Source organism: Arvicola amphibius, chromosome 6 (genome assembly GCF_903992535.2).
Source record: "Arvicola amphibius chromosome 6, mArvAmp1.2, whole genome shotgun sequence".
In the NCBI taxonomy this organism is placed as follows: domain Eukaryota; kingdom Metazoa; phylum Chordata; class Mammalia; order Rodentia; family Cricetidae; genus Arvicola; species Arvicola amphibius.
This window is the reverse complement of record NC_052052.2, coordinates 86,784,192-86,928,370: the sequence shown is the minus strand read 5'-3', so window position 1 is coordinate 86,928,370 and position 144,179 is coordinate 86,784,192. Positions and strand designations below refer to the sequence as shown.

General features: G+C 40.8%; 1 protein-coding gene, 1 long non-coding RNA gene and 1 pseudogene across 5 annotated transcripts; 1 reads left to right on the top strand and 2 right to left on the bottom strand.

Annotated features, from left to right (window-relative positions):
• Positions 1 to 43,997: 43,997 nt before the first annotated feature.
• Positions 43,998 to 58,835, bottom strand: LOC119816514. Of its 3 annotated transcripts, none has more exons than XR_005285778.1 (3): positions 55,116 to 58,835; positions 53,177 to 53,286; positions 43,998 to 48,300 (listed from the first exon to the last, which is right to left on the bottom strand). It is a non-coding gene; the product is annotated as an uncharacterized LOC119816514 (long non-coding RNA). The 3 variants fall into 3 exon arrangements; XR_005285779.1 differs by lacking the exon at positions 55,116 to 58,835 and adding an exon at positions 53,587 to 53,649; XR_005285777.1 differs by lacking the exon at positions 55,116 to 58,835 and having other exon boundaries at positions 53,177 to 53,517.
• Positions 58,836 to 61,775: 2,940 nt separating this feature from the next.
• Positions 61,776 to 110,012, bottom strand: Kif5b (kinesin family member 5B). Of its 2 annotated transcripts, none has more exons than XM_038332923.2 (26): positions 109,472 to 110,012; positions 102,713 to 102,800; positions 94,452 to 94,525; positions 93,345 to 93,449; positions 92,695 to 92,743; positions 92,080 to 92,135; positions 91,903 to 91,990; positions 91,691 to 91,815; positions 89,620 to 89,724; positions 89,088 to 89,233; positions 88,124 to 88,272; positions 86,462 to 86,655; positions 84,925 to 84,993; positions 80,946 to 81,152; positions 78,149 to 78,292; positions 76,256 to 76,444; positions 75,780 to 75,897; positions 75,018 to 75,079; positions 74,807 to 74,916; positions 73,780 to 73,881; positions 72,119 to 72,179; positions 71,947 to 72,018; positions 71,612 to 71,716; positions 70,172 to 70,388; positions 69,342 to 69,489; positions 61,776 to 64,332 (listed from the first exon to the last, which is right to left on the bottom strand). In XM_038332923.2, exons 1-25 carry the CDS (start codon positions 109,595 to 109,597, stop codon positions 69,359 to 69,361), a joined length of 2,892 nt encoding a protein of 963 aa, XP_038188851.1. In that variant the 5' UTR covers positions 109,598 to 110,012; the 3' UTR covers positions 61,776 to 64,332; positions 69,342 to 69,358. The 2 variants fall into 2 exon arrangements, with proteins under 2 accessions (XP_038188851.1, XP_038188853.1); XM_038332925.2 differs by having other exon boundaries at positions 76,256 to 76,441.
• Positions 110,013 to 130,018: 20,006 nt separating this feature from the next.
• Positions 130,019 to 130,461, top strand: LOC119817475 (annotated as a pseudogene).
• Positions 130,462 to 144,179: the final 13,718 nt, after the last annotated feature.

Below are 144,179 nucleotides of genomic sequence, written 5' to 3'. Positions count from 1 at the left end.
TTAAGTGAAAATACAGAAATAGTCTAGTCTATGAATTATCTTATTTGGGGTATGCTAACTCAGTAAACAGAAAACAAACTACAATTAGATTTGAGACTAGGTATGCTCCTTAACAAATAGATGTAAATTTGTCTTCCTTCTGATACAGTCTAGAAATTATACAGTCTAGGGGTCTTGATCAGGTCCATTTTCTCTGCTAGTTAAAGAATTAAAAGGCAGAAAAAAATCTGAAGCTTTAACAGGTAGCTGCAGAGAAATCTCAAGCACAGCAAACAGAATCAGCAGTTGAAGGAAGTCATTTATTGGGGTGAGGAAACATGTACACAAGAGACACACAGAAAAGACCCTCGGCAAGCCAGAGGGTGAACTCAGGAAACTGAAACTCTAGTCTCTTCTTGAGGCCTGGGTTTTTACAGTCTCTGAAGAATCTTCCTCCCCTAATTTAGGGTTGGTCAGCTTGAAGGCAGATAGGATAGTTGACTATCCAACTCTGTGTGATCTGTCCTGAGTTGAGTGAGTCCATCAGCAGGGAGCTGAGAGGAGGTTGTATAGGCTGGTTTTATGTCAACTTGACAAAACTAGAGTAATCAGAGAGGAGGCAGCCTCAATTGAGAAAATGCCTCCATGAGATCCAGCTATAGGGCATTTTCTTAATTAGTGATCCATTGGGAGGGCCTAGCACATTGCCAGTGGTGCCATCCCTGGGCTGCTGGTCCTGGGTTCTATAAGAAAGCAGGCTGAGCAAGCCATGAGGAACAAGCCAGTAGGCAGTACTCTTCCATGACCTCTGCATTAGCTTCTGCCTCCAGGTTCCAGCCCTGGCTTCCTTCAATAATGGACTAAGGTGTGGAAGTATAAGCCAAATAAACCTTTTCCTCCCCAGCTTGCTTTTGGTCTTTTGATAGTCTTTTTATTCTGACTATTAATAGTGATTAATAACCACAGCAATAGAAACCCTAACTAAGACAGAGGTTGAGAAGAAGTGGTCCGTCTTGGGAATTCACCCCTTTCTTACTTATCCATGGTCCCTCTCCCTAATTGTCTGAGTGCCAGGGAGATGGCCTAACTCCTGGGCTCTCACTCCCTTGGTTTCTTTCCCACTACTGGGGATCGAGCACAAGACTCCATGTAAGGAAGGGAGTACTCTGCCATTGTACTACCATCCTAGCCCCTGCAAATTTTCAGAAGTATTTTAAGTAGAACCATGTTTTAACAAGTTTTAATTGCTTGGCTCCTCTAGTGTAAACATTAAAATTAAAATTTCACAGACCATTTTTTGGTCTGCTAATTAAGGTCAAGAAAAAAATACTTTGGGAAAAACTCCAAGGCCATGTGTTTCTTTGTGTGTCTGTTCTCCCTCCCACTTTGTAACGTTGTCAACTGCCTTTTGTTTCCATGGGTTACCACAGATGCCCTGTAAGTTATGTTAGCTGAGATGTTTCACATTTTATTGTGCTTATTTCTAAAATCCTCAGAGATAATTATGGGTACAATAGTAATTAAATTAACAAAAAAAACATTTCTTTAAATATTAATATTTTCTTATGAAATATCATTGTTTTTATTCACATGATTGGCTTTGTAAATTTCTATATGGAGGTTTGTTTCCAAAATTACATAGCCTGGGCTTCTTAATAAGAGAAAAATCAATGTAGATGAATGTAACCTTTAATCTGGCATTTGGAGGTTGAAGCAGGAGGATCACAGGTTAGCCTTTCTCAGTACAAAAAAGCAAAACCAAAAACGAAAATTAGTATTTGACTTTCAGCTTTAAACAATGCTTAGCTAGTCAATAATTTTGAGATATATTCATTGGTAAATTGTCCTGCTGCGCCCTTTAGAGTAAAAGTGAACTCATTTTAGTTTTGCATATAACTCAGATAAAGAAACTAAAGAGTCATTGAAATTTTGCTTTTTTAAAGCCAGGCTTAATGGAGCACACCTTTAATCCCAGCACTGGGGATACAGAAGCAGGTGGATCTCTGTGAAAAAACAGCCTGGTGTACATAGTGAGTTCCAGGACAGTCAAACTGACAGTGAGAGCCTGTCTCCAAACAAACAAACGTTGTTTAAGCCTATCCACATGGAGGTAAAACTGTTACTGTTTATCACAGTTGGGTCACAGCTCAAAGAGAGATAGCATGGTTTGTTTCCTTGCTACAGGAAAAAAGCAAGGACGTGCGGATTCCAGTCAGCGAGCACCAGGAGCACTAAACACCCAGCAATATGTCAGTTTGAAGAGAAAACTTTAGGAAAGGTTTGTCGTTTGGTCCAATAGATGGAACATCCAAACAGCACATTGTTAAATGTCTAATCAGTGTGTCAGGATGCATGGAGGACCAAACAAAATAACAGAACAGCACATTCTTATCTGGACACAGTTTCCTTTTTCTTGGCTGTCCTTGGTTTGGTTCGAGAAAGAGATAAGAGGAATATAGGGCAAGAATCTCAGAAGCAGAGCCGGAAAATAGTTTCAGAAACAAACATGGGTAAATGGTTGAGGACAGGAAATGTGAAAGAAACTTTTTTTCAGTTCTTTTGTTGGTGAAAGGAAAGAGTTCCATGAATCAAATCTAGAGCTTCCTGTTCAGCTCAAATATGAACTTGACTTTGTAGGGGTTTCAATACATAGTGTAGGATACAGTCAGCTATCCTAGTTGGAAACTGGGCTGCTTTGGGTTGATGAGATTTCCATGTGTGAGTTTGTACTGCCAATTCACCCCTACCATTGTGCCCAAGATTGGGTTGAGAAATCAATCTCGGGCAATTTTCCTTTTTATAGACATAGAAAAACTGTTTGAGTTGCTAAAAATATTAGAATAGTGAAATGTGTGCTGTCACCTTTGTTGCTACAGAAAGCATAGCCTTGTCGTTTCCCAGTGTCAGGGATGATCTGGTCTGAGAGTGTTGGCTCTGATGGAGGCCTGTCCTAGGTGCACTTGGCCCTGGGTACAACGCACAAACAACGACTGGAAATAAAAAGATGTAATAATCAGTTGGGTGTAGTGGAGAATGCTTTTGGTCTCAGCACTCCAGAGGCAGAAGCAGGAGGATCTCTGAGTTCAAGACTAGCCTGGTCTACAAAATGACTTCTAAGACAACCAGGGCTACACAGAGCAACCCAAATTGAAAACAAACAAGCAAACAAAGAAAGAGTAATATGGTTACAAAACTGTAAGTCAGATGCATGACAATATCAACTGTCCAAACAGCCGAATAGCAAAATTTAAGGGAAAAGGTGGGTTGTTATGGTGTATACAATTTAAATTCTAATGTGTTCCATAGTCTGGTTATTCTCTGTTCCACCAATTTTCAGATTCTTTCTCTAACCCCATGTGTCCTGAAGGCTCATTCCTAGAACTATCAATAAAATAAGGCTTCCTTTGTTCTGCCATTCTTGGGAAGTCATTCACAGTTAACAGCAGTGGGAAGACAGAAAAGTCAGATTTGTTTTGTTTTGTTTTTCTTGACAAGATTTCTCTGTGTAACAGCCCTAGCTGTCCTGGAACTAGCTCTGTATGGCTGACCTCAAACTCACAGAGATCCGCCTGCCTCAGCCTCCTGAGTGTTGGGATTAAAGGCATATACCACCACTGCCAGTTTTTTCTACTGTTTTAAAATATTTTGTATTATAGTGTGTGTATGTGAACTCCATGTGTGCAGGTGCCTGCAGATGTCAAAAGAATATATCTGATCCTCTGAAATTGGGAGTTACAGGCCTGATGTGGGTGCTGGGGACTGATTTTGGATCCTCTGGAAGAGCTAGTGCTCTTAACCACTGAGCCCCTACACATCCCCCTTTTGATGGAAGCCTTTTGGCAGATAGCATTGGTGATCAAAGCAGTTATGTGTCAGCAACGACAGCATTAGAATGACTCAGCTAGTGCTATATCAGGACCTTGGAAGCCAAGGGCCAGCGAGATGGTTCAGCAGGTAAAGGCACTTGTCACCAAGCTTGAGTTCAATCCTCGAGATCAACATGATAAAAAGAGAAAGCCAGCTCCCACAAATTGTCCTTTGACCTCCTCTCAAGAGCTACACAATATGTGGGGCCCCTCGCCCCACAAAATGAATAAACAAATGTAACAATGTTTTTTAAGTCCAAAGGACTGGGGTGATGGCTCAGTGATTAAAACACTGGCTGCTCTTCCCGAGGACTCAGGTTCAATTCCACAAGGCAACTCAATTGTCTGTAATTCCAGTTCCAGGGAATTTGACGCCCTCTTCTGGCCTCCTGGAGCATTGGACTTGCAAGTGGTACACAAACTTACATGCGGACAAAATGCACATACAAATAAAAGTTTAAAAATAAAATTTGAAGAAAGAAATGCCCCTTGAGGATGGTACCATTTGAGAGACTAAAGCCACTTGCTAATCAGGAGCACCATGTACCTGTTCGGTCTGAATCAAAGTCTTGGGTTAAGTTGGTTCTGAGTCCTGGTGAGCTGAGCCCAGACTCTTGAGGATCAGCTAGTATTAACATTTTGGAGGATGTCTCATACAAACAAATGTTGAAATAGCATAGAACAGTTTTAAAGAGAAGCCAAATGCTTAGCCCCTGAAAGAGAAGGAAACAGCAGGGAAGAGTAATTAGGGAGGAGTGCAGCCTGATGAAAACAGCTGAGAAATTGGGGTTTACTCAGCTGAAAAAAACCACTCAAAGTTACCCCCTTTATGGAAATTAGCCAGTTTCAAAGTTTGAAAGCTGGAAATATTTATCCAAGCACAACATGTGGGACAGTTACAACACAGACCCTGCATGGCAGAGGTAAGCTAATGCAGTGGGGTTCCACTGGGCCTTGTGAGCAAGGGACTCTTTCCAGCAACCCGAGCATGGAAGGTTAATGATGTATGCATTACAGGCTATGACAGTCTCCTAGCTGGGACCCAACATTCTTTTAAATCTCCAACCACCAGAATTCCTTAATAAGAAAAGAAAGGAAGGAAGGAAAGAAGGAAGGAAGGAAGGAAGGAAGGAATGAAGAAAGAAAGAAAGAAAGAAAGAAAGAAAGAAAGAAAGAAAGAAAGAAAAGAAAAAAGGAAAAAAGCACCCTTTGGGAACGGCCTTGACAATCCTCATTGTCTGCAGAGTTGTCATCGGTGCACAGAATGGTTCCTCTGATTAGATTGCCAGGAGGTAGCTCCTGAGCCATGACTTGAAGAATGAAAACTAGGAGGCCAGGCTCCCCAAAAAAGCATTGTCCTCCATTTGCCAGAAATTTAAGAAGTCATGGGAAAAAGGTACATATTAACCTATACATACTCTAGAAATTTAGGGTCTCATTTTTAGGTAAAAATTTGGCAAGATTAAAACAAAAGATTAGTATTGTGCATCCCTCTAAGGCCCAGGGAACATTATAGAAGAAGAGGTAGAAAGACTAGAATAGCCAGAAGAAATGAAAAAGATGTAAAATGTCATCTTCCAGAATCCACAGCTGCTACACTGCCTGGACTGGATCTGCATAAGAATGGACCATCCGCAGTCAGGGATCACGACTGGAAAAGGGTTCAGGGCTAGTCGTTGACTTCTGTTGTATATACCCACTGATGACTAGTTGGAGTAGGGGTAAAGTGATTGGAATATATTATATACATGGAAGAAAAACAGAATCAAGTAATCCAAAGCAAAGATTAGAATTAACAATTGCTCAAAGGGGTAGAGTACAATTAATCTGACAGACAAATGAAGTTAAATTTAATGCCAGGGATGAAGCAAGTAGAAGAATTCGGTTGTATGTAAAGATTATGGCTAATAGGTATCTCCTGTCCTAGCAAGTCTTTTCTAAGCATTTAAGGGAACAAGGAGCCATAGCCACATATAGTCAAGAAAATAAATGCTAGTGCTCTGTTTTCTAATTTTCCCCCAGTTAGGTTAAAAAGTGTGTGTGTGTGTGGGGGGGTAACATTCTGTAAGTCAATGTTGTTTAGTTATTTATTGAAGAAATACCATTATTAAAGTAATGTTTCAGAATTCAACTTCCAGGGAAGACTTACAAAATCTGTGGATATTATCACAACAGCATTTACATAGCTGTCATGGCAACCTTAATTTAATCCTCTATTAGTGTCTTGGAACACCCAGGCATCCCAGGAAATGAGGAGGGTGAGTCAGCGGGTGGCACACTCCTGCCTCTGAGTCAGGATGGCACCAACGTCCTCCCTCAGGATTGCCACAGGCACCGTTCCGGGGGGGTGATCTGATTCATGACACTTTGCCCAAGAGCCAAGTGCTGGCATGGTTCATCTCCTGTCCCAGTACAGGATCTTTATATACGGTCTTAGTTTCAGTCAGATCACTGCATCACTTTCCTCTTTGGGCAAGGTTGGTAGGGATGTAGAGCAGCTCTCGTACTGCCTTTCCGCTTTTACTTGAAAGCAAGTGAGAAAAGAGATTTAATGGCTAAAGTGAGATATTGTTGGTGCTCATTTCCTGGCACTACATCCTACACCAGAATTCCAGGACTAGATTCACATTGGGAGCTGTGGGAAGCTCCTGTGGTTTGTGTGCTCCACATGAAGCGAGACATCAGCTTGACTCTGAAACCATTATTATCTGCAGTGTGCTGAATTCAAGAGCAGCACACACTCTGGTCCATGAGCCATCTCTCCAGCCTGCTTTGTATTTGTTCACTTTTAGTTGTTGATTTTGTTTGGGCTTTTGAGACAGGGTCATGCTGTGTTGCCTTTGCTGCCACTGGCCTGGTCCTCACTGTAGTCCGAGCTGCCCTTGAGCTCACAGCAAAGGTTCTGATTTAGTAAACCTCCCAAGCACTGGAATTACAGGTGTGCTCTCCCACACCACACTCAAACAAAAAAATAAAAATATGCAAATCATTTGGCCATGTTGAAAAAGTGCCAGCAAGGTTACTGAAGCATAGAAGTTACTCACTGACCTTCTCTGTCAACTTTTTGAGACAGGTGTCACAGTGGAGGCCACCCTCCTACCCCCACCTCCAGGTTCTCAGATTCCAGGCCTGTAGCCCCACACCGAGCTCTATTTTTCTGTCCAATACATTTTTACATTTCTTGAAAGAATTTTGTACAGTTGGATATTTCTTATATATTATTTAGACTGGGTGAACTATATGAAGGAACTCAGAAGTTTGGAACTAAGGAAAGAAGAAAACCTCACCCTTGGTTTTGCTAAGGTCTCTCTCTGTCAGCACTCCATCTGCCTATAAGTCCCATACAGATGCTTGTATCTGCTAGTGTTCAATTTCCCAGAATTTCAAGCAAATAAAACACGTTGTTTCCCCTGCCCATCTTTTGTCAATAATGTCTCCCTCTACTGACTGTGACGCTCCTTCCCAACCTGTCTCTCTGGAGTGCCATCCGGGTCCACTGAAATGGCTGGAGAGAAGACTGTGTCCCCAGCCATGGAACTCCTCTGAAGTCACTCCAGAGCCTGCCTTCTTGGTGGCAACCATTTTATTTTTTCTCATATTAATCAATCTGTTGAAACAAGATTGCACACTCTCTGTCAAACTGGTTCCACCTCATTTCAGTGACCTTCGTTCTGCGTGTTTGCAGTATACGCTGGCTGAGAGAAAATGAGACTAGCCTGAAATAGGACTCTAGCAAGGTTCGGTTTGATTAACATCTGCTCTTTGATACTTATTTCTCAAAGTTTTAGACACACAACATTTTGTTCACAGAAATTCACATTTTATTGTCAAAAATCTTCTATCTGTATTTTTTTTTTAGCCTATTTGAAGTAGATTTTTTTTCTTTTGAGACAAGTTCTTACCCAGGCTGTCCTGGAATTCTTTGTGTAGCCAAGGCTGGTCTTGAACTCACAGTTCTTCAGTTTCAGCCTCCCAAATGCCACTATGCACACAACTCTTTATCATCTTTAGTAGATATTGCTTTTATTGGTTCCCTAGCCTTTCTTACATGTTTCATAGGAGAAAGAGAGAAAGAAAACATGGTACTGCATGCCTATAATCCCAGACTCAAGGAAGCCGAGGCAGAGGTTCCAGGCTAGTCAGAGCTGTGCAGAGAGGAGGGAATGGGAGAGGAGAGAAAATAACATAGAATCCTGTGCCTCCTGGTGCTTCAGTTTCATGAGTGTTTGCTGAACCACTCAGTCTTACTTGACATAACCGTTTGGGCTGGAGATGTGGCTCAGTAGTAAAGCCCTTGGCCCAGCATGTTCAGCACTGTGTGATGGTTTATATCAACTGTCAACTTTATAGGATGTAAATCCACTTTGGAAATGATCCTCAGGGCACGTCTTTGAGGGTTTCTAGATTACATTTATTGAAGTAGGTAGACCCATCGTGAATGTGGGTGGCACCGTTACACGGGCTGAAACTCTAGATTCATCAAACAGCAAAGCTAGCTGAGCACCCACAATTATGACGGTGTCTCCTGACACAAATACAATGTGAACAGTGCCCTCTGCTCCTGCTGCCACGCCTCCACCACCTGATTAGGACTCTCCTTCAAGTGAAAACAGGGATAACCCCTTTCTTCCTTCAATTGCTTTGGTCAGGTAACTTTCATAGCAGTGAGGAAATTAAAACACTGCCACACAATCAACGAGTCAGAAGAACAATTATTATCCTTATTTTTTTCTCCTTTAGAAACTTAGGAAAGTTACTTGAGAAGTAGGGTGGTGGCCTGGAGGGATGGCTCAGCCGTTAAAGGCTAGGCTCACAACCAAAAATATAAGAGAAGTAGGGTGGTGGCTGTTACAGAGTCCCGGTTAGCATGTGAGGCCTACTTCCTGCTCTCAAACTTTGCCAAGCCCAAAAGCCTGTGTCAGGACATTCCCTAGCACACAGCGGGAAGCTCAGCCGACTCACATTCGCTTGCAGCCAGGGAGTCTCTGTATCTCTTTTTATACTTGTTCCACTGGCTCTGTAGCCTCAGGCTAGCCTGGAGCTTGAAGTGCTGCCTTCCCCTGTGTGCTGATATTGCAGGCCCGTGTCACTGTGCTAGACCACTTAAAACACCTGCTGAAAGAGAAGAACCAGGTGTCAGCGCAGGCAGAGAGAGCCTATGCTCCCCTCCGCAGCACCCCAGCTTTGCACCCCTCTTTTGTCCCCGAGAACTTTCTCTTGGAATTCGCTGCTTCTGTTAGGAACACACAATATCTTTTGGGTACTGAATGTAATTAGTTCAATTTGAATATCAACCACTCCTCCACCCTTTCACAGCTGTTCTGTAATATGTGGTTCTGGAAACAAAAGTTTAAAAGAGACAAAACGGTACAACACATTTTGCTCTCAACTTATAGATCAAAAATGAAAGGCCTGGTCCTCTTACATGAGACATGTTGCTAGCTCCAAGCATGCTGGGTGCAACTGTGCATTATATCCTGTCTTGCCCTGCTGCTCGTCGGTGTTCCGATGGTACCACCCGTGAGCTCATGCCCTTGCAATGCTAGTAGCCTAAACCGTTGTATCCATTCCATTCACCCTGCTCACCTTTATGGATTGTTGCCATCTGCTGGAAAAACAGGCTTGGCTACCAGATGGTGGTTCTGAAATTTGTGTAGTGAATTAGTCCTCTTTGAGGGAAAAATGTGTTTATTTCTCCCATGGATGTCCTAGGGTTCTAAAGTGAGGGGTTTTCTGCTGTTTTACTCAGGGAAGTATTTCTCAGGTTCAGGTGCTGAATAGATGACAGATGTATTTTCTTTAAAAAACCACAGGAAAGTAATACTTAAGAAAAAGTTGGACCATGTTTTTATGTAACTGTGATCCTAAAATGAAAATGACAGAATAAAGCAGAGCTGAAAGCCTTCTGCTTGCTACCTTGCCTTTTGCTGAGAAAAAAAAATCCTGCTGCTAAATTCAATAATAGCACACTTGGGTCCTTGAGCACTCTTCGGGCATATTGGTTTGTAAACTGGTGTTTATTTGTGTTCAACATTTAACATTTTTCAAAGTGACAAGGTAAGCATACGTCTAATGCAAGGAGGAATTTCTCTTTCCTAAGCTGTCACAGACTTTGCTAGCACTGTCACTGTCCTTTACACCAGTAGGAAGGGAGCAGGTGTGAGCTGCGACTGTCACCATTCGCCTGGAAACAGAGTGAGCATGGCATAGTGTGCCTGCCTGTCATCCTAGCACTGGAAGCCTAAGGCTGGAGGATCGGGAGTTGGAAACCAGTCTAGACTAAATATCCAGATGCTATTTCAAAGGATAATAAAATTGATTGTTACTAAATGCAGTGAATGCTTCTTGGTTGGACCATTATTTATCAAAAAAGCAAAACAACAAAAGACACCTGGAAAAATTTGACTAAGAATAACATAGTGACTACTATTTATGTGTACTGTGTGTCTGGAGGTAGGGTATGTATAGCTGTAGGTGTGTGTGTGTGTGTGTGTGTGTGTGTGTGTGCCTGGAGGGGGGTTAGTACAGCTGTAGGTGTGTGTGTGTGTGTGTGTATGTAGAAGGAAACGGCGGGGCTGCGTCCCGCCACCCGGCCGCCGGCTAGCTTTACACCCGAAATAATTACACGGAAACTGTATTCTTTTAAACACTGCCTGGCCCATTATCTGTAGCCTCTTATTGGTTAATTCTCACATCTTCCTTTAACCCATATTTAGTAATCCGTGTAGCACCACGAGGTGTGGCTTACCAGGAGAGATCTTAACCTGCATCCATTTCAGAGAGGAGAATCATGGAGACTCCCTATGGCGACTGAAGCGTCTCCCCCTTCCTGCTACCCAGCATTCTGTTCTGTCTACTCCGCCTACCTAATTTTCTGTTCTCTTAAAGGGCCAAGGCAGTTTTCTTTATTAATTAACCAATGAAAGTAACATAGACAGATAACTCTCCTCCATCATTTCCCCTTTTTCTGTTTAAACAAAAAAGAAAGGCTTCAACTTTAACATAGCAAAATTACATATAACAAAACAGTTATCAAGCAAGTATTACAGTTACAATATTTAAATCTATTTTATCTTTTATCATAACTAAGGAAAGCTATAACTATCTATTTATTCTTCAACTCCATCAAAGACTCCAGAAGGATATAAAATTACCTAAGTAAACAAGTCATATGCAACTTTCAAACTCTAGAAATGACAGAGACAACTCGCTGCCTGGACAGTCACCCAAAGTCCCTCTGTACCGTTGGGGCATCCATCTTCAGCCTTCAGGCCCATAAGTATCCAGCAGACATTTCCATGAAGCAGGAAATTCCAAGGACAGTTCAGTTACTTTCTGCTGTGTCCTGCAGAATGTCTCACAGACTCTTAAATGAATCAGGAACCCCAAAAGACCATCTCACCTTTAGGCAAGTTCAGCAGTCCTCTTTCTGTGGGTTCCTTGTGTCCAGTTTATGCAACAGTCCAGGCAAGAGCAGTTTCTTGCCCAAATGGCTAACAAACTCCATAAGTAGCCTCTTCGATGCCCATCTTCCTCTCGAAGTAGATTGGTGCTGCCAGGAGCAGACGTGTCTCATTGTCATGAAAAACCCTAAGTTATTAAAACATTAAATGCCATGTTCTGTAGTCTTTGAAAGATATGAAGAATGCCTATCTGAAATATATCTATGCACATCTAGAAAATCTAACATGACTACAAGTTTGACTATTGAAAGATATGAAGAATGCCTATTTAACTAAAGTATATCTCTACATATCTAGAAAATCTAACTAACATGACTATATGCTTGACTGTTATCAATGATTATCCATTAACAACCTATATTTCCTAATTATACATTACAGTTTTTAAAATGAACTACACAATCACAATAGCTTAAGATCAGAAATACATATACATATAACAAATTGACCTTAAAATCCATACCAATGCAAATTATTCATATCATATCATATCCCCCTTTAAATGTAAAAGAACATTTATAAACAATATTTGGGAAAATGGGCGCAGTTATTTCTCTCCAAACTGCTTCCTGCTGAATGGGGGCGCTGTTATTTAGGTCTTTCATGGTGTAACCTGTGTGCTAGGTTCCTCTCAGTTGGCAGTTGAGTGAAGTAATTTTTTGAAGATGCTCACAGCAACCTTTCAGGAGGGCGTGGTCTATCATACCATATTGGGATAGAAGCAATCCACAGAGTCTCGTCCTCTGTGAAAACAAAAGAAGAAACTCTTTTCCAAAGCATCATGTTCTTAGATCCAAATCCTGAAGTCATACTGTTAAGATGTCCATTCTGGTCTAGACTGGCAGCCCATATAATGAAATGTCTCTCTGTATTTGGCTCCTTTACAGTCAAAAATTTCAAAGAAAACACAATAAAATACATAATCCAGATTCTCTGTGAATTTTCCATTTTTACGTGGCTTATTTTCATTCTATCACTTTACTTTATTCTGTCTCTTTAAAGACTTTACCCTTTTTTTAGGCATTAACTTTATTTTTTATATTTTCTTCTTCTCTCTCTCTCAAGCCTACATACATTCATCCAACATTGTGACTCATTTAAAAGTCTTTTATGTCTAAATCTGTCCTATTGTGAATCTGTAATTTTTCTACTGTCGAGAAACATGTTTGATTTGCGCCTTTACATCGCTAAGCACTTAAGACTCTAATCTGTGACATTCCTAGGTCAAAAACAGGTACTGCGGCTTGCCATGCCCAGTCCAACATGGCTGAGCTGCTTGTGACTCTGAATTGGCTGAGCTGCAGAGCTGCTGGGCTATTCTGGATGTTGGCTCCACCTCTCTCCAATTTCAAAATGGAGGATGTACCATTTTCTGCTAGCTCTGGGGCCTCCAGGTAGGAGCCACACTCAGCACTTTAATTCTGAGACTGAGTGTGCGGCACAGAAACTCTTTTCATCCAAGTTACAGCCAAATCTGACGCGCAGAGCACCGTGCAGCCTGGAAACCTCTCTGTATAGTGGCAGAAATCCGCCATGTTCTCCCGCTCACCTAAGCCTGATTCCGCCATCTGCCCAGGTGCAGGCAGGGAGCAGGGAGCCATTGGCACGGTCTCAGAGCATTCTCCTTCTGATCCCAAGCGGGAACACAAATATCCAGGCCCATAAAAGCCACTGAAATGCTTTATAGCCAGAGTTTGCACTGGCAGCACAGCACCAGGAAGCCGCGTTTTAAAATGACTCAGCGTTTTCTCTGCCACTATTGCCGAAACAGGAAATTTCTCTACCCGGCATGTCCTAGCAAACAGCAAAAAGCTGTGTTAAACTCTCTCTCTCCTTTATTTAAAGCCCTCTCAGGTTTTTAAGTGGATTTAGTCACCACGTTGGAGCGCCAATCTGTAGAAGGAGTGGCGGGCTGTGTCCCACCACCCGGCTAGCTTTACCCAAAATAATTACACGGAAACTGTATTCTTTTAAAACACTGCCTGGCCCATAGTTTCAGCCTCTTATTGGCTAATTCTCACATCTTCCTTTAACCCATATTTAGTAATCTGCGTAGCACCACGAGGTGTGGCTTACCAGGAGAGATCTTAACCTGCATCCATTTCAGAGAGGAGAATCATGGAGACTTACTGAAGCGTCTCCCCTCTCTTTCCCAGAATTCTGTTCTGTCTACTCCGCCTACCTAATTTTCTGTTCTCTTAAAGGGCCAAGGTAGTTTTCTTTATTAATTAACCAATGAAAGTAACATAGACAGATAACTCTCCTCCATCATGTGTATTTGTACCTGGAGGTGGGTTAATACAGCAGTAGGTGTGTGTGTGTGTGTGTGTGTGTGTGTGTGTGTGTGTGCCTGGAGGTAGGGTATGTACAGCTGAAGGGGTGTGTGTGTGTATGTGTGTGTGTGTGTGTGTGTGTGTGTGCCTGCCTGGAGGGGGGTTAGTGTGTGTGTGTGGAGACAGCGGCCTCCCTCGCTGTTGTTCTCAGCTACTATCCTCCTGGTTTTTTGAGACAGGATCTCTCACTTGGCCTTGAACTCACTGATTAGTCTCTTCTGGCTAGCCAGAACCCCCCTGGGACTGCCTGTCTGCATCCCCAGCACTGGGATCACAAGCTGTGCCATCACAACTGGCATTTTTATATTGACACTAGGAATCGAACTTGGCCCCTCATGCTTGCAAGGCAAGCACTTCTTGACTGAGCTATCACCCCAGTTTTACATTAGCTAGTGTTGTTGTATCTGTATTACATAATGCTTCCTAGGTAGACTGCTGATGTGGCTTTAGAAGAGAATGTTCTCTCCTTGAAGATGCAGAATAATCCTTTTTTCAATTGATTGGAAATTTAAAAAGGAAATAAAGTATTTGTGGAAAAACATTAAAACTTAGTGAATCCAGATAAAGACTATATGCATAATCACTGGTCAGTGTTTTAATATTTGACATAAGGCCAGGTGTGGTGGCATACACATTTAATCCCAGCACTCAAGAATTTTGAGGCCAACCTAGACTATGTAGTTAGTCTCAGGCTAGCCAGAGTTTATATTGTCTCACACAAACAAAAAATAAATAAAATGCAATTTCATATAATCTTCACATTTTTGTTCTAAATAAAAGGTTGTGATGACCAGGCTTAGAAGCACATGCCTACAATCCCAATGTGTAGGAACTGAGTTGATGCTGGCCTAGACTGCTTAGGAAGACCCTGCCTCAGAAAGAAGAGAAAGGGGCAAAAAAGTTTCAGGAAAGGAAAATCTATGTGAACTTAGTGGTCTTTGGAAAGTTCTCAAGAATGGTGCACACATATTGCGGTTACTGCTAGGCTGGTGGTGCAGTTCAGTGCTAGAGTACATAGCAAAAATGAGGTCTATTTTCAGTCCTTAGAATCCCAAAAAGCATGACTAATGTGGATGACAAATGGACTCAATCATGCTCTAACTGTGGACCCATTACTGTATTGACAGTTGGCAGATTATGAGGGAGGTCATTTAGTCAGATCAAAGAGCATCAAGTAGTTTCTGATTCCAGCCATGATGAGACAAGACTAAGAAAGTGAACATGTATGAAGCCCAAGTTTCCACACAGTGAGCAGCATTTACTCAGGCAGTGTTCCCTGGAATAAAACCAAATGAGATGAGACCTACCCTGGTCCCAGCTTACTCTCTAAAAAGGAGATTTGGCTCATGGTGAGGAAATCACAAATAGGATCTCCTGGATTCCCTGTGTTGAGAAAATGGACTTGAAAATGACTGAGTTGGAGTGAATACAATTAGAATCTGCAGTACACAACCAGGTACTCCCTGGTTGTACACCAAAGAAGCAGAGGCAGATGGATTTCTACAAATCCAAGGCTAATTGGGTCTACATTGTGAGTTCCAGGCCAGCCAGGGCTACATAGTAACACCCTGTCTCAAAATCAAACCAAAGAGTAGAATCTGTAGTACTCGGGTGTGTTTGTTGTGTCTGCATTGCTGTGACCCGGATGCAGAACGGAAACAGCTGAGAGGAAGAGCTTTACTGTGGCTCTCTATTTCAAGGGGTTTTAGTCCCTCATGGTGGGGAAGACACGCAAGCAGCGCACCAGTCCCTGGCTGCAGGAATGTACGGCAAATGCTCTTCACATCACAGTGGACCAGGAGGGCCAGGTATAACCTTCCGAGGCCAGCCCCAGGGACCTACTTACATCAGCGAGGTCCCACTTCCTGAAGGATCAGGGAACAGCCATCCAGATTGCACAGAAAAGCCAGACAAGCTGTGAAACTGTCCCAGGATGTTCCCAAAGGCTCCACAGACTCTCAATATCACCAGCTGGAGGCCAGCTATTCAAAACATGAGGCGTGTATTTCAGATTTAAACCATAAAATCTGTCCCTGACCCCACAAAGACTCATGGGCGCCACATAATGCAGAAAGCATTTAATCCAACTTTAAAAATCTCTAGGCCTTAACAGTGCAAACTTAAACAAGTGCAAAGTCTATACTAATACCAAGGCATTTTTTCTTTTTAAAATTTATTTAACCTATTTATTTTATGTGCATTGGTGTGAAGGTATCAGATCCCCTGGAACTGGAATTACAGTGTGAGCTGTCATGTGAGTATTGGGAATTGAACCCAGGTCCTCTGGAAAAACAGGCAGTACTTTTAACCACTGAACCAAACAAAATTTTTTTAAAAGACAAAGTCTCTCTACATAGCACTGGCTGCCCTGGAACTCACTACATAGATGTAGACCAGGCTGGCCTCAAACTCGCAGGCCTGCCTCTCCTCCTGAGTACTGGGATAAAGTTGTTTTCTACCACACCTGGAGGCATGAGACAGTGTTTCAATTTGAGTCCCTATGAAATGATTTAAAAGGTTACATACATCTGATATACAATGGGATGATGAAACATCCATCCCTGCTGTAAAAGGAAGGAACCAACATTTGACTGAAACTAACAGACATACATTTAACTCTGCAGCTCACGCCTGGTATTAAGTGGACTCCAATAGGCATGGGCAGTTTCCCCTCTTTGGCCCTGCCGTTTGTAGCCCACATGACTCTTTCCTTGGACTGGCTTTCCTTGCAGGCATCTGCAACATTATAGAATCTCTAGTAAAACTTAGCCTCCCTCTTGCTCCACACACTGCCTGTCAGGAGCACCCTGCCGGGAACCCAACATTGTCACACTACCTGTTCACATGAGCTATTCTCTGGAATCCTGGAAGAAGCCTCCACGATCCTGTAACTCTTGCTGGGCCCTCTTGGAGAAGAGCTGCAGCGCCTTCTGATTGCCCAGTGTGACTGAACGCGTGGAAGCCCAGCAGCATGCGGTGGAGGCTGTCAGCCTCAAGCCTTTGTGAGGACATTATTTACAGCTTATCCACGGAGAGAACCCTACTGACTGCTGGCTCCTCAAGGCACATGTCAGTACTGCTGCCCCAAAGGTTAAATCAGCATGGACTTAGAGAGGACTGAATCCACCACAGCCACACTTCTCCAAAGAGGCCACAGGCAGCACCATGGATGCTTTCTGTTATCCTATAGAAGCTACCATTTCATGTGGAACAAATGCAGGAAGTGGGGTCACAAGGGTTGACCTTTGCCATGCTCCTTTGCCTGAAAATGCTCTAGGGTTTTTTTTTTATTTTTTTAAAGATTTATTTATTTATTGTGTACACAGTGTTCAGCCTCCTTGTATGCCTGCAGGCCAGAAGAGGGCACAAGATCTCATTACAGAAGGTTGTGAGCCACCATGTGGTTGCTGGGAATTGAACTCAGGACCTACAGAAGATCAGCCAGTGCTCTTAACCTCTGAGCCATCTCTCCAGCCCTGCTCTAGGGTTTTGACTGGCTAATTCTTTATAGCTTCTTTGGGCATGTCTTGGAATTTTTATACCCTGATAACGTATACTAAGTTACCAGTCTTCAGATGCAAATTATGCTCATGGGTTATTTTCCTTTGCAGTGAAAGGCCACTCTCTATATCACTTTTTCTGTCTGTCTCTCTCCTTGTGTGTGTGTGTATAATATATGTATAATATATATATATATATACATATTATACTTTGACTTTGACATACACACACATATCTATATCTATATCTATCTATCTACATATATCTATATCTATATATATGTCTAAGTCTCACTGTGTAGATCTGGCTGTCCCAGAACCCACTGAATAGACCAGGCTGGCCTCAAAAGAGGCCCTCTGGCTTCTGCCTCCTGAGTGCTAGGATTAAAGACATGTGCCACCACACCCGACTATATTCTTTTATTTTAAAAACTCATTTTTGTAAAGATCTATTTATTTTTACTTATGTTTATGAGAATTTTGCCAGCATGTATGTGTCTGTGCATGCAGTGCCCACAACAGTTGTGATCATTGTGTAGTTTCTCAAGGCGTCTATGGCGTGTTCAGAGTGACTGTTATTGGTCTGAGGGTAGTCTAACTGGATGTTCATCTAAGGGGCCTTGTACTTAAAGCAGTCCAGACAGCAAAGGAGAGTCGGGCAGTTGCCAATTAGGGAGCTAAATTGCTCTCCCAACATCATTTTTAATTTACAGAACATTAGGAGTGCAGTAATCCTTTGTAAGAACATAGTGTTAGGATCCAGCCATGCAGGTCATGGAATCTGCATCCTATTACCACAGATACCTGATAGGAACTGGACTGAGACACTGTGGGTCCTTGGTGATCCGGCTGCTCAGTGCCAGGATCTCTCATCTAGATGATGAGTTTACACCAAAGCCACACTTCCAGTTCCCAACCCCTTTCCCTGCTTCCAGACTGGGAACCAGGGATCCTGGCTACAGGCTGCCACTGTGAAGCCTGCCAATGTTGCCACAGCGCTCTGATTTCTCTCTTCAGAGATGCAGCGCACTGTTGCCTGTCTGTCTGTCCATGGCATTTTAAACCTTTTCGTGGGATGTGTATATTCTCCGGTGTTCTATTTGCTTGTTTGTATTTTGAGACAGGCTCTTATGCAGCCCAGGCTGGCCCTGAACTCACTGTATAGCTGAGGGTAGACTTGAACTCTTGATGCTCTGGCTTCCACCTCTTGAGCACAAGCTTTACAAGTATGTACCACCAACCCAGCTGTTTTCTGGGTCTGTGTGTTCATTTTCAGGTTAAAGACATTGGGCCCTCTTTATTGTCCTTCCTTCCCCTGATGTATCTCTCAGGTGTCTCATGCTGTAGTACTCACCTTTGTTTTCGTGTGACCCTCAGTGAGCAACAAAACCATGCTGCTGTCTCCATTAGTACCTGAGTTGGATGGGCCATGCTCATTTGAGTACCTTAACATTGCACGCACATTTTCTGCTCTCTTCTCTCATCTTCCCTCTGAGGAAGAAGCCAGAAGTTAGGATTTTCTCTGGATCATACGAGAAGTTAGTGGGGACAAAATTCCACACGCCTTCCCACCTGCTTTTCTCATTCTGTTTGTACTGTTTGGATAGGGTCTGAAGTGGCCTAGACTGACCTCAAACTTCCCATGCTGACAAGGATGGCTGGGCTCCGGTCCTCGTGCCCTCCTCCTGGATTCTGGTCTATAAGCATCTAACAGCACGCCTGGGCTTCTCTCTGCTTTGATGGAGTTACTTGTGACGTTGCACTCTCACGCAGATGCTCTTGCCTCTTTCTGCAAAGACTGTCTGTCTGTCTGAAGACTGTCTGTCTGTCTGAAGACTGTCTGTCTGTCTGAAGACTGTCTGTCTGTCTGAAGACTGTCTGTCTGTCTGTCTGAAGACTGTCTCCTGGGGGGCAGCACTTCAGGCCTCCCATCCCATCCTTTCACTCAACTCCCACTCGACATTCTTTTAAAATTTGGTACAACATGTTCTTTTAGAAAGAGTATATGCTGCTAACTTGGATGCAGCTGGGAATTTAACTACTTCAGATACCAATAAATCACTGAGTCAGGATATGATAGCAAGTTCACAATAATAATGCGAATGGTGGATTCAGTGTTAAGTAAATGTGAAGGAAGCCCAAGGGAGCAGACCTTTAAGTTCCATGCCCACGTCTTTGTGTAGGCCGCTGTCTGTGTCCACAGAGCCTCCGGAGGGCAGACACTGGGCGGACACGAGCTCTTATTTCAGCTCTTCTATTGTTTAGCCAACCGAGGCCTGATGGTTAAGGTGTGGATAGCACAACTCTGACCTCATGGGTTATCTGAGGATTTTCTAACTTCCTTGAGCTAGTCCCTGGCAGAGTACATGCTATCAATGTACAGGTCGTTGTTAGAATTCACAGAGGAAAAAATACTTATCACTCCAATCATCAATTGTAAAGAGAGCTTATTTTCTTTTGTTATTTGAAACAGAGTCTACTGTAACCCAAGCTGACTTCAGACTTGTTGGGTAACCAAATATGGCCTCAACTCCTGATCCCCCAGCCTCTGTCTCCCAAAGGCATGCACCACCATATTTAGCCTAACAAATTATTTATATCTGGGGAAGAAATTTTGAAAATGTATTTTGAGCCCAGCATTCAGGAGGCAGAGGCAGGCAGATGTTTAGCGTTGTGACCAATCTGATGGATACAGTGGGTTCCAGGCTAGCCAGAGCTACACAGGGAGACCCTGCCTCCAAAGAAATAATGGAGTTTGAGAAGTTATTCTTGCCCTTTTGCCACAAATCCTTAACTTTCCGTTTGTATTAGCAGAAAATATTAATAGTATAATAGGATATCAGGGGAAATATGTACAACTCATTATGTACTTAGAAGATAATTCTAACTTACCTTACTTTACTTGGTATCATTTAACAGACTGGATTATCCAAAAACTGTGTAGGAGGAAAGTGTAAGAATGGGCCATTTGGTGTGAAAAATGGACTGCACTCTGGCAAGTGCTAATAATAAGTGTTGGCGTGCATTGGGCATTCCCTGAGTGACAGACACTGCTCTGAGCATTCTCAAATCTCTTTGAACTCTGACAGCACAGCAGAAGCAGGAGCTGTAACCATTTCCCTCCGGCAGATGAAGAAACTGAGGCCTTGGGTGGATAAACAGCTTGCCCAAAATTGTGTAACTCATCATCTGTGGCTCAATGAGAAGGAATTCCACATGATTAGGAAGACAAGAATGTCATTTATTTTAAAGAAGCTCACTTTGAAGGAATTTAGATATGATGTATTTTAATGGCAAGAATATTGGTGCCAATCTAATTTCAAGTGGCAGTTTTCTTTTTCTTCTTCTTCTTTTCCCTCTTTCTTTTGAAACCAGGGCCTCACTATGCAGACATATAACTCACAGAGATCCCTGTGCCTCTGCCTCCCAAGTGCTGGAATTAAAGATGTGTGTCATCATGCCAACTAGATGCTACTTTTCTATTTGCTTATTTTTATTTACATTTTATGTGTGTGAGTATTCACCTGTGTGTGCATGGTGCCTGCAGAGACCCAAAAAGGGCATCAGATTCCCTGAAACTGGAATTATGGGCAGTTGGTGCTGGGAACCAAACCCAGGTCCTCTGCAAGAACAACAAGTATTCTTAACCTGCGAGCCACCTCTCTAGCCCCATAGATAGTATTTTCCTTAAAGCTTAAACTGCATGAAGAAAATGAGTGTAGGATTATTTTAAAACATGTGTTTTTATATTACACAATCACCTCCACTATAGTTAATAGCATCAAGATAACAAGACATTTCCTTGTTTAAAAATCGTCTCCTTTGAGTCTTGGTTTAGTAATAGTACAAAAATTGATTGAGCTGTCTTTAAAAATATTCTTTGCCTGTAGTTGCTTGTTATGAATTTTGACTTTCTATCTATGTGGCTATGTGAGAGTAGTTTCCAACTAACATGTTATCTTCCCCTACCTTCTGCCCAGGGATATTGGGCCATGTCTGAAGATGTTTCTCTCACACACAATGTGAAGCAAGGTGGCACTCACATTTAACAGACTGAAGCCAGCAATTCCTCTAAACACAGGGCAGTTCACAGAACAGAGAATTTCAGTAGCACCAAGTCTGAGAAGCACTGGGGTATGTGGCATTTCCACAACAGAGTGGTAGAAAGGAAATCTTACATGATACCTTGTTTTCAAATACAAATACTGATTTTGAAAATAATTATTTTTAGTTTATGTATATAAGTGTTTATGTACCTGCATGTGTATATGGGCACCAAATGTATATCTGGAATCCATGGAGGTCAGAAGAGGACATTGGATCCCCTGCGACTGGAGATACAGGTGGTTGTGAGCTGTCATGTGGGTGCTGGGAACTGAACCCAGATCCTCTGAAAGAGCAACAAGTGCTCTTAATTATTGATTAAGTCTCTCTCCAGCCTCTGATTGTTCGTTGTTGTTTTGTTTTTTGAGACAAGGTTTCTCTGTTTAACAGACCCAGCTGTCCTGGAACTCAGTCTGAGGACCAGGTTGACCTCAGATTCAGATATCTGCCTGCCTCTGCCTCCTGAAAGCTGAAAATAAAGGTATGTGCTACCACCACCCAGATGTCTGATTATTATTTCTTTAAGAATAGGACTTCATGTATCCCAGACTGGTCTTAAACTAGTTACTTATGCAGCCAAGGGTGACCTTTAACTTCTGATCCTCCTGCCTCTACCTCCCAAGTTTCTAGGATTACAGGCTTGTGCCACCATGCCATGTATGTGGTATTGGGCACGGAGCCCAGGGCTTTGCGTATGCTAGACAAGCACTCTATCAATTGAGCTGCATCCCTGGCATCAAATACTGTTTATTGTTTAATTACGATGATTGATTACAGACATTATCACTAATAAGTTCCTACTGTGCTCTCAGAAGCTCTCTGCCAGATGCCAGCATGAAACTTACAGCAGTTTTTAATTACATGTTTGTGTGTGTATGTGTGCACATGTGTCTGTGTGTCTGTGTCCGTGTGTGTGTGTGTGTGTGTGTGCGTGCGTGCGTGCACACGTGAGACAGAGAGAGAGGGAGACAGTCTGTGGAAGCCACAGTGCACAGGTGGAGGTCAGAGCACAGCTTTCAGGATCCGGCTCTCCACACCACCTGGACCTTGGGGATCAATCTCAGGTCTTCATAAGTGGTGGGATTGTGCCTTTGTCTGTTGAGTTACCTCACTGGCTCTCGTTAATATTTTATTAGCCTAAGCTAGGCTGCTTCAAAGCATATTTTCATTTAAAAAGGAGGGCAAGAAGTCAGCTGCCAACTGACTTATGATACAAGTATAAAATCAAAGGAAAATAAATTAGATAAATTAGGAAAACAGTTGTTGTAGGAGCCTGCTTGTTCATTCCTGGCTGCCCAGACTCAAAACTGTATTAATTAAATCACTGCTTGGCCTATTAGCTCTAGCTTCTTAATGGCTAGCTCTTACATCTTAATTTAACCAATTTCTTTTAATTTGTGTATCATGGCTGTGGGTTACCAGCAAGATTCCATCCTGCATCTGACTCTGGCGGGGCTGTATGGCTTATCTTGACTCTGCCTTCTTTCTCCCAGCATTCAGTTTAGTTTTCCCCACCTAGCTCACAGGTCAAGTCAACTTCTTTTTTAAAAAGAATTTATTTATTATGTATACACAACATTCTGCCTCCATGTATGTCCGCACGCCAGAGGAGGGCGCCAGACCTCACTCCAGATGGTTGTGAGCCACCATGTGGCTGCTGGGAATTGAACTCAGGACCGCACACCAGAGGAGGGCGCCAGATCTCACTCCAGATGGTTGTGAGCCACCATGTGGCTGCTGGGAATTGAACTCAGGACCGCACACCAGAGGAGGGCGCCAGATCTCACTCCAGATGGTTGTTAGCCACCATGTAGTTGCTGGAAATTGAACTCAGGACCTCCAGAAGAGCAACCAGTGCTCTTAACCACTGAGCCATCTCTCCAGCCCCCAAGTCAACTTCTTTATTCATTAACCAAGAAAAGCAACACATATACAAGGACTCCCACAGCAGCAGTCGTCCACCTAAGGTTGTTGAAAATGTTCAAGAGAACAAACCACTGAGGTGTTTTGCTGTGTACCTTAGTGGGTAATGTTCCCAGGAGTCATTGCTCTTCCTTAAAGTATGTGTCTTTAGAATGAGATGGAACATTGCACCTGAAGCTCTTGCCAATCTTACTTGTCCTGTTCAGAGACAGTCCAATTGTCATTCATAGCATGGCAGAGTTTACCTTACACAACAGAGAGGTATAGGGCTGAGGAGAGATTCAGTGCTGTTCTTCTGACAAACTGAGTTCTGTTCCCAGCACCCAGCTCAGGTGACTCACAGCCACCTATAAACTCAGCTCCAACGCCCTCTTCTGACCTCCATGGGCACCTGCACACAGACGCACACAGACACACAGACACACACACACACACACACACACACAGAGGGAGAGGGAGAGAGAGAGAGAGAGAGAGAGAGAGAGAGAGAGAGAGCGAGAAGAGAGACTTTTTTCTTTTTAAGACAGATTCTCTCTATGTAGTCCTTGAACTCTCTATGTAGACTAGGCTGGCTTCAAACTGACAGAGATCAGCCCAACTCCACCTCCTTAGTGTTGATATTAAAAGTGTGTACCACCATACCTTAAATCTTTTTTAAAAATTAAGAGAAATTCAGTCAGCATCCCAGAAGCATTCCAGACTGGGCAGGGCTTCCTTTGGATTAGGAAGTATGTATTCAGAAGTTCCTTATTAAAGTTCAAAAGGGCAGGAGCGAGGAAGAAGGAAGAGTTTTGTCATGCTTAGGTTAACAATGATGGAGTCTCGGACAGCTGACTCCTTTCCCAGTTAAGCTTTCTGTCTGTTTCCTTGAGGAGCTCCCCGTGGTCTAATGCACTACAGGACACTGCGGTGTGGCTCTGTTTTGAGTGGTGGGAAGGGTTTCTCTCCATGAACTAAATGATGAGGTTGTGGTTTGACAGTTTATTCCTCAGCACTGCTTCAAAAATCTGCAACAGAATCTGCTGGAAAGAATATTCTCAACATAAAGCTACGTGCAAATGTGTCTAAGCAGTCTGGGACCCGGCAAAAGGAAAACCTCAAACACACACATTGCGCGCGCACATGCACACAAGCACACATACACAGGTGTGTGCATGCATGCGTGCATGTGTGTATATCAGAGAACAATTTGCAGGATTTCTCTCCTTCCATTGTGTGAGTCCTAGAGATCAAATTCAGGTTTGGCAGTAAGCACCCGCTGTAACTGTCTCTGTGACTCCAAACACAGACTTTTAACAAAACCACTTTGTTGCTGTTTCTCTTGGTCTAGTGGTTGAGGATGTTGCTGATGACACACTTGATTTAAGCAAAGCAAAGTCAGAACTTGAGAATAATGTTTAAGTTCTAGACAAATTTAAGGACAACCCTTAATAAACACGCAGAGTCGGCAGTGGTTTTCCTTCTTCTTTGTTTGTGTGAGGGGATGTTGTTGTTTCTTTGTTTGTTTGTTTTGCCCTTTTTTTAGTTTTTTTTGAGACAGGGTTTCTCTGTGTCAGTTTGCAGCCTGTCCTGGAACTCACTCTGTAGACCAGGCTGGCCTTGAGCTCACAGAGATCCACCTGCCTCTGCCTCCTGTGTGCTGAGATTAAAAGCGAGCACCACCACTCCTGGCTCTTTTTCTATGTTTTATATAGTGTTTCACTGCAAACTTTTCAATTTGTTCATTTTTGGGTAGAACTCTCATTGTATTGACTAGGCTGGCCTCAATCTCATGGGTTCAAGCAACATGTCTGTCCTAGTGTCTCCAGCAGCTGGGAACCCATGTGCAGTCCCCCAGCCACTTGCTGGCTCTGTGTTTCTGTTCTGAATGTCTACTGAGATGTCATAAGCACCCTGAGGACCTGAAGCGTCTCTGCTGCCATACAGGGATGGAAGGTACAGGATGAACACACTGTGCACTCTGCATCCCCACCCTTGGAGTTGAGTGAGGAGCCGAGCACTTCGCTGTGTGGGGCCAGCAGAGCAAACGCCGGAGAGATGCTGGTGTAGGAAGCCCTGGGAGGGTCTGTGGGGAGGTAACACTGCCAACCAGACAGGGTGGAGGGGAGTGATAGTTCAAATTGACCTGAAAGCAGTAACAAGAGCCCAGAGTGTAAATAGCTGCCCATGGTTTCAGAAGACTCCACTTCAGTCAAGGTTGAGTGACCGGGATCAGTTTTAGTCTTCCATCTGAAATGGGAGAATTTCTAAAACCATGGGATTCAGACGCTGCACACTGGGAGTAGAGGATAGGGATTATGGGGGTACATTAGGAGGTACAAGGAATTATCCAGACCCTTCTGGGGGCTGCAGGAGCAAACTGCCAGGTGAGAGCAGGGCCTTGAAAGGGCCTGTGAAGCACAGGGCATCATGGGAAATACTCAGAGAGCATTGCCTCCGGAGCATGGGAAAGCCAGCTCTAGAATAAAGGCTGTGTTCCCCTTGTCTATCAAAGCTTTAAAAAGTGTTTGCAAATGTTAAACTGCTTCTATGTAATAGAAAGTCGGGCAGAGGTTTGCAGGACACGTGAGGAGGGGACCCAGCCGTGCCGAAGGTTACTAGTTGTCTTCTGTGGCTGTGCTAGACCCTGACAAAAGCAATGGAAGTTTCATAGACCAGTCTCGTGGTGGGGAAGTCAAGGTAGCAGCACTGTGAGGCCTGAGACTGCAGGATCCCATTGTGTCCACAGCAAGGAAGCAGAGACAGGTGGATGCTGGGAATCACCTCGCATTCTCCTGTTCACTCAGTCCAAGACCCAGAACACGGCCTGCGGCTGCCCACGTCCACGGTGGGTCTTCTCACCTCCATTAACCTACCCTAGAAACTCCCTCCCAGACATCTCCAGAGGCTTGTTTCCATGGAGATTCTGACAAACTTAACCTTCACATTTCCTGCATGTGGGCATGCAGGAAAATAGAATAAAAATTAGAAAAAAAATCAATCAGTAGAAACGACACATATTAAGTTTGACGAAGGTAGGATTAATAGAAAGAAACATTAGTACTGTTTTTTTTTTTTTTTATGAAAGTAACTCATGCCTGTCAAGGACTGTATGTGTTTGTTATTAACTGGCTCATAGTCACCAATCTTTAATTTGGTAACTGATAAAATGGGCATCTTTCCACATGGTTTTGACTATCCATATAAGTTTCTATACACACTGTATATGCACTTTTACCTTCCTTTCTCTCTCTCTCTCATGTGTGTATGTCTGTATATGTGTGTTACATATGTGTGTGCATATGTGTGTATATGTGTGTTACATATGTGTGTGTCTTCCTTGCTTTTCCTCCATTCCTTCTTTTTCTTGTCTACTTTTTTAAAAAGATTTATTTATTTATTATGTTTACAACATTCTGCCTCCATATATGCCCGCAGGCCAGAAGAGGGCGACAGATCTCATCACAGATGGTTGTGAGCCACCATGTGTTTGCTGGGAATTGAACTCAGGACCTCTGGAAGAGCAGCCAGTACTCTTAACCACTGAGTCATCTCTCCAGCCCCATACAGTTATTTAACTATGTTTTGTATGCTTAAAATCTAAAGGGAAAAATGATTATGTAAGGCAGAGAAGTAGAAGTTATAAAAGACATTAATTTCTAGATTAACTGGAATACAATACTTGCCATGTGGTGGTGGCACACGCCTTTAATCCCAGCACTCAGGAAGCAGAAGTGTAGTGAGGAGGTGAGCTGCATCCCGCCACCTGGCTCCTGGCCGCCTGGCTAGCTTATGCCCCGAAATAACAACACACAAACTGCATTCATTTAAACACTCCCTGGCTCATTAGTTCCAGCCTCTTGCTCACATCTTGATTAACCCATATCTAATAATCTGTGTAGCACCATGAAGTGGTGCCTTACCGGGAAGATTCTAGTGTATGTCCATCTTGGGCTGGAGCTTCATTGCTTCTCACCCAGAGAGCAGAGGCATGGCGATTTATTAACTTCCCTTCCCAGCATTCTGTTCTGTCTACTCTGCCCACCTAAGGACTGGCCAATCAAATGGGCCAGGCAGTTTCTTTATTAACCAATGAAATCAACTCAAACAGAAAACCCTCCCACATCACAGAAGTAGACGAATCTCTGTGAGTTGAAACCCCTACACAGTGAGTTCCAGGACACAGAGAAACCTTGTTCTGAAAAATAAAAAACACAATACTTACTGTGAAAAACATGCTAGGAGATTAATAATAGATTAGATACAGCAAAGAAATTAAAAGGCTGAATACATGGACATAGGCTATCCAAAATGAACACAAGGAGGAAACCATTTTGAAAGCCAAATAAGCCAGTGCTAAGCTGTGGACTTCATGTCACACACGCTATGCGTTAGTCAGCTGTGAGGTACTGTGACGAGATGCTTGACACAGCTGCCATGGAGAAGAGATTTATTTAGTTGACAGTTTTGAAGGTTTGCATGCAAGATGGGGCAGCCCCATTGCTTCGGGCCTATGATGAGGACAGAAGGAAGCAATGGTGGTAGCAGTTGTCAAGCAGAGAAACAAGAGAGACTGGTGTTCCCCATTCCCTGTCAAGGCTGCCTGGGAACCGAGAAGCCGCTACTGGATCCCACCTCCTAAAGTTCAGTACCTCCTGGAAACCAAGCTTTTAAAATAAAATAAACTAAATAAAATAAAATTTCACTTATCATCAGGTGTGGGGGCACATGCGTGCCGTGTAGCATGTGTGGAGGTCAGAGGACAGCTCTGTAGAGTGGGTTCTGGGAATCAAACTCAGGTTGTCGGGCTCGTACACCGAGGGTCTCTAGCCACAGAATCACCCTCCCAGCTCTAAGTATATGAACTTTGAACCTGAAAAAAACATGGCACAGGAATAGGGGATAGAGCTTAAATGGTCCAGCACTTATCTAGCGAGCATAGGACTCTGAATCTTATCTCCAGCACCGAATAAACAGCAAGATCGCATCCTGCACCCAGGATGGAGGTTGGTGTGGTCTGTGTGTCTATCTTGATCATTGTTGGGCTGGACTGATGTGTCTGTGTGTCTATCTTGACCATTGCTGGGCTGGATTGATGTGTCTGTGTGTCTATCTTGATCATTGCTGGACCGGTGAGTTTTGTCCTTAAGATATGAAATCAAGAAGTCCTTTGATCTTTGTTGTTGTTTCCTTGAAATATTAGGGTGCAAACCTAGGTTCTTGCTCATGCTAGACAGATGCTCTACCACTAAGCTACACCCCCAGAGCAGCATTTTAAATTTAAAACCCAGAGAAAAGCAAGCTAGTTTCACATGGTGAAAATATTCATGTTTTCCAGCACACAGATTGAGAAGCAGAAGGAATGTCTGTATGGGAGCGGAGTCGGGTAAACTCAGAGACAAGTAGACATGGAGCCTGGAGAGACAGATCTGAAGGAGCTCTGGGTCTTGGCTGCTCTTGCTTCCAGCTTGCCCCATGGTGTTCAACTTCTTATATTCTGTGGCATGCTGGTGTTTGTCACATGCATGCAAAGGCCTAACCTTGTTACTGATGAAGCGTTTTGTTTGGGAGATGTGAAGTGTGGAGGACCCGCCACCTCCTGGTGTGGATTGTCCATCAGAAGGGTGAGCAGTGGCTTGGAGAGTGGTTGCTGTTCAGCTCTCTGCATTTACACTGGGACTGTGTGAGACAAACATGCCAAAGCGAGTAACTGTTTCCCTCTCTAGCTGGGAAATAGATGAAGAGCTCAGGGCCCTACTAGTCCCCTTCAGAGGACCTTATAATCTAAGATACATAAACATGGAGGGGGAAAAACAATAATAATGATTAGAAAAAAATCGATCAATAAAAACAACCAAGAAATGAAACACACCTTTAATTTGAAAAAAGATGGAGTTAATTGACCGAGACATCAATAAAGTTGTTGAAACTACCACATAAAGAAGGGGAAACTAAAGATGTGATCTGGGGACAAAAACACATTAAAGAGGCAAAACCAGAAAGATCCAGGGCTGAGATATAGCTCAGTTGACAGAGTACTCTCTAGAATGCATGAAGGCCCAGGTTCAGTCCCAGCATAAAATCTAGTCTGGTGATGCACACCTGTTGGTGGTGCACGTCTGCTGGTAGTACACGCCTGCTGGTGGTGAATTCCTGTTGGTGGTGAATGCCTGTTGGTGGTGCTCACCTGCTGGTAGTACTCATTTGTTGGTGGTACACACCTGCTAGTGGTACATGCCTGTTGGTGGTGCACGCCTGTTGGTGGTGCACACCTGCTGGTGGTACATGCCTGTTGGTGGTACACGCCTGCTGGTGGTACATGCCTGCTAGTGGTACATGCCTGTTGGTGGTGCACACCTGCTGGTGGTACATGCCTGTTGGTGGTACACGTCTGCTGGTGGTACATGCCTGTTGGTGGTGCACGCCTGTTGGTGGTGCACACCTGCTGGTGGTACATGCCTGTTGGTGGTACACACCTGCTGGTGGTGCTTGCCTGCTGATAGTACATGCCTGCAGCCCCAGTGCTTGTGCTTGCCTGTTGATGGTACACACCTGCAGCCCCAGTGCTTGGGAGGGAGAAACACAAGAGTGGGAGGCGTGAGGTCATTGAAGTCCACAGTGAGTTTGAGGCCAGGTTGGGCTACATGAAACCCTGTCTTCCAACAAACAAACAAGATCCAGAGAAAGAATTGGAGAAGGAACGTCTGTTTTCCCAGGCATGGTATGGAGGAAACCTAGGAAAAGAGAATTTTGCAGAAAAGGAAAATTGGGGCAGGTGAGGTGACTGGTCCTCACAGCCCACCGTGGAAAGAGGGAACCAACTTCACCAAGGTTCCCTCTAACCTCTACCAAGCACCGAGGTACAACTGAGCTTGTGTGTGTGTTCATACACACAGAATCACACACTCAGGCACATTGTGACATACACACAATAAATACACATCTTTAAAGAGAGGGGGGAAATTAATTGACAGCAGTATAGATTCCTGAGGATCTAGAACATTCCTGACCTGTGATCATAAGCCACCAACTGCCCACGCTTCCCACACTGCTTCTTTTTTTCCCTGCCTGTATTACCACTCATGAATCAATATTTCTGTTTCTGACCTCACCTTGCTAACTTCTCTACAATGTTATTTGATTTAACTCTTCAGTGTCCTGTAGTACCTGAGGGGTTTGGTAGATCAACAAGGGAGGAAGGAAGCATTTAGCCCTTCTCTCCAGAGTCAGGGCAGGAGCGAGAAGAGAGTGTATGGTGTCAGTAAAAGAGAGCTGAGCCGAATGGGTCTCTTAACGCCTGTTTTGGAGGCACATGCACTTATGGGAAGAAACCCGTGAATGGTGTCTGTTTAGATTTTCAAAAGGCCTTTCACAAAGTTCCACACAAAAGCCTGTTTTAGATGTGTAGTCATCATGGTTGGATTGGGACTGGGTGATGCAGGAGGAAGTTGCTTTGGGACAAGAAACAATGGTTTAGGATAAAAGAGCCTCTTGGAGAACTGAACATGAGCACTGGCATTCCCCTCCCTGCTTTTATGAACTATCTGGAGGAAGGAAAGGCAGAATGGCAGCAAGCTCTTCTAATTAGGAAAAGCCTACACATATAGGGCTAACCCAGATGGACAGAAAACATTGAGCCAGTCTTCATGTAGGCAAAATAATGTGCTGAATGAGCTTTGGGGAAAACAATCTAAGTTATACTCGGAAAATTCGTTAGTCCATTCGACAGTTGTTGACGGGGTACTGTGTACTGAACACTGCTACATGATGAAGACAGCAAGATTAGGAGCACAGTAGGAAATCGGGATTTGATTTGCTAGGTGTTAAATTGCTAAGACTTAAAAATTGTAAATATACTCATTGTGTTTAGATGATTTTACAAAAGACTGGTGTGGTTTCCAAAGGGAAGCAAGAATGAGGAGACACACCCCTGACATCTGGATACATTAGTCAGGGCCACTTTTGTTTCATGAGGTAAACATTCCAAGCCAAATATGGTGGCACATGTCTGTCACCCCAGCACTTGGACACTAAGACAGGCTTGAAAGGTCAAACCTAGACTGGGCCAGATAACAAGTCTTGTTTCAAGAAATACCAACAAAATGAAAAACACTTGACTCTTTTTTACAACATTAGACAAGTTTCAGACTTAACGGGACAGAAAGACAGGACGTTGCCGCTAGCCCCCTTTTCAGCTTTGTTGGCTTTGCTTGCTTTCCTTCTAGAACTTCTTTCCCACAAGGAACAAATGTGGCCTGTGTGAAAGTATGGAAACTGGAAAAGCATCTAGTGTCCTGTGTCCCACAGAGCCTGAGATACCGCCAGGGAGTCCCACACGAAGGAAGCAGGATTTGGAATGGCCTGTCCCGAAACACTCACTTAGGCCAGACAAATTGAAATATTGTTCTCATCCAGGTCAAGAACACGGACGCTCCTGCTCTACAAGCCAAGGTGGGTAGAGCATAGCCTACCAGGATCTGCAAACTCAGGAGTCATTTCCCAAATAGATGGGAGCAGAGAGAAAACTGTGCACGCTATATGAAACCATCATAGGCAATGCAATGCCCCTGGGGTAAGCAGCTACTGTGATAAGGGCTCTTGAGTGCCACTTTGTGGTATTCAGACTTTTGTATGATCCCTCTTTTCCAGTGTGGACTGGATTGGTGTCTAAAGATCCGGCAGAACCAATGGTATGTCCCTTTTGAGATTAGATTATAAAAAACTATAGGCTCCATTCGTGATGGGTGTTTTTATATGCTCTAGCTTTCTCTGGAATATTTACTGGAGAAAGCCAGCTAGAGTGTTGTAAGTTAATTCTGTGGAGGCTCATGATAGTGATCTTGGAATCAGCTTTTCTGAAACTAATGTGTGTGAACATGGACACGGCCATCCACCTAGTCTGGACTTCTGCTGAGATGCGGAGCAGGCTTCCAGCTTGTAGGAAACCTCCCAAGAGACCTAGAGTCCCAGGGGTGCTATTCCCATTGTCCTGATCCACACACACACACACACACTGAGAAATCAGTGTTGTAGAATATTCCTTTACACTGTGTGAAGATATATCACTGTGATTGGTTTAATAAAAAGCTAAACGGACCAGACAGGTGGTGGCTCACGCCTTTGACCCCAGCACTCAGAAGGCAGAGGCCAACCTGGTCTACAAAGTGAGTTCTAGGACAGCCAGGACTGTTACACAGAGAAACCATGTCTCAAAAAAAACAGAACAAAACAATTCAAACACAAACACAAAAGCCAACCAACCAACCAACAAACAAACAAGCAAAAGCTAAATGGCCAATACTAGGCAGGACATTTGGGACAGAGAGAATGCTGAAAAGAAGAAGGCTTAGCCACCAGCTGGGTTTGGAAGGAGCACGAGACACAGGAGATGCAGCAACAGCCATGAGCCACGTGACAGCACATAGATTAATAGAAATGGGTTAATTTTAAATTATGAGAGCTAGTTAGAAACAAGTCAAAGCTATCAACCGAGCTTTTATAGTAAGAGGTCTCCGTGTTGTGATTTGGAAGCTGGCTGGCAGGACAGAGGAAGACTAGGTATAACTTAGTCTTATTTTTATAGGTCACTAAGTTTGGGGGCAGTTTGTTATGTAGCAATATTTAACCAGTATACTGAATGACACAATAAAGCAATGCTTGTATGGCGTTTTCTAAAATTTAACTTTAACTGATGCATAAAACACTAAAAATATATACAAGTTCACAGGGTATCATGTAATTTTTTAAAAGTGTGTGTGTGTCCGTGTGTGTATGTGTGTGTGCGTGTGCGCATGTGCAGATCCTGAGAAGTCCAGAAGAGAGCTTTGAATCTCCTGAAGCTGGAACTACCTGATGTGGTGCTGGGAACCAAACTCGATCTTCTTCAAGAGCAGTATGTGCTTTTAACCCCTGAGACATCTCCCCAGGAGGGACTAGGGAGATGGCTCAGCCATAAGAACATTTGTTGAGGACCTGGGTTTGGTTCTCAGCACCCACATGGTGGCATGTGGTGTACAGACATGCTGGTCAAACACCTATACATGTAAAATAAAAATGAATGCTTTTCCCCCCTTTTGAGCCAGGGTTTTTCTGGGTAGCCCTAGCTGTCCTTTCTCTGTAGACAAGGTTGGCCTTGAACTCAGAGATCTTCTGCTTTTGCTTCCTGAGCACGGGGATTAAAGGCGTGCATACCCATCACCCAGCTGAGATTTTGTTGTTGTTGTTGTTAAGGAAAGAACTAATTGGGAAGAGGAAGAGGCCATATGGAGGTGGGAGGGAGGACGAGGGAAGTAATATGGGGTTGAATATGATCAAAGTGTATTTATATGTGTATAAAATGTCATAATGAAACTGATTACTTTATAAACTTAATATGTGCTACCAAGGGAAAGAGGAAACCCCAATTGTCTTTGAACCTCGTCCTTTCTCTGATGGTGGTTTCACGATAAAATAGCGGCAATTTTCCCATTTCTGTGTGGTGCAGTCTGGGCATTAACTCCAGGCTGCTGTGATGGGATCAGAGTACAAGCTGGAACCAAGGGCAGAACAGAAATGCCACTTGCCCTGCCCAAAATGCTCATGCATGACTGCTGTTTTCAGAGATGTCTCTATACCCTGGAGCATTTTAAAACATATCTTATTTCTACGTATGTATGTTTTGGAGGGGGGCTACCCACAGAAGCCAGAATAAGATGTTGGATCCCCTGGCGCTGGAGTTGCAGGTGATTGTGAGCCACCTGCCGTGGGTGCTGGGACACAAGCCTGGATCCTCTGGAAGAGCAGCAAGTGCTCCTAGCGACTGAATTGTGCCACTGACATCATTTTTACCTACCTATAACTTTGAGTGGGGTTCTCCTATCCTGATTGCCCCTATAATTTAGAAAATTTTAATTAGGAACTAATTACCATTCCTCCCGTCACCACAGGACTCATTGCTGCTGCTGATTGCCGTCTGCCCATGTGATGGGCAGCTCACAACATGTTCTGCTAATTACACAGCCCAGCGAACAATGCCACATGCAGTCGCTTCTGCAAGATGTAACTGTGTCCAGACAGGCAGTGGGCTTGATGTAGAACCAAAAAAGGGCTTTCACTTTTGGTAGGTTCCAGCACTCCTTTTAAGGAGTTGGAAACAGGGCTCTTTAGTTAGCATCTGCTGAAATCCAGTGAGTAGAATCCACAGCCAGTCATTCCATGGAGCTTACTTGTGCGAATGGAGAGGAAGCAGAACTGGAGTGACATCTTCTCTCTGGCTCCTGAGCCCACCTGGTGCCACGGTGGAAAAGGGGCGCTTTCGTTTGGCATCACAAAGCTGAGGTTCGTGTTCTGACTGCTGGTAATGAGAGAGAATGATTGTGATGGAGAACTAGCCTACATGACAGCTATGTATTGCAAAGAAGCAGAACTGTTCTAATACAAAAAGGACAAGACACCAACAAGTTACAGAGTGGCATAAAACCATCTAGAAGGCAAATCAGTAGAGCAAAGGTATTTATAAAATACCTAATAACACAATAGAGACTGAGGCCAGAGTTATTAGAACTTTTCCTAACCTGTAGATATAAAATTGGGGTTCTGTTTCTTTTTTCTCTGCTGGGATGGTATCTAGAAGTGTTTAACATGGTATAATATTTGACATGTGTACTGGCTAGTTTTGTGTCAACTTGACACAAGCTAGAGTCATCTGAAAGGAGAAAATCTCAATTGAGAAAAATGCCTCTAAAGATCCACCTGTAGGGCATTTTCTTTTTTTTTCTTTTTTTTTTTTTTAGTTTTTTGAGACAGGGTTTCTCTGTGGCTTTGGAGCCTGTCCTGGAACTAGCTCTTGTAGACCAGGCTGGTCTCGAACTCACAGAGATCCGCCTGCCTCTGCCTCCCGAGTGCTGGGATTAAAGGTGTGCACCACCACCGCCCGGCCTGGGCATTTTCTTAATTAGTGATTGATGGGGGAGGGCCCAGCCCAATGTAGATAGTGGCACTCCTGGGCTGGTGGTCCTTGGTTCTGTCAGAAAGCAGGCTGAACAAGTCATGAGGTGCAAGCCAGTAAGCAGAACCCCTCTATGGCCTCTGCATCATCTTCTGCCTCCAAGTTCCTGTCCTGATTTCCTTTGATGATGAACCATGATCTGGAAGTATAAACCAAAAGAACAACAACAACAAAAACAACAACAACCCTTTCCTTCCCAAGTTGCTTTTGGTCATGGTGTTTTATAATAGCCACAATGACCCTGACTAAGACAACACACCACTGAAGACAGTCAGAAGCTAGGCTCCTGGGAGGTCACTGGATATGAGGGCTCTCACCTTAGTAGAGTAGCTCAGTGGGTTTGGGAAGGGAATTTTCTCACCACCTTCTGGCCATTCTGAGGTGAACAGTTGGTGCCACCACACATTCATACTAGAGTGTTCTGCCTCACCACAGTCAGAACCAACATGCTGATCACATGCTGACCACAGTCAGAACCAACAGGGCTAAGTGACCACGGACTGAAGTGTCTGGAACCATGAGCCTCCATAAGCCTCCCCTCCTTCACTTGTCACACTGTGCTGCGAGAGCCAAACTCCTTCAGCAGTTTCATAAGATGAGAAGCACGTGTCTGGGGGTCAGCAGTATCCCTGTGCACTAACCACATCTGTGATGAGATCAAGCAGGCTTTGTTCATGGAGGAGCAGAAAGGGGTCATCGAGATGTACATTTAAAAATGAAGCTGGCATGATGGTTTAGCTGGTAAAGGCACTTGCTGCCAAACCTGAGTTCCCACAAGTTGTCTCCTGACCTCCACACATGCACTGTGTTCCCCACCCCCATACATACACCCATGCGCCAAAGAAGTGGAAAACAATTAAACAGGAAAGAAGCTGGGAAGATGGCTCAGGGCACAAACACTTGCCACACAAGGACTAGAACTTGGGTCTCAGCACCTATAAAAAGGGTGGATGTAGTGGCCCATTTGCAATCCCAGGATGGAGGAGAAAATTGCCAGAGTAAGGTGGCTAGCCAGACTAGCTAAATGGGTTAGTGAGAAACCCTGCCTCAAAGTATAAGGTAGAGAGTGACCAAGGAAGGCACCCAACACCAACCTCAGGCCTCCACAGGCTCATTCATACACGTGTGAATATACACACACATACACACATATGCAAAAAAGTCTTCTGCATGTGTGTTTGTGTGTGTGGTGTATGACGTGAGGGGTATGTGTGGTCAGGTCCATAGGCTAGAAGTATTGGTATTGGATGCCTTCTTGAACTGTACTACATCTTACATTGAAGACAAGGTCTCTCATAAAACCTGCAACTCTCCAATTTTGCTAGACTGAGCACTGAGCTCTGGAGATGTGTCTGTCCTCTTCCCTTCCCCCAATACTGAAGTTACAGGTGTGCGACAGCACAGCCATGTGGGCGTTAATCTAAACCTGGTCCTCATGCTCACACAGCCAGCACTTCTCCACAGAGCATCTCCCCGGCCCAAGGCTCAAATAAGTAAAACGAAATCAGTCTGTTATGCTGTGCGTATGCACCTCAAGCCCTGGAAACCCAACTTCTGGCCCTGCAGAGCTGAGAGGAAACACACAGTGTGTGTGTGTGTGTGTGGGGGGGGTGTTTTGTTCTCAAGGGCTCCACCTTCATAAATTGGTTCATGTGTTTGTTCTAAGGGTGATTTGCAGTCTGACCATGTGATACCTTCCATCATGTTATGGCACATCAAGAAGACCCTCCCCAAAGAGATGTCCAGTCTTAGATGATTTCAAGGGGAGAAGAGTAGCATGGGAAAATCATGAAGTGGTTTAAAATAAAGAAATACTGTAACTCCACTAAAAACTACAATGCCTTTAATCGCAAAATTCAGGAGTTCGAGGTCAGAGCAAGTTCCAGGACAGCCAAGTCTACACTGAGAAACGCTGTCTGGAAAAACAAAATAAAACAAGACAAAAACTCCTCAATGCTAATGAAGTACTAACTAACATCACAGGAGAGTGGGTGCTTGAAGTGGCCATCCACTGTAATCAAATTGGTGACTATTCTAATTGTCATGCTGATGGAAGCAGAAGCACAGATCCACAGTCAAGTACTGGGCCAAGCTCTGGAAGTCCTCCTGAAGAAAGGGAGAAGGAATTGTCCGAGCCAGGGAGAGTCCAGGTCATGACAGAGGAACCCACAGAGTCAGCTGACCTGAGCTTGTGGGAGCACATGGACTCTGGGCCAACACTCTGGAAGCCTGCTGCATGGCCTCTGCCTGTGTGTGACAGTTGTGTAGCTTGGCCTGTTTGTAAGCAGTGAGGTCAGGATATGTCCTTGGCGCTTATCTGGCCTTTGGGAACCTGTCCCCTGCTGGATTAGCCTTGCTGCCCGGGAGGAGCTTAATCCTACCTCATCCTGACGTGCGGTTCTTTATTCAAGCCCTGGGAGGCCTGTGCCCTTCTGAATGGAAAAGGAGGAGGAGAGGGTGGACAGGAGCTGAGGTGGGGGATGGAATGGGAGGAGGGAGACGGAAATATGGTTGGTCTGTAAAATAAAGGGAAAAGGTGTTAATAAAAAAAAAGTGCTATTGTAAAGATACTAAATACAAACAGTTTAGAAAAACCATAGAATATACTATGTAGTTTGGGCTTTGAATTTACTTTTCTCCCCACCCCACCCCTTTTATTGAGATAGGGTCTCTATATATAGCTCTGGCTGTCTGGAGCTTTTTATGTAGACCAGTCTGGTCTTGAACTCATAGAGATCCTCTTGCCTCTGTCTCCCGAGTGCTGGGATTAAAGCCATGTGCTACCTACCATGCCTGACTTATTTTCATTTTTTAAAAATATTTATTCTTTGTGTGTGTGTGTGTGTGTGTGTGTGTGTGTGTGTGTGTGTGCTCATGCATGCAGCTGTTCTTGTAGGCCAAAAGACCTCACTGATTTCCTGGAGCTGAAGTCACAGGTGATTGTGAGCTGCTTGACATGGGGAACAGAAATGAATTCAGGGTTTCTGGAAGAGCAGCAAATGCTCTTAACTGCTCAGCCATCTCTCCAACCCGTTTTAAGCTTTTATTATATCATTTCTTTCTTTCTTTAAAACAAACAGACAAAAAAGCTATACAAATGCTTTATTTAGCAGAAGCAGGTCATCTCATGGGCCAAGTGGTGGATATCGAAGAGCAAGGTCAGCTCAACCTCTGAGCTTCTCTTTCTGACTCCACACATCACCCTCTCAAACAGGGCCTTTGACATTTCAGATGACAGAGTGGTGGGTGTTATCCACGAATTCCACATGCACCTGTGTGCACTGCCCCTGCAAACCAGCCCTACCTAGCACTTTGGCTACCCTAGTCAGCTTGATGGGCTGCATGTGACTGTGTCCATGACGGTGGTGATCTGGCGGAGAGGAGTGTGTGTTTCTTACACTATTTTTTAAGTTGGTATACAACAGAATGGGTTTCATACAGTACTCTGTGCATGTATTATCGTACTTTCTCACACTCAGCCCCATGTTCTGTGTTGAGAACGAAGGGCTTGCATTATGATTTTAACACACTTTGTGCTATCCAGACCAGAGCTTTTTGGGAGCATAGCATTATCCCACAGCCTTGTAACATTCAGGTTCCTTTCATTTCTTTGGGAATAATTTCTCCTGCTCTGCAAGCAAGACCTTTTTCCCTTCCAGATATCAGCTACCTATTACAGCAGCCCAGAGACAGCAGTAATAGAACTTCATTGCAGCAGTGGCATTGTGTGTGGGGATGTGGACGGGGCTGCTGCAGGTCTTCCTACTTGCAGCTTCTAGACTCTGGGGACTTCTCCGTTCCTATTCTTCCGGGCTGGTTTTTCTTCTCCCATCATGCTCATAGGCATCTATTAGGCTGCCATCAAGATCTTCTCTCCTTAAGTTAGCCAGGGTCTTTTTCTGCCACTTGTAACAACAAAAACAAACAAACAAACAAACAAAACCAACCAAGCAAGAGTCTTCCTGATATACTAATTTTAACACCTGGACAATGAATAAAGCAAGTATATAATGTGACAGCAGCTGCAGAGCCTCTGCAGGGGTCCCCTGGAAGAGCTCTTAACTGCTGACCCATCTCTCCAGCCCCCAGGATCTCTTTTCAATGTTGATACATATTATTTGTTTCTGTAATGGAAAGCTAACTAAACAACACTGTGCTAGGAAAGTGCGCTCCAGGGCAGGCCCAGCCCTGAGCTCCCTCTGCTCTGGCGGCTTCAGGGCATCTACACCTAACTCGGGAGCACGATACCACTTGTTTTCTACACACTTCTTTGAGCCGGTTATTAAAGTGATTATAGCCCTTGGTGCACAGGTAAGTACTTGGTCTCCAGCACACAGCCCTGGCCCTTAGCTTCCTAACAGTTTGAAGTAAAAGCTTCTCAAATTTCGTTTGCCTTTTCCAGCATCCTGCCAGTTCTCTCTAGTGGTTCTCAGGAAGATCCCTTCCGCAGCAAGTCTGACGTGACACTTGCACACATTTTAACGCTTAGAGGACACAGCACATTTTGGAGACATCAACCATCCATCACTTTAAAAATAATTGCTGTAAATACACTTTTCATTCATTATCCAGCTTCTTGTAAATTATACACAGTTTCTTAAGGGCATCAGGAGCAGTTTTACTCTAAATCAATGCATCTCAGTTGGATGCACACGTATCATGGAGCAATCTTGTGAGTTGTGGATGAGGGCTGAAGGATTTTTCTGGATGGCTGCTGCTGCACAGCAAACCCTCCCAAACACATCGGGCTAAAATAGTCATTAAACGAGTAGTCATTTACTTCTCACATCCTGAAATTTGGACAGGGCTTGGTAGGAATAGTTGTGGATGCTGGTTGTTAGTGGAGACCACAGCTGGAGTTCATGACCATAAAACACACGTGCTTGCTCCTTGTGTGCACACATAGCTTCCTGACAACATGGTGACTGAGTTCCACCAAGGGTCCCAGCAAAGAGAGTGAAGTGTAAGGTACCTCTCAACCTGACCTGAGAAGTCACACAGCCATTTCTGCCACATCCCTGGCCAAGGCCATCATAAATGTCTGCCAAGATTTAAGGGTGGGCTCAATGACCTCATTAATTGATGGGATGGGTGTAAACTTTATAGGAAGGGCATGTGAAATATAACTTACCATCGTGGTCATAGTTATAAACTAGCATTGGCTACAGTAAGGCGTGGAAGCTGAGGTTTCATTTCTCTAATAACCTGATGATCCCACGCTGCTGATACTGCGTCTGGGCTGTGAGCAGCAAGGGTCGAGACTGCTTTTTAAAGAGAATGGATATTCTTGAAAGATACTGTAATGGTTACTTTGCTGCTGCTGTGATAACACACCAAGACCAAAGGCACCTTAAGGAAGAGGGAGTATATTTTGGCTTCCAGTTCCAAAGGATAAGAATCCACAGGGGTGGAGTGGAGGCATGGTACCAAGCAGCAGGAATGGAGGTTGCAGCAGGATGCCGAGAACTCACACCCTGTACTGAAAGCATGAAGCAAGAGAGTGAACTGGGAGTAGCAGGAGGTTTCCTACACTAAAAACTCATCTCCATGACACACTTACTCCAACAAGGCCACACCTTCTAGCCTTCCCAAACAGTGGCACCCATGGGAGAGCAAACATTCCAATACCCAAGAGCATGGGGCATTTCTCATTCAAACCACAAGTACCTTTTGTTTCATCTTTTGTTTTCTCACAACATTCCTTTACCCACATCCTTTACTCTTCTTTCTCTGTGATACTCATAAAGAAAGGAGAAATGCTTCATGAAGCTTTGGTTAGTGTCCTAGTTTGTTTTCTGTTTCTGTGATAAATAGCATCACCACAAGCATCCTGGGGAAGAAATGGCCATCTTACAGCCCATCCCTGAGAGAAGTCAAGACAAGAATTCCAAAGAGGAACCTGCAGATAGGAATGCTGTTTACTGGCTTGCTCCCCGTGACTTGCTCAGCTTGCTTTCTCTTTTCTTTCTTTCTTTCTTTCTTTCTTTCTTTCTTTCTTTCTTTCTTTCTTTCTTTCTTTCTCTTTCTTCCTTCCTTCTTTTCTTCCTTCCTTCCTTCCTTCCTTCCTTCCTTCCTTCCTTCCTTCCTTCCTTCCTTCCTTTCTTCTTTCCTTTCTTTTTCTTTCTTTGAGACAGAGTTTCACTGTTAAGCTCTGGCTGTCCTGGAACACACTTTGTACACCAGGCTTACCTCAAACTCACCAGAGATCCACCTGCCTCTGCCTCTGCCTCTGCCTCTGCCTCTGCCATTCTGGGATTAAAGACATGTGCTACCACTTTAATATAGCCCAGGCTAACCTGGATCTCACATCCTCTTGCCTCTACCTTCCAAGGCTGAAATGATAAGCAAGAGCTACCATGCCTAGTTTAGCTGTTTACTAAGGCACATTTATGCCTGCTGAAACTAGGTAGTTTCTAGTTTATCTTTATGATGTTGATTGTTTTGTGTGTTGGTTTTGTTTTTCTTGTATTTTTTTTCACAGAACTGATGATGCAATTCAGGGCCTTACACTTGCTAGGCAAGCACTCAAATCAAACATAGAGCTATATCCCGGACTCTTGCATTTCTTACGTTTTGAATGACTCTGTGATACAGCATCAGTGAAATGACAGAGTGACTCAGATGGTCTCCTGAGGAGTCACTTGGGTCCAGTCACTAAACAAATGACTGCTGTGGTTCTCAGTGAGCTAAGTATAGGGGCACAGGATTCCTGCTCCCTGAAGCTTCTATTTGCTGGGTGGTATTGGGAGAAGGCAATTACCAGCAAGCAGTTAGTCAGAGTCCCCAAGACCCTTTAAGGAGGACTGCAGTGTTGTGTCTGGATAAAAGATCTGACCAAAGTACAAATAAGCAATGGATTTTAATAAGGTGGAATGTGTGGAATCCACATCTCAGTTCGCTTTTCAGAAACACATCCAGTCTGCCTGCAGGATCAGAGGCAAATACAGTTCATCTCCAGACACTTCAGCCAAAACAAAACGTTTCTTTGCATGCAAGAGCAAAGAGATTTGCAAATGTGGAATACAATACTTCCCTTACTTAAGTTAAAAAATTTTTAAACATTTTATAATTTTGTGTGTGGGGGGGGCATATCCATGCATGACACAGATAGCATGAGGTCAGAGAATAAACATCAGTAGCTGGTTTCTCCTCGATGACATAGGGCTCAGGGCCCTGATTTTAGTATGGAAAATATACTTGAATTTGTATAAAATATATGCTAGGGAATATAACACATTGTAACACAGTGGTGGAACAGATGTTAGCATGTATATATGCTGAGGTTTGAACCTCAGCATATACACATGTCATAAAAACATGCTGTTTGCCTTAGTACCTCATGGGAGGAGGATTGCCCACAACTGGAAGCCAGCCTGGTATACACAGTGCATTCCAGGTCAGTCAGGGCTACATGGTGAATGAAATTCTGCCTTAAGTCCCCCGCCCCATAAAAACGTACTATTTATGTCTGCATCTGAAATTTTCATTATTTTAAATCCACTAATACACTAACATTTTCTCAGCTCAGATTTCAAATATAACTAATATGGGCATCTGTGAATCACATTGATGACTTTGAAGGGCAGAATGTATTTTATACACTTTTTGTTTTGGGGGGGGAAGGTCTCACTGTGTAGCTCAGGTTAGATTCAAACACATGATCCATTTACCTTAACCCTTGAAGCACTGGAATTACAGGCATGTAGGCATGTACCATCTTGCCCTGAAACCTCCCACATTTAAATTGTATCACATGTCCTCCTGGGTGCCCATAATGGTTTATACTGATTGTGAACGAGACAGGAGCTAGAATTTCCTAGAAAAGGATCCCCTGGTCATATCAGTGAGGAATTATGGAAATTAGGCTAACTTCTGGGCATGTCTGTGAGGGATTATAAAATTAGGTTAGCCTCTGGAAACCCCTGTAAGAGATTTTGTAGATTTGGCCAACCTCTGGGCACCCCTGTGAGGGGTTATGTGGATTAGGTTAGCCTCTGGGCACCCCTGTGAGGGGTTATATAGATTAGGTTAGCCTCTAGGCACCCCTAGATTAGGTTAGCCTCTGGGCACCCCTGTGAGGGGTTATGTAGATTAGGTTAGCCTCTGAGCACCCCTGTGAGGGGTTATGTAGATTAGGTTAGCCTCTGGGCACCCCTGTGAGGGGTTATGTAGATTAGGTTAGCCTCTGGGCACCCCTGTGAGGGGTTATGTAGATTAGGTTAGCCTCTGGGCACCCCTGTGAAGGGTTATGTAGATTAGGTTAGCCTCTGGCAGACCTGTGAGGGGTTATGTAGATTAGGTTAGCCTCTGGCAGACCTGTGAGGGGTTAAGTAGATTAGGTTAGCCTCTGGCATGCCTGTGAGGGATTATATATATATTTTAGTCTGGTTTGGGGGTATGTGTGTTATTAGGTAAATTGAGGTGGGAAGACCCTCCCTAAATGAGGACAGCACCCTCCCAAGGGCTGGGGTCCCGGACTGAATCAAGAGAAAGCCAACTGAGCATAAGCATCCACCACTTTGCTTCCTACCCATTGATGCCGTCTGCCCATGCCCATCTACTTTGTGATCCCACCGCTGTGGCCACCCCACCATGATGGCCTGTCCTGTGGAACCCGGAACCAAATAAACCTTCCCTTCCTTAAACTGCTTCATCAGGGTATTTTGTCATAGCCACAGAAAAGTAACTAATACAGTGGCATTTGGGGATGCCACATCTGTACCTTTCTGTGTGGTTTCAAAGAAGTAGCTCACAACTATCCATGACTCCAGTTTGAGGGAACCTGATGCTTCTTCTGGCCTCCATGGATATCAGACACTCACATGGCTCACAGACATATGCATTCATCCAAAACACCCCACACATAATAATTAATTTTTTATTAAAAAAAAGAAAAAAGGGGGGAGAAAGAAATGAGATAAGTAAATAAAATCAAGCACTGGTAAGAATATGGAGAGATTAAAATCCTTGTGCTCTATTAGAGGGAGTGTAGACAGCTGCAACTACTATGTAAAATGATGCAGAAATGGCACAAACATTAAAAAAATCATATTCTGCAATTTCACTTCTGGGCAAATATCTGGAAAGAAGTAGAAGCTCACGTTTATAACAGTATTATTCACAATAACCAACATGTGAAACTAGACAACCCAAATGTCCCTTAACGAATGGATAGCAGCAATAGGATATACATGGCGCACCATGACTGTCTATACTGCGACCTAGACTGAAGCAGGAGCACTGCATGCTAAGAGAAACAAGTAAAAAGGGGAGAGATGTGCTTTCAGTCATAAGAGCTATTTGAAACAGTCAGGCTTTTAGAGATGGAAAGCAAAATGGCAACTGTCAAAAGCTAGGAGAGATGGCAATGGAGTTATTGTTTAATGAGTGGGCATAGCATCTATGCATAGTTTTAAGTGATGAAGGCAAGGCAGCCAGGGTGCTTCCATCTGTGACCATGGGAACTTGTTTGTATGTTAGAGGGTTAGGGAGTAGAGATAGCTTTGCCCAGACCAGAAACACTTGAGCCTTTCAAGGCCCTTCCTTCAGTGACCCACTTTTGCTAGCTAGGTCATGATCCACATCCCCACACACACACACACACACACACACACACACACACACACACACACCCACACTAAAAGTTCATTAGGACTTGAAGAGCTGGGTCAGCAGTTAAGAGGACTTAGTTAAGAGCAGTGAAGAGCTCCCCCAGCAGACCTGAGTTCATAGCTGCTGTAACTCCAGCTCCAGGGAAACCAACCTCTTCTTCAGGCATATGCTGCCATCCCCACAAACATGCTATACACTCACTCAGACACATTCATTTAGAAAAGGGCATGAGCGGGAAAGTGTGCTGAACAGGGGAGATGGACTCGCAGAGGTGTGCTAGTTCCTGGGCTGTGATGGTGGGGAGGTTTTCCACAGACAGCCCTTGGAAATCAGAATGAATTCAGTCTCGTGGGAAGTAGGCGTGAGGCTGGGTGGGAAGAACTTGGATGTTCCCTCTACAATGAGCCTCTGGAACATGGACCTCAGCATCCCTTAATAACCAGGCTTTTCAGTGTCCCTCTAAGAATGGGGTAAGGCCTCCCCTCCTTAAGAGAAGTTTCTAGCCCCCTCAACACGTGTCTTTGGGACAACAGTGGTCCAGACCTTTTGATGAACTAGCTGCTACAATGTCATGGGAGACATAGGAGACCTGGAGATCTCTCAGCTTCCTCCTGTTTCTCTAGCCCCAGCAGGAGTATTCAGAGTACTAGTGTTCAGGCACTTCTGAAACAGAGACAACTGAGAGATTTCAGGTCCTGTTAACCCATGTGGTCTCCTGGCTAATAGAAGAAAAACCCCTTTGTCACGTTCAATTCTCAGCCTTAAAATGTGGGCCTTTGTGCATTCTGATTCGCCTACATCTGCCTAAAACAAAAGTCCATTCTCAGAGCAGTGAGAGGGTGTGCACAATTCTAGTCATTGCACAGGAAAGCTGTGTGCCTCATGTTTTGTTCAGAGAGAAAATAATACTGGGGAGATGCAGATGTGGTTATTTTCTGTTGCTCGTACTGGTGGCATCTTGTCTGTCTCAGAAAACAATGGGCACCAAACTGGGTTGCTTGAACCTTCCCGTGCTGGTTGTCATTTCCAATGGCTCTGAAAGAAATGGGTAAGAAATGCCAATTTTTTAAATGTTTTAAATAGTTGCCATAGATTTTAATTTTACCTATGGAAAAACAGTTTGAATGTATGGCATAATATTAATACTACTTTAGTAAATTAATCTAAATTGAAAAACTCTAAGCAAACATTTTGGTTTGGATCATGAAACATACTTGTGGCAAGGATAGGAGTGGAGCTAGAGATGACCAAGTGAATGAAGGCATTTGCTGCGTAGCCTTACAGCCTGAGCTTGAGCTTAGTCCCTGGGATATGGTGGAGGGAGGGAAGTGACCCTGGTAATATTATTGCATGACCTACACATGCTTGTTGTGGCATCTGTGCATGAGCTGCCCACACCCCAAAATAATGTAATTTTGTTTTGTTTTGTTTGCTTTTCAACACAGGTTTTCTCTGTATAGTACCAGCTGTCCTGGAACTTACTCTGTAGACCAGGCTGGCCTTGAACTCACAAATCTCTGCCTGCCTCTGCCTTTGCCCTCCCGAACACAAGAATTAAATGTGTACACCACCACTACCCAGCTAAGTAAATGTAATTTTAAAAAGACACTAGCCTTTCTAGTTCTGGACTAATTTCTCTGTGCATTTTCATGGTGGTGGCGGTTACTCCTTCCAACACCATTGCATATGGTATACTTGAAAGTGGCCCAGCTGGTAAATATTGTATGCATGTGTCTTACCACAATTAAATAAAATGCATTTCTATTTTAGATCTTCAAAATCTGGAAGCACTCAGTTAAAGAAAGAAGTTCTTCCAATATCTTCTTACTTATTCCAGATGGGTATGGTGGTGGGTATAAACCCCAGCACCTGGGAGGCAGAGGCAGAAAGATTGCTCCAGGTGTGAGACCAACCTGGGCTACTTAGAGAGTACAAGTTAGACCCGTCTGTTGGGGTCCAAAGCCCCAATATAAAAACTACTTTCCCCTAACTGGACCGATATGAGACACAGTTCACACAGCAATATCGGAAGGGAGTTTCAGGCTTCATTCATTCCTGAAGATAACAACGTTTATTCTTCCAATTCTTTTATTCCCCCAGGTAAACCAAGGTGGAAACTCATTAATATTCTCTTTCCAAAGGACGAGGGAGTACCACCACACCTGCAACTCAGTCACCAGCTTGGAGTCCACACCTCTCCCCAGGTGATCTACATAATAAAAAAAGAGAAGGAGCAGTCCATCCTGAGGCTTTTGTTAGGTAGCCACAGATGGTCTGGCAGGATAGTAGCTGCCTTGGAAACTAACATGGCCAGAGAACTTGGCTGCAAATAAATATCTCGTATAAAATATGGGCCTACAATCCACTCCCTCTTAATAATTTTAATAAAACCTGTGCTTCTGCAACAGGACAGATAGATTGTGCCTGGCTTAGGCAAAGTTTTCTTCCTTTACCCAAATTTTCCCGTCTTTGGAACAGGCATTGACATATGTGAGCTTCTGTCTTAGATGACTGCTGATCTCTGTAAAGAAAAGAGATTAGTGGAGAGAAATAAACTATTGGGCCCTGTGTCTTGTAACCATACTTTTTTTTTGTCATGATAAATTATAACGCTTTATGAATAATCATGCTCCCAAAGGCTACAGTCTCCTATTTAAAGGAGAAGAGAATCACCTGAGTTGAAAATGTTTCTTCCGCTGGTTCAGAGCACCACTTAAACCTAAAATTTTTAGCATATGCATCAACTCCCAACATTTACAGTGTGCCTCAAACTCTTTTCAGTTTGTTGCCAATAACAACAACTCAAAAATCATAATTTTTAGCATCGTCAGTCAATACCAACTCTCCAAATATCTTTTTCCATAACATAATTTTTAGTATCGTCAGTCAATACCAACTTTTTAAAATTTCTTTTGGTAAGTACCATTGTTGCATCATTTGTCAATACCAATTTTTCTCATCATTTCATAAGCAGTTGTAAATATCAGGTCATTACCAGTAAGAATACAATAACATTTGCTGTTATCAAATACCACTTTCAGTCTCTGGGCAGCTGTTAAGCCCTTAGTCTGCCCCCTTCTTAAGTGAAGAGTGGTTTTAGTCATTCCTTATTTTGAGTCTTTCTTTCCCTGAGGGGAAATCTTGGGTCTTAGTTATTAGGTTCAATATTTTAATCAAAATGAGTTCTGTGTCCCAGAAATTAAAAACACTCAAATGTTCAGTCTGCACCTTAGTTCTAAAGCAACAGGTTCAAACCTTTTCAAGTTGCAGACGTTGTAGTCAGGTCATCTCAGCAGGGTCTCTTTGTCTGAAGTCTCTGGAGGCAGAAAATGGCATCCTGCAGTGTAGAGTGGCAGCAGCTGCAGGTCCCGAATCAGGCGCAGGCGTTCCTCTCTGTGGGGGCTGGGAAAGCTGGATCACTGGTTCCTCCTCAAGCTCTTCTTATTCCGTTTCTCCTGCTGGGTGGTTGTCAGCTAAGTTGTTCTCAGGTCGGTTGTCCTTCTGCTGAATGCACCGAATCAGTTGCTCTGGAAGCCATCTTGCTTGATTTTCATCCTGGGAAAAAGCACGAACATGCCCTTGATGCCAGATTAATATGGGGTTTGGCCCTTTCCATATTCCAGTGTAAGGGTCTCTCCACTTTGCTTTAGCAAAGGTGGTCTTTGTACTATTATGCCACAATCTGTCCACTGCTGATCGCTCATGGACATCCATATTTAGAATGTTTAGCATAAACAGTGCATGACTTAAGGCATCACGTCTGAAGATGCAGCTCCCCTGTTTTTATCTTTTGGAGTTGTGTTTTTCAAGGAGATATGTGCATGCTCCACAATTCCTTGCCCTTAAGGATTATAAGGAATACCAGTCTTATGTATAATATTCCATTGAGCACCAAATCTTTGAAAAGCTCTGTTAACATATCTGGACCCATTGTCCATCTTTATTACTTTTGGGGCTCCCATGCATGAAAAGTATTTCAAGCAATGAGTTATTACATGCTTGGCAGCTTCCCCAGTTTGTGCAGTGGCCACCATGAATCCTGAATACGTATTGATTGTCACATGCACATATCTCAATTTTCCAAATTCAGTAACATGAGTAACATCCATTTGCCGTATATGATTAGGAGGCAGTCCTCGGGGATTTACCCCCAAATGAGGCACAGGTAGATATTGTGGGCATCTCTCACATTGCTTAACAATTTGGCGAGCAGCTTCTCTGGTCAACTTAAATTGCTTTCTTAAACTTAAACTGTTTTGATGGTGCAAAGCATGTGACTGCTGAATAAATTCAATCTGAGATAAAGCAATTATTTTTGTAAGTTCATCAGCTAGAGCATTACCTTCAGCTAATGGACCAGGAAGACTTGATTGTGCTCTGATATGTCCCACAAACATGATAACTTTCTATGTTGTATGGCTTCTTGAATCTGCTGAAACAATATCCTTTTTTTTTTTTTTTTGGTTTTTCGAGACAGGGTTTCTCTGTAGCTTTGGAGCCTGTCCTGGAACTAGCTCTTGTAGACCAGGCTGGTCTCGAACTCACAGAGATCCGCCTGCCTCTGCCTCCCGAGTGCTGGGATTAAAGGCGTGCGCCACCGCCGCCCTGAAACAATATCTTAACTTGTTCATTGCTAGCTCCTGTATACGGCACAGTTTCCAACACTTGCAACACATTATAAATATACCGGCTATCAGAATATAGATTAAAAGCCTTATTAGCAAAATTCTTAAACACTAGAGCTATGGCTCGCAGCTCAACTATTTGAGCTGAAGCTAGTTCTGTCTGTAACATGTGTGCTTCACCATTGACTACATAAGCAGCCTTTCCATTAGATGAGCCATCAGTGAATATCAACAAAGCATCCTTTATGGGATTCTTTGCTACTGTTTTAGAAAAAAATGAATGAATGCTATTGAGTAAACTGCAGTAACTGGTCAGCTGGAAAAAGATTATTAATCTGACCTTGAAACTGAGTAAACGCAATTGCCCAAGAATCACTATTTTGGAATAAACATTCAGTTTACTGCTTAGTGTAAGGAACATTGATCACAGCTGGTTCTTTGCCAAAGTATTTCCTAGATTCTATCCCGCTCTTCTGTGCTAAGCATGCTACTGCTTCAAAATAAGGATTTAATACTTTAACTGGTGATATGGGAAGGTGCAGCCACAGAAGTGGTCTGTTCTGCCATAAAACTGCTGTAGGAGCCAGTCTTGTAGGTAAAATACATGCCTGCCATGTTTGGCTGTAATTGATATAGCACACCTGCTGTTCTTGCATAGCCTGCTCTGTCTGTGAGAGAGTCTGTCTGGCAGCTTCTGAAAGCTGTCTGCTGGAATTTGGATCACTATCCCCTTTAAGGATTTCAGTTAGAGACTCGAGGTCTCCTGTAGGAAGCCTTAAATAAGGCCTCAGCCATTGTATATTTCCTAATAACCTTTGAAAGTCATTAAGAGTTTTTAAGTCATCCTTCCTCAGTTCTATCTTCTGAGGCTTAATTTCTTTGGGGTATAACATATGACCTAAATATTGAAAAGGTGGGTGCCTCTGTACTTTCTCAGGAGCAATAATTAACCCTGCATGGCTTAGGCCCTGTTGTAATACTCCATATGTCTCTAGTAAAATATCCTCATCTCTATGAGCAAGCAGGATGCCATCCATATAATGAATAACATAAACCTGTGGAAATCGATCTCTAACCTTTTGTATGGCTTGAGCTACAAACTTCTGACATAAGGTGGCACTATTTTTCATGCCCTGAGGTAAGTCATTCCATTGATATCTCCTTATTGACTCTCTGAAATTAACTGAAGGAATACTAAAAGCAAATCATTGACCATCTTGTGGTGCCAAAGGAATGGTATAAAAACAATCTTTTAAGTCTAAGATAATTTTTATGTGTGCCCTTTGGTATCCCTGTAGGAGAAGGCAGCCCTGGCTTTAACACCCCCATTGATTGCATGGTTGCATTAACCTCCCTTAAATCCTGAATTAATCTCCACTTTCCTGATTTCTTTTTAATAACAAAAATTGGAGAGTTCCATGGTGAAATATGTCCATTATCCAGCTGTTCCTGCACTAACTGCTGGGCAGCTTGTAATTTTTCTTGTGTTAGAGGCCTTTACCCATACAGGTTCATCACTTCTCCATATCATTGGTTCAAGAAAGATAATCATGGGGGCTGGAGAGATGGCTCAGAGGTTAAGAGCACTGGCTGCTCTTCCAGAGGTCCTGAGTTCAATTCCCAGCAACCACATGGTGGCTCACAACCATCTCTACTGAGTTCTGGCACCCTCCTCTGGTGTGCTGGCATACATCGAGGCAGAATGTTGTATACATAATAAATAAATAAATCTTAAAAAAAAAAAAGAAAGATAATCATAACTGTAAAATCGCTAAGAAGGAAAGGCAGAGAAGGGGCTCAATAGCAGGGGCAAGACCAGCAGAAGGGTGCTCCAGGGGCCCCACTCACAGCCTGGAGTGATTATAAGGAAAGAGAAAGGGGACTACAGTTTTCCCCTATTTGGTCCATTATTGGTAGTTGCTGGGAGTAGGGAGCCAAACTAGGTGAATGGAGTTTCAGAATGTTAGGTAATGGATAAGCATCTTTTGTGGCCTCCATTACTGGGGACGGTAGGACAAGAATCTAGAAAAACAAATTACTTTAGCATGGCTGTGGCTAGTCTGAGACCTTGTGGGCTTGTTCCATTCCAATCTGATTATGAAGGCTTCATTAAAAAAATCCCAACCCTTCCTTCACATGCTACATTAATAATTTCAGAAGCAATCATTCAAGATCTCAGAATCAGAGATCGATAAGAAACCTAGGGGTCACCTTGAGGTTTTCAAATGACAACTCATTGTTTCACAGAGGAGGGAAGATGCACCCTGAATGGCAACTTGCAGTGGCATTCGTGAGGGTGCTATGTGACCAGCTGCCCCTCTCCCGCTGCCATGATTTCCCAGACACAAGGGACTGAATCCTTATCTATGAGTTGCAGACACTCTTCCTTCTACAAGTAGCTTTCACCAGGTATTTTATCATAGCAAGGAGAAAAGGGATTGATACTATCAGGAAACTAGAAGCACACGGTGACCAACTACACTTGGGCAAGTCAGTTGGCTCTAGGAAACCTGCTTCATAGTCGCAACTCCCTGCCCATTTCACTTATCTCCTTCCCAGGAGCAAGCAACCACTCTCAAGATTTTAATCTCCAAACCGCTAATATTCTCAATTATCTACTCTTAGGCATCATCTGTTCTTCACTATGTAAGATAAAAATCGAACTCTCAGAATCAGCAACCCCCACCTCTCTCCCTCTCAATTATGAATTTTGTTAATTTGATGAACTGCTAATCACTGCTGAGCCATATAATATAGTATGGTGACATTTCCTTTCTTGTCTGGAATCAAAGTCAGTGTCTTGCATATGCTAAGCATATAGCCTTACCACTGGGTTATATGGAAAGTGCTAAGCTTTTCTGAATTAGTAGGTCTTTTTTGTGCCTTATGTACTATTTTCTCAACACTAAGCTGCACTCCCAATTGTATTAACTCTCCTATTAAAATGCAATACATCAATTAATTTGTCCCATTTTTTTCTTAGAAACTTAGCACTGGCAGCTTGCCCTAGCCAGGACCGACTGTCTTATATGCAGTCACCTTGGCAAGTCCTCTCAAAAAGACTTTTACTATTTTAAGCTATGTGTAGGTACGTGTGTCTGCATGTGTCCAAGTGCATGTAGGTGCAGGTGCCTTGTGGAGGTCTGAAGCTGAAGTTAGAGGTGGTTGTGTGTAGCCTGATACAGATGCTGGGAACTTAATTTCGGTTATCTGAAAGAGCAGTTAGTGCTCTTAATTACTGAGCCATCTCCCTAGCCTCAAGTCTTATCTTTTGTTGGGCTTCTTTTCTTCTTTTTAAAGACAGTGTGTGTGTGTGTGTGTGTGTGTGTGTGTGTGTGTGTGTGTGTGTGTGTATCTGTAGTAGCTCTGGCTGTTCTGGAATTTACTCTGCAGACCAGGCTGGCCTCAAACTCACAGGATCTGCCTGCTTCTGCTGCCCCGGTGCAGAGGTTGAATTAACTTCTGGAAGCCCTCCAAGTGGGCTACGTATGAAGCGTGAGATCACAAGATATTGGAGATGCTAACATAGAATGTGTGCTGAGGAAAGCTGCAGGCACTGAGTGGAACAAGGGAAGTGAATTCAGGCTCACGCCATGCTACCACAGAGTCTGCAAGCTGGACAGATTATGGAGAATGGAATGGGGTTTCAGCCTTGTTCTAGATCCAATCTTACTATCTGTTCTTCCCTTAGAGGATAGGAATGCTTACCCCTTCCATTGTATATTGGAGGTAGTTCTATTTAGAGTCTGGCAGTTGAGGGTTTGTTTTGAGGACTTGTAGATGGTTCAGAGTGTAAAGGTACTCACATGTAGGCTGATGACAGGGGTTCAGCCTCTGGATCCCACAAAGTAGCTGGAGAGAACTCACTTCTGAGAATTGTCCTCTGATCCACACACGTGCTGCGGCACACACACATCTGCACAATACATAAAGCGTTTGCATCTTAGCAGACTGACCTTTCAATACTCACAGTGTTGGATCTGTTAAAACGATGGTCTTGATGTCAGCTTGAATACTATATGAGGTGTAGTGGGGAGAGGAGAGAACCTGCTTTTGGTCCCAGCCGCCCGGCTAGCTTATCACCCCAAATAATCACACAGAAAATGTATTTATTTAAACTGCCTGGCCCATTATGTCTAGCCTCTTATTGACTAACTCCCACATATTAGTTTAACCCATCTCCATTAATGTGTATTGTAACTTGACTGTGGCTTACCGGCATGAGTCTAATCAGTGTCTGTCTCGGGCAGGAGAACCATGGCATCTGCCACACTGCCCTTCTTCCCAGCATCCTGTTCTGTCTACTCCACCCACCGAAGTGCTGCCCTATCAAAAGGCCAAGGCAGTTTCTTTATTCAACCAATAAAAACAGCACATAGACAGAAGAACCTCCTACATCAATGAGGGTCGAGATTCTCTGGTCTGAGTCTGCATATGCCCCCCCCCCCCCAAGGCTCATGTTTTAAGCATACTATGTGGTGGTGCTACTTTGAAGTCAGTGGAAACTCAGGAGGTGCAACCTGGCTAGTGGAAACAGGGCTGGGCCTTTGGAAACTGTCCATGACTTTGCTTTTGCCCTTCTGTGCTCTGTGAACAAGCCTCTGCCACATGGCCCTGCTGCCGTAACAACTCAAAATCTCTTCATAACTATAAGTCCAAATAAACTTTCCTTCATTATGTTGTTTCTAAGGCATTCTGTTTACAGGAATGCATGAGTAATTAATACCCCAGGGGACACAGACCTGCTAGCCTTTAGTGTGATCCAGCCTAGGAAAGGGATGCACAGGAGATGCAGCTTAGTTGCCAGCAGCCCCATCACATGTACTATGACCAGAAGACCTAATGACACTGGAGATACCAATGCTAGGACAAGAGGCCAAATGCAATTAGTGGCAATGCCTGGAGGCCAAAGTCCCATATCCTCAAGTTTTAAGCCTCTGCAGTAAGACTGTAAACTCAATAGTAAATTTTATACTCTTGGAAAAAAGTGATAGTCTACTTAGAAATACCACCAAGAGATGGATTTTACCAAAGCCAGAATATTACAAGGTCAGCAGTGCATTCAGGATTGAGCATGAACAAGACCACAGGTACAAACAAAATCCCAGTGCTGGTCCCCAGATACCCACATCATCTATCACTACTTCACACCTACCATTACGAAGGAGCCCATGCAAACTGGAGGATAATCCCAGGTTTGTTTCACAGATGGGCTACTTCAGTGAATAGAGTCAGGTCAAATGTGGACTGCAGTGTCTCATGTGTAGTCTAGAATGATAGTGACTTGGGGAGACACCTGATTTCCAGTCTAACAGATCAGGAGTTTGGAAGACATCACTCCCATTCTGGACTGGCTGCCACCCACTTCAACAGTGCTGAAGATGCTGCCTAGGCCCTTGAGCATGGTAGGTAAGTGATCTCCTCAAGAGACATGGACAAAGTACTGGTCCCTAAACTAGAGACACAGGAGTACAGACTGCTGGCCAACTGGAGGAGCAGAGTTACATAAATGACTCTAGGAGTCAGTACTGAATTTTAAACCAGTACATCATGTCCAGCTTTTAACAAAGATTGTAAGACATTTCTTGTCAGAACAGATACAGAAAAAAAAATCAGAACATATTCAGATATCGGTATAGATTTCGGATTTATAATTAAGAATTTAGAATAACTTATGGGGTTGGAGGGTGGAGCTCAGTTGGTTGAGTGATCAGCACTGCACAAATGGAGCGTGGTGACTCTCACATGTAATCCCAACGCTGGGAGATGAAGATAGGAAGATTGGAAGTTGAAGGCTATCTTTGGCTTCAGAATTTGAGGTAGCTTGGGCTACATGAGACTGTTGCTAAACAACAAAACTGAAAACGTATGATGGATATACAGAGTTGGTATAGTAAGTGTGAGCAACACGGAAAACAGTCGGAAAATGTAGTAGGGGACAAAGTGAATATACTAAAGTTAATTACAAAGGCATTACAATATAATGGCAACAAAGGAATATCTGAAGCAATAACAACCAACGTTTCCTAAAATTAACAATACAAACCCACAGATCTGGTCAGGTATAGTGCTGTGGGCCTGCAGTTCTAGACCTTGGGAGGAAGAGGCAGGAGAATCACATTGAAGCCAGCCTACCTATTAGAAGACACTCTCAAAAACTAAAACAGCACAGATCCAGTTACCCATCGAAATTGAAAGGGGAGTACTTCTTAGATAAAGCTAGAAGAAATGAATGTCACTGGTAGATGTGTCCAGCAACATGACAGAGCTCACTCAGGCCTAGGGAAAGGAAGAATATGGAGAGGAACACACTGAAAATAAACCCTAATCACATGGGAAACTCCACCTGTCATACAACAGAGGGCAAAATGCTCAGGAAATACCAATCTGTATGTGCATTCACAGGGAAGAGCAAATGGTGTGCCTTAAAATGATGGATTGGTTTTATTCTGTTGCTGTGTCAAAACCAAGTTTATTTTTGGCTTTTAGTTCCGGAGGGGACACAGTCATCATGGGGATGAAGGCGTGGTGGCAGAAGTATGAGTTCAACTGGCAGAATGCATCCAGTCATGAAACAGAACAGGAAGTTGGACACAGCTATCCCCTGAAGTGTACTTCCTCCATCAAGGCTGTGGCTTCTAGACTCTGTAACTTTCCTGTTAACAGTGCTGCTGGGAAATAAGCCTATGGAAAGGAACTCTTCCCTTTCAAACTTCAAATGACGAGCTAGATGAGAACAGAGGTGTAGGCTGGCATGAAGCCATCAAGACCTCGCCATGACACTGCGATGCCTACCAGGAAGACTCATTCCTACACAGTAGGAATTTCAACATCAATGGAGTGCTGATAGTGGGCTCTATCAAAACCAAACCTGCTCCTAAAACAAGGGCACCAACTTAGGAAGTCTGAGCCAAACACTGCTTTAGTGTCATGTTCTACCTGTTAACAATGGGCTTAGCCATCCTTGGAGAGACCATCTAGCAGTTTGGTGGTAAGCTGACTATATTATAAAGTTTACCACTCTGGAAAAGCTAGAGATGTGTCTTTTCCACTTCTGGATCTTAAGCAGTATTGACAGAAGTTAGAGCAGTTTGATCATTGTAAGACCAGAATTCTCATCTCACAAAGAGGTAGAGTATGGGCCCATTGTTAACTGCCCACAGATCAGACCACACTTCAGAGGCCTCAACTGCTGGCCTGGCAGCATAAGAGTAGTCTGATAATGGTGTTGACTGAAGGGTCATCTTATAAAAAAATCTTTAAGAATGAGGTACTATCCTTCAGAGCACAGTACACACTTTTCTACGAACACAAGGGAAAACCAACACACCATTTACCACCCTACCCTATGCCTCTGTGACTATAGGAGTATAGTGTCCCCCGCCCCTATAACTCAGAGTTCTACAAAGATAAAGGTCCTGATCGTTAATGAGGAGAGTTGTACAGGGAGCTGAAGAGATGGCTCAGAGGTTAACAGCACTGACTGCTCTTCCAGAGGTCATGAGTTCAATTCCCAGCAACCACATGGTGGCTCACAGCCATCTATAATGAGATGTGGTGCCCTCTTCTGGCATGCAAGCATACATGGAAGGAATGCTGTATACACAATAAATAAGTCTTTAAAAAAAAAAAGTTGTACAACAAAATTAAATCCTGCAGTACTCTACTTCATGTAAATTGTGTGCACATGAATTTGTAGGTCGAAGGTCAACCCTGGGTAGCATTCCTTATCACCCACTTGTTTTTTGAGACAAGGGCCTCTTTTTGGCCTGGGACTCACATGCCCCCATTAAATCCAGCAGTTGTTCTGTGGCTATTGGGGATGAATTCAAGTCCTCACTCCTGAGTGATCTCTCAGCTCCTGCTTTAGGTAAATTTCTTTACACTAGCAATTTAACACAAAACTATAAATTCTCTGTAGCCAAAGTGAAACTTAGCTCTCAAAGAACAATGCACATTTTTATTGCCTACACCATCAGAATTGCCAAGCCTGAGCTATTGGATGAGCATTTATAATTAATATTAAGGCTGTGTGGTAATTTGGAAGCAGATTGGAAGGAAAGGAAAATTCTATCTACAAACGGTGCCCAAACATTCAGCACCTACAATCACATTGAACCTGAGAAAGCCTGGGAAAGGGATCTAGACACAGCAACGGAGTAAGACACAGCTTCCTAGTCTTGTCTTTCATGACGGCTGTGGTGTGGAGGCATCTCCCAACTGTTGCCTGTGGACTTGAGCCACCAGCCTGAGCCATGCCAGCACACCATAAGCTAAGCAACTTGGTGGGGTCCTGCAGTCTCTCATGTGGGCAGTAGTACAGAGGTGTCTCTTGGCAGCTGCCTGGGGGAAGAGCCAGCCACCATGCACTACTGCCATATACTAAGCTAAGATACAGTGGAGGCTGACATACCAGTTTAAGATTCATTTCACGTGATCAGAAAGCAATACAGATGCTCAGCAAAAAAAAAAAAAAGCCTCTGAATGGGTTAGTGTGTCAAAAACATATGAATATACATAGGCTTGGGAGAGAGAAGAGAAAAGAGTATTTACAGTCATAGATTTTCAGGCTGGAGAGATGACTCAGAGGTAAGAGCACTAGCTGTTCTTTCAGAGGTCCTGAGTTTAAGTCCCAGCAAGCACATGGTGGCTTACAAACATCTATAATGAGATCTAGTGCCCACTTCTGGCATGTAGGCATCCATGCAGGCATAACACCATAAACATAGTAAATGAATAAATCATCTTTAAAGAAAGTTTTAAAATAATAAAGTCATTTAAAAGGGAGCAAAGTAATATATAAAAAAGCTCATAAAAATGGAAAATAGGCAGAGTCTGGATACTCTATGTTATTGCGTTGTCTTTGAATTTTTTGACTGTGAGGAAGGAGCAATAGCTGCTAAGAGACATATGATTACAAAAGCTGCTGGATTAAATCAACCTATATATTTTTCAAATGCCTTCACTTCAAAATGGAAGCAAAAAAGTTACTTTGAAAGTTTCTGCTTTTATTTCCACAGAAAATAAAAGGCTATGGATTCGTTCCAAGTTAATCAGGTTTGATCAAGGAAGATCTACAAGACATGTGATGTGTATTTAAAAGATCATCTTTGTCCAACTTGTGTACAATGCAATTTATAATTGTATTAAAGCATGTATGTTTATGTATTTCCAGAGCAAGGTGACCAGATACCAATGAAAATGGATGGTCCAGGTAATCCAGCATCCAGAACAGTTTGATGGCTGCTGGCTGAAATGATCCAGCCTCACAGGACATTCCAGTCAAGACTTAACAATTATCTTGATTTTCTCAAAGCTCCCCCCACAGATTACCAGCACTTCCAAACAGCAGGAAGCAGTCTAGAGAATGACACCCACATTCCCAAAAGATGGGTTATGGATATTTATTATCATCTAAGGGGAGTTAGTTACAAGTTGTTATTGGCAATGGTCAGGGGAAAAAAAACTGAACAAAGGAGATTAAATCAAGGATCTCTTTCTGAAAAAAGGGGGATACAGAAATGACAGGATAAAAGGGTAGATTATTGAATCTACTTTTAAACTAAAAAAGCAACTACTAGTCTTAAATATTTTAAATTGGTATAGATTTTGTTTTATTGACACAAATTTAAAGTTATTTTTGCTATACTATGTTTCTACTCATTTGGGGTATTGTGCTATGCAACTCATTTAAAAATGTAATGTATAATTAAGAAATACAGATTAATAGTCATCCATAATAGTCAAAGTTATAGTCATTTTGGTATGTTTCCAAGGTCCATACACAGATATACTTAGGTAGACAGATGGTATTAAAACAGTTCAAAGGTCTACAGAATATGGCATTTAACATGTTTTAATAATATAAGGCTTTTCTTGACTGAGACATATATGCTCCTGACAGCACCAATTTACTTCAAAGATGATGGGCATCAAAGAAACTCTGTGTGGCGTTTACTTTCTTTACGGCAAAAACTAGCCACCTGGGCAAAGGAACTTCCCTTGCCTCAGCTGTTGACAGTGTACTGTCCAATTGGACCAGCAAGGCACAGAAGAAGCAACTGTCAAACCTTGCCAATTCCTCCAGAATTCCCTTCTTCTCAGAAGTCTGTCAGATATACTAGGCCTGTAGACCAAAGATGGATACCCCACTGTTACAAAAGAACTTTGAGTGACCATCCAGACAGCCAGATGTCCCTGTCATTAGGTAACATTTCACTCCTTTGGGAACTTTGACGGAACTGAAGACTAGGCAGTCATAGTTAAAATTTTCCTTAGGGGGAGGGGAGGGAAGGGGGAGGAGGAGAGGAGGGAAGGGGGAGGAGGAGGGGAGGAGATGGAAATTTTTAAATATAAAAAAATAAACCATGAAAAAAATTTTTTCCTTAGTTATAAGATAAATTAGGTATAAAACTTTAGAGTCACAAAGATAAAATAAATAGAATATTTTCTCTAGTTCTGCCAAAAACAAATGAACCAGATATTGTAATTCTTACTTGATAACTGTATTTGTATATAATTTTACTATATTAAAGTTAAAACCTTCCTTCCTTTAAGACAAAATGGGGGAAATGTGGAAAAATCCACCTGTACACTGTGAAGATTTGTCTCTTGGATTGGTTTAATAAAGAAGCTAACCAGCCAATAGTTGAACAGGGTGTTATATGGGAGAGTCAAACTGAGAATGACGGGAGAAAGAAGGATAGAGCTGGACAGTCACCAGAGATGCAGAGAGAAGCAAGATGGGCATACTGTACTGAGAAAAGGTATCGAGCCACATGGCAAAGCACAGTTAAGAAACATTGGCTAACATAAGTTAAGAGTTAGCTAGTAACAACGCCGAGCTATTTGGTGAGCATTTATAATTAATATTAAGGCAGTTTAGTAATTTGCAAGTGGGTTGATGGGACAGGAACTTCACCTACAGTGCTTGACTTAGCAACTGGGGAGATGGAAATTGCTGACTAGCTAGTCTAGCTGAACTGGTGAGCTTCAAGTTCAATTTGAACCCTGACTCAAAAAGAATGGTGGAGAGCAGTTGAGGAGGACACCTGGGGTTTGCCTCAAGCCTCCATATGTACATTCACATGTGTATATACATAGAGGGGGAAATGAGCAACCATCTGGTCATCACTAATGATGAAGAGAAGCAACAGATGTTGTGAAGCTTACAGAGACTAGGAAGAAAATCAGATATTTATTCTCTCTTTCTTATGTAAACCAACCTTCGGGTAACCAATCAGGAAGATGGCAAGTTATTCTACTGAAGCTAACATAAGGAATGGTAGGATTACAGTGCCGCCATAGTAACTCCCACTGAACTGGAACACCTATGGCATTATTAAGAGCCCGGTAACCTGTGAGAGACTGTGAACTATACTAGTAGTTCTACTGGTGAGGTAAGTCCCCTCTAGTAAAACGAAATACCTGCATCCCAGTGGATCTAAAACAAATGTACAAAAATACAAACAGCAGAGTAATGTTATACTCCAGGATTGTAAGGGCACTATCTGGGAAACTATAGCAGCCTACCTGCTGTCTTCGTAAATTTCAAGAGAAAAATAATAGATGCAATAGATGGCTCTTACTTAACTGGATCCAGGTGCAAACACATTTTTTACAAAAACTAAGAACTTGGTTCAGAAATTATTTCTGTGTGATAATGGTATCTGATAATGGTATCTGTATTCTTGTTAAGGTATATAGCCCAGGCTGGCCTCGAACCCAAGATCCTCTTGGCTCTGCTTCCGGGATCATTAAAGGCATTAAAGGCATGTTTCACTATACCTGCCTTTGCTATATGCCTTAGGTTATTTTTATTTTTAAGAAGTAGACAATTAACAGCATCATGAAAATACCTTTAAAATACTACAGACGAGGGCTGGAAAGATGGCTCATTGGTTAAGAGCACTGGCTGCTCTTTTAGAGGTCCTGAGTTCAATACCCAGTAACCACATGGTAGCTCACAACCATCTGTAACAGTATCCAATGCCATCTTCTGGAGAGCAGAGGAACATGAAGATAGAGCACTCAGACATAAATAATATATTGGTATATGATTAGAACTTTCCACAATAATTTTAAAAGATACAAACCAAAATAAAAGTCAATCCCACTTTAATTTAGTAGTAATTACTCACTGCTAAAACATACACAAATGAGTAGAAAGATGAAACTAACACTAAATAACAAAAATGAGACTGATGATTTCTAGGTCTTAATCTCTGTTATAGGTGTTAATCTCTATTATAGTTTGAGAGGCACCAACACATTAGAAACACACGTGCATGCAAACACACACACGTGCACGCACGCACGCGCGCACACACACAATTCTGTCAGGACAGATCATTCAGTTATACAAAATCAAGTGAATACTTCATTAAGTAAGGTTCAAAAGTGTCATTACATTTCAAAAAGATTTTCCTTTATTTAAACACATTTACAGCATGCAGGTTAACTTAAAATTATATGGCATTTTCTCAAACCAATTATATTTGAATGTAACTAAGCACTGAAAATAAACCAACATATTCCACGGGTAGACTCAGACTCTCTCCTGTTACCTCAAATCAAACTGAGAATTGTAAATGAATTCAGTTATGCATAGTTTCATTATGTTAGGTAAATAATTTAATTGATCACCATGAATAAATACTACTTTTATTTCACTGAGTCTCTCTTCTGAACCAATTACCAATACCACTCAAAGGAACATTAATATATCCAGTCACACAAAAAACACTACAAATTAAAATATTTTCAAAATTCTAGATGATTAAAAAAATGTCCATTTTGAGTGAATGCTGTATTTAATGACCTATCATAGCAAAAAAAGAGCAGTTCAGTTCACTGAAAAGAAATTTATAAAATTCTTAATATACTTTATGAAAGTTTGAAATTATAAATAGAAAAGAAATGTTAAAATTTAAAAAGCCTAACAATGTGTCTTCTTAACAACATGCTAGTTACAATTCATTTTGTGTTACACAGCACCAATACCCATGATACATTTATTTAAAACTACTGTATTCAGACAAAAGAGAATTTTTTTTCCAATTATGAAAACTGCCAAAGCAAATTTTCATTCGGAAAGACTGTCCTTTTGAATGCAGCTGATGTGGAACAGTGACGACCACAGGATCCATGCATCTTACTAACCACGCCGTACACCTTGCTGCATCAAGATTTGACTTCAATCTGTGGAGTGTTTCTTTTGATCATAAAAGCAACACAATCATTAAAGGCTGCAGACTACAACAGCAAAGATTTTGACTATTAAAAAAATAAATAAGTTTTATTTTTCAAATCAAAATTATTATAAAAGTGAAAATTACAATAGTTAAGGAAATAGAAAAATAAGCCAATTATGATCTGAGTCTTCTGACTATGGCTCCAAATTTAATAATACAAATATCTGTATATAAAACTTTTCCAAAGATTCTGACAGCCAGATTCTAAGACAAAACTTCCAAAGCTTCTCTACTAACCAAATCACCTCAGACAACCCATTTCCTGTGGATTTCTGCTAACCGGGCTGCAGTTATGCCAGCACTGAGGAAGCAGATGTTGAAATCTTTCCCTGTTACTTTTATAGATCCTTAAAATAAACTTGATTGAGTTTAATCATCTGAAAAATGAGTGGCAAAAATAGGTATACACAGTTCTAATTACAAAATTATGCACTATGGCCAACAATATAACTTTTTTGGGAATTAGTGACTTGCAAACAATTTATGATTTCTAACCAAACAAATTATAGTACATGACTTGGTGTATTAGGTGAAAACCACCTTCAAGATTTCAGAGCAGAATAAACTATGTATTTTTAATTTTACGGTTTATCTGTCCTGGTCACAATTTTTCTCAATTTTTCAAGTCTATGAATTTATATCAGCCAAAGTCATTATTTAACAATTCAAAACTGCTTAATTCTATAATGTCTTAATCTGTTTATTTCCTAAATCCAAAATATTTCCTAATATTAAAGATGACATTAGCATCTGTCCCATTCTTGCTCGAGCAGGCAGGGTAACAGAATGAAGCACGGGCACTGCTGTCCTGCTAAGCTATGTTTAAGTGCAGAAGTTGAAAGGGATACAGTCATTTCCAAACTCATCCTTAAAATGAGACTTGATTTTGATATATAAAATACTTCTACTTAAAGTAATATGCAACAGGAATTTCATGAGTTAACAGTCTAGGAGCCTGCTCAGTCTTCAACTCCTGGCTAGACAATCAGAGGTCTCAGTGCTCAATGTGTTCAGAGGCAAGCTTCAGAGACTATACCAGCAACATAAACCCTGACTTCATTTCAAGGAATATTTATTTATAAATGAGTAAATTTTTTTGTCTTTGTTATTTGAGACAGGCTCTCTCCACATAGCCCTGGCTGTCCAGGATGGCCTCAAACTAGCAGATATCCACCTGCTTCTTGCCTGGGATTAAACATGTATGCCACTGTACCCTGCTCAAGGGATTTTTAAAATACAGTACTCACTGATCTGATAAATTTTGTGGCGTGTAGTGTTCTAAGTGGTAAGATTTAAGGTATTTAATCTAAATATGCGGTATTTCCTTAAAAAAGAAGACGTTTTAGTAGGAAAAGAAAAATGAAAAGCAATAGCAGCTAGGTAATGTAAACCAAGATTCAACACACACAGAAAAGGCAATCGCAGAGCACAGTCCAGTAATGTAGTCAATCGGCACAGTGAAGACATGAAAGACAGACTGTAATAAATAGGGCTGCAGTTGTAAGCTGTCATTTCCCGTCTAGGACATCAACATTGCACTCCAGTGTTGAGAAGCAGCAGAGTTTACAAGAGTGGATAGGAAACAGCTGTACAGGTTAGGAATAATTTACACATTAAAAATTAAATTTCTACAATCCCAAGGGGATAGAGGTTATAGTTATTGAAAGACTGATTTTATGTCCTCTTCAAACTTCAATTATTTTCAACACCTGAAATGGGAGAAAGCAGAGAAAATTTTAGTTTTTATAAAACTCAAACACATAATAATGAAGGATGAACACAGGAATGATTTAATTTCTTTTAAAAGTACTTTTTAATTAGATTTATTTTACATGCATAAGTGTCTTGCCTGCATGGGCACCACATGACTGACTGGTGCCCATGGCGTTCAGATGAGGATCCCCTGGAACTGGAATTAGGCATGATTATAAGCCACTACACGGGTAATGGGAAAGGAATTCAGGTTCTATGCAAGAGCAGCAAGTGCTCCTAACCAATGTGTTATCTCTCCAGCCCAATTTCTTTATCTCCTAACTTGAACTATTTATGAGCAAGACAGTATTTACAAGGTCATCCCATCATTTTTTTCATCCCCAGTAATAAAGCTATAGGTGGGCTGATATATGGATCATTTTAATAAAGAAAATAGAGCTGGGCATGGTGGCTCAAACCTGCAACCCTAGTTATTTGGGAGTCTGAGGCAGGAAGCCTTACCATGAGTTGGGGTTGGAGCATGGAAAAGTGGGGGAAAGCAGGCTTGACAATCTTTTTTTTTTTTTAACCAGTAAACATGACATTCTTAAATCAAGGACCACTAATTAGCAGCAGTTAGTTTACAAATATATGTGGCTTAAATAAATATAAGGAAGGACTGGGGAGATACTTCAGTGGGGAAAGTGCTCACTTGAGTTTGGATTCTCAGAACTCACATGAGCAGGAAGGAATGCCTGTGTATCTGCAAGATGGGCAGGAGACAAGAGAAGGTCTGGAAGCTGTCGGGATAGTTAGACTAGAGTGTGCAGAAGAGCCTGTCTCAAACAACGTGGAAGACAAGGACTGACTCCCAGTGTTGACCTCTGATTTCCACATATATGCTGTGTTACTTGAGGGTCTACAGACATATCCCCTCCCCTCACAAATACATAATTATCCTCAAGTACCTGAAATTAGTAAAAACCTGTTCACAGTGTTATGGGACAGAAGACTGGCTATGTAAAACTGGAAACACACATATTAAGCACTACTAATAACTATCACCACTGCCCTAAATATATTTATATTTTGAAATGTTTTTCTCAACAATGAAAAAACTGGATATTCAACTTTTCAACAGCTTTTCAGCTACCCTTCACAGGTGAAGATGCATTGGTATAAGAAATTAAAAGGCTGGAAGGATGATCATCAAGAGAATGCATGTTGCTTTTGCAAAGGGCATCAGTTCAGGTCCCAGCACTAAGTTGGTGGTCCAAAGCCACCTGCAATTCCAATTCCAAAGGGACTGATGACACTGGCTTCTGTGGGCACTACACATATGCACATATTTAAAAAATATTAATAAAAATAATCCAGGTGGTGGTCATGTACGCCTAGCACATGGAAGGCAGAGGCAAGCGGATCTCTGTGATTTCAAAGCCAGCCTGATTTACAGAGTGAGTTCCAGGACAGTCAGAGGAACCTTGTCCTGAAAAACCTAAATAAATAAATAGATAAAATTTTAAAGATGAAATAAAAAGATGACTCTCCTTTGATCCAGCAATTAAAACCTATAAACAATTATACTTCATAAATACACTTCAAGACTTAAGAACCCACTCAGCTGAGCTATCTCCTTTATGTGCTAAACTGCCATCACTATAGAGATGAGCTGTACGTATTTAACAGAGACCATGGTCTACTCTATGCAAATGAAGTAGGAGTTCAGGGTTTGCCTATGAATTTTAACATAAACAACATTTGAGCTCTAAACTTCCATCCTCTAGGAAGGCAGAAGGTGCAGCTTCTATGAAGTAAAAGCTTGGTGCTACATGATGAGATCTTAACTCATATATCCTCAAGAACTGTTTCCATCTTACTAATAAAAGGGCTTGAAGTCAGTTATTAGTGGAGTTGGGGGGCACCTCTCAGTGCAGGAACATCAACTACTCCGTCTCCTACTGTGTCACTACAGTATAGCTCAATCAAAAATGCTTAAACTATTGGCATGGTGGCACAGAAGGATAATCCCAGCACCTGGGAGGCAAAGGCGGGTGGACATCTGTAAGCTCAAGGCCAGCCTGGTCTAATAGCAAATTCTAGACAAGCCAAAGTATACAGTAAGACTCTGACTCAAAAACAAACAAACAACACAACACAACAACAACAAAAAACCCACAAAAATGAAAAAAAAAAGCTTATGCTATATCAGTCTATATCCATATACAGTGAATAAAGGGATAACCACACACATCATTAAATGCACCCAGAAGGTAGCATACATTCATGGTAAGAGGTGAGTGTCTTTAGTAAATCACTGCTATTAAAAGGGTATAGATATGTTCTAGATTAAAAGAAAACTAAGGGAATAAATACAAAGTCCTCAATTACGCCCTTATTTAGAAAAACAGCTATATAGGATATTAACAAGAAACAGAAGGGCTGAGGGGTAGAGATCAATGGCATAGCCCTTGACCAGCAGGTACAAATCCTCGATTAAGTCCCCAGCACGCCAAGAGAGAAATTCAAATTTGGATATTAGATAATATTACACATATTAATTTTGTTAGATGTGATTGTTAATTACAACTGCGCAAAAAATCCAAACACTTATTTTTCAGGAATCTGTAACTTACTTTTACAGTGAATTTCAAGGGACTAGAGGAGAATGAGTTAATTTTCACGTGTGCTGTCTGTCCTGTGTGCGTGATTTGCTTCACCAATGTATTTCTCTGACACAGGACATCTCACTGAACCTGGAATTCTGATTTACTACTACTGCCCAGTAAATTCTAGAGATTTCCCTCCTCCAAGCTGGATTTACAGATGTGCACTTCCATGTTTAGCTTACATGGGTGCCAAGGTCTTTATGCTCTTGTAGCAGGCACTCAGCTGCAGACTGAGTCATCTCCCCAGTCCAGAAAAAATTAACTTTAAAAAGTTACTAGGCCCAAGTTCACAAATGCAGCAAGGCCAACGGACACTTCGAAGCCCCACCCTCTTAATCTCTCATTTAAATCTTACACTAGATATTGTTGCTTTAATCTCTATTAAAAAGTTAGAGACAGCATTATGCAAAGTGTCAAACAAAATTAAGCAAAACTAAAATAAACCGGCCTTAGCATTTCTCAGAAGCAGTAAGTTTACCATTTCATAATTATCTAGTACTTTAAATTTTCAGCGTGCATTTGTACATGTAATTTGAGACAGGGTTTCTTTGTGTAACAGCTTTAGCTAAAGCTAGAACTCACTTTGTAAATTAGGCTGTATACAAACTCAAAAAGGTCCGTCCACCTGCCTCTATCTCCAGAGTGCTGAGATTAAAGGTGTGCACCACCACGCCCAGCAAAATTTCAGCATTTACTGTAGGACTTCTGTAGTTAGAAGTCAGACTTCTGGCAACATGTCATAGACTATTTACAAATGAACATGATACAGAACAAAGAGTTGAGTGTGTCACTAAATTAAGAGAAAGCTATCAAGTACCACGTGGGGAACAGGTGTAATATGTTATTTCTGGAACTTTAAATTTCAGAATTATACTATATAAAGGAAAGTCCTCAACTAACTGACTTAACTATATATAAACACACACATATAAATATATATTATATAAAGAAAGACCTCAAGTACATATAGATAGTGTATAAAGAAAGCATTCATATAACATCTTTTATTTTCCTGCTGGGAACAAATGACAAGCCTGAATTTGATTCCTGGGACTCACACAGTGGAAGGAGAACAGAATCTCAAAGTTGTCCTCTAATTTCCATAGTTGTGCCCACACACAGACATGGAGATACATACATGTACATCAAACAAGTGGGGAAGAAAAAAAGAAAAAAGAAAGAAAACTCAAAAATCTATGAGAAAAATCAACTCACAGGGGCTGGAGGGATAACTCAGTGCTTAAAAGCAGTACCCTCTTCCAGAAGATCAGGATTTAATTCCCAGCACCAGCATGGTGGATCACAACTGTCTATAACTGTACTCCCAAAGGATCCAACACTATTTTCTGACCTCCAGGGGCACTGTATGCATGCGGTACACAGTCATATATACAGGCAAAATATTCATACATATAAAACTAAAAATTTAAAAACAGGAAAGAAAAGACTCACAAAAGGTGAATGAAAAAGGGACATAATGAGGTAACTTGTTTTAAAAGGAAACAAATGGAGGAAAGTATGCACATAAAGTCCACCTTCATTCAACAAACCAATGGAATGCTATTTTGGGCCTATCAAATTAGAAGCTTACAAACTACCAATATTCAATGCTCGCAAAGATGCAACCAAAGCTAATTTTTTATTAAGATACAATTTTAGGTTGCCCTTTGAGAAAGCAACTGTGAAAGCCTTAAAATGTTCACACCTTGGAATTCTAGTTTTAGGAATCTGCTGATAGTAATCTAAAGGGTGAAACTTTATAGAAGACACTTCATATTTCTAATTTCATTTATAGAAGTTTCAATTTTGGAACAAAATGGATGTGCTTCACTAAATTTCTAGTAAAGGGGATATAAATCTGGGCATAACCATTTGGTAGGATACAAAGAACTATTATAAATGATCCAATGGGAGGTTTTTTTTTTTTTATTAATTTTTATTGAGCGCCACATTTTCTCTACTCCCCTCCCTGCCTCTCCCCTCCCCTTCTACCCTCTCCGAAGGTCCCCATGCCTCCAATTTATTCAGGAGGTCTTATCTTTTTTTACTTCCCATGTAGATTAGATCTATGTGTGTCTCTCTTAGGGTCCTCATTGTTGTCAAGGTTCTCTGGGATTGTGATTTGTAGGCTGGTTTTCTTTACCCAATGTGAGTTTTAAAAACAACACAAAACTGAAAATACAGATTATCTGAATCATGACGCAGACTACAAGAAATCCATGCCAAGCTACTTTCATAAAACCACACACATTTAAAAAACAAAAACAATTCCTGGTCCTATTGTGAAACTCTAATCCTAAACCAGCAGCTCAGAATTTTCACACAGTTACAACTCAAAGCCAGGCATGAGTCCACACCTGTGATGTGTCAAGGTTTACACCTGCTTGCCTCCACCACCTCGCAACGCCACTGGCTGGTTGTTCTGAACAACTGTGCCTCCTCCACGAACTGCAGCAGGGTGAGTTGGTGAGGCTGCCGGATGCTGTCCAGGACGGATGGGTTTTGCTGTAAGAAGAGGGGAGTTAGAACACGGTTTAACAGTGACTATGGTGATTACGTAGGGTTTCTACCCATTCCCTAGTGCTTCCATGTATTAACTCCTTTTTAGTTTTGTTTCTTGATCTCTTGGTTATTTCCCATTCTTCAGAAATAATATAATCTCTTGTCTCTAACAATCTTTCAAAATATTTATTGATTACTTGCTAATTTTTGACACAGGTTCTTTCCCCAGAGCTGTAGTTGTCCTGGAAAACTCTCCATGTGCACTAAGCTGGCCTGGAATTGGCAGGCGGGTAATTTCAGAGGTCAGTTCTCTGTCCACTGTGGGATTTAGGTTCGCACAGAAGAGCCTTCACTGCACGCTCTTACAAGTGTTTTCTGCACCTATAATTAATTATAGTTAATCTGAAACAGGAGTAACTAAGTGTGGCTGCCATCTGTCCTTTCTGAAAATTCTCTTCTGCTTTCCTGGTGTTTACCTGGACAGTCACTTAGTTATCTGTCCAGTGAATGTGGCTATCCCTTAGTTTCTATCTTCCTTCCCAACACTATCACTTTTTTAGTAATTTGGGAAATAAAGACAGGAAACATCATCACGACAAAGCACGATAAAGGAGAAAATGTTTTCAAGCTGAAGGACAAGCTACATGGGCATCATGTAGAAGTTGATTCTGTGTGTTCTACTAACCAATCTGTGCAGAGTGCCCTCTTCTGGCCATATTCTTTGACCTGACTGCTTCCTTTATCCGATCTACTTCTTGCTGATAGCGTTTGCGGTCACGAGACGCATTTTCCTTGGCTTCCTTCAGGGCAGACTCCAGAGCCTTCACTCTCTCAGCGGTAGCTCTGAGTCGTTTCTCTAACTTAGGAAGCTCACAGCGAAGATCTGCATTATCACGTACCAGCTAAAGGTGTACAAAGAAAATACGGACAGCTTTTAACAAGATGATTTAAGAAAACGAACATTTCATAACCCAATTTAGAAAAATACATAAAACTACATTTTCTGTTGAGCTTTTCCATTTAGGCAGTGCCATGTAAAAATTTCCTGTTTTGGCAGCACTATGTAAAAATACATACACACCAGACATACACCTCATAAAGCACACACTCCTTTACTTACTTGAGACTGTAGCCTAGAATAGTTTCAAACTCACTGGATGACCTTAAACTTTTGATCCTGACTCTAGTGAGTGCTGGGATGAGAGGTACCATCACCACACCAGGTTTTCTGTGGCGCTGAGGACAGAAGCCAGGGAGTCCAGCACACTAAGCAAGCACTCTACCAACAAACCTAACACCCCCAGTCCTGTTCATTTCATTATTTTTTATGGGGCTGAGACAGTTTCATGGATCCCACATGGCCTCCTATTCATGAGAATGACCTTGATCCTCAGTCTCTACGCCCCAGATGGGATTACAGGTATGTACCACCATGTCCAGTTTTTATGGGGGTGGTGGGTACTAAACCTAAGATTTTTTACATCTTAGGCAAACACTATTAACTTAAGCCAAGTCTCCAGCTTGCTTTATATGCACATGAAAACCTAAGTAAACACACAAATAAAGCTAAAATGTCTTTAACTTTATACTGGTGCAATAATTAAGTTTGCAGTAACAAAATTGTATTTTTTAGAATTGGCAAAATAAACATACATTTCTGTAAAAATATGAATTGCTCATTATGTAATATATTTCAGATAATGGGCAAAAAGATCAACAAAGAGAAAGACCATGCTTTAACTACAAAATGTAGCCTATCCAATAAATTAACAAGAAATTTCAACCTTGAAGTCCTACAGAGAAAATAAAGATATTTCATACTTTTCATAGGACTTGAACCATAACAGGGTTGATAAAAACATTAACTTCTCACTTGGGCATGCAGTCCATACCTATAATTACAGCACTTGGGAAGCAGAGACAGGAAGATTGCTTAGCTACATAATGAGACAAGGCTCAAAATTTAAAAAGTAAAAATGTTAGCTTCCCAGCAAGTTCCTCGTCTCTGTTCAATGAAATAACAGCCGCACAGAGCATAATGGTTCAGGGCCCTGGAAGGTTAAAATGCTTCCTATTCCCACATTTATGGTTTTGCAAAGTTGCCACATGACACATGCTCTGTTACCTGTTTGTGCACTTTGGTAAGCTGTTCCAGATTGTTCTCTAGGAAGGAGATTTTCTGCTTCTGTGCAGCGCTGCCGCCAGTGTCATCAGAGTCAACCTCAGCACTCTGAGAGGAGGGGGTGACAAAAGAGATGAAGGGAAAGATCAAAATACCCAAGCTTCCTCTACAAACGCGGACATAACGAAGCCTCACTCATGAAGACGTGCCCAATCACGCGCGCTTTAAGAAAGCACCACACACAGCAAGCACATCTGTACAGGCACATCTGTACAGGCACATCTGTACAGGCACATCTGTACAAGCACATCTGTACAGGCAGCCCTCAGCACTGTCACCTTTTTCACCCTGGTAGCCAGGTCCTGAACAAAAAGCTTGCGCAGGTTGTGTAAAGTTTGCAGCTCTTTTGCCTTGAATTAAGAATAAAGATATTGGTCTTACATTCACAACAATTATATCAGAAAATCCAAAGTATATTCTCCAGTTCTACTTATTTTCACATTTTCTTACCACCGTCTCCTCCAAACCCTTCAAGTCTTGTCTCGCTTGCTCTCGTCTGTCTTGCATAACCCTAAATTGAAGCAAATCAGGTACATTTTTCAACTTTGATTCCATAAATCAGTTTCATCTAGCAAAAATTAAATCAAACTTTATTAAGTTAAAATAGAAATATGCTCATATTTAAACAACAGTTTGTGTTTGTCCATGCTGTATCTTTCTTTTTTCTTTTTTTTTTCTTTTTGAGATAGGGTATCTCTGTGTAACAGCCCTGGCTGTCCTGGAACTCACTCTGTAGACCAGGCTGGCCTTGAACTGAGAGATCCACCTCACTCTGCCTCCAGAGTGCTGGGATTAAAGGCGTGCTTCATCACCATTCAGCTATGCTGTATCTTTCACATAAATCTATGTGAATATTTCAGTCTCTTTTTCAATATATAGTTTATTAGGGAGAAACAGACCCCATATAGCAATCAATGTAGGAGATCAAATAGTATGTGGCAGAGTTCATATAAAGGATAGCTAAAATTTTTATTTTAAATTATGCTATATATATATACACACATATATATATAGTATACTGCTAATTCATCCAAAATACTCATTAAGTAGAAATTGTTGATACTAAAATTTGTCTGAAACTAAAATATTTTATATTACACAAAATTACAGATGAAATTCGGCACAATGCCCCCTGCACTGTAGTGCTGGGACTTAGACCCAGGGCTCTGTGCATGCCTGGCACATTCCTAGCCCTCAGTAGAACCTTTATGCAACCCACGCTGAACTGATCTACAGTGTGACTATCCTAACTACCATAGTTCTTTGCAAATGATTTCTTAAAATTCAAGACTTGTTGCTGGGCGGTGTTGGCTCATGCCTTTAATTCCAGCACTCGGGAGGCAGAGGCGGGTGGATCTCTGAGTTTGAGGCCAGCCTGATCTATAAGAGCTAGTTCCAGGACAGGCTCCAAAGCTACAGAAACTCTGTCTTGGGGGAAAAAAATTCAAGACTTGTGGAAGACTATCATCAATGAGTTATCTACCTACTCAAGACCCTGGGGAAAAGTAACTCACAGAGAATAAGAGAAAGAACAGGAGAAAAAAAAAAATCTCTGTTCAAAAAATTAAGGTTAGGGGCTAGAAAGATGGCTTGGCAGTAGAAGCACTTGTTTTTCTTGTAGAAGACCTACATATTGACTTGAGACAGCCTGTGGCTCCAGTTCTATGGGATCTGTCACTCTCTTCTGACTTCTGTGGGTACCAGGCATTCACATGGTGAATTCACAAGCATAAATCGGGGCAGGCCACTCACACACATGAAGAGAGATGGAAGAAACAAAACCAACCAACCACCACTAACAACAGAAAAAAACAACACCTCTTTTTTAAAAAGGCCAAAATAATATCCTTTTTATGAAAAACCAAATTTGGCAAAATGTTAGAAATATATTCTATAATTTTCTAAATTATTTATTATCAGATTTTAAGATGTTTTTATGACAGTCCTGAAGTACTACAGACACCAAGAAAACAAGAGGCAGTCTGAGAAACAGGACTGTGTCTATGTGAGACCTTGCCTTCACTACAGAATAAGTGCATGTCACAAATCAAAAAGAGGTAGAAGGCAGGCATGCCCATGTTTTTCTAAGCGTGAATCCAAGTGACACTTACGTGAGCTCATGCAGCTTCCTGCTCTTCTCTTGATCTGAGGCTCTCAGCCTCTCATGCTCCACTCTTAGGCGTTCCTGCTCCAACACCATCTTCTGGTTTTGGCTGACAGAAGAATAAAATATAAGATCAACCTCAAAGTTTTATGAATGTCAGCATCAAAATGTAACTTTTTTGGGGTGGGGGGGCTTTGCTTTCTGAAATAAAACCTTATTCTTGCCCGGGAACTCAGAATTTTCCTGCCTCTGCCTAGGATTACAGGTATCTGCCACCATCCTGGCCTTGAACTCTAAATTGCTCTATGTCATTTGCCAACTGGCAGGACCTCTCTAAGGTAAGAAAGAGGGGCCAGGACTCTTTTAGTCACAGGGTATTTCCCACGTGACCACCTGAAATCACTTTATTCTGCTCCCCAAACTTTTATCTTCACTTCCAAAAGGTAATAGTAACAAGAACCATCTCCCCAAATTCTGTCATCATTTGTTTCATCTTTTGTTTTCCTAACCAAATTATTGCAGATTTCTCAAATATATATAGATGTGTGTGTGTGTGTGTATATATATACACACACACACACACACATATATACAGGAGAGCATGGGAGCATGGAAGACAGGAAACATGGGAAGAAAAGAAATGACTTCTAGCTAAAAAAAAAAAAAAAAAAAAAGAAAGACTATTTAGAAACAAAACAACATCACTATAGTTTTCCAGGATGCTTTTTCCAAACTCTTAGATGCTAGCAATCTAATGAGTTCCAAACTCTTAGATGCTAGCAAACTAATGAGTTCAAGCTGGCACCCCTTGCTCCTTGTTTCTCTTTTATAAAACAGTCAGATCAAAAGATATACATTTTTTTAAACTGATCTGGAACTTAGGAAGTTTTACTAAAAAATGTGGAAAAATTCTAATTTTACTGGAAACAGCAGGTTTCTAGTGAGAATGTCTTTGTCCATTAGTACTACTAGCTTCCCGTCTGAAACCTTTCTAAATTAGTCTCTACCATCTCAGAGAAAAGTGCAACACTTACTCTTGGAGATCGGTGATTAGCTTTTCCTTCGCCTCCACTTCATCTCTCAAACTACTGATTTGTTTCTGGTGAGTTTCTCTGTGACTCTGGATCTGCTGTTCAACAGCTTGCTAAGATTAGTTTGGAAGGGGAGAGGTATATTAAAGTTAGACTAAGATTAATAATGATGGTGGATTAAAAACACTAGGACCCACTAGAGCATCACACTTGCCTTGACTTCATTCGCAGTCTGAACCTTGTTTAAGTGCTCCTTTTCCATCTCATGGACTTTCTCTGTTTGGGTACAAGAGAATGAGAGAGAAAAAAGAGGCCCAAAGTGAGCCTTGGGATTCCTTGATAGAAACCAGAGAGGAAGTATGTTTTATAAGAAGAACTCGGCCAGCAAACTCTCCAAGTTCAATAACACTAGGATAGTTTGTTGCTGCCACTGTATTGATATTATAAACAGGAAATTAAATAGTTTCTAAATGTTGTCTGTTAGGACTTACATATATACACACACATATACACAAGAACTTTGTGGGAAATCCCTTGAATTGCTATTTATACTCAATAATGATTTTTCTTTTTCTCAACATGTGTGTTTGGGTCACATGTTCACATGGATGTGTTCAACTGTGTGTATATGTGTCTGGAGGTCAGATATTCCTTAATTTAAAAAAACATATTTCAGCCGGGCGGTGGTGGCGCACGCCTTTAATCCCAGCACTCGGGAGGCAGAGGCAGGCGGATCTCTGTGAGTTCGGGACCAGCCTGGTCTACAAGAGCTAGTTCCAGGACAGGCTCCAAAGCCACAGAGAAACCCTGTCTCGAAAAACAAAAACAAAAACAAAAAACCATATTTCAAAGCTACACTGAAGTGTATAATTTATTTACTATTCCAATTTTCTACATTCTTACTATTTTCTTTCAGTGTATGTGCACAACAGTTACATTAAATATGAATATGAGCATAGCAATGTAAAGTCAATACCTTGTGCTCGAAGTTGGACCAGTTCCTCACCAAGAGAATCGACAGATTCCTCCAGCTGTCTCTTCTTTTGTTCTACATTTTGAAGGTATTCAGTCAGTGACTTGATTTTGGCTTCGTGCTTTTGGGAGAAAAATACTGATATGAAGTGGGGGAATTATGCAGATAAAAATCACAGTTCAGACATTATCTATACAGTGTGTACCAACTAAAGCCGAGACACTGCTATTCCAATCCTCTGTGAACAGATCCTAACACAGTGCCTGCCCACTCACTCGTCAGTTAGTCACGTGTCTCTAGCTAAGTTCTATATTTAGGATGTACATGTTAAATCATTCAACTACACTAAGAAACAGCTACTAAGAAAACTAGGTCTTTTGTTATTGAAAATACACAGAAGCTTATAATTCTGAAAACCTTTATAATAAAATCTATACATTTGCTTTTTAGAGAAATGAAGACCATTCTGTGACACATACTTGGGAGATGCGAAGCTGGCATGCTGCCAACTCCTTCTCATTTTCCTCCATTTTCTTGTTGCTCTCAGTCTGTGTGCTTTCTAGCTGTTTGCAGCGCTTCACCATGGTTTTAACTTCCGATTTCATTTTGCTAATGTAGAGCCTTGCAACAGTGAACTCTTCATCTATCATACCAGTTCCCTCTGGCTGCTGTGAGAAAAACACAAAGTAAGTTAAAGCTAGGATCATGTGGTAGCAAATACCTTCAATCCCATAACTAGAGAGGCAGTCAGATCTCTGTAAATTCAAGAACAGCCTGCTTTCCAAACTGTATCAAGTGAGAATCTGTCTCAATCAAACATCACAAACACCATCCCCCTTTAAAAAGAAGAAAGAAAAAAGAAGAGGAGGAGGAGGAGAGGGGATGGGGAAGAGGGGAGGGGGAGGAGAAAAAAGTTCAAGCCAAAATTGTTCAAGGTTTATTTTCCCAAATTAGGATTGTTGGCCAGCCAGCCAGTCTAGGCAAGGCAAGTCAATAAGATTCTTGATCCAAAATACAATGTGTACGACCATGTAGATGTCTCCACAGGTGAAATGCGAAATGCTTACGGTCAAGTGTGAGGAATGAGGTTTTCAGCTACAGAACCCAAGTAAAAGCTCAACAGGCATAGTGGTCACTTTTAATTCCCAGCTCTCAAGAGCAGAGGATCTCTGTGGCAAGGAAGCCAGCTAACTGAGCTCCAGGTTCAGTGAAAGACATGTCTTAAGAACTAAGGGGAGTGGGAATAAGGAAGACACCTGATGCTGACCTCTGTCCTCCACACACATCCATGAACACACATATTATTTTTAAAAAAGTACAAGTAACAATAGGTCAATTCATTTATGAGCTTTCTCCCTGAGCTAATTTACTAGTTTCTAATCAAATACATACACAAATAGATATTTAAAAATTATTTACCATCAATATCAACATGCACATGTGTGATGTGTTTAAATGCCAACGTGCAGGTGATACTGTGCATGAAGTCAGTTCTCTCCCTCCACCATGGGTTCCATGGATCAAATTCAGGATTATGTGGTAAGCACTTTTACCCACTAAGCCACCTCACCAGCCCAGTAAGGTGATTTTTAAGTGACAAACCTTTACACATTTGAGAAAAGAATCCAATATGGCCCAATGAGGTTGCTTAGTGAATATTCTATTTCTGTACCCTGGGTTTACTCCTCCTGTTTCATCTATTTAAATCAGAGTTACGGGGCTGCAGACATGTCTCAGTGTTCATAGTGCTTGTTGTGGCTCCTCCAGGAGCTGAACTGGGTTGCCAGCATCCAATGGGGCATCACAACAGCCTATTAACTCTATTCCAAGGTATCTTCTGCTCTCCAGAGACAGATGTACACAAATACTAAAAATTCACACACAAACACAAATTAAAAAAAAAAACCCAAAATTGTAGTTAATACCACCTAACACACATTTATGAGGTTACCAGGTGTAACAAGAACTTTGTGGAAAAACAAACAACAGAACTGGGGATATAGCATAGTTAGTAAAACACAGAAGCCTGAGCATTTTTTTTAATCCACATTAAAAATACCAAAATTCAAAACAAAAACCAGCCAGGTGTAGTGGGCACATAATTGTATCCCCAGTTCTTGGGAGGAAGGTAGGTAAGGGTCCCTGTAGGAAATTCCAGGTCTCATTGGGAGACTTACTTTAAAAAACAAGGTAAGATACAAAGGAAAAGAAAACCCTAAAGTGAATGGGTGCTGAAGAACAATACCCAAGATTGATCTCTGACCTTCACACACACCTGAAAACACGTGCATCTTCCACTGCACAATAATGCATACACACAACAAAACAGGGAGCCACAGAAAATTACATGTAATAGTCAATAACCGCATTACCTTCACATCATTATTTCCTACAGCAATTCCTATTTCTGCGAGGTCTTTTAGTAATGATGCCATCATTTCAGCTGCTCGTTTCTTCTGGTGGTTGGTCATTTCCTTCAGTTTCTGAAGCTCAGCATCAATACTTGCTAAAGTTGCCTGCCAGAATGAAAATAGTATAGATGAGCTCTTCAAATATTCATTATAGTCCATACAAAAGCGTTTATTTCTTGCTTTGAGATTCTTGATCTATAATGAATAATGACAGTTCCTATCTCAAGCTTAAAAAATAAGACTTCATACTATGTAAAGCAGGCATGTTCTATTCATACATCCCAATAAAAGCTGGTATAAACTGTATCAATTCACTAAGTTCCTCAGGTTGGATTTTTTAATATAGAAGCGGGGAACTTCATATTAACTAGGTACTACTATCACCTACTACGTTTTGTTTACCTTTTAAAATTAGTCTGAGCAAATTAATGTTTAGAATGCTATTCCCTGGTTTTGGAGAACTGCTTTCTGCAGTGATATTTCATTTGTATTTTAATAAATAAAGCTTGCCTGAAGATCAGAAAACAAAACAGCCATGCAGGCCAGGCAGTGGTGGCACACAGCAGCCACACTAGTTAGCCATAGAGACCAGGAGGTGGGTGCACGCCTTTAATCCCAGCAGTAGAGAGGAATATAAAACAGGATGAGACAGGACTTGCTCTTTTTCAATCTGAAGACTTCATAGAGGTAAGAGCTCTCCAGTGGCTTGGCTGCTTCGCTTCCCTGATCTTCAGGTTGAACCCCAACCTGTCCCTGGGTTTTTATTATTCGTGCTACAGTTTTCTATGCAGTTAGTATGCTTCCTTTATTTACTTTGTACATGCCCACTAAAAAGAATCTACCTAATCATAATTATTCTTACTACTATGATATAAGCAATTACCTAGGAACTAATGATGAATCAATGTTATTGACTTAATTACTCTAACTGTACATTTAAAATATCTGGTTATCAGCTACAAAATCATCCCATTTTAAAGAGTATAATCCAGTTTGACCCATGTTAAAATGATACATCAAATTTCAAATGTAGCATTTTTAATGCAAATTTGCTGACTTTTAGTCAATATTTGAGTACAGGTGCCATCATTTCAACTGCCTGTTTCTTCTGCTGGTTGGTCATTTCCTTCAGTTTCTAGTTATCAGTACAACACTTCTCCCAGTTTACAATATACTAGCTCTACTCCATGTTTCATAATTCAGTATATACTGTTTCTACCAAAAATCAAACTCCCAGGTATTTTCTTTACTATCTAAACACAATACTGCTTGAATATAAAAGCAAAAACATCTGGAGATTTCAGTTCCACATCTGTGCTACAAATACAACAGTATTAAATACCAAAATCAGTGGACAAAGGCCAACTTACCACCTCTAAGATTCACCTGTTGTTTTGCCAAACAGCATTTAGGTTTGCTAAAATAATTCAACTGGGGAAGAATTATAACACTCTTAGATATTCCTGGCAACAAACTATGAAAACCTGACTGTTAACTTTGGAGATTAAAAACAGAAAACAAACATCTGAAGCAGTAAACCTTTATTTATAAGCTCTATGTCTTTTTAGATTTACTTTATTATTTTATGGGTATGAGTGTTGGTGGTTTGTGTGCCACTATGTGGGTGCCAGGAATCAAACCTGGTCCTGAAAGAGCAACAAATGCTTTAAAACACTGAGCCATCACTTCAGCCTTTCAAGGCACTATTTCGTAGCAACTCACAAAAGGCAAATCTCTTTTTTTTTCTTTTTTTTTTAAAGATTTATTTATTTATTAAGTATACAACAACATTCCTTCCATGTATGCTTGCATGCCAGAAGAGGGCACCAGATCTCATTATAGGTGGCTATGAGCCACCATGTGGTTGCTGGGAATTGAACTCAGGACCTCTGGAAGAGCAGTCAGTGCTCTTAACCTCTGAGCCATCTCTCCAGCCCCCAAGGCAAATCTCTTAAAGGTGTTATTTGATACATTTCGGGAGCAGTAAGCCTTTGTAAAGGCTTTATTTCTTAGTACTGACTAGTTTCTTTCAGACATGTGAGCACAGGTAGGAAAGATACGGCAGACACCAATACTGAATACATGTAGGTACTGATTTCTAAGCAGAAAGTCACATATTAACATCTGAAACATAGGATCAGTGTTGTTGAAATAATAGCTATTTGCTATTTCTGATGTCACTCCAGGAAGTAAGCAACCCACATAAATCTCCATCTGCTACATAACTTTGAGGTCCTATTCCTTGTGCAAGTAATGTACGCATGACATTCTGAATAACCCAATTAGATGGCACTTCCTCCCTCCCTTCCTCTCTCTTGGTTTTGCTGAGACAGGTGATCACTGTATAGTCCAGGCTGTCCTGGAATTTGCAGCTATCTCTGTCTCTCTTCCCTAGTGCTATAATTAAAGACATATGCCACAACATCTGGTTACATTTACTATTTTCTTATATGCATATTTCTTAATTTGAGTTTGATCATTGATAGTTTTACTATGTGTTATTTTTTCTAACATTAGAAATAGCCAACATCATTTAAATTAACAATTAAATTATGTATCAATATACTTTTAAGAATGAAAATTATAACCCTGTTGCTCTACCTCCTAGGGTTTATATGTAAGAAGTGAGGGTGAGACCCGACTGTCTTGAGAGCTGATGTTACCAATATCCTAGGCATACATAGAAATAGCTTACTAAAATAACTTTTCATTTAACATAACTTATACTTAAGTATAAAGAAAACCAAACTTATCTTACAGATTTTTGATTCAATTCATCACTAAGCAATTCATATTCCTTGGTTTTGTCTTCAACTTCCTGAGACTTCTGATCATAATTAACAGCCAGTTCCTCTAAGGCTTGTAAAACTTCCTTGACTTCCTCTTTGGAGGCATCATTTTCTGCTTGTAGGCGATTCAGTTCAGCTTGCATGTTATCTTGATCCCTTCTGGTTGATGCCAGAAGCTGTATGAAAGAGTGAGACAATATTCATTTGCTTAAAGATTTACAAAAATGTGAGATGAAAAGTAGCAACATTAAAGATGCTGATACTTTCTTCTTTAACAGATGCACGGAACACCTACTATGTGCAGGCACTGGGCTACACTTTGTGGAGTACAAAAAGGGAGAAAAGTAACACTCTGTCTTTGAGGAATCTACTAAACTGAAGTCCAGGAAAATAAGGGCAATACAAGGCAGAGTTTAATAGCATAGAAGAGACAGCAGACCAACTGGTACCATAAGATTGGTACCATAGAAAAGGAATATCTTTTTGGATGGTATTCCTGGAGAAGTTAGCTAAGAAGTAGACTTTAGTCATGTAAATAAATTTTAAAAAATTAAAAGAAAAAGGATTCTAGACTTGTGAGTACCATGCTTTAAACCTCAAGTCCAAGTCCAAAATGATTAGTTCTTTAAAAATCTAGATCTGGAGCTGGAGACATGATTCACACTTAAGAGCACCCGCTGTTCTTCCAGAAAATCTGAACTCAGAATCTAGCACCCATATCAGGAAGAACAAAATTGCCTCTAACTCCAATTTCAGGGAATCAAATGCCTTCTGTTCTCTAAGGGCACCAGGCACACACATGGTACACTCAGATATATACATGAAATCAAAGTAAATCATCTCTCAAGAACTTAGATCTGCTTTAACTAATGGTGGCCTCTAAGTTATGCCTCAGAGAAATATTTCAGCATATTAAAGCTTGAACTGGAGAGAAGAAAAAGGATCATCCAGGTCAGTTACTTTTCAGCAAAAACATTTGGAAATGCATGGGAATGTTAGTAATAGCTATTAATAGCATTAGAAAACAGGAATAATGAGTGCTAAATGTCCCACACAGTACACAGAACAGAAGAGTAAAAAATTATCAAATCCCAAATGCTAACAGCATCCCTCCAAGACCACTGCTATGGTTGAAGTAAATAAGAAGACACCAGGCATGGGCTCAATGTGGAGTTCCAGGCTAAAAAGCAAGACTGTGTCTCAATACTCCATAAAGATAAACTGATTTTCCTGATGACGGATATTCAGTCTACTGGAGCTTATAGTCTTTTCTATTCCTCCAGCCTCTCAAAACACCTTAAATAGGGACTATTTTGCAATTACCTCCATTGTATTGGGTGAAAAGAGGATCCAGACTAAATCATAAGAGAAACATGGGAGAAATAAGAAAAATGGCACAGATTGGGTGTAGGAAGACAGCATGAAGGAGTAAAAGTATGTTTATTCATGTGACATTCACATTTCAAAAAAAAGTCACATTGAAAATTACACAATTACTAACGACTGTGATGGCTATTCTTGGTTGTCAAATTGATTACATCTGGAATTAACTAAAACCCAAATAAATAGCTGGGTATACCTGTGAGGGATTTTCTTTTTTAAATTAAATCATTTGAAGTAGGAAGGCCCATTTCTAGTTCAGCTCTTTCAAGGTGAGACAATCCACCTTTAATCTGGGACATACTTTCCATGTAAGGACATAAAAGAAGGAAGTTTTTACTCTTTGCCTGCTTGCTCTCACTCTGGCTGGTAAGTTCATTCCTTCAAAGTAGGCATTAGGGACCACTTCTTTGCAGTTCTGTTGAATACCAGCTGAGACATCCAGCCTTGCAGACTGAACAACTAATAGATTCTTGGATATTCTGTTTAGTAGACAGCTGTTGTTAAACTAGCTGAACTACATTCTAAAGTAATGCATTCTAATAAATTCCCTACAAAGTTCTGTTCCTCTAGAGAACCCTAATTAATACAATGACTAAGTCAATGTGTTCAGAAACTATCTTTCATAATAATGTTTTAGTCCCAGCTTTTAAATTCTGAGTAACAACCTAGCATAGAGCTATGAAAAATGTATTAGTAGTAAAAGTTTCTGATCAATGACCAAAAGGAAACCAAAACTAATCAAGAACTAAATCAGGTGTTTCTGGCACACACACACACACACACACACACACACACACACACACACACACACACCACCTCCATTTTACAGCACGTAACTTGACAGTCTGAGGTATGAACATGTAATATGTAACCATCCCCAAGCCTGTATGATCAAAGAACTCTATTTAAATATCTGGGCTAAGGTCCCAAGATTGTATGTTATTAACGACAGTGTTTTTATTGTGCATATAAAGGTTTCTGCTCTTATAGAAATAAGGTGATTTAATTATGGAGAATAAAGACTTAATATTTTTCTACCATCACCTCCCAAAATATAAATATCAAATTTTATGGTGATATTATTTTAGACTATTATTCTCCCAATACATAAATATCTAATTTATGGTGATATTGTTGTTGTTGTTGTTTTTCAAGATAGGGGTTCTCTGTGTAGTCCTGGATGTCTCTGAATTCGATCTATAGATCAGGCTGGCCTTGAACTCAAGAGATCTGCCTCTCTCTGCCTCCTGAGTGCTGGGATTCCATGCATGCACTTCTACCACCAGGCTAGAATACTTGATTTTAAAAACTGGCATGAGGTTGGGCAGTGGTGGGCACAACTTTAATACCAGAGCTTGGGAGGCAGAGGCAGGCCAATCTCTGTGAATCTGAGGCCAATGTGATCTACATAATCGAGTTCCAGGACAGTCAGAGCTGTTACACAGAGAACCCTGTCTCAAAAGACAAAAACAAAAGGTGAGGCATTCATTAGTATTCAAATCTGCTTTCATCTTTAATAGCAAGAATAAATGCATACCAAAGAACTGTTCTAAAATAAATTTCTTTATGATTCATTATATGTAAATGTATGGTTTATATACCTATTATACTGGCTGGTTGTTTGTTGTTTTGTTGAGAGAGCGTTTCTCTGTGTAGCCTTGGCTGTCCTGAAACTTGCTCTAGTAGACCAGGCTGGACTCAAAGTAAGTGATCCACTCACTTGCTTCTGCCTCCTAAGTACTGGGATTAAAGGCATGTGCCACCACTGTCCAGCATGTTGGCTTCTTTAAAAAAAAGATTTATTTATTTTTTATTTTATGTACACTGGGTGTTCTGACTGCATGTTTGAGTGAGGGTGTCAGATCCCCTAGAACTGGAATTACATACAGTTGGGAGCTGCCATGTGGGTGCTGGGAATCGAAGAGCAGCCAGAGCTTTTAATCGCTGAGCCATCTCTTCAACCCAGCTGGCTATGACAATTTGATGCAAGTTAGATTCATTTCAGAAGAGGGAACCTCAACTGAGAAAATGTCCCTACCAGACAGGCCTGTGGGCAAGGCTACGGTGAATTTTCTTGACTGATGATTGATGTGAGTAGAAATCAGGCTGAGCAAGCCATAAGAAGTCCAGTTAAAAAGCTCAAAGACATACGGTGGTCCAAAACTTCACTACTGTTGTTTCTGAGAAAGTGTCTCACTATGAAGTTTTTGCTAACCTTAAATTTGGAATTCCCCTGCCATATTACCTCTACTTCTGAGATTATAGGCTTATGATGATTATAAATCACTACAGCTGGCAAAAATAAACATTTTGTAGAAGCTGTCTTCTCCCTTCCATAAAAGGAAACTCAAACTTCAAAACCGAGCAACAAAAAGCATTTAAAGGAGGAAATCAGTCTCTGCTTCATTCAATATAAGCAATGATTAATCTCACAGTACACTGACAATTAAGCATGCACACACTCAACAACTTTAAAAGTGTAATACTTAACATAATCTGAGCTCCATAGATTCCTTTATCTTCAGATGATAAACACTAAAGCTTTGCTGAAAGCACTTAACTCACCTCTTCCTGATCCAACATTTGCGTCTTCAATTTCTCCACCAGTTGACTTTGTTGATTAATCTCTTCATCCTAAAAATGTAAAGGATCCCATTAGCAAAGTGGACTATAATGTGGCTTGTTTCCCAAAACCAACTCCTCCAAAACAGTCCACAGAATGTTTTGTTTTTTGAGACCAGGTTTCTATGTGTAGCCCTGGCTGTCCTGGAACTCTCCCTATAGACCAGGCTGACCTTAAACTCAAAGAGATCCGCCTGCCTCTGCCTCCCAAATCCAAGTGCTGGAATTAAAGGTATGCGCCACCACCACCTGAATTAAATTCCTAAGGAAAATTGAAAAGGGAAGGCTTTTCTTCATTAATAATGTGCCATTTGCTGTACAACCAAGAAAAGGTCCAAAGTTTATGGAATAACTTTAAAGGCTAAAAAAATTAGTTATTATTTAAGTTACTACGGAAAATAATGGTTATGTAGTCTCTTCAAAACCCAAAACCATTGGGTGGTGGTGATACATGCTTTTAATCCCAGCACTTGGGAGGCGGAGGTAGGTGGACCTCTGAGTTTGAGGCCAGCCTGCCTGATTTACAGAGTAAGTTTCAGGAGCCAGAGTTGCACAGGGAAACCTGTTTCACAAAACCAACCAACCAACCAACCAAAACAAAACACACATACACAAAACATAAACCACAAACCAAATCAAATCAAACTATGTTCTATTTCCACTGTGTTTATGCCTGTCTTTTTGCTAAGTGATGTAAGCAGGAAAGATAAAAACCCTCTATTCTTGGTTCTTTCCTCTCTTCTCTTCCATGATCTGAGGGTCTTCAGATCCCTAATTTTAAATGGTTGCTTCATTATGATTCTTCAGTGACCCAATGCCAAATTATCCTATTACATTTTGTCTGTTTTTAAGGGGTAGGTAGGATGTCCAGATCATTCTAGGCAAGTAGCATGCACTCTACCAAGGAGCCATGTTCTGATTTTTTTTTGTTGTTGTTGTTTGTTTTTAAAATAGGGTATCTCCAGCTGGCCTCAAACTGGTGATTCTCCTGCATTAGCTTCTTGTATGCTAGTATTATAGGTATGCCCCCATCATATAGAGCAGTTTGTTTATATACAATTTCTACACAGAACTGATATTGTATTTTCTTTCCCTGGTGTTGCTAATGGAATTCAAAGCCCCATGCAATGCAAACATTCTACGACTTAACTATATCCCCAAGCCCTTGAAGTCAGCTTTTAAATTTTCCGTTAACATGATTCCCCAGTCCCCTACAATCACCGTGGGTTTCATACAGCCAGGTTGGCTTAAAATCACTATATAATCAAGGCTAGCATATTCCTGGTCCTCCTGCCTCCACCTCCTAAGTGCAAGAATTTCAGCATGTTCCATCACACCTGGCAATATCATGGCTTTCTAAAAGCTAACAGAAATAAAGGAAGATGTAGACCACAAGGAACCTTAAAATTGAAATTAAATAAAAATACTGATCAACAGTATTATAAAACAGAGAACATAAAACAAGGTATATGAAATCTACCTTGTCATCAAGTTGTTTATACAACTTAGCGATTTCTTCTTCACACTTCCTTCTTTCAGCATCTGTAAAACTGCCAGCTACTCCAATTGCAGCCGCTGGTTTATCATTGGTAATAGTAATATCTTTATCTGCCGTGAAAGCCTCCAAATTGGCTTTCTCTTTGTCAAACTGCTCATCAACAGGCACTGTCTCCCCTAAAATAAGACAATGAGATGGTTACTACAAATCTGCACATCAAAAACTCGCACACACTCTTTTCCCTCTGCTCGTCTGACCAAGTATGCTGTCGGTGTTCTCTACAGCCATTTTTAGCACAGAGTTGTTTGAGCTTTAAAATGTACTTTAATTTCTCGGGTAAATTTCTCATTCTAGTCAATGTTTTCATTTCCTTCAACCGTCTTTCTATACTTTGCAATTTTCAGAGCTTGGTTACAACAGCTACTCTGAATCATTAGGTGATTTGCTCATCTCTATTTCTTCAGGGTCAACCATCGGCACTTTCTTTTATATCCCCACAGTGCCATGTTTTCCTGAATGATCCTTATCATACATGATGTCAGCATTTGAAGAACTACATACTTATTCTAGCTTTTGCAGATTATATTTGTTCAAGAAAGACCAGCAACAGTCAGCCCATCCAGAGATGCTGGACATAATATTACATATGGTTCAAAAGCCCGGGTCTTCTGCAGTGGTGCACCAATGAGGCCTGTCTGCTGCTGAGAGCTATCCAAATCCTGGGATTGCTGATGCTGGAGACAAGAGTCCATTTAGCAGACGTAAAGCCTGAGGCTGTTAAGTTCCCACCTGGCACTGGGATGGGACTGTAGGCATCTGTGTGAGATATAATGTAGAGGGGGTCTAATGTACACTTATTTCCTTTGCTTTCTCCCTATCTTGGGTAAGGAATACGGAGACAAAAGAAATCTAAAAGATTCATTGAAACTTTGCTTATTATTAAACTCTATCAAGTTCTATTTTTCACCTGTTATTAAGATTAATGTTTTCGCAAAGGGTGATGGGTAGCAAGTCCCATTTCACAAGCCTTCTCTGTTCCTCCCTTTTACTCAATGTCAGCAGCTCTTACCAACTTTTCTCTCTGCTCTGTTCTTGAGGTTTCTGTTTGTTTTTGAGATTAGTAGAGTCCTGTCATGTAGAGCAGACCTTGTCTTACAAAAGCTGGGACCAAAATCGTGTGCTGCCACTCACACCCCAGCTATGTTTCATATATAAATATATATAAATGTGTGTGTGTGTGTAAGTATGTATACATATTTTATACAAGGCACTGTTACATAGGCTAGGCAGGGCCAAACTTAAAAAGTCATTGAGGCTCTGCTTCCCAATGCTACACGTGTACCACAACAGAGCTCTGTCCCTAAGATCTGGACATCTGGCATTTCCACTGATCTTACTCGCTTCTCTGAAATCCATCAAATCTTGCCTGTTACTGACTCCTTTTCTAACCTAGGTGCCTTACGATACTATAGCAGCTTTGTTAAATAAACATATAATGACAGATTGTGATCTTTACTTGAAGATGGAAACCTGCTTAAAAACTGAAAACAGGTTTTATTTTCATTTAGCATTCCTGTAAAAATCTCAAGTATGTAAAATAGCCCCAAGGGAGAAAATTTAAATGACAAATCCTTAAATTATTACCATTACGCCATCGGTTGAGTTCATTTTCAAGCCACTGGATGGTGTTTCGTAGAGTCTTATTTTTTTCCTTTTCTTTCTCATACTTCTTCTTCCACTGCTCTGCAGTTAACTCTACATTGACACAGACTGTGTTCTTAATTGTTTTGGCCCTAAGAGATGCAATTATGGAAATAATTAAGGAAGAGTAGTAATTACAAAAAAGAGGCTATGACTGAAAGTATTTTTAGTTGACATCCCTATTTATAGCTAAGTAACAATTTGTCCAAGATTATCTATTTTTTCTTAGAATAAACAACAAAAGATATCACATAAGAGTATTTTCTATTGACAACCCAAATAAACTTGTCAACCCTAAGTCTTTGGTAATATTAAACAAAAACACACAAACAATCAAAACTAAGAAAATATACTTATTATTATTGCAGCTCTAAGATAATGTTGTTGATTTTCCTATAGTAGCCATTTCATGTGCATTACTTTGAGTCTGTTAGTTATGTCAGTGAACTTAATACAGGCTTATAAATAGACAAGCTTTTACTTGTCTATTATCATCTGGTTCAAATGTTTACTTTCATCAACGGGAAATTAAATTCCCACAAAAATGTGACTAAATTTCAAAATTAATTTTAATGTTTATGAAAAGTCAAAGCTCATTAGTCTAAAATAAGGGATGTAATATATATTACCTATATCCTACTTGAAAAGTACAGGATCTAGCTCTCTGATAAAAATGTATAGATTTGGATTTGAGTAGTAGCTATCTGACATAATAACCTTTATGCACAAGTATCTTTAGACTTTGTTTTTTGTTTTGCTTTGTTTTGTTTTTTGAGACAGGATCTGTTTTTATAGCCCTGAGTGGCCTCGAACTCACAGAGATCTGCCTGCTTCTACCTCCTGAATGCTGGTATGAAAGGTGTGTGCGACCACTGTCTGGCCTTAGATTTTGTATTTGACCACAAACCTTTGACCAAAGAGGAGTGTTGATTTTGTTTCAGACTCATTGTACGATGACGGAGAGCAGCAGATGACAATAGTGGTCCTGCAGTTGCCACCTAGTGAGTCTTGAAGAATTCTGGTCATTTTACTATCTCGATATGGAACGTAGGTCTACAAACAGAAACCAAGAAAACACAAAACCAGTGAGTTTTTGTACAATAAAAATTGTTCTATAACTTTTCTTTCTTTCTCTCTCTCTCCCCATTTTTAAATTATTATTATTGTGGTGTTTTAAGACAGGGTTTCTCTGTGTACAGCTCTCTCTGCCTCCCGAGTGCTAGGGTTAAGTTCTATAACTCTAAATTATCCCACTTCTGCATTGTGATCAGACATGCTTTCCCAGGCCTGGCTGGTATATTTATTTTAACTATTTGCTTTCAAGATAGGTGCTAGGATTCACATACTAAGCTCAGAAGACAGCATATACACTTATTAAGATTGACATTTCTGCACATGTATAGTCTCAGAACAGGGAACTAACAGGCATGTATACTCACACTGCCCTCTGCCAAAGCAGAAATGACATTTCCAAGTGCTGAAAGTGATTTGTTGATGTTCTTAGCTTCATCTAGCACAGCACCTTCAGCTCCAGTTTTACTGACCTATGAAAAAGATTACACAATAATAAAGCAAATGTATATTAATTTAAGGTAATTTTCTTCCAATTTTCTAAAAAGTCATCAATAAACAGCAGTATAAAATTACAGAGGAAAAATGGTATTCATACTGAGGAACTAAGATTCCTTGCACACTTACTATTATTCTAAGAACCCGGTCAAACAACTAATTGTATAATAATGTGATTAAAGAAATATTAAATGTTTTTAGAGTGCTTTTGACAGTAACAAATTTAAATTTAAATTTGTAGTTCTCATTGTTAATCTCTTTGCTACATTAGGAAATAAGAAACTATAGTGGTATAGTATTTGTATTTTAATAAATAAAGCTTGCCTGAAAATCAAGAGCACAAAACTAGTCAGCAGTAGAGGCCAGGCAGTGGTGGCACACATCTTTTATCCCAGCACTAGAGAGGAAGATAGGATGGAAGGAGACTGGTCTCATTCTCAGTCTCAGTTTGAGCATTTGGGAAAGCAGGATTGTCCATTTTAGTCTGAGATAGAGGTAAGAGTCAGTGGCTGGCCACTTTGCTTTTCTGATCTTCAGCCTGAACCCCAATATCTGTCTCTTGTTTTTATTAATTGTGCTACAAGAAACTGAAAATCACCGAAGTTTAAAAGATGTCATAACTGGTAAAAATAAAAAAACACAGTTCTAAAATACTACATAAGCTAATCTGTGATTTAAAAAACAAGTACACAAACAATTAAAAAAAAAACCAAGGACACTATACTTATTTTTTGTAGACTAAAATTAGAATCATATAGTACCATAATAAAGCAAAAATCCCCGTTGGTACAGTTGACCCTCCTATATCCACATGTGTTGTGGAATATTAGTTGAAAATGTGTTACATTTGTTTGTGTTGTAGAATATTTGTATAATGATGCAAGTAAGTGTTGCATTCTTTTATGATGCATTTGCTTAACTCTGTGAAGCTCTGTGAAGCCTGTCTAAAACAACTACTGGTCTAATAAGGAGCTGAACAGCCAGTAGCTAGGCAGAAGAGAGAAATAGGCGGGGCTGCCAGGCAGAGAATAAATAGGAATAGAACAAGGGAGGAAGGGAGAAAAGGAGGATGCTAGGGGCCAGTCATCTAGCCACCCCGTCAGAGACAGAATAAGAAGGAAAGAAAAGATAAACAGAATAGAGAAAGGTAAAAAGGCACAGAGGCAAAAGGTAGATAGGATAATTTAAGAAAAGCTGGCTAGAAATAAGCCAAGCTAAGGCCAGGCATTCACAAGTAAGAATAAGCCTTCTATATTTATTTAGGAGCTGAGTGGCAGGCCCCCAAAGAACAAAGAGTAATAAAAACAACTACACCCATGAACTCAACTAGTCAAAGATAAGAAACATTCCAAAACAAACTGCATTTGTATTGACTATATATGAACTTAATCTCTGGTCAACAGTCTCTAAACAATATAGTTTACCATCCACTTATGTGGTCTTTATACTACAATAGATATTAGTAGTAATCTAGAGAGTACTAATATACAAAAGAATGTGTGTAGGGTCTATGCAAACACTGTATGTTTTATAAGTGACCTGAGCACCTGTGGATGTTGGTATATTAATGAGGGTGGTGTGAGTGGTCCTAAACCAATGCCCCAAGATACCAAGGGACAACTGTAAAACCAAACCAGAAAGGTTGCAGACAGGGATAGAGAATAAAATTGTAAGGGCATGTTAACAATTTGTCAATAAGGAAATACATCTTAATTCAAACAGTGTATCTACTGACTGAATCAAATACAGTCAATTACAGTGACTTAGAAACAGGTTATTCAGTTATCATATAGCACTGGTATCAACAGTTAAAACGTTCAGATTACCAAGTCCAATTTCACAAGTTCTCAAGATACAATAATAGGTAGCATATAATTTCAATTCAAAGTAAAGTTTACAGAAATGCCTAAGTATCTATCAGAATTTCAAGAGAGGGTTTACCTTTTCACTGCCAGCTAAATCAACCAGATAAAGCTTTCCACTCAGTTTCTGTTCCGTTTGTGTATTCTCTTGTTTTACATTAATCAGAAATATACTGTGACTTCTAGAGCTATGTTCATTCATATCTGCAACAAAATTAGTAAGCAACTATAAATACAGTTCTTTCACTAATAATTTCCCATATGCATTATTTTATATAATCTTCCACTTACTTGTGACTGCTACGTGTCTGTTGGATTTCCCTTCATCTATGGTATCCATCACTTCATCTGGACTACATACGAAACGCTCTGTGCACCCCTAAGGAATAATTTAAAATGTAGTATTAGTATCCTTTTAAAAAAACCTCTTACTGGGCTTTCCACAGTAATCATTCCTTCTATAAGTACCTTTACATAAGGAACACGGTTTTTGTCTTCATGGACTGAAAGGTTGGTCTTTGAAACTGAAACAGAAAGGCTGTATTATTAGCAAGATCACCTAAACTCTGGCTTCCCTTAGCAGTACAACAGGAGGAAAACTTAAAAAAATATGTATTATACATATTATATTATATATGTATTACTATAAAGATAGTATCTGGAAACTAAAGTAACAATATAGAATTTAGATCCATTCAGACCTCTACCACTCACATTTTATAAATAAGAACATTAGGCCTGAGGGAAGAACAACGCATCTAACAACTGAGACTAACATTTGGTTTAAGCGTACAACTTTTAGTTTAAAGTTCTCATTATCACTTAAGAATTGCCCATATGATGGCAGCTCATGTTCAGGTTCCCTTCTAGCTACAAAAGCTATTCCTTTACTTCTTAATAAACTTTGCTTGCCTTTAAAAATAAATTAAAAAATTGTCTTTAAAAAAAAATTTAAACAAATTTAAGTGCCCATATGCTGTAAGTTATCCTATGTACAATATGTCACTTCATGTTACTAAGAACATCTATTACTAGAAGAGCAATAGGTACTACTAAAATTATTAGAGCAATAATTTAACTTACCATCTAACAGGTCCCTTATCTTATCCAGATATATTTCAAAATATGAAACCTAAAGCACAAACAAAGAAAAACTCAATTCACCAAAACTACAACAGTGTTCTCACTTTATAAACAACGCAGTCTAAGTGACTGATATGCAGACTAGGACGCCACACCAGCAGCAGTGCACACGCTAACAGGGAAATGTGAGCAACAAGGCTGCTGGAAGAATGAGAAGCCCGTTTCTGTTACAAATCACCCACAACGGACAGAACAGTTGAGTGTGATGGGAATCCTACAGGGAGAGGAGCTAAGAACAGATTTAGCTAACCCAGACAGTCATCTAATGGCATATGAACTAGAACCAGCTTGCTAACTCTAATGATCCTTCAACCTTATCTACCTATAACAACTTTTTTTTTTGTTTTTTTGTTTTTTTTTTTTTTTTTTTTGTTTTTCGAGACAGGGTTTCCCTGTAGTTTCTAGAGCCTGTCCTGGAGCTAGCTCTTGTAGACCAGGCTGGCCTCGAACTCAGAGATCTGCCTGCCTCTGCCTCCCGAGTGCTGGGATTAAAGGCGTGCGTCACCACCGCCCGGCCCTATAACAACTTTTTGAAATTGACTTTAAGAAAGCAGCTATTTTGGAAAATAACTTTTCCCATTGAAATTTACCTTAATATGAAATTCCAAATTTTCATCCATCGAGTAAATATAATTAAAAATATCTTGCACTATTCTTGGAATAATACCCATGCCTTCTGGATCATGTAGTTTACCCTGCATGAAAAGAAAAGCAGAATTTTTAAAAAATTTTATGAGATAAATTAAAAACAAAACATTTGACTCTTTAATCAGATAAGAACTATGTCTGGCTTTTTCTTTTGGTAGAAGTTGTTCTATAAATAATTAAGAATTTCAGCTATTACATATAATATGTATAACCATAAACCAACTAAGTTCTTCTTTCTTTTTCTTTTTATGAGGCAGGGTTTCTCTGTATAGTCCTGGCTATCCTGGATTTTGCTCTGTAGACCACATTCGCCTCAAACTCAGAGATCTGTCTGTCTCTGCCTTCAAGTGCTAAGACTAAAGGCATGCACCACCACCATTTAGCCACCAACTAAATTCTTTAAGTACTAGATTTAGATCATTTGCATTTGTAAAATAAACAGAAGATTTTAATTTCTTTCCATATAAATACACATTATTTTCTATACTAAATCAAATTTATGCAAATACTAGGAATGTCTTTATTTCTATTATTTTATGAAAATTACAAAAATAAGTTGTCATTTACTTTATACAGTACATTCAGATAAGTGATAAACCCAGATGGCCTGCAGCAGGGATCTCAGGCTGTTTTCTAGGAACGAAGTCAGAAAAGGACAGCCATATCTAGTATTAAAGAACAGAACTGAGAAGGGAGGGGATAATCTTATTAGAAAAGTATAGCAGATATTCAGGGGACATTAGTCACTTATAATCATCTAAATTTTCCCACATTGTAGAAAAACAAATGTTTAATTCTAAAATGTTCCTTATCTTATAGTTACACTAATCAGTAAAAGAAGACTTCATAATACAAAATATAGGTACAGGTTACTAATCAAGCTCAGGAGCTAATTAGAATCCAACACTTCTGAATCATTTGTATGAGAAAAGACAATAAAGTGTAAACAAAAACATTTAAGCATGATGAATTAACTGCAAGAAATCAAAATGGATGAGTTAGTTATCTATGCTGCAAACTATATTCAAGCAAAGATTATGAAATGTTACCTCCATTGTGTGTGTCTTCCCAGATGATGTTTGCCCATATGCAAATATTGTTCCATTGTAGCCCTCAAGAACATCTGTGAAAAAACAAAAGACCTTGTATTTCCGGGACATTAAATAAAGTACTTAAGAAAGTGATTAAAGTTTAATATGTAGAGTGTTTATACGGTCATCAAAAGAATGCATGGAGAGATGGCTAGTTTATGTCAACTTGACACAAGCTATAGTCATCTCAGAGAAGGGAACCTCAATTAGGAAAATGCCTCCATATGATCTGGCTATAGGCAGGCCTGTATATCATTTTAATTTTTTTGCATTTTTTTTGACAGGGTTTTTCTCTATAGCTTTGGAGCCTGTCCTGGAACTTGCTCTGTAGACCAGGCTGGCCTCAGAGATCTGCCTGCCTCTGCCTCCCGAGTGCTGGGATTAAAGGCTGTGTACCACTACCGCCCGGCAGTAGGTAATTTTCTTTTCTTAATTAGTGATTGATATGGAAGGACCCAGCCCACTGTGGGTGAGGCTACCTCTGGCTGGTGGATCTGGGTTCTATTAGAAAGTAGGTTGAGCAGTCAGGCCCTGGTGGTGCATGCTTGTAATCTCAGCTTCGGGGTGGGGATGGCGGACAGAGACAGGCTAATGTCTGTGTATTCAAGGCCAGACTGATCTACAAAGTGAGTTCCAGTATAGCCAGGGCTGTTACTGTCTTGAGGGTGAGGGAAGCGGGGTGGGAAGAAGGCTAAGCAAGCCATGAAAAGTAAGGCAGTAAGCAATACTCCCATGACCTATGCATGAGCTGCTCCTGCCTCCAGGTTCCTCCTCACTGCTTTTGATGATGAACTGGTATCTAAAACTGTGAGTGAAATAAACCCTATTTTCCCCAAGTTGTTTTTGGTCATGGTGTTTCATGACAAAAACAGTAACCCTACTTAAGACAGATGATTTAGTTGTTAAGGGCGCTTCCTGTTCTTCCACAGGACCCAAATTCAGTTCCCAACATCCACATAGGGTGGCTCAGAACCACCTGTAACTCTTTCTCCAGGCAATCTAAAGACTCTGGCCTCTAGGGGAATCTGCACTCACTAATGTGTGCACACCAGCACACACACAGACTTTAAAATAATAAAAATAGGAGCTGGAGAGATGGCCCAGTGGTTAAGAGCTCTGGCTGCTCTTCAGAGGCCCTGACTTCAATTCTCAGCAACCACATGGTGGTTTACAACCATCTACAATGAGACTATGGTGCCCTCTTCTGGCATGCAGGCAGAACACTGTATACATAATAAATAAATCTTTAAAAAAATAGTAATAATAAATCTTTAAAAAGTTAAGCTATATTTAATAGTAGCTTTCTGTAATGATCCATATAAGCAATTACTTTCAGGCCTTGATTACTTTCTGTGATCAATTAAGAAACAAATTTTAAGATCCACTGCTTAAGATCAACTTTCCAATATAAAGCTCATTTCATTACACTTATATTCCAAAGTCTTATTGTCTTAAAAGACAAAAACTGACCAGCAATGGTAGTACACATCTTTAATCCTAATGCTCAGGAGGCAGACCTCTGTGAGTTAAGAGACCAGCCTGGCCTACAAAGGGAGTTATAAAACAGCCGGAGCTACATAGAAACCCTGTCTCGGAAAACCAAAAAGACAAAAACCCTGTCAATTAATATACATGTATGAATTAGCTTTACAAACAGGCCTAATTAATTGCTCGCAAATCTCACAAACCCACCCATGAGTATTACACAATTCTGGTTTGAATGAGACTGGCCCCCACAGACTCATGTATCTGCATGCTTAGTCCCCGGTAGATGAGCTAAAGTAGGTAAGGATTAGGAGATGTGGTCTTGTTGGAAGAACGGTGTCACTAAAGGTTCACTTTGAAGTTTCAAAAGTCCAAACCACCAGGTACACGGTCACTCTGCCTGCCTACAGGTCAGGATGTAGCTCTTAGCTACTTCTCTGGCACCATGCCATCTATGTGAGTAGCTACGTTTCCCCACTACAATGATAATGGATTAACCCTCTGAAACTGTAAGCAGACCTCCAATTAAATGCTTTCTTTTCTCTCTCTCTCTCTCTCTCTCTCTCTCTCTCTCTCTCTCTCTCTCTCTCTTTCTCTCTCTCTCTCTCTCTCTCTCTTACAAAATGCTCCACAGGCTTGCCTAAAGCCCAATCTTTCTTATTTATTTATTTATTTATTTATTATGCATGCACTATTCTGTCTGTGTGTATGCCTGCAGGCCAGAAGAGGGCACCAGACCTCATTACAGATGGTTGTGAGCCACCATGTGGTTGCTGGAAATTGAACTCAGGACCTTTGGAAGAGCAGGCAATGCTCTTAACCTCTGAGCCATCTCTCCAGCCCCCTTAAATGCTTTCTTTTCTGAGTTATGCTGTGGAAAAATCTTTTTGTATACTGTGAAGATGTGTCTTTGCTAAGGTGCCTTCTGATTGGTTTAATAAAGAGTTGAATGGCCAATAGCTAGGCAGGAAGAGGTCAGGACTTCTGGGCAGAGAGAAAAGAGGATATGAATCTAGGCAGGAAAGAGATACCAGGAGACACCTAGAGGAAATAGGATGTGCAAGATGGAAGAGAGGTAATGCCACATATAAAGCGTAGATTAATGCAAATGGGTTAAATTTAAGTTATAAGAGCTAGTTAGGAAAAAGCCTAAACTACAGGTCAAGCTTTTGTAATTAATATTAAGTCTCAGTGTCACTATTTGGGAATTGGTGATACAAAGAAAAGTCTTACTACAGACTTGCCACAGTCATGGTGTCTCTTCACAGCAATACAATAACAAAGACACTAACTCAAAATAAATTTTGCTAAGAAATTATTAAAGATCTTGGGATCATTAACATACAAGAATCTTAAATGAAGGTTAGGGAGAAAGTTTTTTGGTTTTGTTTTGTTTTTCAAGACAGGGTTTCTCTGTGTAACAGCCCTGGTTGTCCTGGAACTCACTTTGTAGGCCAGGTTAGCCTCGAACTCAGAGTATGCACCTATCTCTGTCTCTGCTGGGATTAAAGCTGTGTGCCACCACTGCCTGGTTCAGGGTACCTTTTGATGTCAAATCTTCATTTTCATTGATTTTTGGTGCCCAAAGGGGGGGGGATATAAAACTGTGTTCTATAAGAAGTAAAAATAAAAGACTCTGGCCAACCAAGGTGGTGCACACCTTTATTCCTGGTGCTTAGGAAGCTGAGAAAGGCATATTTGTGAACTTGAGGCCAGCCTGGTCTACATAATGAGTTCTAGGACAGTCAGGGCTAGTAGAGAAACACTTTGGGGGAGGGGTGGGCATTGTCTACTAAAAATGGACAGTAGTAAAAGGAGCAGCTGGGGCGGTTGGTTTTGTTTGTTTACAGTGTTAGGAAAGAAAAGGTCTTGCCCAGGCTAGGCTAGCACGCTACTAGTGAACATTCTCAAAGCCCCTGGCTGTTTGTACTCATTTCGGAAAAGAAAACCAACCAACCAACCAACCAACCAACCAACCAACCAACCAACCAACCAACCCAAACCAAACCAACCAACCAAACCAAACCAAGTTCCAACACTGTACACATCCAGAAACACCATTAACTTAAAAAAAGAAGACATTAAGCCTGTTGTGATGGGTCCTATTTCAAGCTCCCCGTCCAAAGATCTCAGCACAGAGGCTGTAAACAGGTAAAAATAAAATGCTGTGGATCCTGAGTGGCTGCAGCAGGCAGTGGGCCATAAGACCATGCTGCAGGACTGGGGGCAGGCAGCAGGCCCCAGAGCAGCCAGTCCCAGGCAGCGGAGACATGGATAGGCGCACCATGCAGAGTGAGGTTGGATATTTATTTAGTGGGTTATAGAGGAAAAAGAGAGAAGGGGAGAAGAGCAGAAGGGGGGGGAGAAGGGAGAGAAGGAAGCTGCTTTTTCGAGATGGAAAAAAGAAAGACACTCAGGCTGCAAGCAGGAAGGAATATCTGCCTGCTGCAGCAGAGGGGGATGGGCTTATCTCTTAAAGGGACAGGACAGATCATTACAGAGGCCATTCTGGAGGACCTTGTGGACAGAGGGGATAGAGGGGAAAAAGGCATTATTACTTAGTTCCCAGTCAAGATATTTAATAAACTACAAATATTGAAACTTACTTTGAAAACCTTTTACTTTTTTGTTATTCTTTTTGTGGTTTTATTTTTGTAATATCAGGGACTGAACCAAGAGTCTTGTGCATGGCAGGCAAGCGCTGAGCTACGCCTTCAATGCTCTTTTTATTTTGCACCAGCGCTCTTTTCTGGTTAATTTATTTATTTAGTGGCACTGGGGACTGAACCTAGAGTTTTGTGTATGGCAGACAAGCACTCTGAACTATATTACATTTCCCAAAGTTCTTTTATTTTTCAAGGGAATAAAATCATTTCTTGAGTCACATTTATAACATATGGGATACTAACACCTATGCAATTCTAAAGAATTCTAAAGAAGCAGGGCAAACAGTATCAGACCCATTCTAACTTACTTTATACATTAAATGCTCAATAGGCCCATGTCAAACTCCCTTACTCAAGATCTTTCAACCAATCACATATCTAAATGTACAATTCAATGTTTTAATAGAACTTTTAAAAAGATCCTTTCTGAAGCTGGAGAGATAGTGTAGCAGTTAAAAGCTCTTCCAAGACCTGGGGTTCAATTCTCAGTACCCATATAGAGGCTCAAAAGTATAACTAGCTCCAGGGGATCCAATGCCTCTTTTGGCTTCTGCAGACCCCAGGCACACAAGTGTGGCACAGTCATACATGAAGGCATAACACCCAAACACATAAAATAAAATTAAAATATTTTTTTTCTTTAAAAAAATTTTTTTTAATGATTTATTTAACTTTATTTATGTGCATTGGTGTGAAGGTGTCAGATCCCCTGGAACTGGATTTTCAGACAGTTGTGAGCTGCCATGTGGGTGCTGGGAATTGAACCTGGGTCCTCGGGAAGAGCAGTCAGTGCTCTTAACCACTGAGCCATCTCTCCAGCCCCAAAATTAAAATATTTTAAAACAACAAAAGTAAAAATATCCTTTCACTATATGATCTAAATTATCCTGCTACCTCACAATTAGAACTAAGTATTTATAAGTAAATGTCTACATAATACATTTGCCAGACTATATATAGTTGTCTAACACCGGGGCAATAAATGCATATATGTAACAAACACATCTGAGACTTAAAGCACAGTTTTTAAAATTTTACATAATTACAGAGACTGTAAACTATGTAATGTTTAAATATCTACTAAGCACTCACTATTATCTATGTTCTTTGGAGTGTGAAAAAGGCAGCAAATGCTAAGATTATACGTAAGCATTCAACTATGGCAACAGCAATTGCATTTTTATCAGTTAGAAACAGTATCAAGAGGAACTAGTTTTAGGATTTCTGAGGACCTACCAAAACATAAAACACAGGTATCAAGTCTCTTGCACAAGATGACAGGTTTGCATATGACCTATTTATACCCTCTCATTTACTTAAATCATCTAATTATCTACTAAATGTAAACCAATGCTACATAGTTGTTACACTGTATTGTTTAAGGAATAATGAACAGGGTAGTAGGTTATATACGTTTGGTATGACATAATCTTATTTTTCAAAGACTTTTGACCTGAGGTTGACTGTAATAATTTTTCAAATCTTCAAATCTACTCCAGACTTTGCTTTTTATAATAATTTTACTGCCAACATTTTTCAATATAATGTGCAGGAAAAAAAAAAGAGTTCTATAGTGAATACTCTTGTGATCAAGACTTTGCACTAACACCATTTTACTGTTTGCTTTAGTCTTACTAAAAAAAGATGGAATCCAATAACCTCTTCTGGCCTCCATGAGCTCCTGTACACCCATGACATCCATTCACACAGACAAACAGAAATAGATCAATGGATGGACAGACATACAAAAGCACACACTAAAAATAAAAATCTGTTTTAAGAAGCAAAATAGCAATTGAGAAGATATCGGAGGTTAACCTCTGACCTCCACATAAAACACATACACCAAGTAGGTCACAAAGAACACAATATAATTATAGTCCATTATACACTCTTTGGGAAATTATTGATGCTAGAACACAGTATAATACCATTGTTCCTCTCTGTTGCAGTTACAAAACAAATTAATCTTTCCTCATTTTACAAACATTTCAGCACCCAGTTCATTGCCTCTTACCAATACTACTCCCACTCTAATTCTTGGTGGATTTAAAGTCCATACAGTATATGATCTGACTGAGACACTAACTGTCCTCTCCAATACTTAATATGATTGCCAATTTTAGAATGAGACCCTGACCTTTCATTACTAGCTAACCACACCACTACTATAACCTTAATTTTAAATATTTACCTTCTATTAACACCTGACTGAAGGAGTCCAAGAATCCTTTTGTCTTCTGGAATCTATAACCTACTACCCTTTTTATCAGTTTGTTATGCCTTTTAGACCGAGAGTCTTAATATGTAGCCACAGGATGGTCTGGAACTCCCTAGATAGCCCAGGTTGTGGTAATCCTCCTGCCTCTTCCTCCCAAGGGCTGAGATGACAGGCATACCCAGTTTGCCCATTAATACTACCATCTTTTCTCACTGTCTTTCATGGACCCTCATACTATAACTTCCCTTAGCTACCATGGTACACCAATAGAAATGTTACAGTGACAATACCCTCACTGCTCTTGACTTTCTTCTCTCCCGTTTTGTCCTTGCCCGCTAAAACTCCAAATGGGTAAATTTAATTCTTCTGGAAATTAAATTCAAATGGGCCCTTAACGCTGCCTAGCAATGATTCTACATGCCCCAATCCATCCATTTCATTGTCTGATCCTCTATAGAACCACCTCCCATTCCTTACTCTTTGTGATGATTTTTTTTTTTTTTGTTTTTGTTTTTGTTTTTCGAGACAGGGTTTCTCTGCAGCTTTTTTAGAGCCTGTCCTGGAACTAGCTCTTGTAGACCAGGCTGGCCTCGAACTCACAGAGATCCGCCTGCCTCTGCCTCCCGGGTGCTGGGATTAAAGGCGTGCGCCACCACCGCCCGGCTCTTTGTGATGATTTTTGTCTCTGACATTCAATATACAATATGTAATTATTGTGAAAAGAATGCCTGTAGTTTTCCCCATCACATTTATAAACCTGCTTTTTTCTCTAAACTCAGCCTTCTCTTGTTATTAAGATGTACTAGCTCTGCTATTTAATCCTAACTCATTCCCTTTTTTTTTTCTTTTTTGAGACAGAATCTCATTGTGTAGACTCGACTGGCCTGAAACTTACAATATAGACCAGGCTACCTTTGAGCTCACAGAGATTTGGCTACCTCAGTTCTTCAAGTCCTGGATTTAAAGACCTGTGCCACCATGCCTGGCCTTTATTAATTTCTATTTATATTAAATCCCAATATGTCTGGTAAATATCTTAAGATTTTTGCTTGAAACTAAGCACTTTTAGAACTGTCAATAAATATAATAATCATAACTATTTAATTGTAAAAGCCCTTTGATAAAAGGCATTTTTACAGTAAACAGGAACTTCAGCTAATCATTCAGAACCCTCTCTGCTCTCAGAGTTCTATGGTCTTAGAAAACATAAAACTGAAAAACACTCTGGTAGGTGTCACTTTCCTTTCAACCCTTGGCAAACCCTAATAAATTTTTTGCTAATGACCATAAGGTAAGCCTTTGAGGAAGGAACAATGGAATAGGAAAAAAAATTTCCTAACTGGAAAATTATCTAGCTACTCTGTTCCATTTTTACACTACTACCTTGGAAATTCTCCCATGAATAGTGAAAAGAAACTCACTTCTCAAGAATACACTGAAAGAGGGGCTGGAGAGATGGCTCAGAGGTTAAGAGCATTGCCTGCTCTTCCAAAGGTCCTGCGTTAAATTCCCAGCAACCACATGGTGGCTCACAACCATCTGTAATGAGGTCTGGTGCCCTCTTCTGGCCTGAAGGCATATGTTGTATACTAACTAACTAACTAACTAACTAACTAACTAAATAAAAAGAATACACTGAAAGAGTCTTCACTAGGCGCAATATATGAGAATGTGGCAATTGAAAATACAACAGGTTAACTAATAGTATTAATATTTTTGTTACTGTAACTTCTAATTAACGCAGGTAAAAGGGGTATTAAAAAGAAAAAGCAAATTGGGAAATGGGAAAGATCACAAACCAAATTTTACTTATTGCTGGGATAGAACTTGACAAGTTAAACATTTACCTTTAACAATTTTTTTTGCACAATCATTGTACACCTGTTCTTGAGATGTGCTTGACTGGAACACACGATCAAATGCATAAGGTTTGGACTGAAAAATAAAAGCAAAAGTATTATATAAATTACAAATGAGTGGACATTTTTAAACTCAAAGACACCTTGACATTCTTTAAAAACAGTATGGACATTAGAAAATTAGCTCCACTAAACAAGAACATCTGTTTTTGCTCTCGTTGTACCCCAGGATCTATTCTGACAAGTACTGAGATTCAATTTTCATTTTCTACGCCCCCCTTCCACTTGCTATCCATAACTCCACTTTTGAATGCTAGCCTGTCAGCTTTCCTCAGCTTCTTTAAAAGCACTGTTTGGAGACAGGTTTCACTAAACTGTCCAAGCTGGCCCTGAACATGAGACTCTCTTGGCTCAACTCCCCAAGTAGTTTGCACTACAGGTCTTCACCTCCAGTACTGGCTTCCATTTTCAATACTAATATTACTTTGCAGATAAGAAAAATAAACAGGCACAAAAATTGTTGTTAATAATAAAATTATAAAAAGTCTGCCAATTAAAATTTTTTCACTAGCTTTGATTCAGCTTTTCATTCTTTCATTTAACAAATATTTACAGAATGCAGATGCCATACTGACCAAGACAGATTTTGTTTCAGTGGAAGCTTAAATAACAGTGGGGTCCACACGACACAATGAAGTGACTACAGTACTTAACTGACATACTGAGAGCACACAAAGAGAGCAGGAGAATGTCAGACCCTCAGAGAAAAACATCTGACTCACTAGCCCGCTTTTCACTATTAGCCATAATGCCAGCTGAGTTGATGTGAGGAAGGGGTACAGGCTTTGCTAATAAGATGCTTCAAGAGCCTGGGGTCAAAAGAAGCTTGTAACATTCAAGAAACAAAAGTCTGAAGTAGTAGGAGCAAAGATCAAATTCAAATTTCAACCCAGGAAAAATGACATCATATTTTGAAAGTCCTTTAAACCTTGTGGATTCCTTGTGGAAAGTAGTATGAACGCTGAGGACCATAGAACCACACCTGGAGAAACACTTAGTCTAAAGGAGCCTGCCAAGCCTGATGACACGCTTTCATCCCCTGGTACTCATGGTAGGTAGGAGGCCTAGTAACTACTCTATAATGTTAAATTGGCTTTTTTTCCTAGAGTCATAACTGCTGTATACTTTGGGATCCAGCTTTTTATCCTTTAGGAAAAACTAGGGAGCAGGCAGGTATATACCTAGACAGTCTGTCCCTCCTTTTCTCATTTTAGAGACCTGTTCTCCTAAGTAATTATACTATTCCTACTAGTGTTCAACCCATTTTAAAAATTAAAATTAAAAATTAAAGCTGCAGAGATACTCAGCAGTTAAGAGCACTGGTTGCTCTTCCAGAGGACCCAGGCTCAATTCCCAGCACCCATGGCAGCTCACAACTATCTGTAATTCCAGTTCCAGGGAGTCTGGTACCCTCACACTGACACCAATGAACTAAAAATAAGTAAAATATTTTTAAACTAAATCTTCTTAGACTCACTGACAAATTTTCTGCTCTACTTGATTGTTTCTTATTCTTTCCCAACCTATAAGCTGACCTTTGAAGTCAGTGCTCTACTGCTGACCCTGGTACTAACCTGACCTTTGTTACTGGGTATTTCTCAGCTCACAACTACCTTTCCTTGAGGTTCATGCATTTTATATTCTGATTTTTCTTAATCAAAAAACTAAAATACGTCAGGTGGTGGTGGTGCACACCTTTAATCCCAGCATTCGGAAGGCAGGTGGCTCTCTATGAGTTCGAGGCCAGTATAATCTACAGAGTGAGTTCCAGGATAGGCTCCATAGCTACACAGAGAAGCCCTATCTCAAAAATTAAAAAAAGAAAAACAAAATTAAAAAAAATACATTTATTTGTGTGTGTGCATCACTGCACAAACATTCAGGACAACTTGGAGGAATTGGTTCTTTCCAACCACTGAAGATTCTCAATATCTTGCAGACTTAATGCTTTATATAAAAGTAAACAAGCACATCTATCTAATTAGCATGCAACACTGTATTCATCTTTAATAAGTAGTATCAAAAGAATGCTTTAAAATATTTTTATGGTTATCAGTACATGTCTGATACTTTTAACTGTTTTATATACCCATATACCATAAGCACCATAAGAATCTCTTTGGCAAGTGGGAAAAGTTTAAGAAGCCCTGATCTACAGGAATATCTATCCCAAACCTTCTCTTTTCCCTGTGACTTTCTACTAGTCTAGTCCGCTTGCAAATGGTGGTCATATAATGCAGCTCCGAATCATATAAAATGGTGATCTGCTAGGAGGCCCCTGAGAAAGTCTTACTTCCCTGATAAGAGGGACCACCCAATTGGAACTGCTTTCTTCTTCTTGGAATAAAATCTAAGCTGCAGCATCCATCTTGTAAATGCAACTATAATAATCAAAAGTAACTAAGCATGACAGACGATAATAGAGTCTTGGAAGCAGCAGCAATATGAACCTATTTCTAAAATTTCTATGAGAAAAATATAGGTTTACTTATTTAAGCCCCAGTTGTTTTCCCTCAGCAACTAGAAACATTCCTAATTGGACTCCATTTGCGAATCAATTTAAAATAGTATCGATTTTGATTATTCTGTGATGTGGGATTTCCCTCTGTATGCTATGAATGTTTTATTACCATTGGTTAATAAAGAACATGCTTCAGCCTGTAACAGGGCAGAATATAGCCAGGCTGGAAGAGATAGGGAGAGAGAGAGAGAGAGAGAGAGAGAGAGAGAGAGAGAGAGAGAGAGAGAGAGAGAGAGAGAGAGAGGCCAAACAGACGCCATGTACTCGCTGAAGGGGACAGATGCCAGAACTTTACCAGGTAAGCCACAGACTTGTGGCGATACACAGAATAATAGAAATGGGTTAATTTAAGATGCAAGAGTTAATTATTAAGAAAGCCTAAAATAATAGGCCAAGCAGTGTTTTAATTAATATAGTTTCTGTGTGATTATTTCGGGTCTGGGCGGCTGGGAAGCAAGTGGTCTCCCTTTACAAAAGTAATCCTTTTGCTAAGATGCTACTGACATATTAACATTCAATCCCATATACACGGGTTTGTTAAAAAGATAGTTTGTTATTTTACTTGTTTGACAAAACAATCTTTTTGGACTGAAGTTCTAAGATATTAATTTTGAGACTGCAAAATGGCTCAGGAGTTATCTCCTACTATTCTTCTAGAGAACCTGACTTCCGTTCCTAACATCCATGTCAGGCAGCTTACAATAGCCTGTAACTACCTCCTGGCAACCCAATGCCCTTTCCTGGCCTCCATGGGTACCTGCATGCATGCATACATGCATACACATATGCACTCACATACACTCCAATGAAAGAAAAATAAATCATTAATTTTACTATGCAAGGCAAATGTTATTAAAGATAAAGTTATGAATTTACTAACTGAATCTGGCTTCTTTGGAAATCAAGACCATGTGAACGAAAATTTTACAGTGAAGACATATCTCTATCTTTTGAATAAATTAAACAAAGAAAACATAAATCAGGTCTTACGGGTTTTTTTCAGTTCACTTCTTTGACTTATACACATTATGCAATCTATACCTCTGTGTTTTCGAAATCACTCTATTTTACAAGCTCTAAATCACAAGAAGCATCCATACCTGACTTAGCCTTCAAGGGGATAAATCCAAGGAGTGAGTTTAACTGAACTGCATCATACCTTAGATTTCTTGAATGACTGCCATGTGAGGTTGCACAGATCAAACCAAATTTGGTCATAAAGAAGGGATATGCTACCGATAGGAATTCTGAACCAGTGATCTTTCAGACTGCAGGGTGTGCTAGATTTTCCTTTGACATGATGGTAAGTAAGGACGTCTCTTTCCTCTCTCAAGGTTTAAACATAAAACCAGCATTGAGATGTAAGTGCAAGTTGTGTTCTGCTTGAGGCAAGTAAGGAAATGGGCAAGATAATCTAATTAGTTTTAATTCCCTTTTAATGTCAATGAATTACAGTAGGCTGGCTTCTGTTCTGGTAGCCTGAACAATATACCATATAAGGAATATGATTAGAAGACATTTAACTCTGCAGACACAGTCCATATCTTTTTTATCAGGTTCAGGATCCAATAAAATGATTAAAATAAATCATGTTTTATGACTTTTTTCAATCTGGTTCTTTGACATAGAGATGTCCATTTCATTCCTTAAATTCCTTTATGCACTCCCAAAGAGGCTTTTAAAATACAATTCACCAAAAAATTGACTACAAAGACCCTAGTATATTAATATAGTTGGTATTTGTAAGAAATCAGTTCCTAAAATAATGAATGAAACATATTACATATTTTCAGTGTCCTTAATTTTCCCTTGGTTTTATAGTTTACTTTTCCATGTACTTTTTACCCATCATCTACCCAAAGTTTCTATCCGTCACTTAGACATGTTTATATTATTTACAGAAACTTTGAAGCAGAAATTATGAACAACTTTTCCCAAAGGAAAGAACCTAAAATAAATGTACTTTCAGTAGTGGTGACTATCTTTCGTTTCTTTGTGTATTATATGCCAAATTTGGCCCACACTAGAAAATTACTTTCTAACATAATCTCTCTCAACTCCCCCTCTCTCCCTGGGGGTGGGGTGGTTGTTCACATGTAGCCCAGGCTAAATTCATCCTGTGTTTGGAGTGCTGAGATTAAGAGTGTAAATTACCACCCAGGCTTTTAAAAACAAAACAGGTGCTCAAGATTCTCTTGTCTCAGACTCACATGTTCTGTGACTACAGGTGTGTGAGCCACCATAACTTAAGACATAACTGTATATCCTAAATTTTGGCATTCCAAGCAAAACAATCTTAGCAGTATTTATAGATTTGTTTAAACATGCACAAACCCCCAGAGAATAAAGACTATCTTAATAAAAGTGGAAAATGAAATACATCTTTAATTGTCTAAACCACCGCTGACACTGAATAATCAATCATAGATCCTAAGGAATTAGTAGCCCCAGGTTTGATAACTAATCCTGGCATCGAAAGTTTCTACTGACTAAAAGTTTCTACTGACTGTAGGCACAATGCACACACATTCACACACCCCACCCCCACTCCCAGGCGCCTAAAGAAAAGGAGGATCCCTACACTTAACTTCCCTTCCTTACTATGATGTCATTTATAGCAAGGCATCTTGAGGACTTATTAACAAAGAACCAGCCTGATAATCATCACACAGCACTAGCTGGCAGACCTAGCGGTTTTTTTTTTTTCCTGACAAAACCTACCAAGATGCGGCACTAACACATTCAACTTCCGAAACTGAACTTTGGAAACCTGTGCATTAACACATTAACATTAACTTCAGTATTATCTTCAGGCCAATGCTTTCAATCACCAATGGCTTGTCTCCTGTGACTGCTCTGTCCTATTTCTATATTAAGTAGTCTAAACGATAGACTAAATATAAAATTCCACTCAAGGAAACAATTGAGAGTAAAAACCTGACATTAAAAATTGAATCCTAATAATGCATGCTTAATGCACATGGCATTATCACTAAGATAAATTTTCTTTTTAGTTTAGCTGGCTATTCTGTATACAGGCAAAATCTTATTTACTTTTAATCTTTAATTCAGAATATTGTCTCCAGAGAACTTGCAATGCTGGATATGAAATATTCTCATCAACTCAGTCACATTTTACACTACAAAGTATTATTTACTACTTCTCAGATTACCAAGATCAACTTTCTCCAAAATAGATTGTATTTGTACTAATATGAATCTAATAATAGTGATTTCCTCCCTTTATAAGGTCTTCACAACACTTTGCTATTCCATAAAACCCAGTAAAGAGTAAAATTCTACATCTTTCTGATACTTATTTGGCCCAATCTGAGTCCATTTATATCTACTATAACATTAGACATAATTACTAATTTCGAAGAAAAGCCACTATTTCTTTTTACAGGCCTTAATTTCCCCACTTATTACTGTTAACATGAAAAGTCTATAAAGGGTGAACATTTGAGATGCAAGCATACTGTAGTTGCCGTTTCTCCTCCCCTAAGATTTCAACGCCAGAAGCAAGTTCCTTAAAACTTAAAACTAGGTATCTATTATTTACCGTACAGTACATTGGGGCCCACAGCTCAGTGATCTGGATGAACTCTCAATTCTTATTAATTTGGAGGTAGTGCACATCATCAACAGCATCAGGAACAATAAGCACACACAGACACACACGAATGAATACATCCTAAACTAGACTCTAGAGTCCCAGGAGGAGAGTATCCTAACATACAGACACATGCAAACAGACAGACAACTGGCTCCCGGGACGTAGCCTCCAAGAGAGCCCTAGGGAGGAGACTATCCTAACACACACACACACACACACACACACACACACACACACACACACACACACACACACAAATAAATGTGCCCTAAACCAGCTCGTGAGACGTAGCCTCCAGAGTCCCAGGTGGGGGAATATCCAGGCTAAAAGACACCCCCCAGCTTCCACGGTTTAGAACTGGATTTGGGGGTGACGCTCGAACCACACGGAGTCACCGGAACAGGTTCGTCCTTCTCTGGCCTTCTGAACCCGCAAATCTGCCTCGCAAGAGCGAGCACTGCCCTGCTCCCTCCCGGCTTCGCGACAGGCCACGTCCCAGAACTCACCGCCCTTCCCGACCTCACGCGACGTGGGTACAAGGGCCACTCACCGCGATCATCACCGTGTCTTCTCCCTGGAACTTAGCGACATACTTGTCGCCACGGTTCACCTCGGACTCGTTGAGAGGTCTGAAGCGACACATCACTTTGATGTTGCACTCCGCCGGGTCCGCCATCTTTCTGGTAGCCGGGGCCGCAGGCCGGGAGCCACTCCCCGCCGCTCAGTCTTGGGGTAAGCGGCGGGAGCCGAGGGGCAGGGGTCGCGAGGGCCGGGAGGGCCGGGCTCCGCAGCGCCGCGCACCCCGGGCAGCGCCGGGCAACGAGACCGAAGCGCTCTCGCCGGCAGCCCGCGCCCGAAGCTCACTTCCGCTCCATCATGGCGACCATTGGCGGCGGCGCCCGCAGTCTGGGCGCTCCTCGCACTCCCTCAGTGGCCTCCGCAGGCTGCAGGACTGGAGAGCAGCGCCGTCCTCCCTTCCTGGGAGGGGCAGCCGGGCCCAGCGCTCGGCCCACTAGCCGATCCCCGCGACTCGCCGGCTTTCGGGCAGCTGACGCTCGAACCCTCCAAAGGCCGCAGACCCCGGGCCGGCTGCAGGCTGGGCGGGCGGGAGGAGCACTGCGCAGGCGCAGGGAGAGGCCGGGCACCCAATCATAGCCCGCGCCGGGTCGCAGGCCACCTCGGCTCCACCTCGGCTCCACCTCGCTCCACCTCGGCTGCCGGTTTAGGCTTCAGAACAAGTTTTCCTGCAAGTTGAGGAGCCGAGGGCGCTGTGGGATTCTTTATAACTCAGGAAGCTCCACTTCTTTTTCTTTGGAGAAGTTTGTTTTAACCACTTAATGGTGTTGTTTAATTTAGTATGACACCAGATCTCTCTCTTTTTTTTTTTTTTGACACCAGATCTCTAAAAGAAAGCGTTTGCTTTCATTTTGGCCACTGTTGGTTTGGTTTTGTTTTTTAGATTGCTTTGCCATAACCGGGGAAATTTGAATTAAGGGTGGGGCATGACCCTGGTGCAGCAGGTACTCCCCCATCCCCGCCCCACGCGCGCCCTTTTCAGTATGAGTTGGAGAAACATAACAAAGGAGAAGTTTCTTTAATGAAAAACGTTTTCGAAGAGATATGGAACAGAAGGGTGGAATGGAAGAAGAACCTCTCTCTCACTCTTCACCTTCAGCTACCCAGGACTTGACCATCACACTGGTGGACCACAGCATCCCGAAGGTATTCTTCAGTAAATTCCCACCACCCGGAAACTGCAACACAGAGGAATGAAAACTGGTTGCTTAAGATTGTGCCTTTAAAGATCTAGGATCTAGGCCCTAAATTAATGTGTGAATTACATATCTAAGAAAAACAGTCCGGAGGCTTGAGTTGTAGGTCAGGCATGGTGCTTGCTTAGAAAGCAGGAGGCCCTAGCTTCGACCCCTTGCACTGTAAAAAACAAACAAATGACTTAGCATTCTCTTCTCAGAAGAAGAATACCACAAAACTCTATGTGGAAAAGGTTCTGAGGTGCTGCAATGGAAAATGCTTCAAGGATAATTAGAAACCTTTCCTTATGGTTTCCAGACTTTTCTGGGAAAATGAACCATGGAACTATGGAAAACTCCATTGACCCCTGAGCTCACTGGAACATTCTAGCACCTCTGAAAACAAATCCAGAGTTCAATAGAGTCAACCTGATTGTCTCCTGCAATGGAGGAGTGCTGCAGGACAATGGTCTTGTACCCTGTCACTTGTATAGTTTTAATAAAATGCCGATTGGCCAATAGCCAGGCAGGAAGTGTAGATGGGGCTATCAGAACAGGAGAATTCTGGGAAGAGGAAAGGTTCAGTCTGTAGTCACAGACACAGAGGAAGCAAGATGAGAATGCCTCGGTGATAAAAGGTACCAAGCCTCACGCTAACACAGACAAGAATTATGGGCTAATTTAAGATGTAAGAATTAGTCAATAAGAAGCCTGAGCTAATAGACTAACCAGTTTATAATTAATGTAGACCTCTGTGTGTTTCTGTGGGACTGCAAGACCGGGTGGGACAGAAACCCTCTGTCAACAGAGGAGAGCTCACAATAGAGGGACAATGGGGAATCTTAGAAATATAGAAAAAGATGGGAGTATTAAACCTTGGAAGTATAGGATTTAGGTACAATTTAATATTTTGTTCAGTATTTTGAGAGGCCCTAAGCAAAGCAGAACTCTGATAAAGGTACCACCCCAGGGCTATATAATAGTGTTTAAGGTTCCATTTCCTTAAACATGACAAAGTCACCACCCATGTGGAATGTTGTCTTGGGAATATCCTTTTTCTGAAGCTCTTCAAATCAAGACTGCTTTGCTGTTTCTGTGATCCTCCAGACATTAGTGGAAGGTTTTCTTTTTGCTGATATTTAAAACCACAGTTTCTGGTAGTCTGTGGTTTTAGAGAACAGTTCTTTAGTGAGAAAATTCAATCAGTGTAAGGAAGAACTGGCTGTAATATTGTATGGATGGAGCATGTCCTTGAAAGAGATATCTTTTCCTGCTGTTTTTATCTGCCTTTATGTCTGTTAATAATTCAGTCTACCGAGATTTTTACTTTCTTGCCTCTTCAGTCTTTTACTCTTCATCTGATTTCTTTATCATATCTATATCCTATCTCCTTTACCTCTAATTTCAAAAGGAATTAGTTTTTTTCTTGAAAAGTAAAAGGTTTTTTATTTGTTTGTTTGTTTGGTTGGTTTTTGTTTTGTTTTGTTTTGTTTTGGTGGTTTTCAATACAGGGTTTTTCTGTGTAACTGTCCTGAAACTCACGTTGTAGACCAGACTGGCTTTGAACTGATTGAGATCTGTCTGCCTCTACCTCCCAATTGCTGGAATTAAAGGCATGTGCCACTACTGCCCAGCCGAAAAAGTAAGTTTTTCATTTACAATCCAAATTCTCCAGTACCTGGCTCCTACCAGTATTCATCTTCTATCTCTAGGTAGTTGTTTCTCCTTCTTCTCCTCCTCCTCCTCCTCCTCCTCCTTTTTTCTCCTCTCCCTTGTTTCCTTCTTTTCTCCTCTTCCTTTTGTTTTCTCAGCTCACCTGAAGGAAAGAAGTAGACAAATGCATGCCATACCAGAGCTTGAGAGGCTGAAATAGAAAGATTGCAAGTTCAAGTCCAACCTGGCATACATTATGAGTTCCAGGCCACCCAAGATAGATAGAAATGCCCTACCTCAAACAAACAAACAAAAAGCTATAAGTAAAATAGATATCAAAGAAAGAAAGCCAACAATAGATCTAACACCTTCATTGGTTTCTTTGACTATTAACCTTTCATCAAAAGTAAATAGAGCCAGACCCTAAAGCCAAGCTCTAAGTAGAGTTTCATCAGTCATATGCTATTGCAGTTGGAAAAGAACCCATAGTGAACTGAACTCTGGTTTGTACTGATATAATTAGGCATTTTTAAAAGGAAAAAGAAAGGAGCAAAGAAGGAAATGAGCTGGAGCTCAGTAGAGTGAGAGAAATGAAAAAAATACAAAACTGGCTGGGCAGTAGTGGGCACATGCCTTAATCCCAGCACTCAGGAGGGCAGAGGTAAGCATGGTCTATAGGAGCTAGTTCCAGAACAGCTAAGGTTGCTACAATAGAGAAACCCCTTCTCGAAGAGCCAAAAAAAAAAAAAAAAAAAAAAGACTGTGCCGTAGGCTCAGATAGACTCCAAGCATCAAGTCTCTACTACTTCCTACAAATACTTACTACCCAACTCTTTCCTGATCTCTTTATGTGCCAAAGAGAAGTGTGGTAGTCTGAATCTGAATCTCAGCTTCTTCTCCATAGTTCCCCTGGTTTTCCCCTGCTTTCCAACTCAGAATAGCTGAGCAATGATTGATTAAGAGCATTGACCTTCAAGTCTCCTCACCACCCATGGAAATGAATGCCCAAGAGGTGACTCAAAAGGCTTCCCAGATATGGGACGCAAAGAAAGATGAATGGGCCTGGGAGAGAATCCTCTGGGGTGCTGCTGTGAGTAGAAGACCCAACAACCAATGTCCATGGCCTTTCAAACCCTTCTTGCTTCTTCCTCCTTCATAGCAGTGTTGGAAGCTCAGGCCTCATAAAAACAAAAGCCATAAAGGAAAGTGTCGTGCAAGAGCCTTCAGCTTTCAGGCCTGCCATACATACTTGGGTTAGGAAGCAACCCACCTCCTGTCCTCATAGAACCAAGAAGGAGAAAAATGTTATGCAAAAACAAGAGCTTCCTCAACCATTTGTGATAATAAAACAATTATAGTAATAAAAGCCTATGGAGTACTTTCATGAGGAAATAAAATTTTTTTATTTGCATGTATTATATGTCTATATAAGTGTATATACCTTGTGTGCATAGGATTCCTGGAGCTGGAGTTACAGGTTTTTGTGAGCCACTTAACATGGGAACTGAGAACAAACTGCTGTCCTATGGACTAGTAGCAAATGCTCCTAGTTGCTGAACCACCTCTCAAATCCCCTAAAGACTGGTGTTTTAAAAACTTGGTAATCCCAGTTTTTCTTCCATATATAATAAGGCAATTATAGAATTGCCCAGTCCTTCATGGCTTGGTCCTGAAAACCTGACTGAGGGTGACTAAGGAATGAAGAAAGGACAGACAGACATACAGAAAGGCTGGGATTGGTTAGGCCCTGCTTTCTCTGACAGCAGGAGAAGGAGGGGAAGTCTCTGTATGGGAGCAGTTTCTGGCTGTTAAGATCCAGGAGGAAGCTGCTTCTGTAAACTCTGTCAGCATTTGCACACAGGTCATAGGTTCTCTGAACCTGACCTATTGATCTAAGGCATGGATGTCTTTGTCAGTAATGCACATTCACGTCGGGACTCCATCTTCTCCTTACACTCTCTCTCGGGACTGGCCATCTTCTCCTTACACTCTCACTTGGGACTCCATCTTCTCCTTACACACTCACTCAGGACTCCATCTTTCTCCTTACAACACTCACTCGGGACTTCCATCTTCTCCTTCATACTCACACAGGACTCCATCTTCTTTCATCTTTTCACACTCACTCAGGACTCCATCTTCTCCTTACACTCTCACCCAGGACCAGCTCATCTTCTCCTTACACACTCATGACTTCATATTCTTCTTACACACTCACTCAGGACTCCATCTTCTTACACTCGCATCTTGGGACTCCATCTTCTCCTTCATACTCACTGAGGACACCATCTTCTCCTTACACTCTCACTCGGGACTCCATCTTCTCCTTACACACTCATGACTTCATATTCTTCTTACACACTCACTCAGGACTCCATCTTCTTACACTCTCACTCGGGACTCATCTTCTCCTTCATACCCTCAGGAACACCATCTTCTCCTTGCACTCTCACTTGGGACTCCATCTGCTTACCACTCACTCATGACTTCATATTCTTCTTACACACTCAATCATGACTTCATCTTCTCCTTACACTCTCACTCGGGAACTCCATTCTTCTCCTTACAAACACTCACTCATGACTTCATCTTCTCCTTACAACACTCACATCGGGGACTCCATCTTCTCCTTACAACATCTCACTCGGGACTCCATCTTCTCCTTACACTCTCACTCGGGACTCCATCTTCTCCTTCACACTCACTCGGGACTCCATCTTCTTCTCCTTCACACTCACCTCGGGACTCCATCTTCTTTTTCACACTCACTCAGGACTCCCTTGTTCCCCTTTATAAGAAAACATTTGTAGCAAAATAGTACATTTCTTTGAGTTTGTGACTTGTCAACATAACACACTAAGGAAAATGTGATACCTTTACCTACACAGATGTTAGTCTTCAGTGATAGCCCTCAATGAACCAGGCCTCTGGGAGTCATAACTTTGTGTGACCACCTTCTTTCCTAGTATCTAAACTGGCCCCGTACCCTTGCTCAATATGAAAGAAGTATAACACTTCAGGTTCATGATATCTGAAACTAACTGTGAGGAAGGCTTGCAGTATCAACTTCGATCTCTTGGAATACTCCGTTTGTTCTGACTGATGCATCAGTCCACCGCTACCCTCTCTCACCCTCCAGAAAGCATCACTCCAGCAGAGGCCATGTGTAGCCACTCCAGGCAATAGTCTCAGAGGGATCTCAGCCTTCCAGGCATTCCTACCTAGGGACCAGACTTGTTAGGGAAAGCCGTTCAGACATGCAGTGCAGCATTATCCATTAGTTGAATACCAGTAAGTAATCTCAATTGACACTCAGAGCAGAAAAGTCAAACCAGTTGAGGCCTGCCTGAATTCCTAGCCCATAAAATCATTAAATGCAATAAAACAGTTATTGTTTTAAGATGTTCCTACTGGAACTTAAATTTTATCTTTGAGAAATAAGTTACAAAGTGTAACAAAGTGTAACGAATGTACTTAGATTGGACTTTATTCTAGAGTAATTTAAAAATTTAAGAGTTGGAGAGGGGGCTTGGAGAGATAGATGGCTTAGTAGTTAACAGTCCTGGCTGTTCTTACAGGGGACCAGGTTTGATTTATTCTACCACACCCACAGAGGCTCCTCCTGTACCAGGGAGCCAACTCCCTTTGCTGGCTTCCTCAGGTACTGCATACACATGGCACACAGACACATGCAGGTGAAATACCCATGCAGAAAAAGTTGGAGAGGGTCGATTGTAACTGCTGTCTAGAACAGTATTGCTCCAAGAAAATGTGCTTTATATTTTATGTGAAATGGCCTTTCAATGAATTGGCTTCTAGGATAGTTAGTAATAACCATTTCTTCAGCCTCTAAAAGCTATTCTTATTGTTGTTATTTTTTAAGACAGTGTCTCTCTACATAACCCTAACTCTCCTGAACTCACTCTGTCGACCAGGCTGGCCTTGAGTTCACAGAGATCCACCTATCTCTGCCTCTGGAATGCTAAGATTAAAGGTGTGTACCACCATGCCCAGCACTCTAAAAGTTATTTTTTGCAAAAATGTTTTTAGAGCCTGGAAAGATTGCTCAGCGTTAAGAGCACCTGCTAGCTACTGTATTGGGCAAGAGTTTGGTTCCCCATCACCCATGTGTAGAGGAGCGGGCGGCCTGTGTCCTGCCACCCGGCTAGCTTTAACTCAAAATATTACAACGGAAACTGTATTCATTTAATACTGCCAGGCCCATTAGTTTCAGCCTCTTACTCACATCTGTATTAACCCATATTTAGTAATCCATGTAGCACCATGAGGTGGATTGCTTACCAGGAGAGATCTTAACCTGCATCCATGTCGGAGAGGAGAAGCATAGCGACTGCATATGGCAACTGCCTCAAGCGTCTCCCCACTCCTTCTTCCCACAATTCTGTTCTGTCTACTCCGCCTACCTAATTTTCTGTCCTATTAAAGGGCCAAGGCAGTTTCTTTATTAGCCAATGAAATTAACACATAGACACTCCTCCATCATTTCCCCTTTTTCTGTTTAAACAAAAAGAAAAGCTTTCACTTTAACATAGTAAAACTACATATAATAAAACAGTTATCAAGTAAGAATTACAGTTACAATATTTATATCTACTTTATCTTTTACCATAACTAAGGAAAACTATAACTATCTATCCATTCTTCAACTCCATCAAAGACTCTAGAAGAACACAATATTACCTAGGTGAACAAGAAGTAAGCTACTTTCAAAACTCTAGAAATGACAGAGACACTTTGCTGCCTGAACAGTCACCCAAAGTTCCTCTGTACCATTGGGGCATCCATCTTCGGCCTACAGGCCCATAATTTCCAGCAGACATTTCCATGAAGCAAGAAATTTCAAAGGCAATTCAGTCACTATCTGTTGTGTCCTGTAGAATATCTCGCAGACTCTTTCATGAATCACAAACCCCAAAAGACCATCTCACCTTTAGGCGAGTTCAGCAGTCCTCTCTCTGAGGGTTCTCTGTGTCCAGTTTATGCAATAATCCAGGCAAGAGCAGTTTCTTGACCAAATGGCTAACAAACTCCATAAATAGCCTCTTTGATGCCCATCTTCCTCTTGAAGTAGATGGTGCTGCCAGGAGCAGATGTGTCTCATCATGAAAACCTTAAGTTATTAAAACATTAAATGCCATATTCTGTAGCCTTTGAATTCTATTTAACTAAAATATATCTCTGTATATCTAGAAAATCTAACTAACATGACTATAAGCTTGACTATTATCAATGATTATCCATTAACAACCTATATTTCCTAATTATACATTACATTTTAAAATGAACTACACAATCATAATACCTTAATCAAGAGCAGAAATGCATATACATATAACAAAATTGACCTAAAAATCTATACCAATGCAAATTAGTCATATCTATATCATCTCCCCCTTCAAATGTAAAAGAACATTTATAAACAATATTTGGGAATATGGGCGCAGTTATTTCTCTCCAAACTACTTCCTGCTGGGTGGGGGCGCTGTTCATAAGATCTTTCATGATGTAACCTGTGTGCCAGGTTCATCTCAGTCAGCAGTTGAGTGAAGTATTTTTTGAGGGTGTTCACAGCAACCTTTCAGGAGGGCGTGGACTATCATACCATATTGGGATAGAAGCAATCCACAGAGTCTCATCCTCTGTGAAAACAAAAGAAGAAACTCTTTTCCAAAGCGTCATGTTCTTAGATCCAAATTTTGAAGTCATACCATTAAGATGTCCATTCTGGTCTAGCCTGGCAGCCCATATAATGAAATGTCTCTCTGTATTTAGCTCCTTTACAGTCAAAATTTTCAAAGAAAACACAATAAAATACATAATCCAGACTCTCTGTGAATTTTCCATTTTTATGTGGCTTATTTTTACTCTATCACTTTACTTTATTCTGTCTCTTTAAAGACTTTACCTTTTTTTAAAGGCATTAACTTTATTCTCTATATTTTTTTCTTCTCTCTCTCAAGCCTACGTACATTCATCCAACATTGTGATCCATTTAAATGTCTTTTATATCTGAATCTGTCCTATTGTGAATCTGTAATGTTTTTACTATCCAGGAGCACTTTTGATTTGCACCTTTAAATCACTAAGCACTTAAGAATCTAAGCTGTGACATTCCTGGGTCAAAAACAGGAACTGCAGATTTGCCACGCCCAGTCCAACTTGGTGGAGCCACTTGTGCCTCTGAGCTGCAGAGCAGCAGACTGCTCTGAATGTTGGCTCCACCTCTCTCCAATTTCAAAATGGAGGATGTACCATTTTGTGCTAGCTCTGGGGCCACCAGGTAGGAGCCGCACTCAGCATTTTAACTCTGAGACTGATCGTGCAGCACAGAAACTCTTTTCATCCAAGTTACAATAAAATCTGACATGCAGAGCACCGCACAGCCTGGAAACATCTCTCGGTATGGTGGCAGAAATCCGCCATGCTCTCTCGCTCGCCTAAGCCTGATTCCGCCGTCTGCCCAGGTGCAGGCAGGGAGCTCTGAGCCACTCAGCGCACTCTCCTTCCTATCCAACGCAGGAACAGAAATATCCAGTCCCATAAAAGCCATTGAAATGCTTTAAAGCCAGAGTTCGTGCTGGCGGCACAGCACAGGAAGCTGCATTTTTAAAACCGCACAGGTTTTTTTCCTGTTATGGTGACTGAGTCAGGGAAATGTCTCTGTGGCATGCCAGCAAACAGCAAAAAGCTGTGTTAAACTCTCTCTCTCCTTTATTTAAAGCCCTATCAGGTTTTTAAGTGGATTTAGTCACCACATTGGAGCGCCAATCTGTAGAAGGAGCGGCGGGCTGTGTCCTGCCACCCGGCTAGCTTTACCCAAAATAATTACACAGAAACTGTATTTATTTAAATACTGCCGGGCCCATTAGTTTCAGCCTCTTACTCACATCTGTATTAACCCATATTTAGTAATCCATGTAGCACCACGAGGTGGATTGCTTACCAGGAGAGATCTTAACCTGCATCCATGTCGGAGAGGAAAAGCATGGCGACTGCCTATGGCGACTGCCTGAAGCGTCTCCCCACTCCTTCTTCCCACAATTCTGTTCTGTTTACTCCGCCTACCTAATTTTCTGTCCTATTAAAGGGCCGAGGCAGTTATTTATTATTTATTAGCCAATGAAATTAACACATAGACACTCCTCCATTACCCATGCCAGGTAACTTTGGCTCCAGGGGATTCTATACCCTTCTCTGGCCTCAGAGAGCACCTAAACACACGTGGTATAGTCAGATACACACATAAATAAAAATAAATCTTTCAAAGTTATTTTTAAACATAGCACATAAGATTGTATTTAAAGTATATGATGTGAGACTTTGAAGTGTGTGTTGTGGAATGAATATATCTAGCTAATTAACATATGCATTACCTCACATAATTATCATCTTGCAATAGGAACACTCTGTAGATACTTTCTTAACATAGTTTAAGAATATACCTCATGGTTAACTACCATGTTTACAATAGATGTCTTGTCTTGAAACCAGTCTTCCCCTTTCAATGGCATTTTTAAATATATTTTGACTAACATCTCCAACTCCCCCTCACTATCTACCCATTCTCTGGCCGTTACTCTGTAGGTCTAGGAATCAACTGTTTTAAATCGTACATGTGATTGAGAACGTAAGGCATTTGTATTTCAGTACCCATTTTATTTTCACTTTTTTTTCAAGCTGGAGTATCATGTAGCCCAGACTGGTTTTGACTTGCAATGCAGCTGATATGACATTTACATATTTCAATTTTAATTTATTATTATTGTTGTATAAGTGATGTGTGTGATGTGTATGAGTGTGGGTTCATGTGTGGAGGCTAAAGGACCCGTTAATGCTACTGTGCAGCTAGCTGGCTTGACAAGCAATTCTTCTGTCTTTGCCTCTCACCTCACCATAATAGTGCTGGGATTCTGGGTGTGCACCGTCATGCTTGGTTTCTGTGTGATGGTAGAGGTCGAAATCAGGCCATCATGCAGGCTAGGCAAGAACTCTGCCAATGGAGTTACATTCTCAGCCCTCTCATCTCACTTACCATAATGTCCTCCTGTTCATCTATGGTACACAAAATGGCAAGATTTACGTTACTTAAATGGATGAGGGGTATCCGTTGCATGTGAATCATATTTTCTTTATCCTTTCACTTACTGGTAAACATTAGATTGGTTCTGTGTCTTAGCCATGCTTAATAATGTTGCAATAAACATGGAAGCACAGGTACCTCTTTGACATACCTACCGATTGCACACTTGGATGCATGCCCAGTCATGGTAAAGCTGGGTTGCATAGTAGCTCCATATTTTACTTTTTGAGGGAACTGCTTTTTTCCATAATGGCTGTACTGTTTATTCCTACCAACGGTGTGTGAGGGTTCTCTTTCCCACATCATAACTAACACTTATATTTTATGTTTTTAATAGCGATTGTATCATGTATGAGGTAATATCTGATAGTGGTTTGGATTTGCATCTTTTCTAATGATTGGTATTGTTGGACATTTTTCATCTACATATAATAGGCTACTATTTAAATCCATCATCCATTTAAAATTGTTAAGTTTGTTTTCTTGCTATTGAAGACTTTATCACTTGGATATTAACTGACCCATTAGATACATACTTTTCAGACAAGTTCTCTCATCCTATAGTCTTCCTCTTCCTCTGCTAATTGTTCCTTTTTCTGTGCAGAAGATTCTTAGCCTGGCGTAGCCTTATTAGTCGATTCTTGCTTTTGTTACTGTGCTTATGGGATCGCAGCCACAGAATCCTTTTTCTGGCCACTGTTTGTGGAGGATTTCCTTTCTCATACATTTCAGGTAGGTTCACAGTTTGAGTTTTGCATTTAAATGTTTCTTACATTTTGATTTTATTTTGTATATGTTGTGAGATAAGGTTTTATTTCACTCTTCTGCATGTAAATATTCCTGTTTTTCCCAAATTCTCTGTTGTGTGTTCTTGGCATTGTATAAAATTAGTTGGATGTGTTAGATTTCTTTGGGGGTTACCTATTCTAGTCCATTGGCCTGTGTGTCTGTTTTGCTCCTAGTACCAGGGTGTTTTGGACACTATAACTATGTAGTATATTTTGAAGTCAAGTGTTGTTTATGTGGGTGTCTAATCCCTAGCTTTGTGTGTTCTTTCTGCTCAAGAATGCTGTGGCCATTGAAGGTCTTTTGTGCTTCATGCCCAACATAGAATTTTTTAAAATTTGCATTTTTCTGTGGAATAACATGGTATTTCCATAGGGATTACACTGAATCTTTAGATTGATCTAAACATCACTAATGACAATCTTTTGGACTGGTTGTTTTCCATAGAGATGAACTCTAATTTATTGCTAGGTTAACATACACTCTGCTGTCAGTTTTGGGATTTTTGTTTGTTTGTTTTTTATTGAGTAGGGTTGGATGATCTCAGGATTCAGTCTGTTGTTTGTTTCTCAGTTTTCAGGGAAGCAAGCCAGTCTTCTCTCCAGATGTGTCTGGGGTTCCCTAGTCCTCACCCTTTCTGGCCCAGCCTACCCAGATAGGAAGTTTCCTTCCTTCAATTGTGTAGGAGGGTGCAATCACTTGGCATTTCTGGTTGAGGGAGATTGTATTTCCTATGTCTCTATAGAAACTTCAACAAAACTTTCCTATTTTCCACTCTACCCTTCCCCATGCCTCCTGGTGTCTACAATTCCTAAGACTTTCAGTGTTGTATGTAGAATACAGACTGACTTCTTAACTTTCTACTCTACTAGCCTAGGATTTGGCACTCTCCAGAATATTTAGGTAGATTACATCTCCAAAGTGGTGGTACTGTCTTGTTGGCTATGGTTTCCTTACATTTGTGGGTTAGGACTTTTGTCTTATTTATTGTCACTTTAATGGAAAGTCAGGGGATAGAAGATAAATGTGAATATTCATTCTGCTTTATTTTCCTTTTTGCAGTACTGAAAATGGAATCCAAGACCTGTGTCAGGCAGCACCCCACCACTCAGCTTTGTCAGACCCCCAACTTGCCCCACTATGTAAACTGGCCACAGTTTATGCCTGCGACTCTGTTTATCACCAAAATATAATCTTTCTGGAAAATGCTACTCCTTAGGCTCTCTAAGTGCTAGTAAATGATCTGTATTGAATCGAAATTGGAATTCAATAAATGCCTCTTAATTACCCTGCTGTACTCAAGAGGTGGTGGCATAGGAGGGTGTGTGAGCCACTTCCCTCTTGAGGGGAAGGCCTGTTCTGGATGAGGTCATTATAACCATATAGTCTAAGTTCTACAAGGGGTGCCACAAAAGTGGCTCATTAGGGAGGCAAGTATTTCATTATTTACTTACTATATGTACCACCCTTTGTGCTGTCCCTCTGTGAAGACAGGCTTGTTTGATTCTCTCCTCCACCACATGCATTCTGGGAATAGAACTCAGGAGAGCCTAAAGTCTTGGGGGCAAGTGCCTTCTCCCTCCTAAGACAACCTTACTGCCTCCAGGGGTTTCATGCCCGCTTCTTTTTTAGCATTTATTATGTATATGATGTAATTTGATGTGTTGCATGTGTTGTTGTTTGTTTTTGCTGGATTTTAAAAATGTGCTTTTATTTGAGAAATGTGTAGCTTACAAAGTCAGTTGCAACTATAGAGACATCTGCAGTCATGACTTGATTTTCTTAAGTGACAGAGTGGGTGGGTTCCAGGAAAGTGAGGCAGAAGGATGAATCTGAGCACCTTCCAAGTTATTTCAGGAAACAGTAACAAAATGCAAAGGTGAAATAGGTGAAAATTCCCATCAAGGAATTCGGGGTTTTTTGTTGTTGTTGTTTTTGTTTTTTTGTTTTTTTGTTTTGGTTTCTCTATCCTCCCCCAAGGTCCTCATGCTCCCAATTTATTCAAGAGATCTTGGCTTTTTCTACTTTCTACTTCCCATGTAGATTAGACTTATCTAAGTCTCTCTTAGTGTCCGCATTGTTATCTAAGTTCTCTGAGATTGTGGTTTGTAGTCTGGTTTTCTTTGCTTTATGTTTAAAAACCAACTATGAGTGAGTACATGTGATAATTGTCTTTCTGTATTTCAGTTACCTCACTCAAAATAATGTTTTCTAGTTTCATCCATTTTCCTGCAAAATTCAAGCTGTCATTATTTTTTCTGCTGTGTAGTACTCCATTGTGTAAATGTACCACATTTTCCTTATCCATTCTTTGGTGGAGGGGCATTTAGGTTGTTTCCAGGTTCTGGCTATGACAAACAAAGCTGCTATGTCCTTGTAGCATGATTGAGCATCCTTTGGATATATACCCCAAAGTGGTATTACTGGGTCTTGAGGAAGGTTGTTTCCTAATTTTCTGAGAAATCGCCACACTGACATCCAAAGGGGTTGTACCAGCTTTCATTCCCACCAGCAACGCAGAAGTGTTACCTTTTCCTCACAGCCTCTCCAGCATAAGCTGTCATCAGTGTTTCTGCTCTTGGCCATTCTTACAGGTGTAAGATGGAATCCAAGAGTTGTTTTGATTGCATTCTCTGTTGACTAGGATGTTGGAACATTTCATTAAGTGTCTTTCAGCATTTTAGTTTTCCTCTGTTGAGAGTTCTTCTGTTTAGGTCTGTACTCCATTTTTTTAAGTGGATTATGTGATTCTTTTTGGTGTCCAATTTCTTGAGTTCTTTGTATATTTTGGATATCAGACCTCTGTCTGATGTGGGGTTAGTGAAGATCTTTTCCGATTCTGTAAGCTGTCGTTTTGTCTTGTTGATCATGTCCTTTGCTTTACAGAAGCTTTTCAGTTTCAGGAGGTCCCATTTATTGTTTCTCTCAGTGTCTGTGCTACTTGGGGTTATATTTAGGAAGTGGTCTCCTGTGCCAATGTGTTCAAGTGTACTTCCCACTTTCTCTTCTATAAGATTCAATGTGGCTGGCTTATGTTGAGGTCTTTGATGCATTTGGGACTTGAGTTTTGTGCATGGTGAAAGATATGGGTCTATTTTCATTCTTCTACATGTTGATACTAGTTATGCAAGCAGCACTTGTTAAATATGCTTTCTTTTTTCCATTTAATATTTTTTGCTTCTTTATCAAAGATCAGGTGTTTGAAGATGTATGGATTGATATCCAGGTCTTCTATTCAGTTCCATTGGTCCTCCTGTCTGTTCTTATGCCAATACCAGGCTGTTTTCATTACTGTAGCTCTGTAGTAGAGTTTGAAGTCAGGGATTGTGATGCCTCCAGAAGTTCTTTTATTGTACAGGATTGTTTTGGCTATCCTGGGCTTTTTTGCTTTTCCATATGAAGTTGAGTACTGTTCAATGTCTTTGAAGAATTTTACTGGGCATTGCATTGAATTTGTTCAGTTCTGTTTTTCACCGACACCTACAAGTTAAGGAACTAAGACAAATCCTGTTCAGAAGGGGCACCAGATGTCTGTCTTACTATGGAGGGGCTGAAGTGTGTGTGTGAAAGTTTAGCCTTGTGTTTCATCACATGTCTTAGTGACAGAATCAAAAACCAGAAAATTTTAAATAGTGAAATCAAGAAGGCAAAGCCTCCCTTGCCCCAATAGAAGTCATGTTGAAACATGCCTGTTTTAGCTAAGGCTTAATCAGGACGACTCCACCTCACAATGGGGATAAATACACAGAGTAACTACTAAGCTATTTCTATGACTAAGAGGTACAGTAGTCTCCTTGTCTGAGGGCAGCATGCTCCAGTCCCTCCAGTGGATGCTTAAAATTGCAGATGGTACCAACGCTTAGCTTTACCCTGCCTTTCCTACACATGCACACAGTGAAGTGAGGACCTAGACAAAGGGTGATTCATGCTCTGGGGAGACAGTAAAAAGGCAGGAGACTTCATCATGCTACTCAGAATGGCCTGCAATTCCAAACACTTGAATTGTTTATCCCAGAATTTTCAATATAATATTTTCAGATAGCAGTTGGCCAACAGATAATTGAAAATCCATGGATAAGTAAGTGTAGCATGAATAATAAAAACCCAGAGACAATTGGGGTTCAACCTGAAGATCAGAGAAGCAAAGCAGCCAAGCCACTAGAGAGACCTTAGATCTATGAAAAAGAGCAAGTTCTGTCTCATGCCATTTTATATTCCTCTCTAGTGCTGGGATTAAAGGCATGCACCATCATTGGCTGGTCTCTATGACTAACTAGTGTGGCTGCTGGGATTAAAGGTGTGTGCCACCACTGCCTGGCCTGTATGGGTGACTAGCGTGGCTGTTTTGCTTTCTGAGCTTCAGGCAAGCTTTATTTATTAAAACACAAATAATATACTACTATACATAAGGGGGAACCAAATGTATAAACTCAAATTTGTAAGGATCTTGTCTTTTTCAAGATCATCAAACTGTAAATATATTGTTCAGTGTTAACTGAGCAGCACTGGCAGTAAGACAGTATTCCAATAGTCCGTTTGGTACAGGAGTGCAGTAAGACAGTATTCCGATAGTCCGTTTGGTACAGGAGTGCAGTAAGACAGTATTCCGATAGTCCGTTTGGTACAGGAGTGCAGTAAGACAGTATTCCGATGTGCGTTTTGGTACAGGAGTGCAGTTAAGACAGTATTCCGATAATCCGTTTGGTACAGGAGTGCAGTAAGACAGTATTCCGATAGCCCGTTTGGTACAGGAGTGCAGTAAGACAGTATTCCGATAGCCCGTTTGGTACAGGAGTGCAGTAAGACAGTATTCCGATAGCCCATTTGGTACAGGAGTCCATTAGGTATCAAATCTTTTATTCACAGAATTCAAATCCATGTAATTGACATTTCTGAAAGTCATTTGTACATTTGCAGCTGGTTGATCTAAACCTCACAATATGAAAGAACTGGATTATTGGAGAATTAGGAAATGACTGGAAGGATTCAGATCAGCAGTATAAAACAATGACATTTACAGTATGCTTGAACAAAACACACTGATTGATTAACGGTCAAAATGCAGCTTCCAAGTATAGGATCTATAATTCAAATGCAGCTTTTTCATTTCCCTCATTGATGTGCTGAGAATAAGCATGTGACTGACCAGAATCAGAGTGCAGTACGTACCCACACTACAAAAATCTCCAAATCAATGTGTGAAAGTAGCTCAGTGTACCTTTGCCAGATTTGACTCTGTGAAATCACTTGCTCTCCTTCTTTAGGGCTGGGAGGAAATATGTGTAAGATCTGGTTAAGCTCACAGATGGAATTCTTTTTTTTTTCATTTGTACATAAACATACATGTGTGCACTCATATATACATATCACAATAAAATATTTACATTTATTTATAATGCATACATGTAAGTCATTCATATATAAAGATATATGTATGTATTTGGAGTTATTCATTTATTTCCTACATTATTCCCCCATCCTCAATTCTGCTCCCTCATCCAATTTAATGTAGCCTTAGGAAGTAGAAGCAGCCATAAAGTTTGTACCTGCAGCTCAAGGTCACAATCAGAGGAGTTCTGCCAGCCACTGAGCAAAGTCTACAGCAACCACTTATCACTCACAGCTAAGTTTTCTTATCTGCAGTCAATAGTCAGTGCAGTCAACCTGACAGTTGCTTTAGCCCAATCAGGGTTTCAGGGTTCAGCTGTGTGGTCTTTCCTCTAGTCTTTGGATGGCAACACAGGTGCCAGGAGTCCCACAGCCCACAGTGTATCTTCCAGGACCAAAAATCTTCATTCACAGATAACAATTTCCACCAGTAAGTCCCAGCCTCTGAGGTTATAATAGGGAAAAAAGACCTACTCCCACCTTCAAGGCTCTCACAGCCCAATGGCAAAAAATTAGGTCACTAGTTGAGGTAGAAATCTAATTTTTCCCACTACTATTTGTTAAAGAGTTCATAATTCTTCAAAACCTTTTAATGCTACTGTCAACACTAAATTGTCCATATATTCATGGGCATGTTTCTGGGCTCCTTAATATAAACGATATGAGGCAAGCACAGAGGCACACAACCATGCTCCTAAGCACTCAGGAGGCAAAGTCAGAAGATCATGAGGTTCAAGGTCAACCAGGACTACATACTGAGACCCTATCTCAAATAAATAAACAATAAGACACTTTAATTATATACTCTTTCACTTTGTCAATTGTCAAACTTACAGCAAAGTCAACAGAATTTTCCAATAATCACACATGTTCCTATAGCTTGGATTCTGCACTAATCATTTCACTATTTTTTTGTGAATCCAGCCATCTACCCATCTAGTTATCACCCACCCACCCAGCCAGCCAGCCACCCATCTTCTCATCCTTCTCTTGATTCCCTTCTTTTTGGTGTATTTCCAGTTAAACTGTAGACACCACCATACTTCTCCTTAGCTATAACACAGTATTTTTTAAATTATAGTTTCATGGTAAATTTCTATTTCACTGTTATCACAGCTGGATTTTTCAATTACAAATTACAGAAAATTTGGCATTTAAAGTTATTACCTACCAAGAACACGAAAATATATCAACATTGGGACAGGACAGCTTGTTTGGTGGAAAGTACAGTTCTTTTGGTCTTTTCATTTGTTACTCTTCTGAGACTCTCAGCTTACCTGTGCCTGGGTTCCATAAAACTCAAAGAAGCAGAAAATTCTGAACTCAACTGCACGTTGCCAAGCATGAGGCCTTAATTTACCTGTGAGGGCAGAATGTTCTCTCAGTTTTTGGAAAATACATTAATGGCCTTTTGGGGAAAGAAACACACACACATACCTCTGTCTTATATACATACTTATTTTATAATTGAAATCTTCAGTAACATGACAAGCTATACTTTCTGCATAATATTTTAAACACTTTTCTTCATTATGGGAGAGACCCTAAGAATTGAGATTTCTTGAGGATAGCATTTCTTCCTTAAATAAGTTTTGCTTTGCTTGTTCCTTGAAAATAATTTATTGCTCTTGAGGATGTATATGTGCATTTGTCTATCTTTGTTTAAACTAAGAACAAAGTACCTAGCACAAAATAGATACCCAATAAAAGTTAATCATTATTCACAGTAAAAAATACTGGTCCTCTGTGGATCAGAGCAGACACTGGAAGTCAATCTGCTCACATTCTCGTGTGAAGGAAGTGAAGGAAGGCAGAATGGTAAGAGACAATCAGGCACATCCGAGTTACAGATGCCTAGAGAACATTCTCCCCAAACCCTCTAGTGAGTGTGCTTAGCGAATTTTCTAGAAATATGGAATGCTAACTAGTGGGAAATTACCTGCCAGAGGGTTCTGCTTGGAGGGTCCAGCGGATGATCAGATGAAAATAGTGAGAAATGGGGAGGCTGTGGGACTCCAGAAAGAATTGCGGGGCACATGGGAGAATTCAGGATCCAGTTTTCAGCTCTTCCTCTCCCATCCTTCTCCAACAGCTCTCCTCAAATCTTTCCTCCAGAGAGGATTTTAAACGTGTAGTCATTCATATATAATATATATGTATGTATTTGGAGTTATTCAACTACACATTACAGACTGTCTAAAGCGTTACCTTTCCCAGGGACAGTAACATCTTAACTGAGCTTGGCTTTAATGTAGCCCCTGTAGCATTGCCTGCAGGGATTAGACAAGGAATGTAACACTGAAACTGGAGCCCAACAAATAGGGGTGCCCCTCTGTTCACCTCCGTGGTCGGGATATTACAACAGGTGTAACAGTGTCAATGGACATGAAAGAGAGTGCTAAGCACCAGTTCCCTTGTCGTATTTCATTCTTAAAGGAAAATCTCTAAAATAATCACTTTGTGGTTGTTAAAATTTTACTCCTCCTTGAGAAATGGCTGCCACGTCAAACAAATAAGATCACAGCCACAACCCAGTAAATCAAGACACAATTATTTCCTTTCAGCTGGGAACACAAACAATGCTAGGCATTCTGGGAAACAGAAGATTGAAACCTAGGACCTTAAATTATCAATTAAAAGGAGTAATCACATATATTGTCTAGCTTTGAGAGGTTTATGTTTTCTTTTCCCCAAATGTGGATGTAAGTGTTGTAGGTTCAAAGCTCCAACACAACCCAAGTAGATGCAAGAGGCCATGTAGAAATTGACCAGTCACCTAGGAAAGAGAGGGCCTGAGGAAACAAGCTCCAGCGGGAGCAGAAGTCAGGAACAAATCCAGTCCTGGAAACCAACCCAATCCCAGAACACTGGCGGATCAGGACTGAGCCAGTGGCCAGATTCAGAGTCAGGGATCTCCATCAGAACAGGTCCAACTCCAAGCCAGGGTCCTCTGCAGGAGGAGATCCAGATCAGGATTTACAGAAACAGATGAAAGCCAGCAGCCTAGGCCAAAGTAGGCCTGAAACAGCAAACTCCAAGGGAGCAGAGCAAAGCACCAGGAGCACTGGGTATATCTCAAGGAACAGGAGTAACCAATGGGGTTACTAGACTGTGACACTGAACCATGAGGAACAACCACCTGAGCTTTGGATTCACTGGCACCTAGAAGATTATTCAACAGAATCTCAGCCCCCCAACCCACCTATTAGAGGAAAAGATGAGTAAAAAAGGTAAGATCACACGCTATACCACACCAAGTAGCAACACATACCAGTAAATCTAAAGATCCTACAAAAGCAAGAACTAACACAACCAAATATGGATGAACCAGAAGAAAACACTCTAAAAAGTTAACCTCAAGAGAATGTTTGGACTCTTCCTCTTGGCGGCCATCCGCTGGATTCGTAGGCCGCCCAAGATGAAGTTCAATCCCTTTGTGACATTCTGACCGGAAGCAAAGAACCACAAACGGCATTTCAATGCGCCTTCTCACATTCGGAGGAAGATCATGTCTTCCCCCCTTTCCAAAGAGCTGAGACAGAAGTACAATGTTCGCTCGATGCCCATTCAAAAGGATTGACGAAGTTCAGGTTGTCCGGGGACACTACAAAGGCCAGCAGATTGGCAAGTGGTCCAGGTGTACAGGAAGAAATACGTCATTTACATTGAACGGGTGCAGAGAGAAAAGGCTAATGGCACAACTGTCCCACGTGGGCATCCACCCCCGCAAGGTGGTGATTACCAGGCTAAAGCTGGACAAAGACCGAAAGAAAGATTCTGGAAAGGAAAGCCAAGTCTCGACAAGTAGGAAAGGAGAAGGGCAAATACAAGGAAGAAACAATTGAGATGATGCAGGAGTAGGGGCGTCTCATACAGTTTTCATTAAAGACTGCTTGAGTAAAAAAAAAAAAAAGAGAATGTTTGAAATTCTTAAAGATGAAATGAGAAATTCCCTTAAAGAAATAAAAGAAAGAACAAACAAAAAATTGAAAGATATCAGCAAATCACTTAAAGAAAACCAAGAAAAAAATCAAACATATAATAGAAACTATTCAGAACGTGAAAACTGAGATAGAAACATTAAAGAAAACACAAGCTGAAGGAATTATAGAAACAGAAATCATGAGAAAAAGATCAGGAACCACAAATGCAAGCATGAACAGCAGAATACAAGAAATGGAATAGAGAATCTTAAGCACTGAAGATACAATAGAGGAAATAGACTCATCAGTTAAAGAAAACATTAAATCTAACAAAAGCTTAACCCAAAATATCCATGAAATACAGGGACACCAGAAAAGGCCAAATCTTAGAAAATAGGTATAGAAGAAGGAGAAGTTCAACTCAAAGGCACAGAAAATTTAACAAAATTATAGAAGAAAACTTTCCTAACCTAAGGAAAGATATGCCTATAAGTATACAAGAAGCTTACAGAACACTAAATAGACCCGATCCAAAAAAAAGTCCTCTTGCTACATACATAATAATCAAAACACTAACGTAACAGAGTAAAGAAAGAATATTAAGAGCTGCAAAGAAAAAAAGCCAAGTAACAATATAAAGGTAGACTATCAGAATTACACCTGACATCTCATTGAAGACAATGAAAGCCAGAAGGGTCATGGCCAAGCATTATGCAGACATTAAGAGACCACAGATGCCAGCCCAGACTACTGTACCCAGCAAAACTGTCAATCACCATGGAAGGACAAAACAAGATATTCTATGACAAATCTAGATTTCACTAATACCTAGCTACAAACCCATCCCTACAGAAAATACTAGAAGGAAAACTCCAACCCAAGGAAGATGGCTACACCAACAAAAACACAGACAATTGATGAACTCATTACAGCAAATCCTGAAGAAGAAAAAAGTGCAGAAATTAACATCACTAATGATGAAAACTAAATTAACAGGAGATAGCAACCACTGGTCATTAATATCCCTTAATGTAAATGGACTCAACTCACCTATAAAAAGGCACAGGCTAACAGATTGGATATGAAACAGAATCCATCCTTCTGCATACAAGAACGCATCTCAACCTCAAACACAGACATTGTCTCATAGTAAAGGGTTGGGAAAAATATACCAATCAAATGGACCTAAGAAACAAGCAGGTGTAGCTATCCTGATATCTAACAAAATAAACTTCAAGCTAAAATCAGTCAAAAGAGACAAAGAAGGTCATTTCATATTAGTCACAGGAAAAATCCATCAAGAGGAAATTTCAATACTGAACATCTATTTCCCAAATACAAGGGCACCCTCATAGTCAAAAGAAACACTTCTAAAGCTTAAATAATATATTAAAACCCCACACACTAATAGTGGGAGACTTCAACACTCCCCTCTTACCATTGGACAGATCAATCAGACAAAATAATGAACAGAGAAATAAGAGAACTAACAGATGTCATGATTCAAATGGGACCCAACAGACATCTATAGAATATGCCATCCAAACAAAAAGAATATAACTTCTTCTCAGCACCCCATGGAACCTTTTCAAAAATTGACCACGTACTCAGTAACAAAACAAACCTCAACAAATACAAAAAAATAGAATAACCCGTGTATCTTATTAGATCACCATGGTTTAAAAGCTAGAAGTCAACAGCAAAACAGCATAATTCCAGGAAACCTACAACACATGGAAATTAAACAATGCTCACCTGATCATCAATGGGTAAAGGAAGAAATAAAGGGGGAAGGAAATGAAAGACTTCTTAAAATTAATGAAAATGACCACGCAACATACCCAAATTTATGGGACACAATGAAAGCAGTGTTAAGAGGCAAGTTCATAGTAGTAAATGCCAATATAAAGAAGCTGGAACAATCCCACATTAGTGAATTAACAGAACATTTTAAAACTTGAGAACAAAAAGAAGCAAACTCACCTAAGAGAACTAGACTGCAGGAAATAATCAAATTGAGAGCTGAAATCAACAAAATAGAAACAAAGAAAACAATACAAAGAATCAATGAGACAAAGAGTTGGTTCTTCGAGAAAATCAACAAAAGAGACAAACCTTTATCCAAACTAACCAAAAGGCAGAGAGAGAATATCCAAATTAACAAAATCAGAAATGAAAAGGGAGACATAACAACAGACATGGAGGAAATACAAAGGATCATCAGGTCATATCTTGAAAACCTGTACTCCTCAAAAATGGAAAACTTAAAGGAAATGGACAACTTTCTGGGTAAATATCACTTACCAAAATTAAATCAAGACCAGATAAGCAAATTAAACAGACCTATAACTGCTGAAGAAATAGAAACAGTCATCAAAAGCCTCCCAACCAAAAAAAGCCCAGGACCAGATGGTTTCATCTCAGAATTCTACAAGACTACAAAGACTACTAATACCAATACTCCTCAAATTGTTCCACACAATAGAAACAGAGGGAACATTTCCAAACTCTTTTTATGAGGCTACAACTACCCTGATACCCAAAACCACAGAAAGACACTACTAAGAAAGAGAATTACAGACCAATCTCACTCACGAACATTGGTGCAAAAATACTAAGTAAAGACTAGCAAATCAAAACCAAGAACACATCAGAACCATCATCCACCATGACCAAGTCGACTTCATCCCACAGATGCAGGGATGGTTCGACATACGAAAATCTGTCCATGTAATCCACAATATAAACAAGCTGAAAAATCAAAACCACATGATCATCTCATTAGATACTGAAAAAGCTTTTGACAAAATACAACATCCCTTCATGATAAAGGTCTTGGAGAGAGCAGGGATATAAGGAACATACCTAAACATAATTAAGGCAATATACAACAAGCCAACAGCCAACATCAAACTAAATGGAGAGAAACTCCCAGTGATTCCACTGAAATCAGGAACAAGACAAGGTTGTCTACTCTCTCCATATCTATTCATATAGTTCTTGATGTCCTAGCTGGAGCAATAAGATACCAAAGGAAGATCAAGGGGATACAAATTGGAAAAGAAGAAGTCAAACCACTCACTGTTTGCTGATGATATGATAGTTTACATAAGTGATTCCAAAAATTCTACCAAGCAACTTCTACAACTCATAAACACTTTCAGCAATGTAGCAGGATACAAGATTAACTCAAAAAAATCAGTAGCCCTCCTGTACACAGATGATAAAAGGGCTGAGGAAGAAATCAGAGAAACAACACCCTTCACAATAGCCACAAATAGCATAAAATATCTCGGAGTAACTCTAACCAACAAGTGGAAGACTTGTATGACAAGAACTTTAAGTCTTTGAAGAAAGAAATTGAAGAAGACACCAGAAAGTGGAAGATCTCCCATGCTCTTGGATAAGCAGAAGTAACATAGTAAAAATTTTGTACAAAGAACAAAATTTAAAAAATAGAATAAAAAAACAAGGTTAAAGCTGTCACACTAATCTGTTTTTCTTCCCTGTAAACAGCATATGGCCACCCGGTTATAAGGTCCCAACCACACACCAAGGTATGAATCCACTGAAGTTCCCTCAGGGACCAATGAGATTATTGGGGTCACTTATAAAACATAAGGAGTTGCTTACAGGAGTGTAGGTGACCCTAAAAGCTGCCTTAATGGACAATCTCCATACAGTATGGATGATGGTGTTTCTATGGCTGCATGTATAGGGCCCCCTTCTTGTAGATGGAAGTGGTGGGCTCTGTCTCGCCACCTGGCTAGCTTTACCCAAAATAATTACACGGACACTATTCTTTAAACCACTGCCTGGCCCATTTGTTTCAGCCTCTTATATCTAATTCTCACATCTTGCTTTAACCCATATTTAGTAAATCTGTGTAGCACCACGAGGTGGTCGCTTAACCAGGAGAGATCTAACCTGCGTCCATCTCGGAGAGGAGAGGCATGATGACTCACTATGGCGACTGCTAAAGTGTCTCCCCAACTCTGCTTCTTTCTCCCCAATTCTGTTCTGTCGACTCCCGCCTACCTAATTTTCTGTCTTCTTAAAGGGCCAAGGCAGTTTTTTATTAATCACTGAAATGTAACACATAGACACTACTCCCAACATTTTCCCTTTTTCTGTTTAAAACAAAAAGAAAGGCTTAACTTACATAGTAAATTACATATAACAAAACAGTTATCAAGCAAGAATTACAGTTACAATATTTATATCTACTTTATCTTTTATCATAACTAAGGAAAACTATAACTATATATCCATTCTTCAACTCATCAAAGACTCCAGAAGGGATATAATACTACCACCTAAGTAAACAAGAAATATGCAGCTTTCAAACTCTAGAAATGACAGAGACCAACTTGCTGCCTGGACAGTTCCCCAAGTTCCTCTGTACCTTTGGGGGCATCCATCTTTGGCCTTCAGGCCCATAGTGTTCAACAGACATTTCCATGAAGCAGGAAAATTCCCAAAGACAGTTCAGTCACTTTCTGCTGTGTCCTGCAGAACGTCTTGCAGACTCTTTCATGAATCAAGAATCCCGAAGACCATCTCACCTTAGGCAAGTTCAAGCAGTCCTCTCCTCTCTCCGGGTTCTTTGTGTCCAGTGTTACGCAACAGTTCAGGCAAGAGCAGTTTCTTGCCCAAATGGCTATCAAACTCCATAAGGAGCCTCTTCGATGCCCATCTTCCTCTTGAAGTAGAATGGTCCCTGCCAGGAGCAGATGTGTCTCATTGTCATGAAAAACCCTAAGTTATTAAAACATTAAATGCCATATTCTACAGTCTTTGAAAGATATGAAGAATGTCTATCTAACTGAAATATATCTCTATATATCTAGAAAATCTAACATGACTACAAGCTTGACTATTATCGATGATTATCCATTAACAACCTATATTTTCTAATTATACATTACATTTTTAAAAATGAACTATAATCACAATAGTTTAATCACGATCAGAAATACATATACATATAACAAAATTGACCTTAAAATCCATACCAATGTAAATTATTTATCTCTATATCATATCCCCCTTTAAATGTAAAAGAACATTTATAAGCAATATTTGGAATATGGGTGCAGTTATTTCTCTCCAAACTGCTTCCTGCTGAATGGGGGCACTGTTCATAAGATCTTTCATGGTGTAACCTGTCTTCCAGGTTCATCTCAGTCGGCAGTTGAGTAAAGTAATTTTTGAAGATGTTCATAGCAACCTTTCAGGAGGGCATGGTCTATCATACCATATTGGGATAGAAGCAATCCACAGAGTCTCATCCTCTGTGAAAACAAGAGAAGAAACTCTTTTCCAAAGCATCATGTTCTTAGATCCAAATTTTGAAGTCATACCATTAAGATGTCCATTCTGGTCTAGCCTGGCAGCCCATACAATGAAATGTCTCTCTGTATTTAGCTCCTTTACAGTCAAAAATTTCAAAGAAAACACAATAAAATACCAATCCAGATTCTCTGTGAATTTTCCATTTTTATGTGGCTTATTTTTACTCTATCACTTTACTTTATTCTGTCTCTTTAAAGACTTTACCCTTTTTAAAGGCATTAAGTTTATTCTCTATATTTTTTCTTTTCTCTCTCAAGCCTACGTACATTCATCCAACATTGTGACCCATTTAAAGTTCTTCTATGTCTGAATCTTTTTTATTTGTAAATCTGTAATTTTTTACTGTCCAGAAACATGTTTGATTTGTGCCTTTACATCGCTAAGTGCTTAAGACTCTAAGCTGTGACATTCTAGGTCAAAAACAGGTACTGTGTGCTTGCCCTGCCCAGTCCCAACATGGCGGAGCTGCTTGTGACTCTGAATCGGTTGCACCTCTGAGCTGCAGAGCCGCCGGCTGTTCTGGATGTTGGCTCCACCTCTCTCCAATTTCAAATGGAGGATTACCATTTTCTACTAGCTCTGGGGGCCGCCAGGTAGGAGCCACACTCAGCACTTTAACTCTGAGACTGAGGCGTGCGGCACAAAAACTCTTTTCATCCAAGTTACAGCCAAATTCTGACATGCAGAGCACTGCACAGTCTGAAAACATCTCTCTGTATTGTGGCAGGACTCCGCATGTTCTTCTGCCTGCCTAAGCCTGATTTTGCCATCTGCCCAGATGCAGGCTGGGAGCGCTGAGCCATTGGCCCAGTCTCAGAGCATTCTCCTTCAGATCCCGAGCGGGAACACAAATATCCAGTCTCATAAAAGCCATTGAAATGCTTTAAAGCCAGAGTTTGCCCTGGCGGCATAGCCCCCGGAAGCTGCATTTTAAAATGACTCAGCTTTTTTCTCTGCCGCTATTGCTGAAACAGGAAATCTCTCTACGGCATGTCCAGGCAAACAGCAAAAGGCTGTGTTAAACTCTCTCTCTCTCCTTTATTTAGAGCCCTCTCAGGTTTTTTAAGTGGATTTAGTCACCACATTGGAGCGCCAATCTGTAGATGGAGCGGCGGGCTGTGTCCTACCACCTAGCTAGCTTACCCAAATAATTACACGAAAACTATATTCTTTTAAACACTGCCTGGCCCATTGTTTCAGCCTCTTATTATCTAATTCTCACATCTTGCTTTAACCTATATTTAGTAATCTGTGTAGCACCATGAAGTGGTCGCTTACCAGGAGAGATCTTAACCTACGTCCATCTCGGAGAGGAGAGGCAATGGCGACTCATTCTGGCGACTGCCTGAAGTGTCTCCCCAACTCTGCTTCCTTTCTCCCACAATGTCTGTTCTGTTTACCTCCGCCTACCTAATTTTTCTGTCCTCTTAAAGGGCCAAGGCAGTTTTTTTATTACTCAATGAAAGTAACACATAGGCACTCCTCCATCTCCTTCTATTATCTTCCTCCAGCCTATATACTCTAACATACTGTGAGGCCCCAAGGCCATATGCAACTAGGGTCGAATTACAAGCAAATGGCTGGAAAAAGCACTTGGTATCTCAGGTAAGGGTTAAATAAATCTCTGTGCCCCTTGACTGAGGAAAGGTCAACAGACAATAGACCTACCAAGAATGAACACTTGCAAGCAGACACGGATCTGAGTGAGAACGTGGCTCTTTTGCTCAGAGAACCTCATTCTACAGCACATCCCAATCTCCCTGGAGATAGCTATGATAACCAGAGGTAAATGCTTTAATCTGTCACACCTGCAGAATAAAGCTTTCAAAAAAATAGGACAAGTTGTTGGGGGGGCTACAAACAGCAGATCATAGGAAGGTTTGGAGTGTGAGGGACCCAACCCAAGCAGGTTATGGATGCTCCAAGCCGTTCTCACATACTTTGCCCTACACTTCTCTTCCAAGCAGCCATTCAGCTGTCTTCACACTATAGAGAAAAAAAGAAGTGAAATATCTTCCTGAATTTAGTGAGCTGTCCAAACAACTGAATAGAGCCCAAGGAGGAGGTTGTGGAAACCCTGGTTGTTTTAGTCAGAAGTGCAGATGGCAGACTATACTTGTGGTTGCAGTCGGTACCTAAAGAAGAGACAATGAGAGGGTGAACCATGTGGGTTCAGATACTATTTCCAAATTAAAATAGAATACAATTGAAATAGTAGACATTTGTTTCTGTCTGCATGAGTCTGCTGCAGAATTTCTTTCAGGTAGTTGGGAGTGGTGGTGTAGGCTTATATTCCAGCTACTTGGGAGGCTGGTGAGGAAGGATTGCAAGTTCAAAGCCTGCTTACTATAGAGCAGGCCTAAGACCAGTCTGTGAAATTCAGTGAGACCCTGCTTCAAAAAAACATAATAAAATAAAACTCCAGGGGCAAAACATCATGGCAGAACATTTGCCTTGTGTGTGCAAAACATGAGGGGAACAGAGACAGGAGTAGTCAAGGCTTGCTTGGCACCTAGGCTAGTCTAGCAAGCTCCAGGTTCAAGGAAAGACCTAGAAAGAGAGAGAGAGAGAGAGAGAGAGAGAGAGAGAGGAGAGAGAGGAGGAGAGAGGAAGGGAGGGAAGGAGGGAGGGAGGGAGGGAGGGAGGGAGGTACACACCCTTCATCCAAGCTAGTTCCAGGACATCCAGGGCTACACAGAGAAACCCTGTCTCAAAAACAAAAACAAACAAACAAAACAAAAACAAAAAATAAAAGAAAGGAGAAATAGCAAGAGAAATTTCGGGGAGACTTATAAGACTTTGATACCATGATGTCATTTCTGAGTCAAAGGAGTTATATATATGACCATACTTAGGCATAAACTTACTGAAAGTAAGCCAACTCACTGTCTTATTAAAATCAAATCACCAAACTGTATGTATTTTCCTATAGCCACCATGTTTATACTTTATCATTTTTTGTAAAATGGATTTTAATGTTTCTTTTCAGAGCATCATAAACTCATGGAAATTCAATTTATTCTAATGATATTAACAATAATGTTTGCTGTTTGTGAGGTCTATTTCCTGATGGGAGATAGCTAAGCAAGTTGTTTGGCCTGCCAGCTCTGCTACTGCCACCCCTAAGACCCTCTTAATTTTTCTCAAGGCATAATGTTATACTTATTTATTTATTATTTTGAGCTATATATTTTTTTCTTCACTCCCTTTTTTTTCTCTCCCCTCCCCTTATACCCTCTCCCATGGTTCCCATGCTCCAGTTTACTCAGGACATCTTGTCTTTTTCTACTTCCCATGTAGATTAGATCCATGTATGTCTTTCTTAGGGTCCTCCTGTTGTCTAGGTTCCCTGAGATTGTGAACTGTAGGCTAGTTTATCTTTGGTTTATGTCTAATAGCCACTTATGAGTGAGTGCATATATTTGTCTTTCTGGGTCTGGGTTGCTTCATTCAATATGATATTTTCTAGATCCATCCATTTGCCCACAAATTTCAAGATGTCATTATTTTTTTCTGCTGTGTAGTTCTCCATTGTGTAAATGTACCACATTTTCCTTATGCATTCTTCAGTGGAGGAGCATTTAGGCTGTTTCCAGGTTCTGGCTATGACAAACAATGCTGCTATGAACATAGTTGAGCAAATGTCCTGTGGTATGATTGGATATATGCCCAAAAGTAGTGTTACTGGGTCTTGAGGAAGGTTGCTTCCTAATTTTCTGAGAAATCGCCACACTGACATCCAAAGGGGTTGCACCAGCTTGCATTCCCTTTTCCCCACAGCCTCTCCAGTATAAGTTGTCATCAATGTTTTTGATCTTGGCCATTCTTACAGGTATAAGATGAAATCTAAGAGTTGTTTTGATTTGCATTTCTCTGATGGCTAAGGAAGTTGTACATTTCCTTAAGTGTCTTTCAGCCATTTTAGATTCATCTGTTGAGAGTTCTCTGTTTAAGTCTGTAACCCATTTTTTATTGGATTATTTGTTCTTTTGATAACCAATTCTTTAGTTTTTGTATATTTTGGAGGTCAGCCCTCTGTCTGATGTGGTTTGGTCAAGATCTCTTCCCATTCTGTAGGCTAAGTCACAATGTTTTAAAGTGATCCTGACTTCTCTTACCCTTACCCCAACTCATGATATCAGAAATCTTAGGAGTCTACCTAAATTTCTAAGAATTTTTCATGTTTTACTTTTTGGCACTAGACATTGTACATAGACATGAATACAGGCTCTACCACTGAGAGGCACCCCAGTCCCTTCCCCTTTGGATGAAGAACAGCATTATATACTAAAAATGTGCTAATGCGTGTATGTGCTGCTGTTGCCATGGACCTAAATCCAATCATGATAGACCTGGAAAATGTGTAACTTTTCCAATGCCAAAAAGTCCATAGTGATTTTCTCCTTTTTAATGTATCATGCTACCACATTCTTCCTGTCTTATGGTAGTTCGTTGTTGTAAAACTGAGATAAGCCCTTCTTTTCCAACAGAAAGGAAAATATCTGAACAAAACCACTCCCATGGAATAGCACCCTCCTCAGAATGACACATTGGCCATATTATTCTGTTTAGTAGAGCAGTATGTGACTGGATCTGAGCCCAGAAGCAGGACTTAAGCTCCCCAGGTCTGAAGATCAGCTCCAAGGTTACAAACGTGTCAGAGCTGCTATAATGGGTTCAATGATTTCCCACTATCCAAGGACTCTGGGACAGAGATGGAAATTTTAATTTGCTCAAAGATTTTACAGAAGACTCTCAGTTCTCATCCAAAAGGTTCATGTCACAATTATCTTAGATTACCTAATAATTATGATGATCAAGTGCTGAGTCACTCATTTCTTTCATAAAAGTATAAATAGAATATCTCCATTTTTAGACTAAGTGATCGACTTCTGTGGACTTTCTTGGGTGGTTTCCAGGTGCAAAGGCCTAGAGACTACCATATTCTGCTCTTGTGAGTGCTTTCTCTCTCGGTGATGGGTGGGGACTCTGCTTAGCTTGTCAATGGGTGCTCATTGAGTCCTTATGACATACCTGGCTTAGAAGTGAAAACTGTTTCTTTCCTTTTAACCATCTCCCAAAACTAGCTCAACGTTTCAGAGCCATGGAGGTAAGAGATATGCCCGACCACTCCAGGTCTGTATTCACTAGTTTTCTTTTGCTGCAACAAAAATATCATGACAGAGGCAACTTTTAAAAGGAGGAGTTTATTTGGGCTTATAGCTCTCAAGGATTAAGAATGATAAGGATCCATGATGGCGGAGCAGGAGCATGAAAGCACACACAGTGGAAGGATAGGACACTGAGAATTCACATCTTCTGGACCAGCAAGCATGAAATAAAGCCTGAACTGGAAGTAGGCGAGACTTTCTCATCTCCAAGCCATCTGCAATGACTGAGTGTGTGTTACCCTGAACTTGAATTCTTTAGGTAGCAACTAGCAGAATTAATATTTCTAACATCAAAGAAATTATGCTTGACAACGAAAAACCACTTTTAGCAATTATTCCTTTGGTATTTCAGGCTATGATCCTTTCTTTCATTTGTTCATTTACTGATTCATGCTTCTAATACATATGTATCAAGATCTTTGTATATAATTATCAGCAGTAAAGAAACTGAGAGCTTACCTAGGGCAGAATAAGTCTGCAGAGAGGTGACAGCAGGTGTTGGTTTCTTTGCTTTAAGTCACCTCCCAAAACTATACTGACCTAGCGTGTGTGTGACAGACTTATATTTCAGGACCAAGCTGTGAAAGCAATTGTCTCTGAAATTAGTTAGTTGAAACAAAATCTGAAATGCATAAGAGTATTTTCATTCATATGAGTTACCCAGTCAAGAAGACACACCCAGGAATCCTCTAAAAGTCCAGCTGTGTTCATTCACTATGGTAGTCTGTGACTGGGGGACATCACTTGAGGCTGTGGTGCAATGCTGTACTCATATTTCAGAAGCAGTAGTGTTGGGGTGGAGTAAGGGACTGAAAAAAGTATTTGTTACCGTGTCTCCAGTATTGTCCAGAGGTAGGAAATAGCAACGAAGTCTTTGTTACCCTCTGAGAGAAAGCTAATAACATCTGCATGCACTTTAGTTTCCAGAATATGTCCATGTACATTCTCTTCCAACCTTCACAGCTGCTTATGAACTTGGCATCATTATCATCCCCAATTTATTGAATAGGAAATAGAGTTAAGGCAGGGAAATGACTTCCCAAGCAAGGTCCAAGGTCACATTGTCAGTGAGGAGAGAGCAGGGAGTGGTTTGAGTTCATAGCAAATGTGTTTTCTACTCCTTCTAGCTGTCTGGCACACACTAGTAGAAAGCCCACCACACTGAGTTAATAGATATAACGGACCTCTCAAAAACCTCTTTTCCCTCCTCCAATGTTGGCCGAGTCTACTTGTTCATTTTCGTGCTGCCCAGACCCGAAATAATCACATAGAAACTGTATTATTATAACACTACTTGGCCTATTAGCTCACACTTCTTATTGGCTAGCTCTTATATCTTAAATTAACTCATTTCTATTAATCTGTATATTGCCACATGGTTGTGGCCTATGGATAATGTTCCGTCAGCATCTGACATCTGTCTTCTGCAGCAGCTACATGGCTTCTCCCTTATTCCACCTACTCTCTTGCTATATCTCTTCCAGCCTGACTATATTCTGCCCTGCTATAGGCCAATGCAGATCCTTTTATTAACCAATGGTTGTAAAAACATATTCACAGCATACAGAGGAAAATCCTACATTACTCCAAGTCTAGGCTCATCAAGTTACTCTTTGTTGAGTGCATAGCATGAAGGTTCTTTTGTCCACAGGTCTCCAGAGAAACCAGGAATGCTAAGGGGCTAGGACTGTCTTTCTAATGCCAAAGATGTAAAACCTGTTCGTCCATTGAGAAAGCTGGGAATTTGGAAGTGATTAATAGCCTGGTAATCTGCATTATCTGTTGGGCCAGGCGATATCAAGTTCCTACAACCAAGATTGGAAATACCTAATAGCTTAAATTATTCCTACATTATCTGTAGAGCCAGGGGCTTCCCCAAGCTCCCATAACCAGAACCAGAAGTAGCTAATGGCCCAAATGACTTCTACATTAACTGTATGACTGAGACCAGGTCAGACCCTACATTAATACAGGTATTCTATCTCTAGAGACCATTTTCCTTGAAGAAAATTACATGAACCCTGAGTCAAATTTCAATGTATGCATGCTTACGTACCAGGATTGTATTAGACCAGGAAACATTTTCTACCAAATTATACTGTGTTTAAATTTGTTGGGAATAAACTATGTGGCATCAGATTTCCCCAAAGTCTTGATCCAGGTTGATGAAGTCAATCAGAATAGAGTTTTTATTCTTCAAAGCTCACTTCCCTTACTGCTATGACCACCTGCAGAGTCCCTCTCAACCTTTTGATACTAAAGATTTGTTTGTTTCTTCCTCATATGTCTCCATGGAAACCCTGAGTGATCCTCGGCTAACACTGGCCCTGAGGTCTATGAAGTACTCCGACGTTAGAGACACTTGGAACAATGGTCACACTTGTCACATTGTTTACACAAACGTCAAGCATGATGACACCTGGGATCAGGGGTGGATCTAGAGTTTGCTTGTGTAGCAAGAGACACCTAAAAGAACCACCATCTTCAAAGGCCACGGATACTGAGAGAGAAAACTGGCTTTCTCTGGAGAGATATTTCTCAAATGTTGATAAGACTTCCCCATGTGGCCTTGAATCTGGACATTCATCAGTGTCCTGCCTGGACCTCTGGGTATTCACCCATAATACTTTTTTACATCAAATATAGCCATGAGTTTAGTAATCTGCCATTGAATCTTGTGTGGTGTTCTTATCACAGAGCAAGAGAAAATGCACAGAACTTAAAATGTAGCTTGTATGATAGTTTCTGTGCATCAGTGATCATGTATGTTTCATTGGAATACTTCTCTGTGTCACTCAATGCTAAAAACCTGTAATGACAGCAGCTATAATGATAAACTGTGCGCCAACATTTTTACAAAAAAAATTTGACATTTATTTTAGTATTTTGAAGATTCTGGAGTCTGTTACCATTTGACTTATTTTTAAATCTTTTAAAGAAAAGCTATAACAGTGAGGTTCAGATGCCATTTGGCCATTTGGAGAATATCTTTCATTTTGAAGACATGTGCACTTGCTAAAATAGACTTGGATCAGCTCACAGAGCACATGCCTTTGGGTCTTTAGAGTGATTACTGCCATTCTGTCTTCTCCAACATTCCAGAGCTACTGATTCATGGTTACAAGTGTTT

Excerpts from the sequence above, each read along its gene's own strand:
- Kif5b (XM_038332923.2), bottom strand. The coding sequence starts at position 109,597 with ATGGCGGACCCGGCGGAGTGCAACATCAAAGTGATGTGTCGCTTCAGA. Across the intron at positions 92,136-92,694 it reads GATAAGGGACCTGTTAGATG|TTTCAAAGACCAACCTTTCA; the intron begins GTAAGTTAAATT and ends TTTCTGTTTCAG. Across the intron at positions 91,991-92,079 it reads ACCGTGTTCCTTATGTAAAG|GGGTGCACAGAGCGTTTCGT; the intron begins GTACTTATAGAA and ends ATTATTCCTTAG.